Here is a 111846-nt window from a genome sequence, read left to right as displayed (position 1 = left end):
CACCACTCGGACAGAACGAACGACGCCACCTATACGACGAGTGGGCGGATCGCAACCAGCGCCGAGGCCAGCATTTCAGCGCGGCAAGATGAGACGGAAGAAGGAACACCGCCCTCTATACTGTATAGTAAACCTACAAGGTTTCACAGTCGTGTACACTCGCCGTTAGGGCACCGCACCTCGCCCGTACGAGGCTGCGGAAGAACCACGATGAGCGCCTGCCAGGGCGGCTCATATGATCTGACAAGACTTCACTTGATAATTAGTGCCGGGAATGGACGCGGAGTTCGGAGAGTCAGCCTCGCTCGCTGACAGACCACCTTAGCGGAGAGACTCGAGCTCTTGCGGAGGTCTTCACCTGCATGACCACGCCCTCGCACACCGCGGAGAGGCGACGATAGGGGTATGCACGACGAGCGAGAGAAATCACAAATGACGACCGTGAGGAAGCCGCAGGCAGCCCCCGTACTTTCCTCTTGCCTCCGAGGTACTGAAGGTGAAGTTCTACCGAGACGGACGCCCGCGAGGACGAATTTGACAGCCTCAGTTAAGAACAGGCCGTTCTGTTTTTTCCATAACTCCTTGGGAATTTTCTGGCGCTCTCGAGAACCGTCGACAGCCAGCCGTTGTTACCAGGTGGTGCAGCCAAGGAAGGACACGGAAAAAGGAACAGAACACGACGTTTACACGATTTACAACAACAGGTTTTTTTTCCCCTCCCCTTAGTTCGCCGTAATTATGAGACTGCGGCGCTAATTTTAGCTACAAAGAGGCTTGGAACAACGCCTGTACCATTCATTGTGTTCAGGCAGCAATTATTTTCAGCCGGTGTACTGTCAAAGTGACAAGGTGGTGTACAGGCATAACCTGCCACATCTGCGGCCGTCAACGTGTCAAGGATGTTGTAACAGCCTTGCGCTTCAGTTACAACCGGCAGAAAAAAACAACAAAAAAATGGCTGAGGCTTAACTTGGTTAAGCCTGGAGAATGCGAAGCATCATCGTGTCGCGTAATTTGGAGGCGCACAACCACAGCGACGGCGCGAGGTGGGCCCCCGTTTCTCCACTGTCGTGACGTCATCGTGACACGCGGTGTGACGTCATGTATCACGTGACACGTGGTGTGACGTCATGTATCACGTGATCGTGACGTCATGTATCACGTGATTTGGAGGCGCACAACCACAGCGACGGCGCGAGGTGGGCCCCCGTATCTCCATTGTCGTGACGTCATCGTGTCACGTGGTGTGACGTCATGTATCACGTGATTTGGAGGCGCACAACCACAGCGACGGCGTGAGGTGGGCCCCCGTTCCTCCACTGTCGTGACGTCATCGTGTCACGTGTGTGACGTCATGTATCACGTGATTTGGAGGCGCACAACCACAGCGACGGCGCGAGGTGGGCCCCGTTTCTCTACTGTCGTGACGTCATCGTGTCACGTGGTGTGACGTCATGTATCACGTGATTTGGAGGCGCATAACCACGGTGAAGGGCTGAAGTGGTAGCTAAAGTAGTGTGCTTCGCATAAAACACAGCGAAAGCAGACAAGCACCGAAAACTTAAGAAAAAAATTACTTTAGATGTGCGAGAAATGTGAAAGACACATTGCGATGCGAACATTGACGTCCATCGCATTCCATACAGTTGACGTTGTTGTTTCGTGACTACCAGCTGTTGACGTTACTCAGAAAGCAGATATCCTTTCGTAAAGGGGTTCGGCATGAACGACCGATAACCCTGAAGCGACCTCTCTGAAGCGATGCGGTGTATCTTTGCTCATTCGTATTACAAGAAAACGTCCAGCATTGCCACAACAAACGCAAATTAGTACACAGCTGCAAATGTTTTCACGTTGGGATTCAGCACCATTATTTTTGTTAATTAGCGACACAAACAATAAGGCGTGCACAGTGTGGGGGAGACAAGTCACGAAAAGAGGGAGAGAGGACTCTTGACCTCTTCCTCCCGCACTAAGCATCCATTACTATGCTTCACCAACTAGCCCAAACCGCTACACTCGAGCTTCACAGCTTGGGATACAGTTTGGTTCTGTAACCGAAAAAAACACGTCCAAGGTTGCTTCAGGTAGTTCACATCAGATCTGCTTTTACAGCCAGAGGCAGATTTATAAGCCCCCCCCCCCCCCCCCCCCCCCCCCCCCCGGCCAGATATTTTACATAGGAAAACCATGTTCAACCCCATTTTCGGCGAAAAATGTCCAAGGAATACATGGTACAAGTGGAATCGCCCCCACAAAGAATGGCCCATCAATCCGCCCCTATTTACAGCCCTTTCTACAAGTTCCCTACGGACTCAATGTTCATCGTTCACTACCGCATGTTTATAGTTGAATCATTAAAGATAAGCATTCCGTAGCTTCTCATCTAAGTGAAGCGAACAAAGATGTGGAAGAAATAGATGAAATTCTTACTGAAGTAAAGGCGTGGCAACTTCTTAAGTTCGGGTGGACACGTCAATTGCGACGTGGGGAAGGCATGAAGGAAGGTGAACAGGGGGAGAGGGAGGGAGACAGAAAGTAGAAATTGAGAACTGACTTGTGTGCGGGCCGGTTGTGTACGTCTCAAGTTGAGACGATTAGTTTGTCACATGATACTAAAAACTCTCCTGCGTTACCAACATGACGAGGAAGGGACAGAGTATTTCGCCAAAGTGGATGCGAGATGGTCCATGTGCTACGGTGGGGCAGAAAAGGAACGAAAAATAAAGTGAGATGTGACCGACAACTCCTTCATAAGGGCGACAACGATAAGCGGAAGGGGCGCGAATCACGACATTTTTGTTCCGATGGCGTGGCCGCCGTATGCTACTGACACAGGGTGAAAAAAATCGCAGGTTAGTGCAAATCATAGTGAGTATACCCCGGAAGCATAAAATACTTCCTCACTGCGCTGTCAGTACGCTTTAGCCGTGGCTTTAAATTTAGCCGTGGCTTTAGCCGTGGCTTTTATTTTCCGGCTTGAATTATTTCCTTATAGAACATTTACATCATCCCAGAGCACTCGAGTCTGGAGATACACCATAGCTGCGCAAAAACGCCTTGTTTTGCTGAATTTCGCGGTTTTTGTCGAAAAGCAACTCCCGTCGCCTAAACGTCACAGGGGTTTCAGCAAATGTTTTGTGCTCTGATACCTGAGTGGCAGCTTTAAAAACAGGTTCGCTGAAGTAGCTTCTGAAGTAATAAATTATGTGAAGAGAGTGCAAGAGATAAAATTATTTATTGAACAGCGGATATTTTAGGCAGCGTTATTTACTTATCTGAATATTTGTTCGTTTCCCGCATTGACCAAATCAAGGCTGTAAATGTGGGAAAACAAGGAATACAAATGAAGATCCGATGCTCCGTCAGCAGAATCTGCAACTTCTATCGTAGTTGTTGTTGTACCCCGGGTATGTGCCCCTCTCACATTATTTTCCTCATCGGCAGTGCGCATGCAATGGACACTTGAAAACGCTAACGTGTTTACATATTTCTACATTTTTTCCCCACGCACGTTGCGTAATTTCTTGGCAATGATATATCAGTTCCATGTAGAGTGAGTATAACTCCAGGAAAAACCTGGAACAACAACAACAACAACTACTACTACTACAACTACTACTACTACTACTACTGCCACCACCACTAATACTGCTGCTGCTACTGCCACATCCACCACTACTACTACTACTACTACTACTACTACTACTACTACTACCGCTGCTGCTACTGCCACCACCACTAATACTGCTGCTGCTACTGCCACAACCACCACTACTATCTACTACTACTACTACTACTACTACTACTACTACTACTACTGCTACTACTGCTACTACTACTACTACTACTACCGCTGTATTACAACTATACAACACTATACTATGCTACTGCTACTGCCATTGGCACCGCCACCACCACCACCACCGCCACTATACTATTGCTACTACTACTACTACTATTTTATTTATTTATTTATTTATTTATTTACCCTAAAGACCCAGAAGAGGGCATTACATAGGGGGGGGGGGGGAAATGATTAAAAGAAAGCACACATAACAAATCAACTCATAACAAATGATGGTAAATATACAGAAGGCAGAGTTTGGGTAACATTTGGTTAAGTGCAGTATAACACATTGAAACCGCAAAATTCAACACGTTCAAACAAGTGAGTAATAATTAGGGCAAAATAAGTAACTAAAAATACAATGGCACACAAAAGAGGCTCCGGAGCTGTTCAGCACACAAGAAATGGCAAAGCAAAAAAAGGACCGCCAAAAAGTCACGGACACGGTAAATCATCTAGCACTCTATGACGCATTTTCTGTGTTCAAAAATGTTAGTAAAGCTGTTTGAAACGATGATAATTCAGTATGGCCGACAATGCTGGATGGAAATGAGTTCCATTCATTAATTGACAAAACCAGCGGTGACTTCTGATATTTTAGTGTGCGAGCGAAAATCGGACGTACCTTATGCGTATGATCCAGACGAGCTGAACAATGAGGTGTAGGAAAGATATGATTTCGGGAGAACGGCGTTTCGCTATAGTATAAGGTGTGAAATAATGACAACCGGGCGAACTTTCTACGTGTAGCAAGAGGTTGAAGATTCATGGCTTGCTTCATTGCTGATACGCTTTGATGACGTGAGTAGGAAGACAGTATGAATCTGACGGCTTTATTTTGTACTGCTTCTAGAGCATTTGTAAGAATCGCGTGGGAGGGGTTCCATATAACAGAAGCGTATTCAACAGACGACCTGATAAGCGTTGTATAAGCGTTGTGCCGTGTTTCAGCGTTCGCAAGGGGTAGACGGCGCTTCAAGAGACCAATTTTTTTAAAGGCTTTATTAGTTATGTATTCAATGTGAGCATCACAGGTTAAGTTCTGACTGAAAAACACTCCCAGATATTTTATACACGACACGGAGTCAATTCCACTATTATTTAACCGGTAATTATTCTGTGATGTTTCTGCTACGCTAGAGAATCTTACATGCTTAGTTTTGCTGACATTAATATCCATCTGCCACGTGAACACCATTCAGTTAGTTCTGTTAGATCTGATTGGAGAGCTAGTGCAGCAGTCGGGGTGGTTATCTGCCTGTATATTACGCAGTCATCTGCGAAAAGCCGTATTGATGAAGTAATATTAGAGGCTATGTCGTTTATATAAATTAGAAAAAGTAATGGCCCTAATACTGAGCCCTGCGGGACACCGGATAATACGCGAGTGGGTTTAGAAATGAGGTTCTCAATTTTGACCGACTGGTAACGATCGGTTAGGAATTGCTCGATCCATGTAGTTGTTTTGTCGTCGAGCTGTAAATTTCGGGTCTTTAGCAGTAGGCGTTTGTGGGAAACACGGTCAAAAGCTTTTGTAAAGTCAATGAAAATGGCGTCTGTGAGATGAGACATGTGTACGGATTGATGAAGGTCAGTCACAAGCTCAAAGAGTTGTGACTGGCATGATCGGTTTTGCCGGAATCCGTGCTGGTTCTCGAGAAGTAAGTTATTTAGGTTCAGATGGTTCATGATGTGGGAAAAGAAGATATGCTCTAGTAGTTGCTCTACTACTACTACTACTACTACTACTACTACTACTACTACTATTACTACTACTACTACTACTGTTCCTTGCATTATTTTATCTTCTACTTCTTATGATAGAACGGACTCAACACAAATGCCGAATTCGGAATTCTTCGTGCTATTGAGCTGGTGCCAACTGATGTCAGGCTGGCCCCGTTCGCCCTGACATCAGCTCGAAACGACCCTGCTGGCCCTTTCAAGACAGAAACCCCGCGATCTGACTCGATCCTTTTCTGTCATATTACTACATAGCTCGCTAAACTGTGAAGAGCACTGAACGTCAACAATCGGTTGAGGGAGATTTGGTTACAAATCAGTTCTCGCTGAGCTTTACGGCCGCGTTTGCAGATCAACGACCAAAGCGGCAAAACGAATAGCGAGACGTGGTGTCCATCTGCCGCCGTTTGGGAATATTATGACGCTGCCATTAATAAAGCTTTCAGTTTCTTTTTCTGTACTCGAATGCAAGCAGGCTACCGGTGATTTCGACGGCCAACAGAAAGCGCCTCAGTCAATGCAATATGGCGGCGTTTCGAAGGACTGCTTCTGAGGTCGACGTATGTGAAATCGGGCTTGGTTAAACATTTCGCCACAAACTCGCGCTTTTTTGACGCTGGTGGCAACCGAATGTGAGGCCAACAGTCTCTTTTCTCGAGGGTGTAAAAGAATAAATGAGAACCAACGAATAAATCACTGTCTGGCTTCTGCCGGCGTCGACGCACGCTTTGATGAGAATTTTAAAATGAATGAAATCGTCGATGAAGCCTTTTGTACAGCTTTTGAATGACAAAACCAGACCAATTGATTGTCAGTTTGTCGTGCTGCTCCACAGAAAACAACCTAGAAAATTTTCCAGTGACTGTCGCTCGAATTTTAAGTGATAAAACTGCGCCCCCTTTGCGCTTTTTATGCTGATAAATTTTATTGACCATGCATGTTGCTGCTTTAAATATGAATATAGATTTATAATCGCGTGTTCGCATGGAAAGAGTTAACAATGACGTCGCCTTTTTCCGCGCACTATTAACCGCGCCTTGTGCTCTCAGTTTGTGCAGGGGATTGACGCCAAGTAATGAACGTAAGACCGCTATGGCACCATTTTCTTTGCTCGATTCTATTCGATTCTTACCATTCACGCGTCTGTCTGATTCCAGCGAATACATGAGCCAATCGAAGTGCAAAAAAAAAATCAGAATGAAATAAAATTCGAACGGGAAGCTCAGACTAAAATAAAAACGTCTGAGAAAACTGGACGATGACAGGGGGGCAGCTAAGGAATTTAAATACTTATAGAAAAAGAGAACTAACCAGCAACTATTCAGGAAACAATGACGGCGAAATAAAGAGCTTTACGCGACACGTGAAAAACGCAGAAGGCAAGAAGTGGATTAATTAAATGGAAAAGAACTAGACTGTAAAACTATATAGAAATAGGAAAAGCCAGATCAGGAAGGAATTGTTTTACGATAACTCAAGAGGCAGTGCCTTACTCTTTGAAGCTAGATCAGGGTATCTTAGAACGCGAAGCTACGAAAAGAATTTCAAGAAATAAAATGACACATGTGCAGTGTGCGGTAAATCAATAGAAACAGTTGAACATCTTTTACTAGAATGTGGCAGTATCCATCCAGATGTCGATGGCGCTGGGGTTTAGAGAAGAAGGTAAGTGAATGAATTTGTGCTAGACGTTTGCAAAAAGAGTCTGGAATATTGGGGGCTGAAAAGCAGGGCGGTGACGTAAGGATATAAGCTCAAGATTTAAAACTGACCAGACGCACGCAACGCTGAGTAGACTTTATATTTAAACAAAAATAGCAAATCGTAGACAGCACCATCAAGTTTGAAAGGAAAAGAAATACCGAGCATGCTTGCAACTGGGGAGCCAAATTTGGATCTATCAATCTCCAATAGCCGGCTGAGAAATACGATATTAGATTTTGTAGAACACTTCTGTGGCACAGCTGAGGCTAACCTCGTTAAAGTGGGCGAGTAAATACTTCTGAAGCGAAAAGCTTTACTAGGCTAGTCAACACCGCGCTTCGTGTGAGCTGGAGGCCAGATTTGCCCCTTCTGCGCATGCGCGAAGCCGAGTGACGTCACGCACGGCGCAGGTAGCCGCCGTCGTCGCTGCCGCCGCTGCTGACTCCGTCGCCTGACCTTTCGCCGCCGACGCGCGCTACTGCGCATGTGCGCCGCCGCTTCTCCTCATCGTCACCGTTTGACCTTTCGCCGCAGCCGCGTGCAGTGCGCATTTGAAAGGAGAGGTATATAAGGCGCGCTTGCCCGTAGAACAGGCGCAGGCACTCTCCATGGAAGAAGAAGAAGCAACAGTCGGACGGCGCAGAAACACCGATCCAGAAGTGGTAGCTGGGGAGTTGGCTGAAAAGCAGCGAGAGCTTTTCATTTCGAGATATCCAGGCTTAAATTTTTTCTTCACCCTTTCATTTCGCCACATAAACCAGATTAATACGAGAATGCAGAGCCTTAGATTTCAGACAGGAAAAAGTACCCCTGAATAAAGGCAGCACGTCTAGCTCTTCCTTTGAAGGCTTGAAGGTTTATTAAAGCAAAATACAAATGAGTTATAAGTTTCATAAAAAAGTTAATACAGTAGGAGGTCCCAAAGTAAAACTGTCTGGGAGACGTCCCATCAGGTATACATAGTAAAGTGCGCACAAGTTTGGCAGAGGAGCTGGAACTAAAGTATAGAATCACGTGAAAACTTAATTTGTGGGCAGCAACCCCCTCCCCTTTACCTGCAATTAGAAAAAAAAAGAAAGACTAGCCAAGGCCCATTCCAGACAACTTCGCTGGTCTAACAAACTGGAGGAATGCCTCGTCGGCAGTCGAAGGGACACAATGAGAAAACGCAAAAATCGACTTACTAGTTCTGCATTTATACGGTAGCACATTATCACCACTTTCTGGCGCATATAGTTAAAGATGGGGCACAAAAAGAAATTCACGTCCGATTGCAAGACATCGGGCCCACCGTGCCGGTTATGTGCGCTGGCAGGCGTTCCCACCTACATATAGCTGTGATAAGTACGTCAATGGATGGTCGCGCTAAGTTGCAGTCCATATAGTCAGTGGGAAGAAAAAGACATCATGGCATCAATGGCATACCACTAATTCTGAGTCAACGTGAGGTTGCTCCACTCATCAATCCTTCTGATCGCCTTGCTTGCGTTCTCTTGGCGAGCGTAGCAGGGGGCGGCAGAAAGTTAGGTGGGCGATACGGTGGCCACAACTGGCAAAGGGCAGGGTGATGTGACCGATGGATCTGGACCATGGTCTTCACCGCATGAGGACGAAGCAAGCAGACTACGGAGGGAAGCCTTCAGGAGGAGTAAACTTGGAGGGTTTATTTACATTATTTACAAAATAGCAAGGAGACCAAAGTCAGAAAAGGGATGAAGCTCTTGACAAGAGGTCAGGGAGAAGCTCTGTGACACAGCACAGATTGCTGCTTAAATGCAGTTCCCATTCCCCAGGCACCCAGCTAGGGAATCTGATCTCTGGTTGAGCGTCCAATGGGCCGTTAGCTTGTTCTTAGGCTCCGCCCTCCCCACGTGACCACGCACACCGCACAGACACACACACTGGCAAGGAGGAACTTGGCGCCTCGCAGTCGCGAACTGTTTGATTTGCCGCGGGCCGACCGGGCCCAAAGGTCGTTAGCTGCTGTGCGGCCATCCTGATCGTGGGAGACGCGAGTGTTGACGGCTCACACCGGTGACCTCTTCAGGTCGGTGGAAGGGACAAATCAGCCGTGACCACCCCCGCTTTGTCGGCTGCTCAGGGCGCACGCGGGCAATGGGTCAGCGCCGCCGCCGCCACCTCTCGCTGTCTCCTCTGCTAGTCCCCAGGAGCGCAGTTCGGCACCAGAGCCGCATTCAGCATCGCTGGCGAAGAGGATTAGAGCCTTTGTTCACGCCGACGCCGTCGCCAGAAGCCGCCCCCAGGTCAGCGTTTCCTTGCGTCTTAAAAACAGCGCCTTTGATCAGCGTAGCCCGATGGCGCCAGTCCGGCTAGCCGTTCTCCGCTGGCTGGGCCCCCGATCACAACAAGGGTTAATTGGAGAGACATGGGAGTCGCCTTTGCCCTGCAGTGGGCGTAGTCAGGCTGATGATGATGATGATCACGATGATGAGGATGATGATGACCTTGCTTGACGTGAGACGACGGCGGCAGCGAGGCATACGGTAGCGAGACATGTCCAGCTCCCGGCACGCGTCCTGCAGTCTACTCACCAAGACCCGGACGTCCCGCTAGGCAAACAGCTTCAGCGGCCGTGGCGTACTCATGCTGAGTGCTTTGGTGGGCGAGTTCTTCCGCTTTTTCTTCGATGGCAGACGCCCAGCAGGAGCACCAGGTCTACTGGAAGACTAAGGATGGGACCAGCAGGAGGTGCCCGAGATCTTCCTCGTCTCGCTTGACGTCACCGAGGCAGGATGGTCCACGCGCGCTACGGCCCGCCACAGTGAAGCTTTCGGAAATAACCTGCACGATGTTTCGCAGAAGGCAAGCGAGGTCTCCTCCGTCGTCGGCGATACGAGGACCGGGTGGCACTCCAGGTGTCTGCACAGGGTGGTCTGAAGAGCAGCGGAAGACACCAGCAGACGCCCGGACGATCCGATGACGCAAGTCAGCGAGCAGTTCTTCATCTTCGCGGCAGCGAAAGCCGGGTGGTAGCGCGACAGAACTGTCTGTAGCCAGGCTGGGCAGTACAGCGACAGCGTGGTGGAGAACCAGCAGCGCAGACTCTTCGCCTTGACCAAGACGACCGGAGCCGTGAGAAACCAGTAGCATCCCGTGCCGGCTGCGGAAGGCGATGACGTTGTGCCCAGCATTGACTCCAGGCTCGTCCATATGTTCATGCTGAGCGTCGTGGTCTAAATCGTGAGACATCTCCCATGGTGAAGGCATGGCAATGGGACGCATTTTCAGCACGAAATAGCCATGGGGTTCCAGGGCCTTCACGAGGCGCAGAACACTCACCAGCACGCCGTAGAGAAGAGGAACGCTTGCTGGCTCGGTACGGATAGCGCACATCTCGTCGAAGTGAACCGGCCACTCGCATCCCAGCAACCGCGCATACAGAACGAAGGAGCCGCTCCGGGGCGACGCTGACAGTCGCAGTTCAAGCCTGCAGGAGTAGTGGTGCGTCATCGCAGCAGGGTGCGCATCGACAGGACCCATGGACCAGGACCGCTCCGGGTGTGGGCACAATCCTAGGTCGACGCGCCGTCCCGCAATCCAGCCGGAAAGAGTCCACTGCTGCAAGTTGTCACCCGCGAAGCCCACCTGCGCCGCCAGTTTCGGTTGAGAGCGCGATGAAATTCCGATCGTTTAGCGGGAGAACGGAAGGCACCAGGGAGTCGTTGTTGTCCAGTCCACTGGCAGGGACACAGGCCTTGGAGATCGGGAGCTATTCGAAGCAGGAGCAGCACGTTCGCCTGGCGGCCAGCGCGGAACGAGAACACGTGTGGCGCGTGTTGCGCAAGCGTGGAACGAGCTCCCTTCGTCCTTCTCTTCTTTGGAATCCCCTGAAAGGTTGCCCGGATGCCAATGCAGCGCTCTTTGAAAGCGATTGTTTCTCATAGACTGCCTACACGTGGCATTACCTGTTTCGTGCTTGTCTTACCTTTCTTCTGTAGCTCTTCATTTTTTTTAGCTTCTCATACAAGAATCTAACGTATACAAGAAGGTTGGCACCTTTCTCTTTGACAAGAAAAGCTGCTTGCACGTAGTGTGTCAGGTTAAGGTAATTGCAGCGATCAGTGGTTGTAAATTAGAATTCACTCCATTTGTTCTATTCCTTAAAGGGACCCTGAAATGGTTTCTTCAATCATATTTTCTTGCAACAGCTCTGTAGAGGTGGTCTCTGCGAGTATTCTAGTCTGATTCAGAAAGCTGCGCGTAGAACCAATAATTTACAAACAGTTTTTCAAACTTGCCGCTCGCAGCCGATTAGGGCGACACCTCACCGCGCGTTTTTAGTTGCCCCTACCACATGACGTAAACTGGGCAGCCTTGGCCATGAACTGGGCGACCCTTATCATTGGCTCTGCCCAATGACGTCACGCGCAATTTTTGCAATTCATTTGAAACTGAGCACCGATGCTCCTTGAAATACTACTTCATTGATTGCTTATTATTTTTTAAAACAGACGTATACAGAGGTAAGAATCCAGCGCATTTCTTGAAATTAATGTAGTACTTACGGTGCTGAAGAAAATCCGTCTGCTCACAAAAGCACGTGTTCTTGTCAAATCTTTGCGCCCGCCTTTGCAAGTTTCCTAGCTGCGCCGACGAGTCGCTGCTGTCGTCGCCCTGTGGGTCTCGGTATGGCGTGTACTGAAAGGCTCGAAGCCCATCTCAGCGGTGGCTGCACGCAGCCGCGCTTCGAGTTCCGGATCCACACCGTTCGAGCAGCAAGCAGGAGACATGTGCGAAAACTTGGCCGGCGCGCCGCACCGATCGTCATCAGAAAGACTGCCAGCTGTACTCGAGCAGCGACAAAGCATGCCTGCTTATGTTGGGAGCTTTCGGCAACGGCACCGCTCGCGGGCTCTCCGAGCGACCAGCTCTGCTCCTGCCTGGCTGCCGTGGTCGTCGCTAGGCCTATAGCTCGTTTCGCGTCGAAGCCGCAGCGGCCGGCGCTTCGGAAGTCGCCTGCGCTGTAATAAAAGGCCTATCTACACATCGCTTTATTGTCAGCAGCATCATTTCACAATAAAATAACAGTATGGTCAATTTTCGTAGCGTTTCCAGCGGCGTAGCTAGCGGGCGCCAGGCGAGCCGGACCCCAACGAAGGGGCAGCGGCAGCTGCAAGGCGGTTGTGGCCAGAAATTTGCTCGTATCACAGTTGTTACCTTTACCAGCAGCTCAGTATTGGTCAGCGATCCTCAAAAATGACATATTTTTCACATTTCTTGTCCCAGGATTTATTATTTACGTCAAAAACACTCTTTAGCTCACTTTTTATGACGCCGGCAGACGTGATCCGGCTGGTCGGCCGGCCGGCATGCGGCGTACTTGACGTTCGCACAAGGAAATACAAAACAGCCATTCTACCAGAGATGATGCTTCCTAGATTCGAGCAACGACAACATGTCTGTTCAAAAGTGGATCTTTCGGCAACGACACCGACTGCGGCAACGCTAGGCGACGAATTGCGGGCTGGTCCCAGGCTGCCCTAGTCGTTGCTAGGCCTATTTGGTTTCGCATCGTAGCCGTGGCTGACGGCGCTTCGGAAGTCGCCTGCGCTATAGCAAAAGGCCTACTCTTCACATCGCTTTACTGCGAACTCGTCCCATAATAGAAGATATATTCGATTTCCACGACGCCTTCAGCAACGGAGCTAGCAGGCGGCAGACCAAGCGCCGCAGCAGCACCAAAGCGGCTATATGGGATGAAATTTGCTAGTATCGCATTCATCACTTTTACGATCACCTCGGTATTGGCCAACGATCGTCAGAAATGATGCATTTTTGACATGCATCTATCCCAGGGCCTGCTATAAACGTGAACAAACAATACTAGCGCGTTTTTCAGTCGCCGGCGGCCGGCATCAAGGCAGGCAGGCCGGCCCGGCGTGGTTTGGCGCCGAGCGCCCTGAGGAGCGCGCTCTACGTCTCACGACACTGCCGCTCTCTGCGCTCGCTTTGGCTCCCGCTTCCCGTCGTTGCGTTTGCCGCGCGCGGCTCGTCGTTTACATCTAGCAAGTTGCAAGCAGGCGACGAGCTGCGACCGGACTTTGCGACGCCGTTCGCAACAGCGCACTGCAGTGAATCGCACTCACGTTTCGCACATGTGTCTGCGACCACCGGAAGTAAACAAGCAGAGCGCCATTGCTTGACGTATGCATGGACGGAGCATCGGCCCGTCTTTTCTTTTTTTTTTTTTCGGAGCGAGCCCCGCGTGTATGAGTTGAGGGTAGCATGTGGGGGAGAGGAGGAACGTCATTTTTAATCGGCGATATTTTCGGTGTTGATGAAGTTCGCTTAACAATTTTTGCGGTGCGGTGACAAGTGATGGAATACCGATCTCTCATGCGCTTTTGCTAACCTTGGCAAAGAGCTTTTCAGGGTCCCTTTCATTACTTCAAGTGAATCAATTAATAGAATTTCATCACAGTAACATCACATATTTAACTGAATATATCACCAATATAGCAACCAGTTAAGGGAGCAATTAAGCATTTGTATTTGTCTGAGCCCAGCCTTATGTCCAGTAAGGAGATCTACACAGGTTTCTCAGACATCTTGCAGTTTCTGAAACTCCAGCAAGAAAAACGCGCTCTGATGCAGCGGAAATATTTCTTCAACTGCGAACCACGAAGCCCAGTGTTTGCTAGATCTCACGCACGAGCACGATAGAGTGGCTGCTTGAGGCTGGGATGAAGACCGCAGCAGCCGACGCAGCTCTTCCCCGATAATCACGCAGATAAGATCCCGCAGCTTGTCCCATGCTTGCAGCTGTGCCGATCGGGTGGTTTTTTCCGAGAAGACTTGCAGCGGTCGTTGGTAATGGCGGGCTCATGCGTCCAAGGTCCTCTCAGTCGTGGCCCATTCACTGAGGGATTCAGAGACGGTCTCTAGTGCTCTGCGAAGGTGAAAAATAGCTTCTTAACATGTCCCATCAAAAAGGCCTTCTCTTCTTCGCTCATTTAAAGATTAGGTACTTCATTTTATCGACGTGTACAACCACCGCCTCGTTTGTGTGCTGTATGCGTGACAGAAAGAAGCCGCGCTCTTTCTTCACGGACGATGCTAGCCAAGAACGAAGTGGCAAACTGCCCACAAAGTGGGCCCTCCATCCAATGATGTCGACCATTTCTCATGACGTCGCGGTTAATCACTTAACGTGACCCCGCAGTTAGCTCTCAGGGGCCTCCATGAAACGGGATTAACTGCTACGTCATCAAAGTCGGTCGACGCCTTTGACTGGAGGGCCTCCTTTGAGGGTAATTTGCCGATTCGTTCTTCAGCAGCTCTCCTTTGAACGAATTTCACGTCGCTAAGGAATCTTTGTGGTTTTCGTACACCGTCCTTGTGGGGTTTTCCAAGGTAGGGAAGCGTTCCTCACTTTCGCCGGGTAACAGGTTGCTGAAAATGGACACATGTTGAAACTGGTCGAGCCATTCTTCGGGGTCCCCTACTGCTGAACCGTTCGAGGCAAGCGGCATTCGCGGCTGGTGTAAAATAATCAGAGCTGTCGTTGCAAGAAACGCCGTGGTTGATTCCGAGGCTTCGCTCCTTTGGCTGGTGTTATCTATCAGAGAACCAAATTCAGCATTGATTCTGTAGTCGACGGCCGGAGCGATGGATGGGTGTCACGCCTTCGGGAGGCAAACTACGAGGGCTTGCGTCACGGCTTGACAGAAGCGTGCGAAGAATGAACTTCTATCCTACAACTATCTGCACCTACACAAAATATCACGCGGCCATGACTACTAGCCCTGTGATAGACAGTAGACAATAAGGCAGGCGATGAACTCCATCGATTGACTGGCTAACCTGTGCCCACAAAACGAAAACAATTCGGAGGTGGCGATAACAGCAAGTGCGGTCGGCAGATGTCGTTTGAAGAAATGCGATCGCTCTCTGCCACGCTCAATGTAGAGATGTGTGCGAACATTAGAGACACAGTGACCAAAAAACTGATAAGCATTTCGAGCATCGTAGAAATTCCAGCGCTTAATCATCTTTATTCCAGAGCGACCCGGTTGTGTTTCACACAGCCAGCAAAGTGATAACGACACGTACCTGTGGCAGTATTCAAATATCATAGAAGCTCTAATATAACAATGTTTGGCGGCTGGTAATTGTGGGCCGAAAGGGGTGGGACGGAAAGCACATGAATACGTTCATAACAAAATTAATGAACCTATTTTAGTGATTCTGTTTCACAAAAGCAAATAGCTGCATAGTAAATTAGCGCAGGCGTATGGTCAGTCAACCTATCAGAGCGTAATGAAATCAAAGAGCGTGATTTCGCGACATATAGAGCGAAAGATATGGCCAAGAATAAGAGAAGCTTATTAGCCGCTGGACTGTTGCAGTCATCCATGCCGCTTGCTGATGTATGGTGGTCAACAGAATGGGTGGAGCCAACTGGAACCATGGATACAGCGTTGTAGGCACTCATATCAGGACAGACAAGGCAATGGAAAGAGGTGCTCGTTATGACATTCATGACGGAACCTAGTCACCGAAACCAAGGATTATAGAGGATGTCTTTTTTTTAATTTGCGTTTTTTTCATCTATGGGAGATTAATAAAAGCAGAAGAAAAACAACCACATGCCGTCGATGGGATCTAAACCCACGACCTCCGAATTTCACGTCAGGTGCTCTACCAACTGAACAAGGCCGGCGGCTGTCCAACCATCTGCTTTCGGGGGTATTTATGTGTAGTGTGACCGAACCGAACCTTGACAGCGTTCACCAGCGCCACCCTCGTGAGTCATATCAAGATATATAGGCAGTGCAATATATAAAAAAAACAGTATGTCATGATCTGTAAATACAACTACACAGTGGTATTGCAACTGCAGGAAAAGACGTCTGACTGAAAGTGTGATAGCCATTCCTAACGCGCTGTTCAGGTCTTACGTTTGACACAGTGTACGAGGCATCTGCGCAGCCAACGTAAGCCAGTGAAGTCGTGAAGGTAACGCTGGCCATCATACTCTGTATCTGAAGAGTGCGCTAAGATGACAGCTGCCAAACTCGGAAAGGAGAATGCCAACGCCTTTGTATCACATTCAAAAAGAGGGGCGTTCGCCGCCGGTGGCTCAGTGGTTATGACGCTCGACTGCTGAACCGCAAGACGTGGGTTCGATTCCGGCTTCGGGAGTCCAATTTCGATGGAGCCAAAATTCTAGAGTCCCGTGTACTGTTCGATGTCAGTACACGTTAAAGAACCCCGGGTGGTCGGAATTTCCGTAGCCCTTCACGACGGCGTCGCTCATAGCGTGTGTTGCTTTGGGACATTGAACCCAAGTAAGCCGTAAGCCAAACACCTGATACTACGCGTGATACTACACGTATCCAATCGTCGTGGTGACCTCAAAGAGACGAAAACACTCTCCATTGTGCGAGCAACTGTCGTCCACGTTACCACACGCCCTACCACACATTCACCTGCGCAAAAATGAGGCGCTTACGCGCTTTGCTCCGATTGGCCCTCAATAAGGCGACGGGACTTCCACCACACGCCTCAACGCAACGCCTACTCCAACTATGCATCCAATATTCAATCGAAGAACTAACCGACGCACAGCGCGTAGGCCAGCTTGTCCGGTTGCGAAGCATGCGCACAGGCGTACCGCCTTGGGCATCCGGCATCCAAACCTCCTCCGCCACCCGACCTAGTGCCCGTGAGGCCCACGATCCGTACAAAGAAACAGGTGGTACCACTTCCATCCCGAACATCACAGAGGCAGAAGACAGGCCAGATTACATGCGCTGACGCACTCCGTCGGAAACTATCCGTACGCTTTATACCGATGAAGCCATATACTGCGACAAGCCGGCTGTGTGCATGGCGCTCTCGAGCGATGATGTGATGGCCGCGCACAAGCTGCCGCATCGATCGCTTTGAATCCGATCCGATTGGCGGAAGAGGGAGCCACCGGCGTGACCACATTGCAAGCCGCATCATATCCACGTGATGACGCGAGCACAATACACGTCGTCACCGACTCAAAGGCCGCCTGTCGGGCGTATGCATCCTGATAGGTCACTCCCCATGCAGAACACTCTGAAGAATCTTCCTGACCCCAGCTCACTCCCCATAATACACATCGCTTGTGCTCCAGGCCACGCGTCCCTTCCTAAGGACAAGCGCGTACGCGCGCTCGCCCGAGTCCTTACAGGCTGAGCAGCAGGCGAAGGGCAGTCACCCGTCAAGGACACTCATATACTCACATTCACTTATTCCTCTGAGTGACTCTCATACTCGCACATACTTGAATACTACAGACTGCAACCAGGTACAACGAAGGACACTTCCTCCGCCTCACCCATCCCTATCAGGGGCGGGTGCCACTACGTGGCGCCAGCTCCACTCGAACTCCTTCCCGAACATCCACGACAAAGAAACATTCTTCACGTACAATATCCCTTCACTGCCCGTTATGCAACAGCGCCCAAGCCACTCTACGCCACTCCAAGTGCGGGTGCTCTAACCCCCTCTCCCCCCCCCCCCCCCCACACACACACCCCTTTGGGTCCGGGCAACCCTACCCCACTACCTCCTCCTGGGAAGCTGCTGTCTCCAGCTCTAGCCTGCGTGACACGATCAGCAGGGGCTGAACGCGCGGGCCCGCAGGATAGCAGAAGCTGTCGGAGTCCTCGACTGAGGACCCCGCCCATGAGAACCGGTCTCCCAGTGCCCCTTTCTAGACGAAGTTTTTATCCTCCTCCTCCTCCATAGTCGACATATAGGAAATGCTTCACACTAAAAGGAAATGGTTCACATCACCCACAAGAAAACAACTGACGCACATGAGTGAACACAAGAAATTTTGCGCATCCATACCCGCGCAAAGGCGGAGTTCGTGCGCAGCCCCAATATGAAAAAGAAGATCTGTCGCACCACAAGCCTCGTATAACGCCAGGGAGGTGCAGAGGCGACCGAAGAAGGAAGTGCAGACAAGTGGTGCACCACTATACTCGGGGATAACATTTTTGGCAGCATATGCGGAGGCTAGACAGTATAGGGAAGGAGGCGGGCCTTTCACCCCGTACCGTGGGGAGTGGGCTGCTCAGTATTAGCGACCCACACCATATCTCCAACCTCCCCCCTTTCACCTGTTCGCACCCATAGCCCGAGCAACAAAAAACCCACACCCCACAGCACGGATACAAATGCCCGACTCTCTCCCTTTCCCTTGTCTCCGAGTGCAGCTGCCTTGCGAAGTTCTCGTCCTTTGAGACAGCCACTGAAGATGGTTATGACCAAATTTTTTGGGCAAGAAGGTCTGCCGTCGTGTTACCCGCGACTCCAACGCGAGATGGTAGCCGCTGGAAGCGAACTGCAAATGCTTTCAACTGTCCTTAGCGAGGTTAGACACCAGAGACGAAATTTACCAATGAGAACCCCCTCGCTGCAGGCGCTCCAGTGTGTACTTGGAGCCAGACAGAATGACTACACTCCGCGGCTTGCAGAATAGAGAGACGTTTAAGGGACTCTGCGATTTCCAATGATTCCTGCAGCAACTCAGCGAAATGGGCGAGTTGGTAACTCATGTAAAGAGCTCAAAAAACAATAGACCAAACAAAGAAGGCCACAGAGAGCGCATATTCATTTAGCCTTCGTTCACTTCTTCCTCGTTTTTCTCGCGCTGTTTGCAAGTCAAAACATCAAATGACTCTTACCCAGAAAGCATGGAATCTGTACACTAAATCAGAACGAGTATTTTGGGCAATCAGGGAGTAAATGGTTTTGGAAAGAAAAGGAAGAAGCAAACGTGCGACTGAGAAGTCTTGTGGGCAAAGAATAACAGAGCGGAACGTTTCTGAGCAGAAAGCGACAGGAGACAAAGTGCTCGGAGTTGGTGCGCAAAAAAGGAAGACTAGATGGAGGAGAAGAAATTTTATTTCGCGACAAACTTGGAACGTTGCAGTTCCTTTAGAAAATGGAATATTCTTTCCCCCTTCAGGCAAGCCGTTGAGGACGCTTTCCGTCGTCGGTGCAGAAAATGCCGAGAAAAATATCTACAACAGTGAAATCAATCACATGTGCCAGCGCGAGGAATGGTGACCAATCAGTTCTTGCGAAAGTTGCATCCACGTGCTTGCGGCCGCCTTTGCTTTGAGCGACGTCCAAAGCGGCAGAACGAAAGCATGAGGCGAACACCAGCCGCCGTGCTTGGCAGCACTGACACTGCCATTAATATCGCCTCCAGTTTATCTATACTGTGCTTGAATGCAAGAAGGGTGGCCGCCGGATGAGGCATGTGATACGATAGGTGGCAATGCTTTTGCATAATGTCTCCGATGGCACAAATGATGCTGATATCGTTAAAATGGGGCGAGGCAAGTGATACTGCTCCTTTTGCATGTTTTTCTTCCCCTTCTTTGGATTTTTACCGCGCGGAATAATATCCATGAGTACACATAACCTCCGGCATATGTTCATCTTAATTTCTTAAATTTCACCGCAGTTGAAGCATCCAGCCCGACGTCTCCAATGAGAAAAATCCGCTTTATATTCGATGAAACTTCTGTGTTCCTTGAACAAACACGAAGGCTTCACCGGCACGAATAGCAAATGGCGCGGAAAAACAGGACGGCGAAAGGTAAACAGCACGCCGAGTGTGTTTTGCCTTTCGAAGTCCTTTTTTACGCCATTTCTTGCTCGTGAAACCATGTACAGCCCCCGCCAAAAGTATACAGCCCAAGGGGTTTGCTTCTAAGCTCCTTAGCGGGGCTCCCTAGCATATCTGGCAGTCCAAAGCTTGGAATGGTTGAGGGCGCGATGCCATTCCTCTTTCGAGAGGTTACGATCGCTGAAGATGCATAACGAGGCATGCAGCAAGCCTCACAAGCAAACCCCTTGGGCTGTATACTTTTGACGGGGGGTGTACCAACCGACCTGAATAGCAACATATCGTCGGCAGTCTCAGCAAGGCAATGAAGAGAAAACACAGATCGGCTGGAGAATTCTGCATTTATGCGGTAGCGTATTATCAGCTCCGTTCGGGCATATTATACACAGTCAATTATGGGGCACCAAAAGAAATGTCCCTTCAACAATGACACTACTTCTGGTTACGTGGGGGCTGGGATGAGCTCGGCTTCTGCCACCGTCATCGCGGGGCCACTGCTTGGAGTGGGGTAAGGGTAGTGGGGATGCGGGGGGGGGGGGGGATTCGCTTGCGACGCGCACGCAGTGGAAGTGGTCACCAGGCCTCCGGGCATATTGGCTCAGGCCACAGCAGTCCTGTCACTGGACAGCGCAGTTGTGTGTCCTTCTTGTTCTGGTCCTTTGTCTGCAAGCGCTGTTTTTTCTCAAGATAACCAAAACATTTGCGATACCGGATTAGTTTCATGGTCTCATGAGAATTAACGTTCCTAAGAGACTCAAGCTGTGAGGGATGCCGTAGTGGAGGTCTCCGGGTAAATTTCGACCAGCTGTGGTTTGTTAACATGCACAGGGACAGTTCGGAAGAATGCCTGGAACTGCATACGATGAAAGAACAAACAGCACAAGTTGCGCTGGATTACACGACAAAATCATGCACAGCAGGCGTCGTCTTGCTGACGTGATCCCTGAAAAAATGCTTTTCGCACACATGCTTCGCAACTAGGACATTTGCACGCTAACATTTTATCCAGCAACATTACGTAGGGAACGTCTGCAGAGCTTGGTGACGCGTAGGCCGCGGAAACGGGCGAGTCCTGTCAGATATTTATACCATCACCTCCATGCCACACACTCAGGAATCCAAGTTTAGGATGTAGTGGGTACGCGTGATTAATTTTATAGAATCGATAGAACTATATATAACAAGTGGTATCGATAGGGCTATCGATCGTACTATCAACAAAACTATAGAAAGTACTATCGAAAGTACTATCGATACTACTATCGATAGCACTACTATCTATAGTACTGCTACTATCGATAGTACTACTACTATCAATAGTACCATCGATAGTCTTTTTTACCATCGATAGTTCGATAGTGAATCAACTATCGATCGTATCGATAGTACTATCGATAGTTCTTCATCACTACTGCCCACACCAACGGCTCCCCGATCTCAGCGGCAGTCGTCCAGCTGGACTTGGCCCGCCCAGCCCTCCGGCAGGCCGTACGGGCCCTCCACCCGGATCCTCGCGTGGCCTCAGGGAACCGCTTCCTGAGGGTGCCTAACAGCCTGCCACGGAGGGAGCAGACCCTACTCCTGCGACTACGAACGGGCTGCTCCTGGACACAGGCCCGCCTACACCGCCATGGCAGAGCCCCCTCTCCAACCTGCTCCTCCTGCGGGGCCGATGTGACATTGGGCCACCTCCTCTGCGCATTGCCCGTCCCTGGAAGCAGCCCGCAGAACCATTACGTTATGCCACCGTAGCCTCGGCCTACCTGCCTACTCGGCCAAGGACCTGCTGCATCCTGGACGCAGCCAGACCCCTTCCGGCTGCTGCTGGAATTCCTGCAGACAACTGGCCTGGCCTCTCGCCTATGAGCTGGTTCCTCCCCCAGTCGGCCTTCAAGTCGACTCCCGATCCTAGAACCCGAACCCCTACCCCCTTGCGCCATCTCCTGCGTGGGAGGATCAATACCCACCCCCCACCCGGTGCAAGCTGCACAGGGTCCACCCAGGAGCGGTCCACCTGTGATGGAGCCAGTGACAGGACTGCTGTGGCCTGAGCCAATATGCCCGGAGGCCTGGTGACCACCTCCACTGCGTGCGCGTCGCAAGCGAATCCCCCCCCCCCCCCCGCATCCCCACTCCCCTTACCCCACTCCAAGCAGTGCCCCCGCGATGACGGGCAGAAGCCGAGCTCATCCCAGCCCCCACGTAACCACAAGTAGTGTCATTGTTGATGGGGCATTTCGTTTGGTGCCTCATAATTGACTGTGTATAATATGCCCGAACGGAGCTGATAATGCGCTACCGCATAAATGCAGAATTCTCCAGCCGATCTGTGTTTTCTCTTCATTGCCTTGCTGAGACTGCCGACGATGTGTTGCTATTCAGGCCGGTTGGTACACCCCCCGTCAAAAGTATACAGCCCAAGGGGTTTGCTTGTGAGGCCTGCAGCATGCCTCGTTATGCGTCCCCAGCGATCGTAACCTCTCGAAAGAGGAATGGCATCGCGCCCTCAACCCTCCCAAGCTTTGGACTGCCAGATATGCTAGGGAGCCCCGCTAAGGAGCTTAGAAGCAAACCCCTTGGGCTGTATACTTTTGGCGGGGGCTGTACATGGTTTCACGAGCAAGAAATGGCGTAAAAAAGGACTTCGAAAGGCAAAACACACTCGACGTGCTGTTTACCTTTCGCCGTCCTGTTTTTCCGCGCCATTTGCTATTTGTGCCGGTGAAACCTTCGTGTTTGTTCAAGGAACACAGAAGTTTTATCGAATATAATGCGGATTTCTCTCATTGGAGACGTGGGGGTGGATGCTTCAACTGCGGTGAAATTTAAGCAATTAAGATGAACGTATGCCGGAGGTTATGTGTTCTCGTGGATATTATTCCGCGCGGTAAAAATACAAAGAAGGCGAAGAAAAACATGCAAAAGGAGCAGTATCATTTGCCTCGCCCCATTTTAACGATAACAGCATCATTTGTGTCATCGGAGACATTATGCAAAAGCATTGCCACCTATCGTATCACATGCCTCATCCGGCGGCCACCCTTCTTGCATTCAAGCACAGTATAGATAAACTGGGGGCATTGTCAGTGCTGCCAAGCACGGCGGCTGGTGTTCGCCTCATGCATTCGTTCTGCCGCTTTGGACGCCGCTCAGAGCAAAGGCGGCCGCGGTGGTGAAAAGATACAAGCACGTGGGTGCAACTTTCGCAAGAACTGATTGGTCACCATTCCTCGCGCTGGCACATGTGATTGATTTCATTCTTGTAGATATTTTTCTCGGCATTTTCTGCACCGACGGAAAGCATCCTCAACGGCTTGGCAATATGCAAGTCAACTGTGTCCGGTAGCACTTAGCTGGGCTGACTTCCAACTCGACCCTGTGACACGGAGATAAGTTTCAGACGTCCACTTTAAGGCACAGTAGTCGTTGGTCTGCAACGGAAAGTTCTGGGTGATCTGCGTTTTTACTACGAAAAGGATTCGAACGTACGCTTTCCTGAAGGGGGAAAAATATTTCATTTTCTAAAGGAGCTGCAACGTTCCAAGTTTGTCGCGAAATAAAATTTCTTCTGCTCAATCTAGTCTTCCTCTTTTGCGCACCAACTCCGAGCACTTTGTCTCCTGTCGCTTTCTGCTCAGAAACGTTCCGCTCTGTTATTCTTTGCCCACAAGACTTCTCAGTCGCACGCTTGCTTCTTCCTTTTCTTTCCAAAACCATTTACTCCCTGATTGCCCAAAATACTCGTTCTGATTTGCTGTACAGATCCCATGCGTTCTGGGTAAGGGTCATTTGATGTTTTGACTTGCAAACAGCGCGAGAAAAACGAGGAAGAAGTGAACGAAGGCTAAATGAATATGCGCTCTCTGTGGCCTTCTTTGTTTGGTCTATTGTTTTTTGAGCTCTTTACATGAGTTACCAACTCGCCCATTTCGCTGAGTTGCTGCAGGAATCATTGGAAATCGCAGAGTCCCTTAAATGTCTGTCTATTCTGCAAGCCGCGGAGTGTAGTCATTCTGTCTGGCTCCAAGTACACACTGGAGCGCCTGCAGCGAGGGGGTTCTCATTGGTAAATTTGGTCTCTGCTGTCTAACCTTGCTAAGGACATTTGAAAACATTTGCAGTTTGCTTCCAGCGGCTACCATCTCGCGTTGGAGTCGCGGGTAACACGACGGCAGACCTTCTTGCCCAAAAAAATTGGTCATAACCATCTTCTGTGGCTGTCTCAAAGGACAAGAACTTCGCAAGGAGTTCGGAGTTCGGAGACAAGGAAAAGGGAGAGAGTCGGGCATTTGTATCCGTGCCGTGGGGTGTGGGTTTTTCGTTGCTCGTGCTATGGGTGCGAACAGGTGAAAGGGGGTAGATTGGAGATATGGTGTGGGTCGCTAATACTGAACAGCCCACACCCCACCGAGTATAGTGGTGCATCACTTGTCTGCACTTCCTTCTTCGGTCGCCTCTGCACCTCCCTGGCGTTATACGAGGCTTGTGGTACGACAGATCTCCTTTTTCGTATTGGGGCTGCGCACAAACTCCGCCTTTGCGCGGGTATGCATGCGCAAAATTTCTCGTCTTCACTCATGGGTGTCAGTTGTTTTCTTGTGAGTGATGTGAACCATTTCCTTTTAGTGTGAACCATTTCCTCTATGTCGACCATGGAGAAGGAGGATAAAAACTTCGGCTAGAAAGAGGCACTGGGAGACCGGTCCTCGTGGGCGGTTTCCTCAGTACAGGACCTCGAGAGCTTCTGCTATCCTGCGGGCCCGCGCGTGCAGCCCCTGTTGATCGTGTCACGCAGGCTAGTAGAGTTGGAGAGAGCAGCTCCCCAGGAGGAGGTAGTGGGGTGGGGTTGCCCGGACCCAGAGGGGTGTGGGGGGGTATAGCACCCGCACTTCGAGTGGCGTAGAGTGGCTTGGGCGCTGTTGCATTACGGGCAGTGAAGGGATATTGTGCGTGAAGAACGTTTCTTTGTCGTGGATGTTCGGGAAGGAGTTCGAGTGGAGCTGGCGCCACGTAGTGGCATCCGCCCCTGATAGGGCGGATGCCACTACGTGTTGAATTTGGATCTCTGATAGATAACACCAGCCAAAGGAGCGAAGCCTCGGAATCAGCCATGGCGTTTCTTGCAACGACAGCTCTGATTATTTTACACCAGCCGCGAATGCCGCTTGTCTCGAACGGTTCATCAGAAGGGGACCCCGAAGAATGGCTCGACCAGTTTCAACATGTGCCCATTTTCAGCAACCTGTTACCCGGCGAAAGTGAGGAACGCTTCCCTACCTTGGAAAACCCCACAAGGACGGTGTACGAAAACCACAAAGATTCCTTAGCGACGTGAAATTCGTTCAAAGGAGAGCTGCTGAAGAACGCATCGGCAAATGACCCTCAAAGGAGGCCCTCCAGTCAAAGGCGTCGACCGACTTTGATGACGTAGCAGTTAATCCCGTTTCATGGAGGCACCTGAGAGCCAACTGCGGGGTCACGTTAAGTGATTAACCGCGACGTCATGAGAAATGGTCGACATCATTGGATGGAGGGCCCACTGTGTGGGCAGTTTGCCACTTCGTTCTTGGCTAGCATCGTCCGTGAAGAAAGAGCGCGGCTTCTTTCTGTCACGCATACAGCACACAAACGAGGCGGTGGTTGTACACGTCGATAAAATGAAGTACCTGATCCTTAAATGAGCGAAGAAGAGGAGGCCTTTTTGATGGGACATGTTAAGAAGCTATTTTTCACCTTCGCAGCGCACTAGAGACCGTCTCTGAATCCCTCAGTGAATGGGCCACGACTGAGAGGACCTTGGACGCATGAGCCCGCCATTACCAACGACCGCTGCAAGTCTTCTCGGCAAAACCACCCGATCGGCACAGCTGCAAGCATGGGACAAGCTACGGGATCTTATCTGCGTGACTATCGGGGAAGAGCTGCGTCGGCTGCTGCGGTTTTCATCCCAGCCTCAAGCAGCCACTCTATCGTGCTCGTGCGTGAGGAGATCTAGCAAACACTGGGCTTCGTGGTTCGCAGTTGAAGAAATATTTCCGCTGCATCAGAGCGCGTTTTTCTTGCTGGAGTTTCAGAAACTGCAAGATGTCTGAGAAACCTGTGTAATTCTCCTTACTAGACATAAGGCTGGGCTCAGACGAATACAAATGCGTAATTGCTCCCTTAACTGGTTGCTATATTGGTGATATATTCAGTTAAATATGTGATGTTACTGTGATGAAATTCCATTAATTGCTTCACTTGAAGTAATTAAAGGGACCCTGAAAAGCTCTTTGCCAAGGTTAGCAAAAGCGCACGAGAGATCGGTATTCCATCACTTGTCACCGCACTGCAAAAATTGTTAAGCGAACTTCATCAACAGCGAAAATATCGCCGATTAAAAATGATGTTCCTCCTCTCCCCCATATGCTACCCTCAACTCATACACGCGGGGCTCGCTCCGAAAAAAAAAAGAAAAGGCGGGCCGATGCTCCGTCCATGCATACGTCAAGCAATGGCGCTCTGCTTGTTTACTTCCGGTGGTCGCAGACACATGTGCGAAACGTGAGTGCGATTCACTGGGCCTCTTCGATTAACCGCGCTCGGGCAGCCCGCTGGCGGCCCGCAAGTTCGCCTCTGACAGGAAAACGCATCATGATCACGTGGGCTGGCGGCCACCGGAACCAGCCTACCGGCAATCACGGTGGCAAGGCGCGGATCACGGAGGGCAGATGCTCTCTCTAGCTTCGCGTTCTGCGTCTCACGCGCGAAAGGTAGGAATCGGCTGCTTGGTATCGAAAACAACGACTCGAGGGCTGCGTGCCGCAGACTGCAGAACATGCAGCTGATCAAGCTCGCACTCGTATACATCGGCAACGACAACGCGAGCGTGTGCCTTCGGTGCACTGTGTAAGCATAGGACGGAAAAACTGCCCGTGCGTTGTTTATCAAACGACAAGCCGTACTCTCGGATTATTGCGTGTTTGCTTACTACGCAGTAAGTATATATGACTGGTATGACCGCCGACGATCGACCCTGGTGGACTCTGCTGTGGTCGTTCTACGCTGGTAACCTGCTTCCTGTAAGCTGTAAGCAGAAAAGAATCGGGATACGTTCGTTCAACTGTAGTCTGTCGGCCGCCGGCTTTTGCTGCGGGCAAGGAACGCATAATCTCGGCAAAAGCGCATATCAGCTTGTTGAACGTCCACCCAGAACAAGCGGGTGCACTGTATAAATTTAGCTGCGTCGTTTCTGTAATAATACAGCTTTATAGCAGAGAACTGGCACTGGAATGCAAAGCCCTGCGTGTCGGCGCCTCACGTTCCGCGTGTGTTTGCATGACGATCAGCGCTAGAGCTCATTTTTATCTCTTTTTTAAATGAGCCAAACGCGAGGAGGTGCATGCCTAGGGTAATTCTCAGATATTTTGAGCATATGTGGCAGAAGGCCCGAGCATGAAGCTGTACAACATGCAGTTGGCGACGACAGAATCAGCACTTGGTCGGCGCGACAATTATTGCCCGCAGAGATGTCTCGAGCAATGTGCTCGTGAGGGCTTTTAATAAAGGACATGTTTCAGTCAAGCGTTTTTCAAAGCATATCCACTTTAGCACTGCGCCAAACGCAACGAAGACCATACGCTCCCGTATCGCGCTCAACCAACACTTCGTAAAACACGTTCAGCACATGCATATATGCGCGCGTCTGAACGCGTACTCAGAACTGGAATCCGGTTGCTCTCGTGAAAGGCCTCGAACACCATCGCAATATCCGCCGGGCGCACGAAATTAACAGCCGAAATATTTTGTGAATCAGCTGGTACGCGATCGTAATATGAAGCGAGCAATTGTGCTTGCGAGGTGGTGAGACGATCGAAATATGATCGCGCATACGCACGCAAAACATATCAATAAACACCGAGAACTACCGCAAAAGGTGCCATTGCAGGCGACACAGTCGATATGCACCGTGGCCTAGTCGAAACAAGCGCCTGCATCGCGCAAAACATCGCATGAAGAACCGCGGTCCTTCTAGTCCTTATAAAAATGGCCGCGCGAGCTTCCCGCTACCGCATAGAGTAATATAGAAGTAAAGAGCGGACACTCCCGTAGGCCCCAGCGGCCGACTTTTGTGCACAGCGCACCTAGCGGACCCGGGGAAACGCACTGGCCTCAGAGATGATAGGCTTAAACAGGAATCTTGGAGGCTCTACTGTCAAAACCTGGTGGTGGGCATCTGCCCTTGACGCAGCTTTGTTGCCTCTTTGGAAGTGCTTAGGAAGAGCCGCCGCCGCCGCCTTTAAGGCCGACAGCTGCAGCTTCTTGTTGGACAGTTCACGGGGTGGAAGAAACAACCGTCGCAGCACCACAGCAGTACACAAAACGGACGTGCCCACGAAGCTTGCAGACGCCGCAAAAAAATACAGCCGCTCACACCGTCGGTCCGTCGCACACTGCCGCCTGGGCGTGCTTGCCCGTTGGCTTGACGCACTTAAAAGACGCCGCTGTTGCTGACGTAACTGCGGCCGTAGGCGCGCAGCGCACGTCACTGCTAAGCGAGGGGCTTTAGTCACTGCAAGCCAAGATATGCCAAGAACATACTCTTTTTCTTTTTTTTATTTGCACGTTCAGTGCCATCTGGCGGAAACGGGGAAGCGCCGAACTCGGCCGCGAAAGGGCCCGAGTGTCCGCTCTTTACTTTTATGTTACTCTATGGCTACCGTACACCTCTCTGTCGTCTGCTAGCTGCCCGAGCGCTGCCAGCACAAAATCGTCCTGGCGAGTCTGGCCGCCGGCTGGCAGCCCGAAACCGCCCAGCCAGAGAAAAACGAACGCGTTCCGGGCAGCCACCGGAAGTGGGCGGAGCAACCCGAGAAAATCGAGCGCGCTCGGGCAGCCCGCAAGCAACCCGCGGGCTGCCAGAGGCGGATAATCGAAGAAGCCCACTGCAGTGCGCTGTTGCGAACGGCGTCGCAACGTCCGGTCGCAGCTCGTCGCCTGCTTGCAACTTGCTAGATGTCAACGACGAGCCGCGCGCGGCAAACGCAACGACGGGAAGCGGGAGCCAAAGCGAGCGCAGAGAGCGGCAGTGTCGTGAGACGTAGAGCGCGCTCCTCAGGGCGCTCGGCGCCAAACCACGCCGGGCCGGCCTGCCTGCCTTGATGCCGGCCGCCGGCGACTGAAAAACGCGCTAGTATTGTTTGTTCACGTTTATAGCAGGCCCTGGGATAGATGCATGTCAAAAATGCATCATTTCTGACGATCGTTGGACAATACCGAGGTGATCGTAAAAGTGATGAATGCGATACTAGCAAATTTCATCCCATATAGCCGCTTTGGTGCTGCTGCGGCGCTTCGTCTGCCGCCTGCTAGCTCCGTTGCTGAAGGCGTCGTGGAAATCGAATATATCTTCTATTATGGGACGAGTTCGCAGTAAAGCGATGTGAAGAGTAGGCCTTTTGCTATAGCGCAGGCGACTTCCGAAGCGCCGTCAGCCGCGGCTACGATGCGAAACCAAATAGGCCTAGCGACGACTAGGGCAGCCTGGGACCAGCCCGCAGTTCGTCGCCCGGCGTTGCCGCAGTCGGTGTCGTTGCCGAAAGATCCACTTTTGAACAGACATGTTGTCGTTGCTCGAATCTAGGAAGCATCATCTCTGGTAGAATGGCTGTTTTGTATTTCCTTGTGCGAACGTCAAGTACGCCGCATGCCGGCCGGCAGACGTGATCCAGGCTGGTCGGCCGGCCGGCATGCGGCGTACTTGACGTTCGCACAAGGAAATACAAAACAGCCATTCTACCAGATATGATGCTTCCTAGATTCGGCCGGCCGGCCGACCAGCCTGGATCACGTCTGCCGGCGTCATAAAAAATGAGCTAAAGAGTGTTTTTGACGTGAATAACAAAATGGTTTAGTTTGGTTTATGGGGTTTAACGTCCCAAAGCGACTGAGGCTATGAGAGACGCCGTAGTGAAGGGCTCCGGAAATTTCGACCACCTGGGGTTCTTTAACGTGCACTGACATCGCACAGTACACGGGCCTCTAAAATTTCTCCTCCAAAGAAATTCCAGCCGCCGCGGCCGGGATCGCACCCGCGTCTTTCGGGTCAGCAGCCGAGCACCATAACCGCTGAGCCACCGTGGCGGCTGAATAAGAAAATCCTGGGACAGGAAATGTGAAAAATATGTCATTTTTGAGGATCGCTGACCAATACTGAGCTGCTGGTAAAGGTAACAACTGTGATACGAGCAAATTTCTGGCCACAACCGCCTTGCAGCTGCCGCTGCCCCTTTCGTTGGGGTCCGGCTCGCCTGGCGCCCGCTAGCTACGCCGCTGGAAACGCTACGAAAATTGACCATACTGTTATTTTATTGTGAAATGATGCTGCTGACAATAAAGCGATGTGTAGATAGGCCTTTTATTATAGCGCAGGCGACTTCCGAAGCGCCGGCCGCTGCGGCTTCGACGCGAAACGAGCTATAGGCCTAGCGACGACCACGGCAGCCAGGCAGGAGCAGAGCTGGTCGCTCGGAGAGCCCGCGAGCGGTGCCGTTGCCGAAAGCTCCCAACATAAGCAGGCATGCTTTGTCGCTGCTCGAGTACAGCTGGCAGTCTTTCTGATGACGATCGGTGCGGCGCGCCGGCCAAGTTTTCGCACATGTCTCCTGCTTGCTGCTCGAACGGTGTGGATCCGGAACTCGAAGCGCGGCTGCGTGCAGCCACCGCTGAGATGGGCTTCGAGCCTTTCAGTACACGCCATACCGAGACCCACAGGGCGACGACAGCAGCGACTCGTCGGCGCAGCTAGGAAACTTGCAAAGGCGGGCGCAAAGATTTGACAAGAACACGTGCTTTTGTGAGCAGACGGATTTTCTTCAGCACCGTAAGTACTACATTAATTTCAAGAAATGCGCTGGATTCTTACCTCTGTATACGTCTGTTTTAAAAAATAATAAGCAATCAATGAAGTAGTATTTCAAGGAGCATCGGTGCTCAGTTTCAAATGAATTGCAAAAATTGCGCGTGACGTCATTGGGCAGAGCCAATGATAAGGATCGCCCAGTTCATGGCCAAGGCTGCCCAGTTTACGTCATGTGGTAGGGGCAACTAAAAACGCGCGGTGAGGTGTCGCCCTAATCGGCTGCGAGCGGCAAGTTTGAAAAACTGTTTGTAAATTATTGGTTCCACGCGCAGCTTTCTGAATCAGACTAGAATACTCGCAGAGACCACCTCTACAGAGTTGTTGCAAGAAAATATGATTGAAGAAACCATTTCAGGGTCCCTTTAAGGAATAGAACTAATGGAGTGAATTCTAATTTACAACCACTGATCGCTGCAATTACCTTAACCTGACACACTACGTGCAAGCAGCTTTTCTTGTCAAAGAGAAAGGTGCCAACCTTCTTGTATACGTTAGATTCTTGTATGAGAAGCTCAAAAAAATGAAGAGCTACAGAAGAAAGGTAAGACAAGCACGAAACAGGTAATGCCACGTGTAAGCAGTCTATGAGAAACGATCGCTTCCAAAGAGCGCTGAATTGGCATCCGGGCAACCTTTCAGGGGATTCCAAAGAAGAGAAGGACGAAGGGAGCTCGTTCCACGCTTGCGCACCACGCGCCACACGTGTCCTCGTTCTGCGCTGGCCGCCAGGCGAACGTGCTGCTCCTGCTTCGAATAGCTCCCGATCTCCAAGGCCTGTGTCCCTGCCAGTGGACTGGACAACAACGACTCCCTGGTGCCTTCCCTTCTCCCGCTAAACGATCGGCATTTCATCGCGCTCTCAACCGAAACTGGCGGCGCAGGTGGGCTTCGCGGGTGACAACTTGCAGCAGTGGACTCTTTCCGGCTGGATTGCGGGACGGCGCGTCGACCTAGGATTGTGCCCATACCCGGAGCGGTCCTGGTCCATGGGTCCTGTCGATGCGCACCCTGCTGCGATGACGCACCACTACTCCTGCAGGCTTGAACTGCGACTGTCAGCGTCACCCCGGAGCGGCTCCTTCGTTCTGTATGCGCGGTTGCTGGGATGCGAGTGGCCGGTTCACTTCGACGAGATGTGCGCTATCCGTACCGAGCCAGCAAGCGTTCCTCTTCTCTACGGCGTGCTGGTGAGCGTTCTGCGCCTCGTGAAGGCCCTGGAACCCCATGGCTATTTCGTGCTGAAAATGCGTCCCATAGCCATGCCTTCACCATGGGAGATGTCTCACGATTTAGACCACGACGCTCAGCATGAACATATGGATGAGCCTGGAGTCAACGCTGGGCACAACGTCTTCGCCTTCCGCAGCCGGCACGGGATGCTACTGGTTTCTCACGGCTCCGGTCGTCTTGGTCAAGGCGAGCAGTCTGCGCTGCTGGTTCTCCACCACGCTGCCGCTGTACTGCCCAGCCTGGCTACAGACAGTTCTGTCGCGCTACCACCCGGCTTTCGCTGCCGCGAAGATGAAGAACTGCTCGCTGACTTGCGTCATCGGATCGTCCGGGCGTCTGCTGGTGTCTTCCGTTGCTCTTCAGACCACCCTGCGGAGACACCTGGAGTGCCACCCGGTCCTCGTATCGCCGACGACGGAGGAGACCTCGCTTGCCTTCTGCGAAACATCGTGCAGGTTATTTCCGAAAGCTTCACTGTGGCGGGCCGTAGCGCGCGTGTACCATCCTGCCTCGGTGACGTCAAGCGAGACGAGGAAGATCTCGGGCACCTCCTGCTGGTGCCATCCTTAGTCTTCCAGTAGACCTGGTGCTCCTGCTGGGCGTCTACCATCGAAGAAAAAGCGGAAGAACTCGCCCATCAAAGCACTCAGCATCAGTAAGCCACGGCCGCTGAAGCTGTTTGCCTAGCGGAACGTCCGGGTCTTGGTGAGTAGACTGCAGGACGCGTGCCGGGAGCTGGACATGTCGCGCTACCGTATGCCTCGCTGCCGCCGTCGTCTCATTTCCAGCAAGGTCATCATCATCCTCATCATCGTGATCATCATCATCATCAGCCTGACTACGCCCACTGCAGGGCAAAGGCGACTCCCATGTCTCTCCAATTGACCCTTGTTGTGATCGGGGGCCCAGCCAGCGGAGAACGGCTAGCCGCACTGGCGCCATCGGGCTACGCTGATCAAAGGCGCTGTTTTTAAGACGCAAGGAAACGCTGGCCTGGGGGCGGCTTCTGGCGACGGCGTCGGCGTGAACAAAGGCTCTAATCCTCTTCGCCGGCGATGCTGAATGCGGCTCTGGTGTCGGACTGCGCTCCTGGGGACTAGCAGAGGAGACAGCGAGAGGCGGCGGCGGCGGCGCCGACCCATTGCCCGCGTGCGCCCTGAGCAGCCGACAAAGCGGGGGTGGTCACGGCTGATTTGTCCCTTCCACCGACCTGAAGAGGTCACCGGTGTGAGCCGTCAGCACTCGCGTCTCCCACGATCAGGATGGCCGCACAGCAGCTAACGACCTTTGGGCCCGGTCGGCCCGCGGCAAATCAAACAGTTCGCGACTGCGAGGCGCCAAGTTCCTCCTTGCCAGTGTGTGTGTCTGTGCGGTGTGCGTGGTCACGTGGGGAGGGCGGAGCCTAAGAACAAGCTAACGGCCCATTGGACGCTCAACCAGAGATCAGATTCCCTAGCTGGGTGCCTGGGGAATGGGAACTGCATTTAAGCAGCAATCTGTGCTCTGTCACAGAGCTTCTCCCTGACCTCTTGTCAAGAGCTTCATCCCTTTTCTGACTTTGGTCTCCTTGCTATTTTGTAAATAATGGAAATAAACCCTCCAAGTTTACTCCTCCTGAAGTCTTCCCTCCGTAGTCTGCTTGCTTCGTCCTCATGCGGTGAAGACCATGGTCCAGATCCATCGGTCACATCACCCTGCCCTTTGCCAGTTGTGGCCACCGTATCGCCCACCTAACTTTCTGCCGCCCCCTGCTACGCTCGCCAAGAGAACGCAAGCAAGGCGAACAGAAGGATTGATGAGTGGAGCAACCTCACGTTGACTCAGAATTAGTGGTATGCCATTGATGCCATGATGCCTTTTTCTTCCCACTGACTATATGGACTGCGACTTAGCGCGACCATCCACTGACGTACTTATCACAGCTATATGTAGGTGGGAACGCCTGCCAGCGCACATAACCGGCACGGTGGGCACGATGTCTTGCAATAGGACGTGAATTTCGTTTTGTGCCCCATCTTTAAATATATGAGCCAGAAAGTGGTGATAATGTGCTACCGTATAAATGCAGAACTAGTAAGTCGATTTTTGCGTTTTCTCATTGTGTCCCTTCGACTGCCGACGAGGCATTCCTCCAGTTTGTTAGACCAGCGAAGTTGTCTGGAATGGGCCTTGGCTAGTCTTTCTTTTTTTTTCTAATTGCAGGTAAAGGGGAGGGGGTTGCTGCCCACAAATTAAGTTTTCACGTGATTCTATACTTTAGTTCCAGCTCCTCAGCCAAACTTGTGCGCACTTTACTATGTATACCTGATGGGACGTCTCCCAGACAGTTTTACTTTGGGACCTCCTACTGTATTAACTTTTTTATGAAACTTATAACTCATTTGTATTTTGCTTTAATAAACCTTCAAGCCTTCAAAGGAAGAGCTAGACGTGCTGCCTTTATTAAGGGGTACTTTTTTCTGTCTGAAATCTAAGGCTCTGCATTCTCGTATTAATCTGGTTTATGTGGAGAAATCAAAGGGTGAAGAAAAAATTTAAGCCTGGATATCTCGAAATGAAAAGCTCCCGCTGCTTTTCAGCCAACTCCCAAGCTAGCACTTCTGGATCGGTGTTTCTGCGCCGTCCGACTGTTGCTTCTTCTTCTTCCATGGAGAGTGTCTGCGCCTGTTCTACGGGCAAGCGCGCCTTATATACCTCTCCTTTCAAATGCGCACTGCACGCGGCTGCGGCGAAAGGTCAAACGGTGACGATGAGGAGAAGCGGCGGCGCACATGCGCAGTAGCGCGCGTCGGCGGCGAAAGGTCAGGCGACGGAGTCAGCGGCGGCGGCAGCGACGACGGCGGCTACCTGCGCCGTGCGTGACGTCACTCGGCTTCGCGCATGCGCAGAAGGGGCAAATCTGGCCTCCAGCTCACGCGAAGCGCGGTGTTGACTAGCCTAGTAAAGCTTTACGCTTCAGAAGTATTTACTCGCCCACTTTAACGAGGTTAGCCTCAGCTGTGCCACAGAAATGTTCTAGAAAATCTAATATCGTATTTCTGAGCCGGCTATTGGAGACTGTGAGCTCCGATGTAGCGCAGAAGCGCAGCGCCTGTAATGCAGCTTTGGCGGAATGCGTACCGAGCTCGAGGTTGTCTGAAGGCTCCGCGTCTCAACCCTTCTGTTATTACACTCTCGAGTTTTTGGGTGCACTGTAGAAAACTGCTGGTAAACTTTTCATCAAAGGGTGCGGCCGCGACCTCGTCACTGTTCAGCTGTGGTTAATGAAGAGAATAGAGAGGAATTCCTTTCGTCGTTATAAACACATGCGGAGCGTTTATTTCAGCGCATGCTATAAGCGGAGAACTCGAGAGTAGGCGAAGAAAACGAGGCTCTAAAAAAGGGCGCAGTGGCTTCCAGAGCGCTCACGGCGTACGGACGTGTTTAACGAGCGCTCCGGCGCTCTGCGCAAGATTCTATTTCTCGGGCAGGCGGAATTTGGCCCGCCCATGGGCCCGCCGTTCTCCGCTATTCTCGAGGCACAGGTCGCGCCGAGTACGCTCGCGCACATACGCAGTTCCAGCGTGAAATGCAGCAGTGAAGTATTTCTCTCTCTCGCTGTCGAGAGAGAGTGCCGGCGGCTTTACGTCTGCCCCTGCGCGGGGTCTCCCGGCCACTGCGCACAATCACTTACGAAAAGAAGTAAACTGTATGTACTACGTAGCCGCGCGCACGCAGCGTCCGGACTAATCGCGCGCGCGGCACACTGCACTAGCGGCCGGCGGCCGGCCGCGTATACCATCCGAGGTAGCACCCACGGAGCGTTCGTGTCACGCGTGCACTACCTGGCGAAGAGCAAGCGGGAAGTCAAGTCCGCCTGCTCATGAACGCACAGAGGCTCACCATTGTTCTGTCACGGGTACGCGCATTGCCGCGCGGCCACAGGAGCGCTTCGAGACTGTCCGGGATGATTCCCAGCGCCCTGTATAGGCCGCGAGCATCTTGCGACGCGGCACTGTAGAAGTGGCACAGCGAAGGAGCATATGTGCTCCAATATCTTCACAGCGCCGCAGTCAGCGCACGCGTCGCTCGTGTATGGCGGCCGCTGCAGCGAGCGAGCAGTTTGCGCTCAACACGGTGTGGTGGTGGTGGAAAACATTTAAGCCGTCAGTGAACACAAGCAGATGGTCGCGCAGTTGCTCATAGAGCGAGAGAGCGAAACTGAAACCGAAATCCGGCTAAGAGCTACCCATGGAGCTACCGCTGCCTTGTCACGTGAGGGCCTATTTCCCATGATGCTTTCCATCATATTTTTTATGACTAGGCTTCAAGATTGTGACGTCATGGTCCCTCCTAGTTTTTTCTTCCTCCATGATCGCAGAATTGGCATCCGGGCAACCTTTCAGGGGATCCCAACGAAGAGAAGGACGAAGGGAGCTCGTCCACGCTTGCGCAACACGCGCCACACGTGTCCTCGTTCGGCGCTGGCCACCAAGCGAACGTGCTGCTCCTGCTTCGAATAGCTCCCGATCTCCAAAGTCTGTGTCCCTGCTAGTGGACTGAACAACTGCGACTCCCTGCTGTCCTCCTGTCTCCCGCTAAACGACCGGCATTTCATCGCGCTCTCAACCGAAGCTGGCGGCGCAGGTGGGCTTCGCGGGTGACACCTTGCAGCAGCGGACTCCTTCCCGCTGGATTGCGGGACGGTGCGTGGACCATGACGTCACAATCTTGAAGCCTAGGATTGTACCCATACCCGGAGCGGTCCATGGACCCTGTCCTTGCGCACCCTGCTGTGATGACGCACCACTACCCCTGCAGGCTTGAGCTGCGGCAGTCAGTGTCGCCCCGGAGCTGCTCCTTCGCGCTGTACGTGTTTTCTTGAAAGCGAGTGGCTGGGTGACTTCGACGAGATGTGCGCTCTCCGTACCGAGCCAGCAAGCGTTCCTCTTCTCTACGGCGTACTGGTGAGCGTTCTGCGTCTCGTGCAGGCCCTGGAACACCATGGAAATTTCTCGCTGAAAAAGCGTCCCATTGCCGAGCCTTCACAAAGCGCGATGTCTCATGATACAGACCGCGACGATGAGCATGAACATGTGGGCGAGTCTGGAGTCAACGCTGGGCACAACGTCATCGCCTTCGGCACCCAACGCACGGTGCTACTGGTTTCTCACGGCTCCGATCATCTGATCCTGATCAAGGCGAGCAGCTTGTGCTGCTGGTTCTCCACCGCGCTGTCGCTGGACTGCCCAGCCTGGTTACAGACAGTTCTGTCGCGCTCCCACCCGGCTTTCGCTACCACGAAGATGCAGAACTGCTCGCTGACTTGCGTCATCGGCTTCTCCAAGCTTCTGCTAGAGTCCTCCGTTGCTCTTCAGACCACCTTGTGCAGACACCTGGAGTGCCACCCGGTCCTCGCATCGCCGAGGACGGGGGAGACCCCGCTTGCCTTCTGCGAAACATCATGCCGGTATTTCCGAAAGCCTCACTCTGGGAGCCCGTGGCGCGCCTAGTCGATCCTGCGTCCTTATCGTCAAGGGAGACGAGGAAGAACTTGGGCACCCCCTGCAGGCTCTGTCCGGGCCGCTTGTCGCAGTCCTCCTGCTGACCTGGTGCGCCTGCTGGGCCTCTACCATCTGGCCTCGGTGTCGTCGAGACAGCAAGGGAAGCCGTCGTGCACCGCATCACGCAGCATGAGCACGTCACTGCTGCTGAAGTCGTTTGCCTAGCGGGACGTCCGGGTTGTAGTAATGTCACTGTAGGACGTGCTCCGGGAGCTTGACATGTGACGCTAACATTTTTATTTTTTTTTATTGGGGGGGGGGGGGGGGGGTTAACGTCCCAAAGCGACTCAGGCTATGAAGCACGCCCTAGTGAAGGTCTCCGGAAATTTCGACCACCTGGGGTTCTTCAACGTGCACTGACATCGCACAGAACACGGGCCTCTAGAATTTCACCTCCATCGAAATTCGGCCGCCTTGGACGGGATCGAACCTGCTGCTCTCGGGTCAGCAGGCGAGCGCCATAACCACTGAGCCACCTCAGCGGCTTGCTAACACTTGCCTCGCTGGCGTCGCTGTTGCGTGTCCAGCACGACCAACGCAAGGGCTAGTGAGTGGAGCGGCCCCATGCTGATACGAATGAGCGACACGCCTTCGCTATTCATGCCTTTGACCAGACACTGGCTAGAGGACTGCGCCTAGGGGCGTCAGTGGTAAATTCATCGACATATTTCTCGCAGCGGAACCCCCAATAGGTGCCTACCACCACCCATGATCGGCACGATGGGGATGACGTCATTGTTGATGGGGCATTTCTTTTGGTGCCTCGACTGACGGGGCTGATAATGCGCTGCCACATAAATGCAGAATTTTCCATCCGATCTGTTTTTTTACTGCGTTGAAATATGGCTCTTTAGGCTGGCTGGTACATGGTTTCACGAGCAAGAAATGGCGAGAAAAAAAAAGGACTTCGAAAGGAAAAACACGCGCGGCGTGTTTTCCTCTCAACGTCCTACTTTTTTTCGTGCAATTTCCGGTGCCTACCAAATTTTTGGTAGCGCGTTTTATTCTTTGTATTGATGCGTAAGACGTTAGTATACATGGATCAACACATGGTATTCACCTCCGAGCGCTACGTAATTTTTAAGTGAATTTCTTTTCTCGCCTGTTTTTTTTTTCCACAGATGAGCGGTGGAGCTATGGCATCATAGGTGACGCGAGGCATGAAAAAAAAAAACTGCGGTATATAATGCCGCTTCGTCGTTTTAATTACAACGCTATAGCCAGCCTGGATCAGGCTGGAATCTCGAGAGAAGCAGCAGGCATTTGCAATCTTCATGCCGCACGTACTGACCTTCGATGTAATGGCCATCGCTCGGCTGTTGAAACCGAGGCAGCTAGGTGAGAGAAGAAATTCAATTATAAACTATTTAGCGGCCGCAGGCGAATATCACGTGGTGATCCATGCATGTTGTAATGCCTTACATCATTACGAAATAAAAGATCCAACCAAAATTTGGTTCCCTTTCGCTCCGAAGACGAGCTGTGCACGTCGTATAGCTTTCGCAGGTCCGCACTATGCAGCGAAGAGGAGCTTGGTTTTTCCAACGCTGCCATCAACATATGGCGCTAGAGAAAAGGAAATAAAAGCTAGATGGGCCTGCAAATGTGGCCCAAAAATGATTTGAATGTTGACAAGTGACTACATATGGAGACCTGTGGTGAGGACAGTTCTTGCGCGGATGACTCTGCCGAAAAAAAAAAAGAACGGGCCGATAACGAAGGTGTGTCGATGTTTCGCCAGATTCGTAAGCGGAAACAAATCTCTCCTCATAGTGAGAGGGATGCCACTGAGTTGCGCTTGCCTTCGGAGTCGACGGATTCTGGGCGGCGACATTTCGGCGTGCCGGCTCTTTCTTCTTTCACTCCCACCTTCCTTTATGGCGCGGTTCAGGTGTCCGCCGAGATATGTGAGATATTGCCGCGTTTCATTTCCTCAAAAACCAATTTACCAATTTATTTAGGACGACGGTCAACGACGATAATCCTCACCTTCGCCTCTGCGCTTTCCATTCAGAGGTGGGATGGAGACGCATTTGGAATTCAGACTGAACGCACTGGAGGTTTTGATCGTTGGAAACATGCAGCCTCTCAAATGAAGCCGCAAAATTCCTGCATTGAAGCCAAAATTTGTTTAATAATTTATTTGTGATTAATGCTGAAAAAAAAGAATTGTTTTTCGCTGTTCCTGTCCTTATGTTTTTGCAGAACCCAATGAAGGAATAAAAGAATTTGATATTTTTCCTTCACTCCGAAATTTCCGGAGCCCTTCACTACGGCGTCCCTCATAGACTGAGTCGCTTTGGGACGTTAAACCCCCATAAGCCACCTGTTGTAAAAACAATTTGGGAGGTAGAGGGTTAAAGGGATAGGAAAAATTTCTCGTTGCACACTCCTTCTTTGGAATTATGTGCGAGACATTACAAGGAAACATGGACGATCCCGTGGAATTCGCCTACACATAGTAAATAATTTAAACTGAATTTCTTCTCAAGTAGCACCAGTTTCTGCAGCTCAACGGTGGCTGTGACGTCACTAGTAGGTTTGAGACCACCAGGGACACGCAAATGCTGTTACACTCAAACCTGGATATACAGAACTCGATGGGGGCGACGAAATAGTTCGATAAGTACAAAATTGCCAACGATTACGCCTCTCAGTATTGCGATTTTTGAGCGCAATTTCTGCGGCACTTGAACCGTAGGCGACCGCATACGGAGCACCCAGTGCCGAACGGAGGCGGCTGTGGGTTTCGGTCTGAACAGCGCCCACAGGAAAGGCGCACAGCGAACCGCCGCCGCCGAGCTTCGCCTCGGGCGAACAGACCGCGGCGTGCGCTACTCTGGCGCCATCTCGGGTCGCCGAGGCGGACCGTCTTCGCGCTATCTCTGTCTTCCATCCTCCACTGTACTCTTCGTTCGCTCGGTTACACCGAGGGACGACGGCGATTGGAAAGTTACCTTTTGCTGCTGATGGCGAGAGCGAACAAACTAGCGCCAAAAGTCATTTGACGAGAGACACGAGATTTATGAGCCACGGCCTCCGATGTCGGGGCATGACGCCAGGGTTTACTAAACCTGGATGAACCCGGTGACGTAACCCATTTTTATGCGAAGCATATTAACGTAGGTTTCGGGCCTTCGCGCGACGCCCGGCGGTGGCTACCATTGACCTTGAAGTGAGATCACATGATGTGACGTCACGTGATGACGTCACACCGGCTGCAGATGGGGGCCTCATATCGCGCCGTCGGACGTCGCCCGGCGGAGGCCTCCACGCTACAGTGTATCCACGCTTCGGTTCGCGCCGTCGCGCGCGACGCGGCGTCACCATCGCTGCATCACGTGATATGTGACGTCACGCCAAGGATGAAGCGGCGCGCGCCCGCCGTCGCGTCAGTCTCTGTGCCCGCAACCGCGCCAGCGTCATTGCGCCGGGCGTGTATGCGGTCAAGATGCCTCCAAACGCTAAGGACGTTAATAATAAGAATGCAAAACGAAGGCTGCTTCGCATCCACGGGGCTTAACCTTGATAAGCCTCCAAAACGAAGGCTGCTTCGCATCCACTGGGCTTAACCTTGATAAGCCTCCAACTTTTTTTTTTAAGGTCATATGTTTCAGTATTGTGAACGCAGCCACACGAATGGACCACGTCGCGGCGCTGAACCATGCTCCTGCACGGCGATCGCGGCAGCATGCGGGCGGCGTTTGAATGGGGCCCGTTTCTCAACAGCCGTCAAAAAAACTACGACGTGCCCTGTTCGAACTCGGTGCCAATTATTCGAAAGCTTGAGAACGGGTTTGATTCGTTTTGAATAAATTTGAAAACGCACAATCTGATTCGTTCTGCGAATCGAACGGAAGGATACTCGATTCGCTATTCGAAAATTTCGAATATTCTCATATGTCTACACGCTTCTACACGCTTGCTGCGAATCTACTATCTTCTACACGAATCTACACGCTTGCTGCGATCACGTACTGCTTTATTATACATCGTCCATACTTAAATGATGCTAATTAGTGACCCCTAACATGTTCATGTAATATAATTCGCCTACTGGTGCGAGGAGCTCGTACAAGGCCTCCATTTATCCCCAGGGGCGTAGCCAGGGGGGGCTTCAGCTCCCCCCCCCCCCCCCCCCCGAAATATTTTCGAACTGTCACGCACCGCTGACCAAAACAACCACCGGCGCCATAAGTCATTCTGGATTTTGTCACCTACAATGTCTTTTTCAGTCTAGAAAAGACGTTTTGGCGCGAACATTGCTAACTCGGGTTGGCTTTCGCGACAACGCCCATGCACATGGAGTCACGTAACGCAAGCATCAGTTAGCATCATGATCAAAATTACCATGCGAATACAAAACTTTCGAGGCCATCAATAGCCGATCTTGATTGACCTTGCTTATTGAAAGCGCTGCTCACGCGGTGTTTCCCAACATACACACTCGGACATCGGTTATTTCAACTTGCGGCATCAATCATGGCTTTCGTTTGTCCTTCTCTTTCCTTTTTAGCTAACTGCTTTTACTTTTTCTTTGAAGCAGAGGAATACCCTTCTGTAATTATGGGTGCAGAATAATTGTCGCCACGCAGGCAGTTAAAAAGTCCTCTATTATTCTAACCATATGGCGCTGTCGCGACCGCAACATGGCCCAAGTACATATCGCGACTTCAGCTATCATAGCTTTGTTCTTGCTTGGATCGTCTGTCTTTCCGTGTGTAAAGTTTACTATCTGTGATTGCGCAAGATTTGCCTTGTTTGAAGCATTATAGAGAGTGACTTTTGCTTAGATACGTAGATTTAATGGAGACATACGCGTATTTAAATATCTTGTTGCGAGGTTTTGTGTATACAGTGACTTTGTTTCCATTGACACTTTTTTGTCCTTTATCAAGTTGGATCTTCGCATTTCTAATAGCGTCTCTCATAGCCTTAGTCGCTTTGGGACGTTAAACCCCATAAACCAACCAACTAAACCAGCATTTCTAATACTCTATTTTATCTTCGCACCTCTAAAGCATATTTTGCAGAACTCCTCGTTTATACATGTGCTCGTTGTTGCGACTAAAATTTCGGTGCAAATACTCGTAGTACATGACCGGTGACAGCTGCTGCTGCGCAGTACACTCGAACCAAGGACAGCGACGTTGAGATTTTTTCCTGGCCGTTGCATACTTACAAAAATGTAAAGGTTCTTGAACGATAAAGATTTAGTAAAATGTTTGTCCTCTATATTTGCTAATTTCATGGCATTTACGTTTTTCATATCAGCGGCATGCATTGCTTTGCTGGTTTCGGACTGATATAGTTCTAGACTTCATGTGATATTTTCTTTACTTAGTAAATACGCAAAAGTATAGAAGAATTGGTATCAGTAATGTCTGCCACGGTTTTTAAGACATAAGAATGCATTCTTTTATTTAAAAAAACATATTTCACTTGTCTGGACACTGCGTGGCGTTATCTAATACACAGTGGCATTGTCAATATGGCAATGCAGTTATTATTTTTGCGTTTGATACCTCCACAAATGCTATGAGGAGGCCGCGCTAAAACATGAGCCCCCCCCCCCCCCCCCCCGCCTCCCCGAACAAAATTTCTGGCTAGGCCACTGCACTGAACGAACGTTCGCCAGCAGAGTAGAGAGGGAGCGTGCCCGGCTCCCGACCAAATGGACACCGGTTCGATTCCAGTATAATCCCCTCTTTTCAGCGAAACTGCTTTTCTACGTCACTACCCTCTTGACCAATCAGGGTTTTCCAGACACGCCAACGCCGGGATTCCAGCCCAACGGGACCTTTAACGCTCTCACGCTAAAAATGGTAACATATAAGGTTATCTGTGACCTAGCAGAGAACACACTACACCCACTATAGTGACGAGCTTCTTGCAGAGACGTGCCGCTCGCCGGTGTGCTGGCAACGCACCGCTTGCAAGGCGTTCGCTGCTGCAGACGGTGCTTTGGAACTAGCAACTGCTTACCATAAGTTCGCTAATTCTGTTGCCAGTACACCATAAATAGAATAACCCCTCATTAAATTTCAGGTACAGTTGAGCGAGCTCGTTTCACAATTTAGACAGTTGAAACTCCATTTAACGAAATGACGAGCAGCCTGGATTACTTCGTTCAATCCGGAAATTCGTAGAAAAAAAAGGAAGGCATTTTTCCGCCCTTCAAAATCTAAAATCGTACTGTAGCGACACCCTAAAGCTACCGCGGCAATGTATTCGCGGCCAACCCACGCCTGTGCGTATGAAAAGTCCGCGAAAGCAGCCCGAATCGCTTGTGCGCGAAAGCGCCATCTGGTAAAATGGACTCGAAGCCAAGGTGGCAAGCGCCGCCCACTGCAGAGTCCCTTGTTTCGCGCAGCGGCGCAACCAAGAAAACAAAACCAAGGTCGGTACACTTCGGCGCATAGATGTGTACTAGCGCATACTGCTGGTACGCTGCGAGACACCGTGGACAAAATGTGAGACCACTTTTGAAGCGAAAAGCTTCACTAGGCTCGTCAACACCGCGCTTCGCGTGAGCCACACTACAGTGACGTCACGTGGAGCGCAGGTGGCCGCTGCTGCCGCAGCCGTCATCGCCGCTGCGCGCTGACTCAACACCCCCTAGGTTGGCTGACTCCGTCGTCTGACCGCTCCTCCTCGCCACCGTCCCAAGAGGAGAAGGTTCTTTCGCAAGGCGTTGCGCGAACGCGTGAGCGGCGGCCATAGAAGAGGCGGCCATCCTCGCCACCGTTTGACTTTCCGCCGCAGCCGTGCGCAGTGCACATTTGAAAGGAGGGGTATACAAGGCGCGCTTGCCCATAGAATAGGCGCAGACACCCGCCATGGAAGGAGAAGCAACAGTCGGACTGCGCAGAAACACCGATCCAGACGTGGTAGCTTGGGAGTTGGCTGAAAAGCAGCGAGAGCTTTTCGCTTCGAGATATCCAGGCTTAACCTTAGCTAAGCCACAGCCAATTTTTTTTACTAATTTATTCCAGTAAAAACTTCATTAAATCGTGTTCAGTGGTCATTTCGTTATTCCAGGTTATTGGAACTTGGACCCCATGGTACCAGTCGCGGAATAAAAATGTTTGTTAGATCGGGAACTTCGTAAAATCGGGTTTTGTTAGATCGAGTTTAACTGTATGCATACAATCCTCTCGGTGAAGAGGGCTTAAGGTGACACACTTGGTACACCCTCTGTAATTCTGTAATAAGTTGAGTCCAAGGGGGGAGGGGGAGTTGCTTCTGGTCTCTGCTGCATGATTCCTTCCAAAGGTTAGCACTTCAACAGGAGCTACGAATAGCCTCACTACACGGCTTATTCACTGAAGCCGCCGCGGTAACTTAGTGGTTATGACACTCGGCTGCTGTCCGGAAATACGCGGGTTCGATCCCGGCCGCGGCGGTCGAATTTCGACGAAGGCGAAATTCGCGATTACTGCGCGATTGTCAGTGCACGTTAGAGAACACCAAGTAGTCGAAATTTCTTGAGCCCTTCACTACGGCGTCCCTCATATTCTGAGTCGCTTTGGGACATTGACCCCCATAAACAAAGTTGTATAGGTTGTACAGCAGGGTATAATTTTTCACCGTCTGCTCATTTTTCTCACTAAATTGTTTATTTTTCAATTTCGCTTGAATGATGAATTATTACCCTGAGTATTTTGTTCCAATGTCCTCTATTGTGTTTTTCGTTTATTTTCCATTTTTGATCGATTGCCGGTCTTCTCTCTTCCCTATGTAATACCCTCCCTCAGCCGTGAGGGTCTTTAGGGGAATTTTGAATAAATAAATATGCTACACCCTCGACAAAGGGTGTAGCAACTTTTGACGAAGGGTGTACCAGACCAGAAGTGCCAATGGGCACAGTAGGAACATCGGAGAGGTGTCCTCAGCACCTTCGGCAGCGAAGCACGCCACACGAGTGCCGTCGCTAGGCTTAGTTTAGTTTATGCGGGTTTAACGTAAGGTTGGCTTCACCGCACAACGGCGATGCGGCGCGGAAAATGACCACGAGACCAAAGGCCACCGTCAAGCGCACCTCACGGTCACCTCGTCGCGCGCTTTGACAGCGCGAGCGCTGCCAGCATGCAGGTGCCCAATGCCGCGCAGCCATGGGCGTCCGGAAGGGGGGACAAGGGGGGGGGGGCGGTTCCCCCCTCCCCCTGCTGGAATTACGGATATTATTTATACACTAGTTCCTTTTTGGTGCTAATCTACCGCCGCCCCCATCCCCGGAAATCGGGTCCCCCCCTGGAAAATTCGCTGTGGCTTAGCTTGGTTAAGCCCGGTAATTGCGAAAGCAATATCCGTACCTACGCCATGGTTCAGCTGGTAGTGTAGCTGGTGGTGGTGCTTGTGGTTAGACTTGTGGCGATGCATCGGTTATACAATCCAATGTAATGTAATCTAATCCAATTCAATATAATCCAATCCAATCTAATGTAATCTAATCTAAGGCCGCCGGTGGTGGCACCGCCACTACTTGCAGACGGCGCGAGATGGTCGCCCAGCTCTTCGGCGTGACGTCACACAGAGGTCATGCGAAAGGTCATTTCATGTGCACCGCCGTTGCACGGCAAAGGCTTGAAAGTGCAAGTAGTAAAGCTTTCGCTTTAAAAAGTTCTGCGGACGCCCTAGCTTGCGCGCAGCCGACCAGTCTCTGCGCGCGGAATGTTATCGAAGACCGTCGTTAGAAGCGCCGCTGGCAGGGGCGCTGCGTGCAGTTCGATATATTGCAATTCGATTTCTACACAGGACATTCAAGAGGATAATTTGCGTTCAATATAGTCAATAATTCGAAATATCCGGACTCGATATTTCCAGGCCTGAATGTAATTCACCGTCGCTGACACTTAGCAAAGCTACATAATTCAGCTTTTCTGCATAGCAGAAACCTCTATCATGGCGGCGTGGCCCATTCTAGGGGCCGAAGTTGGGTACAGCATTGAAGAAAACTTGGCACAGCTGAGTTCCACCCTTCGCGATTGCAATGACGGGAGGGTGTACAGCACTGGCAAAGCAATGGTTTGGCTGAGCTGCGTCCCTTTATTGCCAGAGCAACACAAAGCAAAGTGCGCGGCATTATACTGACAATAGATATGCCTCCAGCGCTGCATCCGATTCCTGCCTCCAGAGCAGGTTTGGCCGCCATGGTGAAGGGGTTTTCACTGTGCAAGGAGGCTGACTTCCGGAGTTTTGCAAAGGGTCCATTCTGGCTCTTTTGCCCAACTACTGTGAGGGTTGGAACAATTAAAATGATGAAGCAACAATTATCTTACACTTTTTTTGCATGCCTCACATGATCTCAAACTTGTCATATCACAGTCAACGTTCAACTGCTTAAACCAAAGCTGTTTGGAGAATTTCACTGCACATGGTGATCCATGTTTAGTGCCTTCACATCATTCTAAAGAACGCACAACGAAAAGTTTGGAGTCTCTGCACCTTTAAAATGAATTTCCCAAATAGTACAAAGTCTTCTACACGGCAGTGAATCATATCCTTTGCACGGTCCAAACTCGCTTGCTTAATAAAGTTTTCCATCCATTGAGCTGGTTGAAGCACTGACATCCTTGTGTGTGCACATGGCAATGGCATACTAACATCTCAGAGCTGCTGTTCATCAGCAATTTATGTCCAGGGACATGACTGAGAAAGGAAGGTGTCATTATTCACTCAACTGTACTGCCATACTGTATGGCAGTGTATGATACACTGTCTTATTCTGTACCACCCACCCCTGTATAAGACTGGCAGTATGCAATATATAATGCAAGCATTTTTGAAAATATACCCCCCCTCCCCACCCAGCTCGAAAGAAAGCACTTGCAAAGATTGGAATTGTAATATTATAGCAATGAAGCAATTTCATTATTTGAGACAGCATCTATAGCTCTTTCAGGCCTACTAATAAGCATGGCTATGGGGTTCACCAGGAGTGAAACATTTTACTGTTTGCAATGGTGACCATGACGCAACTAAACACAAGACAAGCACACAGAGCACTACCGCTTCCAGAATTCATCATTTTGGAGTTGTAATGAGTTTTTTCGTGCCAATGCAGCACTGTACGTGAGCTGAGGCACACTGTAAAGGAAGGCTCCACATTAATTTTGACCAATTAGGGATTCCTAACATGCATTGCAACCTCAGTACATGAACACTCGCACAGTTCGTGCCCATCAAAATGTGCCTAACATGAATGGGAGCAAACTCGCAAAATTGTACTCAGCTGCTGAGCATCGAGGCCATTAAGCCGTCGCTGAGCATCAGGGAAGCTTGTGCAATTTTGCAGGCATGCATAGGCCTCCCTTTACTTCACAACAGGCACGCTGAAACAACAATGTAGCAATTCAGTTGGTGATGTAAATATTTTGCGCACCACAAAAAGAAAACACATGGCTAAACTGCGACATGAACTAAAACACGAAGCCAAGTTGTTAATGCAGTTTACAGCACTAACTGTAAACTGCACCACCAGGTGGGGCAGTGGCATAACGCTTTTAACAATAGAGACTTTTAGTATAGCGTATGAGCGCTTACATATGTTATATGCAAGCACTTAGCGGGACGTTACAGTGGAAATCGCATGAGCAGTTTTAGTTCACCGTATGCCGACCCGAACGCAACGATAGCGCAGGCCGCAGTGGTGCTATCTGGTGTTAAAATGTGAAAATATTTTGTGACACATTTTTCGCACTTAGCTAAGGTCATCCAAGTCTTATCGCGTAGATAGCCAGTTCCATGGCCAGTTGAGTAAAGCCAAGGTCTAATTTCTTATAGGTAACTAAACCAAGTAAGGTTTTCAATAACATCATGCTGAGTTCTTTCGGACTCTTCTGCCTACCGCCAAAACGGCTTCATTTTGCAAGGCTACGACTATCTTGGCGTAAAAATCCAAATCAAGCCAATCCACAGCAGGCGGCATTTTGTTAGGGTTAGGAACAGCGAAATCGCTACACAGAATCGAAAATAGGGCAAGCTTATCCCTCATTTGTTCTGCTGTCGGCAAGAGGAGCCAAAGTGAATATCACGTGTACCATTTAAAGGGAATGAAAATGCCTAAAAACCTAAAACACTGACGAATTCTCTTTGAAGCAGGTGACGCGGGCGCCGCCATGTTGACAACGCTATTTTTCCTAGCGTACTCTTACGTAAGAGCACGCATGCTAAATTCGAAAAATAGCATACATAATGCGAACGTACCTAAAACCTCGATTTGAAATGGCGTTTGGCGCATGCACAGTATGAATGATGCTATTTTATAGCGTTCGCTATGCTTTTGCTCTAATGAGCAAGAAAGTGAGGTTAGAGCAAGACTTTGCTTCCTAGATTTCTAGCACCACAAATGAAAATTAAAAAATCATGAAAGGACCCGCAACCAGTTCAACTTTTTTTTTTTCACTAAAGAAAAAAAATATAGCACCAGAATGTTGTGCAAAGGCAAAAAAGGAAAGAGAGATGATCGGCGATGGTATGCAGGCATTTAATGTCTCATCAAAAAAAGTCCCAATGATAAACACAAGGAAGTATACAAGCAATCTACATATCAATGTCCCACAGTCTTGCAAGGCTCGCATCATGTGCACTGGACATCCATACTCTCTTAAAAACCAAAATGTGTCGAGATATCTACCCCAAGCTTTGGGCCCAAGTTTAATTTTAGAAGGTAAAAGAAAATGGGAGATGATTGTGAGACGAGAAGCATACTCATTTTTCTACAACACAAACAAGACATAAAAGTGAACACTGTATAAGCATGGAACACACATACATTTCGTGCAGATCATACCTGATCAGCAGAAAGAGGAAAAAAAACAGCAGAACTGCACCAAAAAAAAAATCAAGAATCATAACACTGTTCAATTAGTCCACGAACATGGACATCAAGATGGAGGAATATAAAGAAATCAGCCTGAAAACTAAAGCAGGCAGCTTTTTCAGCTAAAAAAAAAGCAAAATGTATATAACAATAAAACTCACACCCAATAAAAATATAACTTCAATATATTTCACAAACATGCCATGGACCTAGGCAATGACAAAAAACAATATTGTATACAATAACGGCACTGACAAGCTTTTTTTGCACATGCCTTTTCTATGCATTATACTTTTATAAACATAATGCACCTTGAACATGTGTTGAAAGTGGCAACATTACTTCAAAACTGCCATATTATGGTAACCCTTTACTGGATGGTGTCTTAGTGCACATTTTTTCAATGCACTTTGTGCAAGGAGAAACTGTCTAGTAAGAGCGAGCCATTAGTTTACTGTTTCTATTTAAAAAGGGATGCCACCTGTTGAAATCCAGGGTCCAAGCCAGCACAAAGTAATTCGTGATCTCAGGAAAATACTGGCTTTCAACTGTGCTCTTTTCTCTAACAATTCACAGTAGGCAGCTTTCAGCATCAAACACATAGCAAGTAGAAGAAAGAGGAGAACGAAAGTAATCAGATTGCACAGGTACCCTTATTACAAAAATGCGCAAATGTGTACAGGTATTATGACAAAGGACATGCTTCCTTGACTAAGGTGTGTGCTAGTTCCCAGATGTAACAGTCGGGGCCAGAAATGGAACATATACCTGATGCAATATTATCTACACTGAAAACCACAGCAACAAATCCGCCCATTCCTCCAGCTACACCAGCTGCACAAGGTGTACTCCTGGTAACGCTACTTGGCCACCAGATTTTGCAACAAAGCACTCTAAATATAGACTGTGCAGGTCAAAGACTTGACATCAGTGAATGAAAATGATATGCCACAGAACCGTGTGCAAGCTCTTCGGGGCCTCTGCGGCTGGAAGTAGCACCGGCACTGTAGACTCAAACTGTTACAAGAACATAAGGCACACGAAGGGAGCACACTTGAAAAAGAAAAACTCACACATAAAAAAGTGGCATGTTTTTCCCCCATTTTGTTTTTCTCTCAAGTTAAAAGAACACTACAATGAACACATGACTCAATATGTCAGCTGTGGGCCTTCAGAACCTAAGAATTTAACAAAACAGCAAAAATAAACAAAAGCTAAAGCTGTGTACCAGACCCAAGCAGATGAGCTTTGCAATAAAAACTCTGCTGCACACATACCGGCACTTTTGTTCACATACTTGTAACACCAATTTTATACACACAGAAAAAAAAAAATGAGGGAGAAGTTGGTGATGAATAAAAATGAAAAAAAAAAAAAAGTGACTGTTACAGGTAACAAACTCATGTGGGGGCACCACTGTTTGTACTTCTTGAGGGCTCAGTGCGCCAACTAAAAAGGCGTCTGGAGTATGGGCAGTCCTGTTTGTGGTGTCTCACAATATTCTCCATTCGAGTTGAACGAAAGCCACATTTTGAACAGTGATAGTTTGTCGCTGCTTTGTCATTTGAGAAACTTGGCTTCTGGCAGCGAATTCTTATGTCTCCAGCAAACAATTCAGTCGCAGAGGGAATGCGGTTGCCAGTGAAAGGAGTTTGGGCGGTAGCATCGCCACCTGCACTCTTTTTACAAGCCACAGGCTTTGCAGGTTCAGAGCGGCGCTTTTGAGCTCGCTTTGGTGCAGGTGTCTCATTAGTAACAAAGGAAGGCGTGTCCACTGGATGGCTTTTTCGTGCTGATGGCTTTTCCTTGGCTTTACACTTTCCCATTTTAGAAGTGGCCCCCTCGTTTTCCCCTGCACCATCACCACTGCCAAATGGCTTTGAAAAAGAAGGCTTTCGCCTAGAAGATGACAGCCCACCTTTCTTAGCACTTTTTTTTACGGCTGGTTCAGCATGATTTGCTGCTTTCTTAGCTTGTTCGGTTTTAAAGACATTTAAAAGTACGTCGAACGCCTGCTCTGACCTGCTTTTGATTGTTTCAGCAGAAATGTCTTCACTTCCATAGGAATCAAAATCTTCATCATCACTGTCTGGGATGATGAACCGCTTTCTTGGCTTTGTTGGTGTACGAAGGCTCCAGCGTTTCTTACCCAAAGAACTGCCTTCTTGCGCATCCTCCCCTTTTTCCATTGCATCAGAAGCTGCAGATGATGGGCCTGGCTTTTCAAGTGAGCATTCATTTTTTTGTTGTCTTCTCCGCTTTTTCTTGTCCAATGAGCCAGAAGCTGCAGATGATGGACCTGGCTTTTCAGGTGGTGGAGATGAGCTAACTGCAATGTTGGATGGAGGTGGTGATGATTCTTGACAAGGAACCAGATCAAGAGCAGCAAGCAGTATTCCATCAGAGCTTACAGCACATATCACTCCCTGAGTGGTCAGTTTATTAGCTTCTGGTGGAGAAAGCACTCGGACATGTTGGCTACCCTTATCAATAGCATCACCATTGTCCCCCTCTTTTCTGCCCTGCAACTTACAGTTTGAGGATTCAGAATTCTCTACAGGTTCGTCGTGCATATCTTGAAACTCAGCTTTTGGCTTCTGATATTCTCCCTTGCTATCAAGCTTAGGTGCTAGCTCACTGTGTTCACATTCAATTTCTCGTGAATCTGAACTGTCACGTGCAGCTTTGTCGCAAACTGAATCAATATTCCTTGCTTCTGTTTCTCCTTGCAACTTTTCATCACTGTCTAAGTGCAATGAACTCGGTGAATGAGTTGCATTTTTTTCCTCTGCCAGGTCAAGTTTGCTTTTCAAAGCATTCGCAACACCTATGTCTCTTGATGCTTCTTGGTGATCTCCAAGCACATTACTTCGCGAGACCTCATGACTATTACCAGTGGGAGAGCTTTCAAACTTGCTTGCTGCAAGGCTACTTGTAGCAGGGTCACAAACAGTTCCTTCTTGCTCATTTGGTACTTCAGGCGACATTTTCATGTCACTAGAAGATTCATTTTGTGCTTCTACCCGACCAGGCTTCTCTGATGGAGTTTTTTCAGCACGTAACTGTTGTGACACTTCCTGTTGATCTTCCATGTTTATGTTACTCTTTGCAATGTCAGCATTTTGTTCCTTTTCAACTGCTTCTCTTACTTCTTGTGATTTCTCTTCTTGCTCTTCTGAAACATCTGCTTCAGTAGTTTCTTCATGCTTCTCTAATGATAGGTCCTTCACAGGTGGCGTACCCTCACCATCAGATTCCTTAAAGTCATATGCATGAACACTACGGCTGGTTTGACACAGTTCTTTCTGAGCGACAGCTGATTTGATGACAGAGTCTTTACGCTTCTCTTCACCTTCCAGACTGCTTTCTGGAGTTGTGGCGACTGAAGGCAAAGAAACTTCCTCAGTAGTAGTGTCAAGACACGTAGGGGTGTGAGAATTAGATTTTTCTGGAGGCATATATGCTGCATTTTCACCTCTGACACCCGGCAAGTGTTCACCATGAAACTGCTTGCTGTCCTTGCTTGCTGTTGGATACCTTTTGGCTTCCCCCTCCTCAAGACTGTTTTGCTTAAGAGCAGAAACAAGGCCACTGTTCTCGCCAGGTAATGAGCATTTCTGGTGGCCCTCAGTGCTTGATGCAACAGTACCTCTATTCAAAGCAGCCTCTACAGCCTCACGGTGAACTGGAAGTTCTCTGTCACTGCATGTGTACGTCGCTGCCTTAGTAGTCATTGTGGCAGCATCCTCGCCTACCGATTCTACAATGTTTTCTTTTATAACACTAGTAATGCCAGAACGATCTCGCATGTATTTAATGCTTTTACTCGCAGGGGATGGTTTATAGGGCACACTCTGAGTAACATTCACCCTCCTGATAAATTCAGCAGCCAAGCCCTTCACAAAGGGCTTCCCTGACTCAACTGTAGTGCCCTCCGCCACCACCTGGGCAGGTTCATCACTTTTACTTTCAGGTATACCTGCAGTTGGAGGGTCAACAGAGACATGCTCGCTTGTGTTCTGAGGTGCATGCAACAAATCCAGCGCCTCTGTGCCTTCACTTGAGCACTCAGCAAATGCACGAGAACCACCTTCAGCCTCAGTACTGCCAATATCCTTCTGCACAGGAACTTCAGCCGTTCCCTTATCCTTAGTGAGCTCCTGCACCGGTAGTACATTAGCAGGGTCTAATCTCCTGCTAGCGGCAGATGAAGCCATTGGGATTTTGGAAGTGTTGCAGTCAACATCTACGGCAGCTTCCCTGGCTTTTGCAGATGACACGGACTTGTAGCTTGAGTGTTTATCTTTTACATGTAGAATGCCCCCACGTGCAGTGCCATTTTGCTTTTCTTCAGTGCCTCCTCCTCGTACAGTGCCTCCTCCTCGTACAGCGCCTGGTGACACAACAATTTTCCGCTGGCCTAGACTGCCACACTGAGCAAGGGAAATCGATATCCGAAAACTGTCTGTTCCTTCAGCTGGATCACGCACACCCAGAGGAGAAGTTGCCAAAGGCATAGGCCTGCTTTCATTCTGAAATTCTGAGTTTTCCCGTGAAGGATAAACAGCTGCTGTCTTGTCGCGACTGTCTTTGGGAATCACATTTATTCCTTCCTTGCCATTTACTTCTGGAGATTGCTCAAGCCCTGGCTGTTGTTCTGATTGGATACTAGTTCCTGCTGCAGCGCACTCCCCTGGCAAGTCCTCCTTTGGACCCTCCTGGTACAAGAACTGAGTCTCAAGAACAGCAGCAGACTCTTCAACTGGTGCACCTTCCAGGCTTGCCATCTTGTCACTGGTGTCTTCAGACAATATCAGCAGTTGTTGTCCTTCAGTGGTGGTAACAGCTTCTACGCCAGCAAACTGCTGAGGGAGGCTTGCAGAGATGGCATTCTCTAGCTGATTAACAGTGAAGGTTGCCTGTTCTCCAAGTAATGTTTCAGAGTTTCTAGCAAAAGTTTGAACGACATCCTCTTCTGAACTGCCTAGTACAAAAAATATATTCTGCCCTTCTTTTCCCTCTTCAGACATTAGGACGTGCTCCCCAAGTGCTTCAGGTGGAAGGTAGAAGGTGTTTTCCCCCTCAACAAGCTGCAGGCCTGAGTTTTCCAGGTCAAAGTAGCCGATAACTCGAGCTTCTTCTTGGACTGCTGGTTCTGCCTCTGAGACCTAAACAAAAAAAATACGAACTCTGTTAAATGATACCCAAATGAAAAAAAATGCCAGTTCACACACACATTACTCACGGCTGCAAGTATTACTTACTCCAACATCAAACGAGATACTTGCCTTAGGATCACTGTAATAAATGCAGGTGCAGAAAACGTCAAAGGAAGCCATGCACGACTGTATTTACACATAATAATAAATCACCAGATCTGTCCTTTCTGTTTACAATAATCTAGGTAACATGTGAATTTGATGAAGTTAAACAATAGTTTCCAGTGAAATGCAATTTTTTTTTTTTTTAGGTTGTAAGTAGCTTAGTATATTTCATTACTGCAAGCTTATGACGGTGAGTAGATGCTACTCGCGATTTCCATGAAACAGATGCCACACTGCAGTGGCACCCCGAACCACTAAGAGGTCAGGTGCGAGTGGAACTAAGTCTTCTGCTGCATAAGCTGAGTAGCTTGCAAGTGCAAATTGATACGGCAGTCAAAGATGCACTGCAAAAATAATTTTAAAACTCTGCAGCACGGATATTTATAACAACAAAATGGAAAAGCTGCCGAGTGCTAGTTTGTCAATTCTCTGATGCCAGTTAAAAAAAAAAAGACAAATATTATAGAAATGTTAATTTGAACAGCAGCTCGAAATGCTCGCAGGATTTTCATCCTGACGAGACAAGATGATATGCCACTGATTGCCAGAACATGAACTACGTCGCTGAAGACGCCATTGATTGCCAGAACATGAATTATGATGCTGAAGACAGATTTTTGAATGAAAACCAGCACATGATCAGTGTTACACTGGGCGGTGTTTCCACTTTTAGCAGCGTTCAGTTTGTCTTATGTGTGGGGGACGATCGACGCTTAGTTTAATTGGCATGTCCCACGTTAGTTCACTATCACACAGAAGATTCTTTTTTTTTTTTTTCCTGCCTAGGTACATGCCATAACTAGAAGCTCTGGTCAAGCAACATGCCCAGCACATATGTTTTAAGAGTGGCCATGTTTCAAGTGCAAACACTGAATAGCAGCATTTTCAAGCATAATCATCTTGGTAGCAACAATCTTGACCCTGATATCCATGTGTAGAGAGGCTAAGGATTGTAATACTACGTCAGCACAGCATAATGACATCATTCAATTTCTTTTCGCATTTCATTACAAGCTCAGGCCAAGCCACACCCCATTAATGCCAGGATCGGCACTTAAAGTGGTGGATAATGAAAATGAAACAGAACTTAGAAAGAGCACTGTTCTGTTACCAGGTGTTCATGCCTTTGTCTCACTGCTTATAAACAAGAACATCAAAGCAAGCAATTTCAAACAGGCAAGGCAACTAGTCTGGGAAAATAGCACGCGGAAAAGTTGACGCTGCTTTTGTGTTTTCCCATGTGCACAAACACTTAGGCTTGCAGTTATTTTTTACATGCATGGATCAGAATAACACAACACATTTCATTTACTTCGATTCCGTTGTCTTATATCTATTTGCTGTGCTTAAAAACAGATCTTGGCGGCATCAGAGGCATAGAATTAACAATGATGAAGCGTGAAAAAAATAAACATGGAATAGAAATGAAATAAAATTGCCAAATCAATTCAGCCTTGGTTACAAGCATTGATGAACCTTGCTTAATGTAGAACAGTGAAGCATTATAACTTAAAATTCATGTGACTGTAGGTGGTAGACTTGTATCTTATTCTCACAATGACAACTGCAAAGTCTTGCATGTCTAAATGTTGCAAAAAAACAGTTTGCTCGTTTGGAGGCTGTACATGAGGCCCATCATGGATGGCGTTAATTTTACAGCAAATTCTTTCCAAAATCCATGCTCACCATTTCCTATTCTACGAGCCCAATGGGCATTCGTTACACACAAACTAGAAATTAGCTCGCCTCCAGTTAATTTGCTGTCAGCTACAAAACAATGTTTGGCTAATCAGAATGAGTATTGAAAAAAACTGGAGAAGACACAAACTTCGCCCTAAGGGTACGACGCGACAGCGTTAATGGGTTAATGCCCATATATGCAGAATTGGTCATTCTCTACTTTACATTCATAGATCCCTGGGAGTCCTCGTGCCACCCCTAGTGCACTGGTGCAGCGGTTAAGCGATGCGGTTAAGGATGTCTTGCAATGACAGGTGATGCAACTGGTGGGGCTTGTGAAGACCCACGTTGCTCTTCCCGAGCAACCAATCATTATTTTAACTGCCACCTGTCAAGGTGGGCAGTTTGCTCACAATCTGATAGGCGGGTTGTGATGACGTCACAAGATCACACAACAACCTGTGGTCATGTGGTGCAGTCTTATAATCTAACGACAGCCTTACCACACTGTACACCATATTTATTCGAATGTAATGCGAGTTGTTTTACTGAAAATAGAAGTGAAAAGCCACCCCTCATGTTATAATCGAATATTATGCGGAGACAAAAGCACACTATGCTGTATTTACTCGCATATTGGTATTGGTTGATGCATCGTGCAGGTAGGCCCTCCAACTTCGGGAAATAAAGAAAAAAAGGGTTAGAATGCCACACTGATTGACCAACGAAAGCTCCGAGCCACAAATACCGATCAAAAAGTATCTGAGCAGCTGCCAAGTAGTCAGAAACGCCTTCGGTGGAGATGACGCATTTGTGCACTGAACGCAGACTCAAAGCACAGTCTCGAGGAAATACGATAGAATATGCACGACCTGAAGGCATCGTAAAGGCCTTCGTTTCATCCTCTGAAAGTTCGGCAGACTCTGATGGATGGATGGAAGGATGGAAATTAGGAGCGTCACCTTTGAAATGGGTTGATGGCAGTTGTCACCACACTTGGCATTTTTCCCCCTTGATATTTCTTTAATCAAACCATCATAGTTAACAGTACTGTCCACATCTATAAATTCGCCATTTTTGTTTAAATACAATTTTTGAACCTGAACTTGTAACCTAACGTCACTGCCTAACTTGTGAGTCATCAATCTTCCACTCACTTTTTGCTAACTTCTACCGTAAATTCATTCACTTTCCCTTTGTTATGTCTAGATCCTAGGGCCCCAGGGAGAGTGACCCCAAGCCTGCATCGACGAGACCAAGCCTGCATCGACGACTGGATGGATACTGCCACATTTTAATAAAGATGTTCCATTGTTCCTACAGACTGACCACACACTACACATGTGTAATCTTCGTTTGATTTCTTTTTGTATCTTCGTGTTCTAAGGCACCCCGACCTTGCTTCAAAGAATAGGGTGCAGCCTCTCAAGTGATCATAGAAAGCTTCCTTCCTGGTTTGCCTTTTCCCACTTCTATATAGTTCTACAGTCTGCTTCTTTTCCATTGAATCAATCCTGTTCTTACCTTCTGCATTTTCTACCTGTCGTTTAAGATCTTTATTTCTCGGCGCTTGTTTCCTCCACATTTACTGGTCAGTTCCCAAGTCCTTTTTCGCCACTGTGGGTCAATGCTCCTCCTGTATGAGTATTTAATACCTTAGCTGCTCACCTGTTACTGTCCAATTTCCTCAGGTGTTCTTCATACAATATTTTACTCCGAGCTTTCCGTGCTTTGAACAATGCCTAGCCCATGTCCCCCTGTACTGCCTCAGTTGTGGTTTTGCCGTGGGCACCTAGTACCAGGTTATCTTCCAACAGCTCTCTCATTTATTTCTAGTCCCGCTGAACTTCTCCCCTCAGGCACAAAACCGCATTCCCAAAAATAAGCTCTGGCACCATTATTCTTTTCCAACCACCACTCAGCACTTTACCTGTTGTACCCCCATAATGCCCTGTGCTTCATTATCGAGCATCTCTTCACCCTTTTGCCCTAAGAGTCTGCTCGTACTTTTTCAAGTATATCTGGCCTTTGTTTACCCATACCCCTAGATATTTGTATTCTAATTTGGGTATCTTGTGGCCTTGTACTGTAAGCACCTCATCAGTGGAACTGTTGAAAATTAGAACTGACTTAGTTACACTAAAAGTGAAGCCAAGAGCACCTCCTTCATCTCCACAAGAAGTGACCAGAGTCTGTAAAACTTCCAGGCTATCAACTAATAGTACAATATCACACGCATACATTACATTGGGGAGCCACTCCTCTACAACCGTTTCGCGTAATCTGTACGACAGATTATAATCTAGATTGCTTTCTTGTAGCCTTCTTTCCATATTTATCACGTAAACTGAACACAGCAGCGGTGACAGAGGACAACCTTTCTTAAGGGAAGATGACGGTCTTGAAGTGGTAAAAAAATGCGAAAACTTCATTTTTCAAGAATCGCATATTCAGATTCAATATACTCTAAAATACCTACCTACAAAATTTCAAGGTCTGATTCAACCTCCAACTACTAAAAAATAATTACATTTGATGCCTTCGAAGCGACGAAAGGGCAGTTTGGAGCAAAACGTAGCAGCACTTCATGCAACCGTGTCCCAGATCGACGCCATCTTGGTCATATTCGAAAGCTGGCACCCTTCCCTACGTACTGGTATTACTTACTATTATGAAATACTCTTCAAACATCCGCATTTTGCCATTTTCTGAGGCCTGTGAGAAAATGGCAACCGTCAGGTTAATTGTAAGTGGGCTCGAATGTATTTGCTTCCGCCTTTCTCCAGTTTAGATTGGCCCGCTCTAAGCTCCTTTCTGTTATGCTGTCTTGTGCTGATTCTCTATTCGGGGAGATTACACTACTGCCGCTCCTAAATGCCTCAACTATAACTGATGTAATGTATTTCACAGTGTCATCTCCCCCTAAACATTTTCCCTCAGCACCTTGAGTCCATTCCTGCTTTTAAAAAAATTTTTTTTACCCGCACAGCTTACATGGTTCCACAATTTTCTTGGCTCATTTTTAGCTGCATCAAAAACATCAGCTATCCAGCTATCAGTAGACTGCTTTATTTTACCCTGGACAAGGATCTGCACTTAGTTTTTTTTGTTGACAATATTCCCATTTTTGATCTAGTTCACATTGAAAAAGCTGCGCCTTTTTTTCCTGCATTCTCTTGAAGCCACCCGTTGTTGTTCGATGGCCTCCTTAATTTCCCTATTCTACCAGCTTCATGGCTTTTTCTTTATCCTCTCCAGTGGTTTGCTCCTTTTACTTGTTTCATTTTCGTACTGACAAGTCGTTCTAACTGATAATTCCACTTTTCCATGGGGTGCTTCTCTATTGAAAGTTGAAAGTTTATTGAGTAATACAATAAATGTTACAATTGTATACAGCGAGAGGTCCCATGGTACAAGACCGTGGGCGGGACCTCCCATGAAAATAAATTTCAATATGCAACATAATATAAAATACACAACACATTAATTAGCGACGAAACAGAATAAATATGGGCACATAATGTAATATTAGTTACTGAACTATTTAAATACAAACAATGTAATGCACGATAATGTAAAATAAAACACAGATGCCGCGATACATAGAATCAATAACATAACAAAAAAAAAATCACAAATTAAGAAGGAAAAGCTTTAGTTTGACCTTGAATAAAGAAAACGTATTAGTTTGTTTGACGTCTATGTTCAAAGAATTCCAAAATGATACGGATGAAAAATGAAGGCATTGTTTGCCGTAGTTAGTTCTGACCTTAGGTAGTAAAAAGTTATTACGCAGCGCAAAACGTGTGACGATGTTGCTCATGATCGTGCCGAGAGTAAATATGCTTAGCGGGAGATAATGATGAAGAATCTTAAAGAATAGGATACCAAGGTTGTAAAAATAAAGGGCCGAGATAGGTAGAACGTTTAAATCTATGAACAAAATGCGGGAGGGTGACATTCGAGGGGTATTGGTTATGATGCGCATGGCTTGCTTTTACAGTTTTATTAAAGGCCAGAGATGAATATGATAGGCGTTACCCCAAGATGAGATACCGTAGTTTAAGTGGCTGTGGATGAATGCGTAGTAAAGAGATAATAAAGTTTGGACTTGCTTCCTCAGTGCCTGCTGCTATAGTGGTATTTGTTCATCATTAAATTTGCATTCCTTTCAGTGTTTCCTGGATTCCTCTTTTGATCTGGGCTCCCATCAGCAGACTAATACGTTTACGATTACTTCCCACACTGTACTCCCCCTCCTCATCTATTTCCATTTTTGCGAGCTTGCTATAGATTCTTTGTGAGATTAGGCAGTAATCAATAGTCATCTGCTTGTTCTGGACTTCCCATGTCATTTGTCCCTCACATTTATAGTTTCTCTAGAAACAATAACCAAGTTGCACTGCTCACAGAGTTCTAGCATCAACTTCCCGTTACAACCTGTGTATCCATCCAGATCCTTGATGAGGCCATTCGTGTACCCCCAACAGAATAATCTTGGCACCGTCTCTAAACTGTTTTATATCATCATTACGAAATTTATCCCCTGTCCATGTCCTTTTACTGGCAATTCTCCCTGATACCCAGAAATTTCTTTGCAAATTGATATTAATCCTTGCCAATTTGTTCCTTGATGTATCAGCATACCTACCCCTCCCCCCTTCTTCTTAGCTATTGTTCTGTTGCACCCTTCCCAGGCATAGCCACCGATAAACGGTGGATCTTCGAGATCCCCGAGATGTTTCTCACACAGAGCTCATACACCAATTTCATCGTCCTTTAACTGCTGTTCTATTTTTAACCATTTCTGTTTTCTTCTACCTTTTTGCATGTTTACGTAAGCGATCCTGGGGTTAGATATCTTTTTTACAGTTTTCTTCCTGAACCTTTTTGTGGCCAATCTGTTGGGCTCGGCCTCCGTGATTACACTTTCCTCCTCTCTTCTACCTATCTCTACACACAAAGTTCCCATGGACCCCATAAAAAAGCTACTGCGCAGCCCACCAGGATGCCATGTCATCCAAACCGCTACTACTGCCTGCCCCATGCACTTCCCCGTTTATTTCTGCTACTTTGAAGCCTTTGCTCTTTAACATAGCAATGATTGGATTAACTAGGAGACTGAAAAACATCAAAGATGTCGAACATTCAGTTTATGCGGACGACATCACAGTGTGGACGACAAAAGGATCGACGGGAAACAAGCAAGAAATATTGCAAAGAGCGGCGGATGAGATCGGTCAATTTGCTTTCTTTAGCGGCATGCAGTGCTCCCCAGAAAAATCAGAATTTATTAGACTTCACAAAAATAAAGAGGACAGGGGAACGATAGAATTAGAGATAGATGGACAACCCGTAAGGAGGACAAATAAGCTTCGCATCTTGGGAATGTGGCTGCAGGAGAAAGGCAAACGGGACCATACCATCCAGCTCTTGGAACACTCCACGAAACAGATATGCAGGATGTTAAGCCGGATTACGAACAAGAGAAAAGGGGTGAAGGAGCGAGATGCGTTACGGATCACTTCTGCGCTCATCATACCGAGGATGACGTACGCGCTTCCGTACCTACAACCTAACAAAGGGGAAAAGAACAAAATGGAAACATGCATCAGAAGGGCGTATAAGCAAGCTTTAGGCGTCATGACCTGCGCCTCGACAGAGAAGCTGATGAACATGGGGGTGTACGGCACGTATGAGGAGCACAGCGAAACCATGCTCAGATTTCAAATGGAAAGACTTAAAAGAACAGCCGCTGGCCGCGCACTACTGGTCAAGCTAGGATACCCGGCAGAAGACGAGGGCGAAGACAAGACAGACATTGACAGCCAAATTAGGAGCACTTTCTTGGTTAAACCAGTGCCCAGAAACATGGACCCCAAGAACCACGAAAGAAGACGGGCGGCGAGATCATTGGAGTTGGACAGGTTCCTAAAGAAAAAACAGATGGTTCTGTATGTTGACGCGTCCAAGTACAGAACGAAGGAAAACGCTAGGGCGGTAGCAGTAGTGAACGCCAATGGGAATATAGTTACTGGTGCATCAGTGCGCACAAGGACAACACAAGCAGCGGAAGAGATCGCCATAGCTCTAGCCCTGACTGAAGCCAATCGGCAGGGACTGAGTTACTGGATAGCGACGGATTCTCAGGCTGCAGCAAGGGCATACAGAGATGGAAGGATCGGCCGAAAAGCCGCGAGTATCCTCTTCGAACAAAAACAACACAGACATGGATCAAACAACACAAGCATTCAACACACCATCATTTGGGTCCCTGACACTGGGGTTGAGGGAAATCTCATGGCAGACACCGTTGTCCGAGGGTTCACGAACCGGAGGGCGGGTTTGCCGGTCGAACCCTTCAGCACGCCAGAATCTTACGGGGAGGCAATGAAGGCGTTGTTGGGAGCGCGCAAGAAGTACTCGGCTCCGGCGGATATCCTCGACAGAGAGCAGGCCACCACGCTCAGACGACTACAAACAGACACCTACCCAAGCAGAGCCATGTATCACAAAATGTGGCCGAACAGATACGCGAAAGAGTGCGTGTGGTGTGGGGGCTACGCCACAACGTACCACGCCACCTGGGGCTGCGAAAAAAGCCCTTTACTACCAAAGGTAAATAGCCCTAGTCTAGAGCAGTGGGAGGCCCTCCTGGCTGACTCCGACCCGAGCACACAGCTTATGCTGGTGACGAGGGCCAAGGCAGCGGCGGAGGCCAACGGGATCCTGGACTAGGGAATACCGACCACTGAAGCTCCACATCTATCTATCCCCATCCCCCTACTCCCTAACTCTTCCTTTTGAAAAAAAAAATAAATAAAATAAATGTTTTCACTACTACTACTTTCTCCTAGCGTAGCTTCCTTATTTCCCAATTAACAGTTACCACTTCTGCACCTCCGGTACTGTGCACACGACAAGCTGTACCTGCACTGATACTGCCCTTATATCATCAACTCCATGAGCTATCTTTCCACTACTTGTGCTGTATAACCGTTGAGAACATGATTCAGCCCCGTGGCTACCATTACCAGGTTACGCACTACAACATTCTCTGATAATCTGCTTTTGGTCTTTCTTAGAACCACATTCATTGTCCTCAGTGGGTAAGTCCCAAATGATATTTGCCTATCTCCCTTTACCCCCTCCATTATAGCTCTGACACACCTTCTCTTCTATGAGTCACCAGCGATAACCACCTGCATACTCTCTCCTAAATTCCAGTGTACGCCTGCTGTTAACACCCAGGCACTTTTGTCCTGTCCCCCTGCTAGCTCTGACTGTGATCCCCTAGCTGAGATTTATGTTGTTCCGTCCCCTCTATCGCTTCCAGACTTCTTAGCTACCACCTGTGAATAGCTGTTCCCGTTTAAGTGTTCTTAAGCAGCCTTCTCTTTGCTGGCCCTGTTCGTACCGGTCCCATCCATGTAGCTCGCGCAGGAATGTCCGCTATCGTCATTTTCGATGGTAGTACTGGCCACTTTTTCTGTTAATCGAACAAGCTGTTCTCTAAGTTTCTCATTGTCTGCCTTTCAACCTCTAGCTTTCTTTCTTGGGCATCCACACGTGACATCAGTATGGTGTTTTCTCTGTCAACCCTGTCCAGATGAGCACTCAACACGCAACACTTGCACATAAAATCTGCTGCTTCTGCCTCCTCTATCGAATCAAACCTCGCTTCCCTCAGATTCCCTCAACATTTACAACACCACCAATGCCGCACACTAATTGTGCAGTAATCTGCTTCAGGTGTACGGAAAGCTTGGCATTGCTACTGCATGCGAAAAGGCACTCTTACTGCTTTCCTTGGCCTTGCTATCTGACGCACTTTTTGGTGACGTCGAAATTGCACAGTTTTTAGAGGCAAAGACTCCCTTAAATGTTACCAAGAATGGCCAATAACGTTCGACAGGCATACCTCGCTGCTCAGCTGAGCAAGTCGGAAAAGTTTTGTTTTTACTGGCACTCTGTACTCATCTTCATATAGGCCTCATCTGGAAATCTTGTACGCGGCTCTCTTGAAACAGAAAAGGCATGTGAAAGCCATTTGTTCAAGGTACTTTTGGTCATGAACTTCTACTCATTTTTCCATGTGCTGTGGCATTGTTCCTTAAGTTAGTTTTTTTCTTTTGTTTTTTCCTACATGCACCCACAAAGTCGACTCGCGCGTTATAATTGCATGCTTTTCCCCCCCATTTCGCATCCGCAACGTCGAACTTTGCAATACAGTCGTGATCGCGTTACATTCGGGTAAATACGATAGCTTTGCTCATAACACCAAACTCTGTCTCATGATTTAAAACAGGCTTTTTCTGTAAACATCATCCTCACGCCTGCCAAGAAGAACACAGCCTAAGAAATTTAAATTTTGCCTACAGCCATTTCTCACACATCCTAATGAAGTGCCGGCTGCTAATGAATACTCTAAAAATACAAACAACAAGCACATGTCCATTTTTCTTTAAACAGTTTTCTGCTGGTCGGGTAAAGCCCATGAGTCATTTTCAGGTTCAGAGCAGAAGCAATGGTAGAATTGGTTCTTCAGTGCAAGCTGACCGTTCTCTTTTATATTGGAGCTATCTGTATAGAACCACACGCAAGAATCTCACACAGCTCTCATGAACAAGTTACATACCTGAGCACTAATGTATGTACATGTATCTGCAAAAGCAGCTTTCCATGGCAAGATGCAAAATAAGAAGTTGGCATAAAACCTGAAAAATCCTAGCACTGCTTCCAAACAAAAGTGCAGGTTATAAAAATTCCTATATGCTACTAGGTCGAGCATGCCAGGACATTCTATTCCGTAAAAAGTCCATAAAAAGAATTGAGCAGCTGCCCTTCACAAATTGTCACAAGCAAGCAATAAGCAGATTCCAACTGGAAAAGTGCAATGAGAAACAGACCTCTACTGTTCCACATGCTTGAGAAGTATGCTACATAACACACCTCATCCAGTTGTATATGGCTGTGTACATGTGCTTTGGCCTTTGAAATTTACATAAAACTTGGCTGGGATGGCACAAGAGCTGACAAATACACTTACTGCATTCCTTTCAATACATGCAGAATGATACAACACTTACCAAGTGTCCCGTTAACAAAAGAAGGCTTGGTATTAAGTGACCGAGAAGCTACTCTGCACAATGATGCAATAAATATTAGTTTTTTTTTTTTTTGCACCTGCCTTTATTTGTTTGATGGGTACAAAACATGCTGTTTAAAAATAAGTTATGCAGCGAGTGCTTTTTGCAGGTTGAGCCGTTATCGAAGGGGTCACAAAAGCATGTGATGATTTGGGCCAGTCGCACTTCCATAGTTGTTCTAATAACTGGTGGCACGACCCCATAGCATTTGCAAGAAGGCGTGTCTAATTTGAAGATGTGATTCCGATTTCAAAACAACAGTATGCAATGACTAAGCTCTTTAGTGAGCACAGCTGCGATCCCACTTTCTACAGCAGGTGACTGGCAAGAAAGATAAGGCACGCCTTCAGTGCTTGGAAATGCTACTGGCATGCGATCAGCCTACACTAGCACAGGCTAGCATGTTCCCATCCATATTGCTCACACCTGTGCCTTCACCATGAGTTGTGGTTATAATCACGCCGTGAGCATAATATAAAACAATTGTGTGGCATGTAATGTATGTGTGCTGTCACACTGCAAACTGCGGCCACGGTTAAGGATAGCAATGCACTCATCTACTACTGTGTCAATATGCTGTCATGGGACAGCACATGTATACAGCAGTAGAGAAGTATACAGCTATCCTTAACCATGGCGGCAGCATGCAGTTCTAACACAGTAATTGTCTTCGTCTGTCTTGTACCTAGTATAAATGCACTCACAAAGGAAGTTGAACTGACGTTCCGTGAATTCAGCTCAAAAACAAATTTGGCATAAATGAAGCCTCCAGTGCTTGCAAGGATGCGAGAGCTCCAGTCGCAAGTTCAGTTAGTGACACAACTGCACAAACTAGCACCGCACAGGCGCTTTGGAGTTCTACCTTCCATGCTGCTACCCCCAGCGCCACCTGTCGGATCACATGCTCACTACTAAATGATATGAATTGAAATTCACCATGTGGCAGCGGTGCACCTGGATGGGCATCGAAAATTTCGATGAACATTAACTGAATGGGCACTGCGATTACCCATGTGAAAGAGGTATAACATTAAAAAATTGCGTGTCAAAATAAGCTGGGTAGAGCTCAGTAGTGCAGATTGTTGGGCCAGTTGGTAAAGCGACATAATCAAGAAAGCTTTGTGCAAACCACGACAGGACATGAGGTAGAAATGCTCGTGTGCGTGTTTCTGCCTCGTATCTCGTTGTGGTTTGCGCAAAGTTTTCTTGATTATAAGCTGGGTGGACTTAGGTGCCAGTCAGATCATGAGCACCACGAAATTTTTTTCCCTTTAACATTACTGTGAACTTGCACTAATGAAGATACAGCGGTAAGCTTTTAGAATAACTAGGAAAATTTTGTAAACCAGAATGTACACCATTTATGCTTCATTCTAGCCACCTCTCTTGAGGCCAAAAACATAACTGTTAAGAGCATAACAGCAAAACTTTGTAAATGTAGCATAGCAACCTAGGCTAATAATGAAAGTGAAGCTATGGTACACAGCAGTATTGCGGCACATGGCTCAGTAATGATGACAATGTAATTCATATGAAAACACCTTAGCCTTCCAGAAGTTTATATTGGGACTGTGCAACACACCGCAGTGGCGTTGCAGCAGCCACCAACAGCGTCGTCCGCGTTTGCATGAGTACTTGCACGCAGACTGCCGCTGGCTCAGCTGGCCCTCATGTATAAGACGAATGGCATGCGATGGCACAAGTGTGATGGTTTTCGAAGCATCTACTACACTAGATTTTTCGTGATGTTAATACAGATACAGCAGAAAAGCTATGTGGAAGTAAGCGTGTCTTTAAATGTCAGAAGAGAGTGCAAGTTCACACTGTAGCGTGGTAAAGCAGCAGTGCCTGTGGCAGATGAATGTGAATGTGCTGTAGTGAGTTCTCCTACACTCCAGGCTAACCTTTCTATGGAGAGCTAGTTGAGCCAATGCAAGTACTAGCACTCGATGAATGCCGCTTGTATTATCTTGCGAAGATTAGCCACTTAGGCAGAGTGTGATGTGTGCAGACATAAAACAAAAGGCATCATACTGCTGAAGTGAGACTAGCAAGCGGCTGCTAAAAAACAAGACACATTCTATCTGCCACAAATACACAACTGTCTAATAAATGAATAAATAGCAGTTTAAACTGCAGCTATTAGCGATGCTTGGTAACTATGTACTCTACTGTATATTCTGACCGTACAACCCTGCGGCCAGTGGTCTTTAAATTGCCGCTTTGCATGGCGTCTTAAAATAGCGCCTAGTTTTCCAACTGTAATGATGTACAGAATTCACCAAAAGCTTTCAAAGACTGCTCTTGATTTAAGCAAAAGCTAAAGTGAAGTGGCTTCATTTATGTGCGATGTATTATGCATTTCTTATGGTTGTGCATTTCTAGCCCTTGTGCTCTGCACAGTGTTTTACACTTAAACATCACAAATAACACTTTGCTAGCAACTGGTGTAGAAGGGTGTAGAATTTTGGAGCATGTGAGAGCAGCGCCGCATCTGTTAATGACTTGCCGCGAACAAGAGTGAGCCCTGCGAATTTTCGAACACTTCACTTACAGCTGCTCAATTCCGTCAGCACATATGAAGGTAAAAAATTTGGCAATCAGCCCTCGTACGATGCTTAGCATAAAGGTGCTAAACTTGTTAGCAAATAATTGTTTCATGCGCCCTATGCGGTAACTGTGGGAACATTTAACGACCTAGCAGTTCACAAGAGACATCTGTAGAATTCAGCACAGAGAAAAAAGTCAGCAACCAAAGCCGAAGAAGTTTCGAGAACAGAGATGCTATAAGCGATTTGCAGTATAAACACACCTTTCACCGCCGACAGGTAGAACCCAAGACACCTTTGCTGGGCACTGCACTCTGGCACTACCATTTTTCTGCACTCTGAGCTAAGATCACAGCTCACATACTGGATTTACCCGAATGTAACATGACATGACTGTAACCCAAGGGTCAACTTTGCAAGCACAAAACAGAGCGACACACACACACACACACACACACACACACACACACACACACACACACACACACACACACGCGCGCGCGCACGCACGCACGCACAATTGTAATGTTAGGGTTGAGTCTGTGGGCATCTACAGAGATGAAAGTTTACAAACAAAAGCACCTCAACAAATGGTTTTCACACGCCCTTTCTGTTTCATGAGAGCTGCACAAAAGATTAGCAGATAAGACAGATATGAAGACAAGTACGGAGTCCCACTGCGACATCACTGTGTCAAAGTGCTATACATGCCACGCTTTAAAATCAGCACTCCAGTAACTCAACTTGAGCGGCAAGTCACGCCTCCCAAACATTGGTGTCCGTTTTCAGCAACATTTAAACGAGTCGTCATCTTGTGTGGAGCCATCAGAGAAGTATGCGAGTTCAGTGTCGCCAAAATTGCATAAGATAGTGATACCAACGAAAGTAGCGAGAGGCCTTTTCATGTACACTAGCAACAACAAGCTTTCAATGCACCCGAAAGGGAACCCGAGCTCAAGTTTGCTGGTGGGACAGGAGTGCCGCTGCCCTGGAGTCAACAAGAGGTGAAATTGTAGGGAGTGTGCAGACATATTTAACCGTGTAAAGGACACTTTGCACGTATTATTCTTCTATGTTTAGTCCAGTAGGTCTGACGCCACACAGGTACTCCAGGTAGGGAGGGAGGGAGGGGGGGGGGGGGGGGGGGGGGGTACTGGCCACTGAAAGAGGCAGCGCTCCAGACTGGCATAAGGTGAGGCGCAGTTGGAGTAGGAAGGATCAGACCGCATGCGAAAGAGGTACAGGGGAGCTGGGATAACAAGGGTGTTGGTGTGGAGCTTGCGGAAAATATGAGTCTGGGCGACGCTGGGTTGTGGCCGGAGTTTGGGGAGTGCCTGAAAGAAGTCATGGAGCTGTGTGTAGTTGTCCTTAATGATGCATTTGCAGCACACTGCCCCTTCTGTAGGTCGAAGGGCCTGACCTCTGATGCTGCGTAATATGTCACTCTTTAATAAAGGGTTTTCTCTCTCTTTTCCAAATTTCACAATGGGATCGACTTCTGTGTCTTTGCAGAAAGCTGGAAGTCGTTACTGTTACATTACTGTGACAACAGTCTGCGTCTTTCATGAAGAGCTAGGAACCGCCTTTTTGTACCCAAGGCAAGGGGTACAAAAAGCAGAGGCACAAAGTGTGGATCGCAGCAGTGCGCACTCTAGCATTTATTTAGCACAAGTACCGGATTAATTCTCATCGTGCAGCAGTATTAGTAATTGTAGGCACACCTCTGAGATTGACACAATAGACCCTTTACAAAAGTTAGCGCCATCTAGTGAGAAAAACATGAACAGCGCACGGCGGCCATGTTTGGTTCAGTCCGTCCGCGCCGCCCGGAGTACTCGGAGGACAGTTCAGTGTACCCGGAGAGTACGCGCCAACGTGAGCCCTCGTGGAACTCGTGCACGCACAGCGAGCTTCATTGGAATTCCCGCAAGTGATTGCGTCATTTGTTGGCATCACAACAGTCGGTGCTAGCACCAAGCTCCATTCGGAATGCCAGCATGTTGCTGCGTGCCTTTCTGCAGCCAGCGCAGCGTCGTAGACGCGCACGGAAACAAGATGTGTATACGACCGTTCGTTTGCATTCTTGATCGGCTTTACAAGTGTCACTTGCAGCATGTCAGGCATTACGGCATGTACCTCTGACTGGCAGATAGCTCATAGAACGCGATCGCGATCACCTGAAACAGCGAGGTTGTTTTGCGTGCAATGGAGCCTTGTGAACTTCACGAAAGCTTGTGCTGAGATGGAAAATGACACTGGAGAAGGAGCAATACATGTGTAACGAACGCTAAAGCTCGAATAGATCCGTTGGAGCCTTTTGTGCGTGGATTGCATTCGCCATTCTCTATTTGACTTACTCCAAGGGCATGATTACCGAAGCTAGTTTTCAAACCATTGTGTGAAATGGCCGTGCACTGTGCAGATGGCAAAATGGTTGCCTAGGGCGCCCAAGCTGCCTGTTTCACGCTACAAAAGCGCCTGCCAAAGCCGCGGCGTCCTGTAAAGCAGGAAAAGATGAGGCATCACACGTGTAGCGTCATGCTCACATCCAGCCCGTTTCAAAAGATGTTATCGCCTGATGACGCGTGCGAAGTCCGGTACGCGTCCAGAGCGCGCAGCTCAGGTTTGTAGTCTGTGCCTATGAATACTTGCCAGCGCGATCCACAAAATAACGAAGCTTGCGTTTCACTCTAGTGAGTTTTCTCGAATCCCATGATGGTTTCTTAGTTGACAGCCACCCGAAAAGTCAGTTGGTTTCGTAAAGATGACGATGATTTCTTGTTTATTTCCTCTTTTAGTAGACATTTCAGGCTTTAACCTCATATGCAAGAGCTGAAATGGGTGGCCTCGGGAAAAGGGAACTGTGCTGAAATGATAAGGAATTTTAAAAATCAGCTATCACCGCGTCATGCCTGCTTCGCGCAAGAGTTCATGTGATCAGATTTTCCAGTATTGCTATAAAGTATAGCATCCACAGCTGTAATGTGGTGCTTGTTGACAAAACCTGTTTATTATTTGTGCAGGTCTCCTTCCATGGTTTCCCAAGCAACCCGGCTTTGAGAAAGAAGTGGATTATTGCAATACGCAGAGATGTGGGGAAAGACTTCACTATAACGCATCACACCACGCCTCGGCTCTCAAAATATGCCTCTAGCCGTTGCTGGCAGAAACCGTCAGGGACAAAAGAGAGGTCCCTAGACCAGGAAAGGACTTCGCTTGACATTGAAAATCCGTTCCACGCACAGTACACTTGGCGACAACGTTACAAGCACGGACACAACGGCGGGCACTGACGGACGGACACGGAGCGGACGGACGAAGCGATCCAAAGATGGCCGCCACCGCGGGGTCAGGCGAGGTCAGCGTGCCTGTCACTGTTGCCAGACCTACTTTTGTAAACCCTCTATTAATGGCAATGCCCACGGCGCACTCACTCACTGCAGGCGCCGAAGAATGTCTTTCACACAAGCGAAGGCAATGAATGTCATTAATAGACAGCTTTAGATAAATACGATAGTATCGTAGAGGTTAACAGGATGAAAAGTTGCGGTCTTTTATTTTGATCCATTTTAAATTAGCAGCACAAAAATGCGAAACACAATTGAAGAAGCATAACGCTTTCAATGCTGTGCGAGTGCTGCTTCGCACGTTTTTGTGGTTTGTGTTTTTCATGGCTCTTTTCAATTCAAAATGGTACTGAACGGCACTTGACGGCAGTTTATGTTAAGGTTGCAGTTGGTGCAAAATCATAAAAAGCCACTAGCGATTCTTGACTTTACCTGGCATAAAGTTAAGAAGAGTCTGAGATTGGGATAGTTTGAACACGATCATATGCAAGACATGCACTGCTCAGATTGATGAAGACAAAGACAACAACAAAAACAGTCCTGCATATTACCTGGCAAGTAGCACATCATCAGTGAAGCGGCGTCACCTGATTTATGAATGCCTATGCATGGGCAGCCGCTTTTTAAGTACATATTGATAATAAAGTTATGTACATCAGCAATCTGTTATATATTGTTCAGTGAGGTTCCATTCCATGACTACAGCGCAACGAACGGGACAAGAAGAACCAACTCGCCCAACTTGGAACCAACTCACCCAGCAACTTAACTTGTCAGTGAGGTTACCTTTATTTTTTAGTGTTGCTACTACGCGCTGGTTTTAAGCTTCATTATGCTCATCTATTAGTTTACTATTCTACTGTTTTTGCATTATGCGCGGCAGACAGCACTTGCGAGGCACTTTGATCAATTGCATTTAAAGTAGACACTGTATGACATTGGCAACTAGCAAGCTATGTTTACTTTAGCACTGAATAAGTTCTTCTTGTGCTCGTGATTCCTTTTTTGACCTCATTATCATAGCTAGGCACTGCTTTTACTTTAGAAAATGCAGTAAAACAGAACAGCTCTTGAGCCCGCACAACAAATGCTACATCAAAGCAACAGTGTCGAAATCGCAAAACATACCTTTATTTTCGTGCGAACACTGCCTTGCAAGGAAGAAAACCAGCCAACCCAGATCCCATTTTATAACATTCTTGCCAAAGAAGGCACTGCTTGCTCACTTCCGAAGCAACACCTGGCCGAGCTTGGGATCCGCTTAGCATGCGGCATCGCCAGTGCTGCGACTGTTTAGGAAGCCTGCCGAACTTCCAGAGAACGAAATGAAGGACTTTACAAGGCCTGCAAGACCCACATATCCTATCGCATTTCCTTGGGATGATGAGCCGAATCTGCGCTCAGTACGCAAGTGCGCCATCTCCGGCGAGGAGTTTGACTGCTTGGCCGGTGCTCCGATATGTGTTTATCTATATTTGTGGCTTGGAGATTCCGTTGGTCTACCTAAGCGGCATTCTAGGTTTGGTTTTCGTTTTCCGTTTCCCAAAGTTGGGAATCGACCTGCACAATGCATCAACCAATACACGAGTAAATATGACATAGTGTTCTCCTGCCACCGCGAACGCCAATATTCAATTATAACACGAGGGGTGACTTTCCACTTCCATTTTCAGTAAAAAAAAACACAGCATACATTCGAGCAGATATGATACATTTATGGACTAGCACCACATAAGTGACCTGCCGTGGTGGCTAGTAGTTAACCCTTTCACTGCCAGGTTTTTTTACTCACATCTGCACACACCCTGCCGGTTTTTTTTTGCATGTTAGTTTCCTGGAAATTTTTTGCTAGTAACGCACTAAAATGCTCTGCAGGACATGTAGACATGTTTATTCAGGATAATCTTATAGATATTAGTTGTAATGAATCAAATCTTCCAGCAACAATCTGGCCTGTCGGATTTCCTACTCTTCCGCGGATTTTTCGGTGGCAGGGGGACTTCATCGCTGTCATCACTCGACAAGGCACTTAGGTGGGCTCCTTCCTCGTTCTCATTATCATTGGACTCCGAATTCACAAGCAATTTTGAATTTCTTCGTCCGTCAAGTCGCAGACGAGTGTGGCACATAGCCTCATGGCTGCTGTGCGCAGATCGAAACGAAGTGACTCGGATGTGGAAACATGCGCGCCATCTGTTGTTTAAAATTTACCCTACAAGATCTATGAATTTATGGAGTCTCTCCATAGATGGCGCTACATGTTTACATAGTTTTTTTTTTACACAAGTATTAACGGGAGTGCCAGGGGGCGAGTTAAAAAGCCAAAACGAGTTAACTCGGGAGAGGCAGGGGGTGTGCATATGTGGTAGCCCGAGTTATCTCGGGAGTGGCAGATTAAGGGTTAAGGCACTCTTCTACCGAGCCGGAGTACCCGGGTTCGAACCCAACTGCGGCGGCCGCGTTTCGATGGAGGCGAAATGCAGAAGGCACCCGTGTGCTGTATGATGTCAGTGCACGTTAAAGATCCCCAGGAGGTCGAAATTATTCCGGTGACCTCCACTACAGCACCTCTTTCTATCTTTCTCTCCCACCTTCCTCCCTTCCCTTACGGCGCCGTTCAGATGTCTGCTGAGATATGTGAGACAGATACTGTGCCATTTCCTTTCCTCACAAACCAATTTAAACCACACGAGTAAGCCCACCTAAGTGAGCCTAGCAACATAACTATACATTTACAGTAGTGCAAGTTTACGTAAACTAACAGTCTAAGCACGCCTATGCAGTCTGAGCACGCCTATGCAAAATTATTTTTTTAATAATATGTAGACTTGACACAGCAGCCAATATGACAGCCAAAACCACCAAAGTGGGCACAACTGAAGCTTGAAAAAGTTATACAATGAAGCACAAGTAACAGCCGCACACTACAGAATAAACAGAACTAGAAATAGAGAAAGAGGAATCCTGTTCAGTACACATTTCGGCTGCACACAATAAAGTGTAAAGTGTATGTAAAGTGTATGTTCATATGAGCCAACTGAATGCTGTATTTTACTAAATTTTGACAAACATGAGGCTTGTTATACTGTCAGCTTAATAACACCACACTGACCTCTAATGAAAATCTAACAACACCCGAGTTGCATGTCACCGGCCAAAGCCAACATTTACCATCCCTCTGCACAAATTCTCATATACCACCACATCGCCTACATAAAATCATGACTGCTGAAGCTTAACTGAGAAGGTGAGAACACGCTGCAATAAAAGAGAGAATGAAATAAGCCGGCCATATTGCACCACTTGCGTTGCCTACAGGTGCCGATTACACAAGCCATCTTATATACCTAAGCATCCCTCAGAATCACACCCCCAACTGTTAGGCAGCCTATTAATTCAACTTCCCGAGTTCCCACGAACTATTTTGATATTTTTTATAAAAAGTCCAATATTGCAGGCCAAGTGATAATACAATAAAGGGAAGCAGCAGCAATTTCCTTTCACACTAAGCATCCTTTTGTCAGCTGATGAAAGGCAGTGCTTATTCGCATACAAAGTGGCAAAGCAGAACAAACCTGATGGCACGCCATGCTTGGCTCATCTGCAGCATCCATTGGCAAGGCAGATTACGTTGAAACACGTCCGATGCCTGAGAAGAATGCAAAAGAACAAAGTGGTGTTGCAGTGCAGTGTTTGTACAATATCTGGTTGCCAGCTGCACCAAAAAAATTGTGAAGCAAAATGTTGTACACCATATTCACGGTTGAAAAGCTGAATCCAAACACTTTTGCTGGAGCACACAATACTTACTACTTCAAAGATGAACCACAGTCCCATGTTCAGACTACCACATATATAAATAAGGCTAGCTTCTTCAACTACTAGCACAATGAAATAATTCAGCACCCTTCGTGAAGGCATCAGCAATGAAAAAGCCCTGCTAGCAATAAGCCCACGCAAGACATAAATGCATTTACTATTTGCAAAAATGGCATAGGTTATTTCTTTGGAAGGTTGGCATAAAACCACTGTGCTGAATACACTAGATCAAAAAGCAGCAAATCACTATGTGGTATTTTTAGTCAGTGGCCACGAAATGGCATAGCAATAATAATTCCAGCCTGAGGGTACTCCCCTATGTGCGGCCCTTCTCCGCACAAATAATCTCAGAGTGTAGAGAATAAAAGATTCATGTGGCTCAACAGAGCTAGAAGCGGTAGCAATAAATTGTTCAAGTGCGACAAAAAGTTCGCAAGAGCGTGGTTGTGGTCTTCTTGTCGCAAGCGGGCTCAAGTCTCGGGGCCACCGCAGTGGCTCAGTGGTTATGGCGCTTGGCTGCTGATCCGAAAGACGCGGATCCGATCCCAGCCGGGGCGGTCGAATTTTGATGGAGGCGAAATTCCAGAGGCTCGTGTACAGTGCAATGTCAGAGCACATTACAGAACCCCAGGTGGTCAAAATATCCGGAGCCTTTCATTACGGTCTCCCTCATAGCCCGAGTGGCTTTGGGACATTAAAACCCCATAAACATAAACCAATCAAGTCTCGAGCTCGCAATCTGAACACGCTAATAATGCGCTTTGCTTCCCTTCTTCATTTGTTCTCTTTGCGCTTCATTATTTTTGTCATTCCACGTCAAGATTGCTCGGTATTATCTGGCTCACATGGGCTATCTCAAATAGATCCCTTGAATTAATATTGCTTTGTTCCCCATTTGCAGCACTTGCAACCCAATGAGCAGTTAAAGGTGCAATAAAGATTTGAACTTGCCTTCTTACTGCAGGAACTTGATCTACACGTTCCGAGCATTTTTAGAAACCTCGGATTATTGTCCTGTGCGGCCGATTTCCCTAATTTAAATTGGATTAAATGTCCCGGCTCCTGCCTTTTATTTTTTTTTTTTGAACTCACAGCTGAAGGTAGGAGGAGTCAACTAACGCGTGCAGTGCCTTTCAGGCAGTCGCGTCTCGGCTTCGCTTTCACTTTTATCTTGTTTTTTAGGTTTCCATGAGTAGACAGATCCAGTCAGAGACAACATAGCTGCAAATTAGGCCCACGGAAATAGAAATATGTGTGGACTCTTTGCTTTCACCGATCACTACGTAGTGACAAGCCGACATGGGACTGGCTGAAAGGCACTCCACGTGTCGGTTGATTCCTCCTACCATCAGCGATGAGTTCAAAAAAAAGGGCGGGGGCCAGGACATTTAATCCGGTTTAAATTAGGGAAATCAGCCGCACAGGACAATAATTCAAGTTTCTAAGGATGCTCGGAACGTGTCGATCAAGTTCCCACGGTAAAATCGGGAGTTCAGATTCCTCTTTAGTGCACCTTTAAGTGCACTGCTGTTAACACGTAGCAGGTGCATGGAGAGCCTACATAAACTCCCCCCTTACACTACGGTTTATGGTTTATGGGGGTTTCACGTCCCAAAGCGACTCAGGCTATGAGGGACGCCGTAGTGAAGGGCTCCGGAAATTTCGACCACCTGGGGTTCTTTTAACGTGCACTGACGTCGCACAGCACACGGGCCTCTAGAATTTCGCCTCCATCGCTACAAGAGACTAGTGCTACACCTGGTTTGTACACCCAATACAGGCAATGCCATAGAGTATGATGCTGTGTGTGCATTTTCCTTGCACTAGATGACCCCAGCGGTGCACTTCAGGTCTCCTCAATTCAGCTGCCCCAGCTAAGGAGGTGCAGCACTCTCGTACTCAATTTGACAGTGCAGCTAGCGCCACCTGCAATACAGCACTCGATGACTTCGTGCTGCACAAGTTCTTCTGCACTAACCTCCAGGAGAGTTCTCTTCTCGTGCAAGTAGTGCGAGGTGCTTGGCGTGCTCAGTGGCAGACAAGTAGCAGACTGCTCCGCAGCCATGCTTGTTTTAGTGAGCGGCGTTGCCGCATACCCGTGCTAGACACACCATCTGCGCTGTGCCCTCACCCAACAGCTGAAATAACAGTGCACGTACCTGTGTACACATGCGCGCATGTGTCTGCGTACCCGCGTAAGCAACTGGCTGGCAGGCAAACTGCGTATGGGTTTTCACCTTTCTGTCCAGCCTCGCATGCTGCTTTACACTATCTTTTGTGCGTAAATATTATTACTACACGCAGCACGATAAAGCGTTTGCATAAGAGGCAGAAGACGAGATATTTTTTAATACGTGGGCGATCGCAACGTTTGTGATGACACACTGCGACATCATCCGCACCTCCGCTTACAGTATAGCGACTGGCCTTGAGGTCGCCGTCAGCCCATGCCTTCGCCTGCCAGTCACTCTCTCATGGTCACTCTGCAGCCACCGTCCACCAACAGTGAACGCAAATTGTTGAGTTCAAATAAGTCCAAGTTATCGGGCAACTCTTCCCTTCTGTGACTGACTGACAACAGCTGTCAATTTTCAGATAGATGACAACAGCCTGAATCGCGCAAATAAACTGTCAAAGGTTGCCTCGAATGGAAGTCTGAATAACCTCAATAGACTTAGTCCTTGGGCTAGTTGGTAATCTCGATTCAAACTCATAGTTTTTCAGCGCAACGGCACACGGCCGTAGAAAAGAAGCAGGAAGAGAAGAAGGACAGACACAGCGTTGACTGACAACTGTTTATTTAGGGATGCACATACAGCTTAAATACACTCAGATCAGCGCAGGCGCACACCATGCAAGGTAAACAAAAAAAAAAGAAAAAAAGACTCGCATCACATCTTTATCGCAAAAATTTTGAAAGGAATATCTTTTCTGCAGCATACAAAAGAACTGAAGTATCGCTGACACATTCTGACCCTGCTCTCTGAACATAATATGCCTCTATCATTTCACGGGTTGTTTTTAATTCGCTTCTGCTCAGAATCCTCACTCCCAAAAACACAGGTGTACAATCCTTGCAAGTCGCGCAGTGCTCAACAAGGTTAGCACCTTCCCCATTCCTTAGGTCTCTTGCGTGCTCCCTGAGCTGGTCATTGATGCAGCGCCCAGTTTGCCTGATGTACGACCTGCCACACGTCAAGGGGATTTCGTACACAATGCCTGTGTACAACCCGTGAAACGATAGAGGCATATTATATTCAGAGAGCAGGGTCAGAATGTGTCAGCGACACTTCAGTTTTTTTCTATACTGCAGAAAAGATGTTCCTTTTAAAGTTTTTGCAATAAAGATGTGATGAGAGTCTTTTTTTCTTTTTTCGTTTACCTTGCACGGTGTGTGCCTGCACTGGTCTGAGTGTATTAAAGCTGTATGTGAGTCCCTAAATAAACAGTTGTCAGTCAGCGCTGAGTTCGTCCTTCTTCTCTTCCTGCTTCTTTTCTTTGGCCGTGTGCCGCTGCACTGAAAAACTGAGTTTAAATCTGAATAACCTCTTGAATGCAGTCTGTTGCCTTTTCAAAGGACCCATCGACTCGGCGAAGGACAACCTGTGCCACTTTGCACAACGCAAGGGAGAGAGCGGTGTTAAACTCTTCATCACTTTTGGAATTAACAAATTTCATAGCCGCTCCATGAGATACGCCACTTCGAACAAATGTACAGCGTTTCATTCAACTTGCCCAATCCTGCGCATATGTCAAACCAGGAGATAAACACCAGCACAAGGCTGCAGCGGACAAACATTTCTGCACTTTTACACTCGATCTGGCCGCTGCACTGAGAGCAGAAGTGTCAGGCTTGCACTGGCACAGTACTTTTGTGAACTAGAGCAGAAAGTACAGCTAAATCAAGGAGACCCTTGGTCTGCTCATGGCACATGGTGAGTGGGTTTGTGCTGTGCAGGCAAACTGACCACAATGTTCTAAAATGAGTCCACAATGGGAGGAGCTTTACTTAGGAACAGCTACTTCACCATGAGGAAAGAACTTGCAGAGAAGCCAATTTAAGGTTCTGCAACGCAAGCCTACTACTTACCCCAGGCACAGTCATCCAAGACTAACAGTCAAAACGTTCACAGCAACAGACAAATATATGGGCAAAAGCCTGCACGAATGGAAGCCGCCAGTGACAGTGTAACTGGCATGCTTTGGAAATCACTTATGCTTGAAGCTCCATCCATCCACCCCAACAAATCACAGTACCTTTGCCACCCGCCCGCTGAGTGGTTTACGATGCCAAAGTAGTGTCGACATCTGCAGCAATTTTTAATCCAGTACCTCCCACCCCATACTACTCAGTGCCTTGCTAAGGCTATATTTGATTGAAATGATGCAAGGGAAATTTGGCTGATGAGCTTTGCTGCAACGGTGATTACAAGGTGAAAGACGTCTGTAGTTACATGTTGCTGCAGAGAAACAGATGGGGAACCAACACTACTGTTGCAGAACTTCACTGAGTTGAAACCTTGAATAGCAATAAGGAGAATTCAAGGGGAAAATACACTCAGAGAAAATTTCATTCAAGCAGTGTTTGTTGCACCGAGATTTATTGTTTGTGGGCGCTTCATATGGGTTGACTTGTCCATTCACTTGCCTGTCCCTGCCTGAAAGGTCTTGCACAATAATATAGGATTGTAAATACAACCAAGACTCTTTGTTACTCACTGGTTTCCACACATGCCACTCTATTCCTGCTGGAAGCCTCATAAAAGCGGAAGAGACGGCAAACCTGATGTAGTCTACATGAGTACATGACCCAAAGGAGCTTACTGCAAACTTTAATGACGTGCTAACAAAGCCAAGGCTCATGAAATGGCTGCACTGATGCTCAAGGCTGATGAAACTGCAGTGTTAAATGTCAGGAAATTTGGCATTCTTAACAACCATGCTACTCATCTTGACCCTTATGGCGCTGGTGCCCTCAAACTTGAGCGTATTGAGAGGTTTGTAGCACCTTTGAAAGATACTGGAGGCAACAACCGCATCACAGTGTCTTCACCTTGACAATAATAATAAATACAGTATGCTACTGTTTTACGCTTCCTCAAATGAGGATGTTGGGACTTAGTGGTTTGTGCGCCCCGCAAGTGAAGCTAGAAGGGGGCTTCATCCTAACAGCGTTTTTGCTCTTTCTTAAAGAAAGAAAATTGCACCTTTCCCATGTTTCCGAAAAACAGGCTTTGCATCAGCGAACGCACGCTCTAGTTCCTCTGTGTTCGTACCCTCTCCCCCGTAGTCTCACTCGGGAGGAGCAGGTATCTGTGCACCGGATTCGGGCAGGAGCGGCTCTGACTCCTTCTGTGCGTCATCAGTGGCGTGACAAACGTTTCGAAGTGACTGACAAGTGTCCCCATTGTGGTGCTGCGCCAGACCAGTGCGACGAAAAACACTTGCTGTGAACTTGCCCGGCTATAGCCTCCGTGAGACGACGCTTCCTAGGGAAGATAGGCCTGCGATGGGACGCTGCAGGCGACTATCGCAAGTGGACTCATGATAATCGCTTTATCGAGAACTTTTACGACTTTTTAAGCGAGGCTTGTTTGCACTCCTTCTTATAATTTTCTCTCCCATTTTCATTATGCCTAATGGCTGGTTGGTTTATGGTTGGTTTATGGGGTTTAACGTCCCAAAGCGACTAAGGCTATGAGAGACGCCGTAGTGGAGGGCTCTGGAAATTTCGACCACCTGGGGTTCTTTAACGTGCACTGACATCGCACAGTACACGGGCCTCGAATTTCTCCTCCAAAGAAATTCAACCGCCGCGGCCGGGATCGAACCCGCGTCTTTCGGGACAGCAGCCGAGCACCATAGCCACTGAGCCACCGAATGGCAAACATCTTCAATTAAAAAATTTTAAAACAACAATGTCAAAGAGTGCTGCTCCCAGTAAACCACTTTCCCAGCAGCTCTGAATGTTATAAATATCCATGGCATAAAAACTAAAGGTACCTCAAGCAGTAACATAGTAATACGTTACTTATCACCATCTTCATCATTATCAGCCTCACTAGGCCCACTGCAGAACAAAGGCCTTTCCCATGTCTCTCCAGTTAACCCTGTCCTTTGTCAGCTGCGGCCATCGCATCCCTGCAAATTTCTTAATCTCATCCGCCCACCTAACTTACTGCCGCCCTCTGCTACACTTGCCTTCCCATCACATGCCCTGCCCAAGCCCACTACTTCCTTTTGATTTAAACCAGGATGTCATTCACCCAAGTTTGTTCAGTCACCCACTCTGCCAGCTTCTGGTCTCTTAACATTACACCTACCATTTTTCTTTCCATAGCTCGCTGCATTGCCCTTAAGTTGAACCCTTTTCGTTAACCTCTACATTTCTGCCCCATAGGCGAGTACCTGTAAGATACAGCTGTTGTATACTTATCTCTTAAGGGATATTGGTAAACTGCCATTCACCATCTGAGAGAGCCTGCCTTATGCTCTCCACCCCATTCTTATTCTTCTAATTATTTCCCTCTCATGATCCAGGTCAGCAGTCACTACCTGAACTAAGTAGACATATTCCCTAACCATTTCCAGCACCATGCTATCAACTGTGAACTGCTATTCCCTCGCGAGACCGTTGAACATTACCTTGGTTTTCTGCACGTTAATTTTTAGAACCACCATTCTGCTCTGCCTAACTCACTGATCATGCTTTGCAGTTCATCTCCTGAGTGACTTAGCAAGGAAATATCATAAGCGAATTGCAGATTACGTATGTATTATTCTCCATTAACTCTTATCCCCAACTGTTCCCAATGCAGGCCTCGAAACACCTCCTATAAACAAGCAGTGAATAGCATTGGTGAGATCGTGTCTCCCTCCCTGACACCCTTCCTTACTGGAATTTTATTGCTGACTTTATGGAGGACTATGGTAGCTGTGTAATCGGTATAGATATCTTCCAGTATTTTCAAAAAGACTCTTCTACACCCAGATTCCGCCATGCCTGCACGACTGCTGAGGTTTCCACCGAGTCAAATGCTTTCTCGTAATCAGTGAAGGCTATAATATAGGGGTTGGTTATATTCTGTGCATTTCTCTATCACCTTGAAGTCTAAGGTTGTCCTCACTCTACTAGCGATTACCTTAGTAAATACCTTGTAGGCAACAGGCAGTAAGCTGATCAGTCTGTAACTTTTCAAGTCCTTGATGTCTCCTTTCTTATGAATGAAGATAATGTTGGCGTTCTTCCAAGCTCCTGGTACGCTCGAGGTCACAAGGCATTGCGTATGTAGGGTGGCTAGTTTTTCTAGCACAATCTCTCCTCCGTCCTTCAACAAATATGCTGTTACCTGATCCTCACCAGCTGCTTTCCCCCTTTGCATTGCTCCTAAGGCTGTCTTTACTTCCTCCTTCGTTACTGGCAGGCTGTCCCATTGCTGTGCTCTACTGAGTCTCTCATTAACATTATTACATTGGTTACTGTATACATTTGTGTAGAACTCTTCAGCTACTTTAACTACCTTATCGATATTGCTAATGACGTTGCCCTCTTTGGCTCTTAATGCGCACCACTGGTTCTTACCTATGCCTAGTTTACTCTTCACCACTTATAGGCAATCTCCGTTCTTTAGAACATGCTCGATTCTCTCCACATTAAACTTCCTTACGTCAGCTACCTTGCGCTTAAACTTTGTTAGCTCTGCGAGTTCTATTCCATCTGTAGGGTTAGACACTTTCATGCTTTGGCGTTATTCAGATCTTTTGTCACCTGAGATAGCGTGCCGGTATCCTGTCGAACCATCCTACCGCCTACTTCTACTGCACACTCCGTAATGATAGCTGTGAGATTATCGTTCATTGTTCAAACATTATGACCGTCTTCCTCAGTTAAAGCCAAACATATGTTCTGCAGTGACATCTTTCCCTCTTACCGCTAACTCATTAATGGGCTTCTGCTTCACTGCTTTCTTCCGTTTGCTCTTCAAGTTAAAGCTAATTCGAGACCTTACCATTCTCTGGTTACTACAGTGCACCTTTTGGAGGACCTCCACATTCTGCACGATGCCAGGGTGAACCCACACTATGATGTCTATTTCATTTTTAGTCTCACCCTTGGGGCGCTTCCACGTCCACTTCCTGTTCTTTCATTTCCACAACAAGGTATTCATGAACCGTAAATTATTTCTCTCTGCAAACTCTACTAACAACTACTCCCCCCTGCTATTCCTGGAGCCCATGCCATAGTCACCCACCACATGGTCCCCAGCATGCTTCTTGCCTACCTTAGCACTGAAGTCACCCATCAGTACAGTGTACTGTGATTTTACTTTGTTTATTGCTGATTCTATATCATCATGGAAGCTTTCAACGATCTGTTCATCATGGCCGAATGTAGGTGCGTAGGCCTGCACAACCTTTAGCTTGTGCCTCTTATTTTCTAATTACAATAGCTGCCACTCTCTCGTTAATACTATAGGACTCTTCTATGTTGCCAGCTACATCCTGATTGATGAGGGATCTTACACCTAGTTCTCGTCTGTCTACTAATCCACGATAGCACTGTACGTGCCCGCCCCTTAGGACTGTATACGCCTCATCTGTCTTCCTAACCTCACTAAGCCTTATGACATCCCATTTAATACCCGCTAGTTTCTCAAACCGCACTGCTAAGCTAGCCTAACTGGATAAGGTTCTAGCGTTAAACATTGCCACGCAATGATCACCTGTCCTATATAATACTTACATTACTGACAAGACAAACAGCAGTAGCAACTAATAATTAATTTCTGCCACCCTGTTATAAAATTTATGATATTAAAGACTTCAGGTTTTCCTTGGCTCAATGGAAATGTGAGAGTAAACATGCTTGTTGATTTGTTTAGTGCATCTGTTCTTGCTCCACTCTTGTCTTTTGGTACCGCGTGGTATTTCTAAGTTTTTAATTCTGCTTTTGACTGCATGTTTTTTTGTGTCTGCCACTTTTCTGTATTTCAAAACTGGGCACTGCACAAACCATAGTGGCTATGGGTTCAAACAATTGTGTGTATTGGTTTTCACAAATAAAAAAAATGGCAACAGAATTCTGTTTTGCACAGGTGACACTAGTGCTAGGATTTCTCTTTCTAAAGGTACCACGGTGCATCTGGTACACCATGAAAAATAATTGGTTGCTGTCTCCGCCACCTATGAACATAACAAAAAAGCCCGGAGGGTGTTCGCCCAATCCTACTAAACGGCATCATGGGTGCACCATTGAGAGAACTGAAGAGTTAAAGGAATTGTTAAAGAGATAAGAGTAATACAAAAATGTTGAACATAAACTTACCTTTGCTCACTAACCCACACTTGGTCAGTAGACGAGGGCAGCGGCCTATATTTTGTCAATCAGTTGACAAAGAGTTTTCATTTGTGGTGGTTGTGGTGATTTCAGCTTGTAACCTGCTCTATGCATTGTTGGAAGGTGTTACTTCACTCAAGATCACTATCCGTAACGTTTACTCTAACATGCTCTTCCAAAAATCACAAAGAGAAAACTACAGTGCTCAGCAGCCCATTACACTAGTTTTTTAGCCTATCCCAGAAATACTTACAATTCATTGGCAGTAATCCCAGCCAGGTTACCATCGATGAAGGTAGGCCACCTACAAGTGGTAAAAGATATACGTTCTATAAGTATGTTGTCATCTGCTATTCTAATTACTCTTATGCTTTTATATGTTGACTGTGTGTCCAAATGTACACTTCTGATATGTATATTAGTGGTAAAAGAATATGATGCACACATTTCAAGACATGGCTCTCACAGATTATGGTTTGGTTTGGTTTATGGGGTTTAACGTCCCAATGCGACTCAGGCTATGAGAGACGCCGTAGCAAAGGGCTCCGGAAATTTCGACCACCTGGGGTTCTTTAACGTGCATTGACATCGCACAGTACATGGGCCTCTAGAATTTTGCCTCCATTGAAATTTGACCGCCGCAGCCGGGATCGAACCTGCGTCTTTCCGGTCAGCAGCCGAGCACCATAACCACTGAGCCACCACAGTGGGCCCACAGATTATGCTTCTAATGATAGTCATAAATACACAAATGCCAGTCAATAATTAGGAAACTAAGCTTTAGTGCAGCACACACTTTGGCTTCTTCCGGTCTATTGAACAAATCTGCCACATATCTGCACCTTCACCTTTTACACTGGACGCAGGTGAGCCAAGACGTTCGTACCCAAACTTCCCAGACAAACACTTACACTTGCGGTAAATTGTTTACAACATAAGTGTAAAAGAAAAAGAGACAGAAGGCCCACAATAAAAACTCATGTCTGCCTGGGCCACGTATGACAGCTACTGCAACTGGAATGAAAACTTGGGACTTGTGATCATTTTTTGAGCACTGTAACTGCCTTTCTGAACCAAATCAGCAGAAGGAACTAATGATTACCAGTACAACATCTGGTGTGGAGAATGCACTGCACAAAGAACTAGGGGTGTGCAAATATTATAAGTTTTTTAATAGCGAATCGAAAATTATCCTACACTATTTGATGACTTAATTATTCACGCTCAAAATTATGCTAACCAAACCAAATACCGTCTGAAGTTTTAGAATAAGTTTCAAACATCTGGTGTGGAGAATGCACTGCACAAAGAACTAGGGGTGTGCAAATATTACAAATTTGTGAATAGCGAATCGAACTTTCTCCTACACTATTTGCTGAATGAATTAAATAGTTCACGTTCAAAATGATGCTAACCAAACCAAATCCCATCTGAAATTTTAGAATAGGCTTCAAATAATAAGCACAAAGTTCAAGTCGGGCACAGCATAGGTTTCTTTGGCATCTGTTTAAAACGAAAATCTGCAATGCTATGATTAGATTACCCCACTGCAGAATGCGCGCTGTTAAATGTTTTGATCTTAAGCATGCACAAGGAACAACAAAAGCAAGGTTGTCACTATAGAAACCTTTATGCACTGTTTTCGTTACGTCACTTGTAAGCACCCACATGACAGCAGCGACGACGTAGCATGGCACCACATGTCTACTTAGAATCCTCGCCTGTTCTCAGGTTTTTGGCAAAAGCATTTGTTCTGTTGTGGAAGGAACACTATGCTAGGTGTGAGCGATTTCGCGGAGCCCCGGAGAGCCCTAACTGCGCATGCATGAGGATCCAGTGTGAGAGATTTACTGCGTAATCTCCTTTCCTCAAATACAATTTTCGTTTTCTTCATTACGGCCCCTCTTTCTCTTTCTTTCACTCAGACTTTCTCCCTTCCTCTACAAACGGAAGACGGGTGTCCACCGAGATATGTGACACAGTTACTGCGTAATTTCCTTTCCTCAAATACAGTTTTCATTTTCTTCATTACGGCCCCTCTTTCTCTTTCTTCTTTCACTCCGACTTCCTCCCTTCCTGTACGGTGCGGTTCAGCTGTCCACCGAGATGACAGAGAATTACTGCACCATTTGCTTTCCTCAAAAAGTGTTGCGTTCAAAGGACAAGGCATAGCGCTGAACAAGTGGTGGTGTTCCGTGGACTCCCTGGCAGAGCTACAACACGCTGTCGCGTTCCACTCCTAAAGGCGAAGCTAAGTGTCATTAATTAGCAGTTAATTAGTATTTAGTCATTAATCAGCCATTAATTAGTAATTTGTCATTACTTAGTAATTAGAACTTCATTACGTGTGACGTCATCCAGTGGTGACATCATCAGTGCCACAGAGGCAGTCAAAGGGGTGCGGAAAACGCTTTTGCCTCTACGCACTTTAGACAGTCAAAGTGCCCCCTGAGATGACACCACCGCTGCAATTGCCGAGCCATTGCCTCCGCAATTCTACTCGAGATGGCCACTGGTCAAACCACAGCCAATTTTTTAAAATTTGATTTACTTTCCAACAGTGTCCCACGTTCAAGGTGAGGTCAGTCAGGCAGACGCAAGGAACAAGGACACTAGCATTGATACAAGCATATTGATACATATTGATACAAGCATATAGACACTCTGGCATGCCACCAGCCAACCACACACAAAAAGAGAACAAATGCGGGCACTACAAGCCCGCACGAGGGATGCTACGAACGTGTGTGCAAACACATCACAAAAAACACATTCTGCGTATTCTAAAGCGATAAAAAGCTGCAACGTTTCCAAGGTGTCTTACGTTGGTCATCTCATGAGAATACTGTGCATTCATCATTCATAAACATTTAAAGTTTCCTTCCAGTACGGTGTCTTTTATATAAATAAATCTTTCATTTCCTCCTTGCACTTCCCTGAATATGAATTTCATGCAGTTTTTAGCAACACTGTTGTTGTTCATGTCACACTAATTGCAAGCTACTACATGAGCAAGTGCCCTTTGCATAAGCTTCTAAGACCTACAAAACAGAGGGGTATTGGGAGTCATCATCATAACCAGCCTGACTACGCCCACTGCAGGGCAAAGGCCTCTCCCATGTCTCTCCAATTAACCCTGTCCTTTGCCAGCTATGGTCACCGTATCCCCGCAAACTTCTTAATCTCATCCGCCCACCTCACTTTCTGTTGCACCCTGCTACGTTTGCTTTCCCTTGGAATCCACTCCGTTATCCTTAAGAATCAGCAGTTATCTTGCCTTCGTAAAACATGCCCTACTCAAGCGTATTTCTTCCTCTTGATTTCAACCAGGATGTCATTAACTCATGTTTGTTCCGTCACCCACTCTGCCGCTTCCGGTCTCTGAACATCACACCTATCATTTTTCTTTCCATAGCTCGCTGCGTAGTACTTAAATTAAGCTGAACCCTTTTTGTTAGCCTCTACGTTCCTGTTCCATAGGGGGAACCGGTAAGATACAGCTGCTGTGCTTTTCTTTTGAGGGATATTGGTAAACTGCCATTCATGATCTCAGAGAACATGCCATATGTGCTCCACCCCATTCTTATTCTTCTAGTTATTCCCCTATTGGGAATATTGGGAGTATTGGCTGTTGAAGTAGCCACCACTGTTATTTGACGGTGAAAACTGCTGTGACGTGTGCCCTCTCTTTCAAGCTTATTCTTCCGCATCTATTTCAACTCCTGTTGGCACGCAGCAGTGACTGTGGCCCAGTTGGAGCGAGAGGACAGACCTGTGCCCTTTTCTTTCTTCCTTCGGTCTCAGCAGTGCCGTCTGCTCACGTCGACACAAAAGGCCTCAGCGCACCGTGTTACCACTACCAATACTGGCACCTAAAAGGCATGGGTTCGAATGCCGCTCAAACCTATACCTTTCCGCGTGGTGTGGACAGCCGGACGGATGGACGGACAGACAAAAATCTGTGGACAAAGAGAGGTAACAATGTAGATGTTAAATGCATTCCTGCATTAAAAAGGGGGCCCACTCTGATGCCGCACAACATACTGCCACGATTGGTGTGCACGTTCAGCGCCGCAACGCGGTCCGTTAGCGTGACAGCGTTCATGATGTTCACACATATGGTCTCCAAGACTGGGCAACGCATGCTTTCACCGGACTGTACCGGACTATGGGCGGTGTTAATGAATGTGCTGAAGCACGGTATATGTGTACACTGTGTTCGTTCTCGTAGGAACCCACCTCCGCCTAAAATAGACAGACGTTACTGCAAATTAGCAGTCATGCTTATTCCAATGCAAACAGCAGTGCTAAAGAGGACGCATGAACAATGAAATGAAACAACACAGGCGCTGCACTGCAAATTAAATTTTAGTGCGCACGTCACGAAATATACAGAATTCGAACTTCAAGGAATTGGAAAAAATGTTCGAATGATCCTAAAGTTTGAATTATCGAATGACCCCGAAACTGTCAAGACCCGCTTGCATCATGGTAAATTTAATAGGTGAAAAAACCTCCGCAACGGTTGCCTGCTTTTGAGATGAGAACGGCACAACAGTAACTGTTTTTGACATTTTCACCAATGCTTTATCGCGGGCACACTGTCAGGAGCGTTGAAACAGCACCACTCTAAAATGGTAAGGGCCTCCCCAACACCCTTCATGGTGCGACTCTGTAGCTGTGGAGCCTCAAAAGCGACTGTGTCACATGTGACGAAGCCTGACAGCACAAAGAGTGAACGTCATGCGACAAAAGCAGCTTCGGCGCACTTGAAGAACCACGCGGATGGAAGCGGGAGAAATGTGCAGCAGCGCCAATCAGCATCCTAAATGGCATGCAGCTACGCTCGGTTGGCTGGCTGATGTGTGGCTGATAGACGCTGCTGCCACGGGCTAGTGCGAAACTCAGTAAAGTGAAACCAAACTAAGTGATCGGATAATTCTCTGGGACGGGATCATCAGTTTTTCATCACACTGGCCGCTGCGACTCTGCAGCATGAAAATGAGATTTGAGTTGGGCTATTTTGACTATGGCTTGCTGTGCTACTCGTACCTCCACATGGACTCCCTTCAGGAAGCTGTTCGAAATAACCGGTGTGAGACACGTAGCATCCGAATTAGTGAGCGTCCGACACAGTACACTTACATGGGCGCTGGCCGGGGCAGTGCTGGCAGTTCGAATTATCTGGATTTCCGTATTAAAGGGGGTCGAATTAACAAGCTTTTACTGTACAAAAGCTCCGCACAAAAAAAAAAAAATAAACAGGTAATAAGAATGAAAAAGTGCCCAGTAACTTCAAGTGCACACATGCTACAGTCGAGCATTAGATAAATGGATGCAGATACCAATCAGATACATGGGTAACACGTGCTTTATATATTTCAGGGGTGGACTGCATATGCACTTGTTCCCTTGTTCATGTGCCCTGTTTGGTAGCTATGCTTGTATTAAATTTTGTACTTGCTAGCCTGTCTCAACACCTTAGGAAAGGTTTGTATGTTCTGGAGAACAATTTGCACACACAAAGATCTCAAAAAACTCATGACACTCTCTTAGGTCCGTTTTTGCAAATAGCAAAAGCACTTTCCAGCATCTTAATCTTATAGCTTGAAGTGCAAGAGTTTGTAAGTGCAAACAATTCACTAAAAGGCTCACTGAAACAGTGCTACCTGTGGAAACTTTACCTCTGTACATTCCTTATACTTACCAGAGCACCTGCAAATTTTCTCACTTGCCCCTACTTCCCCATTATGCTGTGGCTGGACCAGCACCTATAGCTGGCTCAAACTAAGCCTTGACCAGATATGAAATGAAGACGTCAAGCTCTGGTTCATTTCATAATGGCAAAGTGCACTTGAAATGCATTGCTAAGAAGGCCCATGGACAAAATTTTTTCAGAAGTACATTCCACCGGTCAAAAGATGAGAAGGGATTTGAATAGTAAGGATACCCGATAACAGGATCTTCCTCTGCCTCCTCCATGCATGGTTCACTTCCTCAAAAACCCCATGCCTCCATGCCAGCACTTCTCATGTTACGTGCCCCCATTTTCTTCGCCATTTTATACCATGTTAACCTCCCGACACAACCATTATACTGGACTGTCCAGCAATTTACTCCATAAGAGCTTTTGTGGAATTTGTGTCAATTTATAGTTTTTGTCAAATAAATATGACACAACAGAAACGAATAAAAAAAAGGGACAACAGACACGAACAATAACGTCTTACTTTGAAGTGCCAAAATAGATCAATGTCACCAAAAAGCAATGTCATACAATGTTTACTTTTTCAAATAAAAATAGAAGCTTTTTATTTTGAAACCTTAAAACAACAGTTTCTAAATGGTTACAGTGCATAATTTTCAAAGATAAGGATGCTATTTTTACAGGAAAAAAGTCTGTGTCCTCCTGTGTGACACTGCTTTTTGTTGACATTGATCCAATCTGGCACTGGAAAGCAAGACATGCGTTTTTGGATAACATTTGCGGGGCACCCAACAATACCCAACATGTATTGCTCAGTACAACTCGTAGGAAAAAGTTGCAAAGTGGTTACAGAGCATTCCGTCATAACAATAAAAAGGGACTGTCACGTGCTCAAAAAGAGCAAATTTAAAATGAGCAACTCACCTCAGTTCTTCGGTACTCGAGATGTCTCCAAATGTTAGTGCTCCTACGCAGGTACTCCAAGCAGCTGTTAAAAAGACAAAAAGGACAAAGCTGCTTATTTTATTTGCCAAGCAGTCACAGCTTAACTCAATCTGGCTCCAAGCATTACAAGGTTGAATGCCACAAGCAAGTCTTTAAGAAAATGAATCACTATATTGGCGAAACCAGTACTTGGAAAAAGTGATGATGCAAGGGAACAACTAGGTGACCCATGAGTAAGCCAGCTAAACTATGACATATCTTCCTCCTTACTGCACTTCAAGAACTTGAAACCTACACAAATGCACTTCAGCTTGACAGAAATCCTATCAGCTTCGTCTTTTCTCATACCATAAGCAACATAAAGGTGGGTGAGAGATGCAGCTCCTAGAAGCTTGTTCAATAACTTGGTAACTTAATCCATGTAGGTGTACTTGTGTTATGGGGGACATTTAATTAAAGAAGTGATTACTCATTAGCACCAACCTGAGTGTAGCCAAATGGATACAAAGGAAAGCTGTGCAGTTTTCTCCGAAACTGCTCAGTTCCAAGAAAATTGCAATCTGGTCCAGGGTACGAACCTGGGACTACTGCCTGTCTGGAGCAGTCAGTACCCATCAAGCTAACCAGGGTGGCTAACAGACGACAGTGTGGGGCCAAATTGATTAACTACTTGAAGCGGGAGCCATGTTATACCCGTGCCACACGGACAGATTTAATGCCATTAAGTGCTTACTGCCTTAAGATTTAATGGCATTCGTGCGGTGCCACACGCATAAATTTAATGCCATTAGCCTTACTGCCATTCGCGACCTACTGAGTTCACGACAACTCATTCGCCCGTGCAATGCGTACTCTCGTTCCCATTCCACACGCAGAAAAGCATGCAGCTTTGTTAGTAACAACTTCCTAACAAGTAGGAAATAGTTAATCCTTAACTTTCAGTCAGATGAGGCAATTATAACGCATTTTCGATGCAAAGAGCGCCATTTTAACCAGCCTCATTAACAGGTACTCTCGACTTGGGTGCTGACATGCGAGTTTATGGCTACTTTTTCGACTTGTAAAGCAGGAACAGCCGTATTTTCTGGAAAATCGTTTTTATCTTACATTTGAACAACATTTCCCATATACTGTGCTCATTAGCCATGTTTATATTCAGATGAAACTTTTGACTACCTTGCAAGCGTTATCGTCATCGTCACTTTCGATAATGGCATTAAATGTGGACGTGTGGCACCAACTCCGAAAATAATGGCATTAACAAACTTAGGGCCTTAAGCATTTACTGCCATTTCTTGTGAGCGTGTGGCACGGGTATTAGTCCAGTGTATTTAGCGGAATCACCCAAGGTGGGGTGGAGCAGATGTCAATCGGGGAGTAAGTACTTGTCAGCATCCACCAGAGAGACAGCCCAACATGTGGGGGTCCATGGTTCAAGGTCTAGATCAAGACAAATTTTTGTGGTCCAAGGTTTCAGAAACCTGCACAGCTTTCCTTTGTAGCCATCTAACTGCACCAAAGTGTGTGCCAAGTAATTACTCTATTAATTGAAACCTACTTCACCTTGAGGACCTTCCTGAAATACATCAGACAAATGAGGGACACTCAGCAGTAATGAATGTTCATGGCAAGAGCATGCCAAGGCATGCATGACTAAGAAATCGTGCAAGCATGCACATACTACCCTCCTACCTTCACCGACTTCCATTCTGTCTTACATGTCAGTTAGTTTACGAATAAAGCATTCAATACACAACAGCTAAGGAAAGTAACATGTGGCTTCTAGGCTTTGCAAACTCACCAGAGCAAACAGCACTCTGTCACTTCCAGTCGTGCCTTTAGTGCGTTGTAGTTCAATCCTAAAGGGAGGAAAAAAAAGTGCTCATCAAACTGATTAGTAACCACCTCAAGAACTACACTTTCGGAAAAGAAACAGCCGTCATCATAAGCCACTGTAAATTCTCCTGCCGAGTCTTGCGGCATTTGTCAGGTCAGCAAGTTGCTTAGTTTGCTAAACCATGAAATATCACTCTAATGTCCTTCTTTTTTACGTCCCATGTTCAACTGCAATGGGTGAAAGTTGAAATTCACGCAATTAAACTTTGATTACCATTTACCTACTATAATAGTGCATTTTAAAAGTACAGCCGGCCAAATCTTTAGCTGGCGTGCGCAACGGCCACTCTTTCTGTGCTCCTGTGCTTTGGTATGAAGGAACTTTGCGGAAAGCTCAATATTAAGCACGAGCTTATTGAGCATGTGCTTAAATTTGATATTGTCGCAAGTTTTCTCCGTCATAAGCTACAGGAGCACGGAAAACGCGGCCTTCACGCACGCCAGCTAAAGATTTGGCCGGCTGTACACTGACGCTGAAATATGATACGCTTATTTGCTTCAGTAAACATACAGTACAACACATTGTATGAAAACACTGCCAAAATGTCTTCAAAGAAAGCATTACCAAAACAACACTCGAAGACCGCACATGTCTGCACACAAGTAGCTGCTCTCAGAAGCAGGGATAGCACATGCTTCCCTACACAGAGCATTTCTTTCGTGCTCGCAACAGAAGATACCAGACTGGATAGCAAAGAGTTTATTCAGTAAAGCACATATATACAAATTTTTATGTACTCCCATTAGAGAAACAAACAATTCATCAGATGAGAAACAGTGCAAAACCCAAACAAGGTACCTATATACTATGCGTCAACATGCAAATTTTACTGAGGGACCAGGCTTTTCATAATGCAAAAGGTATGATTTGGGTGTAGATGAACCTGTACTTAACAGCACTGTATTAGCATGAAAGCATGAGCAATGCAAATGCTGCTAAGTCACTCATAAAACAACCTTCTTATATGCACAATCAAAACAGAGGGTTTGATTAGGTTAGAATAGGTTGATGTGCAGAATCCAAAATAGTTTGAATATGCTCATAGTACTGTTTGTACTGAACACTGCAAAGAAACAACACTCCATTTGCACAATGGAACGTTTCCGCACTTCTACAGTTGTGCCCAAGCATTAAGGGAATGCAATGAACTTGCAATGCAAGCTGGAGTGTGAGCGTGAGTGCGGTCAGACTTTCTGAAGAAAATCATTGTAGACCAGCTTGCACAGAGTTCACGCATCAACCTAAAATTTAGTTCACAACACTTTTCTTACGTTAACCTATTAATTGAACATCCACAACATGTTATCGCATAGTTTATCGGACACAAACTAGCACCAAGAACTGAAATCTAAATTAGAATCAAACTATGGCAACTCCAAGCTAACAAGTCAAGGAAACAGCCCAGGAGAAATGACAAAATAAGACAAAGCCTGCCATGATATATTCACAAGCAAACATCCTGTGATTTCATGGTGAAGTTTCCACTTAATTTTCACTTGAAGTACCCACCACTCTCGCTGAACAAAATGCATGAAAAAAAGTACAACCAACAAACTCCCTAAAGCAGAATAAACAAAATGACAATAAGTTTGATTCTGCCTGATTTGTTATAAGTTTTCACCCCATTTGTTTCAAGACAGTACTTGTAAATACTAGACACTCCAAATATTTTAACACGACTAACAAAAATAGCTATAAATTTCAGTTGCAATGTAATGTCAGCAATATGAATGCACTTAATTCACACCTAATAACTTGGAACACAAATACTGTCAATCATGTTTTTAATACAACAGTACTGTAATTATGACACACAATTCCTAAGACATCTTATATTTTATCCATGGTGTCAAGAAATCACAATCTATCAACATAGCATGCTGGCACGGCATTTCACCACTTATGCACTATGAGGGAGTGAAGCCCCCAAGATGCAGGAAAAGTGATATAGGCACAGAGGTGCCATATTTTCCAACGAGCACCACAATTCGCTGCCATAGATTAGAGTATGTGATTGCACCTGTCATCTCCACAAGTAATGTCTCGAGCCACCAAAGCTTCGATCATCGCTCATATATCCAGAAGACTTTTGCCCTCAATAGTACAAAAGAAAAAAGTATCAATGGTAAAGCTGCACATTTCCATACTACATGCTGTTTTCCATACTACATAATTTCATTCTCTATATGTATGTTCGCCTTGAATGTGTACATGCTCTATTACTTTGCCTTTACCGGGCCTCAAGCATCTCTCAAGCTTTCTTCAAAATTAAAAAAAAAAATTAGGCAAAAATAATCATGAATGGAATGTAGCCCCATAAGCCACAATTCAATGAACACATATTATCCACATAAAAACTGCTGACAGAAAAAGGAAAAGGAGGTCCAAGTCCTGTCATAACACACAAAAGTGCACCTTATAATGCTGCTGATTTTGTGAAGCATGGAGATGCCAAAAGATATTATTGAGCTTGAGGACTTGTATTATTTAGCAGGTTTGAGAGAATGTTTAATTTGACAAAATAAAACTTCAAGAAGTCAAATATTGCTCTAGACAGTGTGTCACTAGTATTCTGCTCAAAAAAAAAAAAAAATGAAGTCACATTCAACAGCCTGTTTCTACATGACTCTATGCGATAAAGTACATTCTTCCACTCCCACACAATATCTCGTCCACAGAAGGAAATATGTAAGTGCAAAGTTACAAAAATACAGTTTGGCTACAAAAGAAGTGCAATCCTACTTTTCACATGCTACACACTGGTGGCCAAACAAAAGTGCGTGATTGTCAAAATTAGCCAGTGTCAGAAACTGAACTTTTGATTGCTTGCACATGCCAAGCCAGACAGCTTGTCTGTAGAAGCTGTCTCTTCAGTGCCAAGTTCTGGCGGCAAATGCAGCCGTTCAACAAGAAACTTTTTGCTTCTCTGATGAAACAGGAAGTCGCAATCCGGCATCAGAACACCGAGAGACGACAGACGACAAATTTTTACAATTTGCAAGAGCCCATGATAATTTTTGTACAGCGGGTTGGCACCACGCTCGTGATCGTCAAATGCCTGGACCTTGAGTACGATGTCAGCCACTCGTCGGCAACACCGGAGGACGCTAGGATGCGCCTCCGTGATAACTGCGGGAACTGTAACAAACACACTGGCCGGCTCCCCTCTAATTAGCGCTTTTAACGCGTGAAGAAAGGAAGAAACAGAAGCGACCGAACCCCAGGCCGGACCACCGAGCCCCTGAAGGGCTATTCTGACCGCACTATGCGATGCGCTGTCGTCCGTCTTTGCTTTGTCAACTAGTGAGCTCACACTAGCCAGCACAGACGCGTAATTAGGCTCCACAACAATGCCAGCCGACCGATCGGCTGCTTTTCCCCACGTTTCGCAAGGGCTGAATGTGTTCACACAAGCGCCGGCGAGCTTCGTGCTTTCGATCCGTTCAGACAAGTCGAAAACATGGTCCAGTTCTTCGTAGTCCAAAAGGGAGTCTTGCTTTGCCATGCGTTCGTAGCGGAAGGCTATCTTGAGGTCGCCATCACTCGTACTAGACGCTGAAGCAGGCTGCCCCGCACTGTCAGCAGCGGATAGCAGTGCTTTGGGTAGCTCGCGAAGAAACTTTGATGGCTCAACGTCTCCGCTAGCAAAATAGATACGTTGTTTTTGCTCAATCCCTTCTGCGACGTAGTACTTGAGCAACTGCCTGCAGTACGTACCGAAGGCGTCCTCCTCAGCCAGCAGAATGCCCCCGAGAGGCAAGCCGCCACCGAGAATATAATCTACAGCAGAAACACCACATGACAGCACTGTCTCTGAGGTAAGAGGTGACAACTTTGTACCCGGAATGCCACGATGAGCCGGTCTCGTACACTTCTGGAAGCTGCTGCTCATTTTTTCTGGAACTCCGAACTCAAAACCACACGTAACGTGAGCAACTAATCATTCGAACCCAACAAGCCTGCTGCGATCACGTGCGCATCAGACGAATATCATCAGTGCGCACGTCTTAGCGGGTGCCAAACTACTTATTACAGACAACAAGGGCTACGACACGCTCAAAATATGCACACAATTTAGAATTCTTTGCATGAGAGCCTTTGTTCTAGTTACTTACGGATACACGCAGGCCTTCTTGACAGTGAGCGCCACCTCAAGTCGGATGTCGACGCTGACCGCCGACCGGCGCGCCACGCCTTGAACGCCTTGTGTATAAAAAACAGACTGTAATAAAAAAAAAAGACGCCACTTCACTGCCATAATGTCACTTGGCGCCACTTACAGTAACCTGGCACTGGCTGCTATTAAGCGTGGTGGCGTGTCTGGATGCTGCAGTGTGCTCGAATCTTTGGTAGGCATTCAGCATGTTTGTAAACAACAGGCACTAAACGACGCTAGAAAGCGGCAGTATTCTACGCTGTGGTATGTGGGGATTACGAAACTGAATTCGGCTTCGAGAGGCGACGTAGTGTGGAGAGCTCGTGATTAATTTCTGTTCTTGCACGGCATATGGGCATTTTCCTCATCAAAGTGTGGCCTATGGTGTGGCCGCCGGCGCGGCTGGGTCTCGATCCCGCAGCCTCGTGATCAGCATCGCGGCGAGTTGTAAATGGTAAAAAAAAAAAAGTGTCGAAACGAAAGAAAGAAAAAAAGACGCAGGTAAGCTGTAACGCATGGCCGTTAAAGATATTCATATTCCATATAGCGTTCGACAGGAGACGAGCTGATAAACACCTTAGCATACCGTGTACCGTGCTACCGTCACCGTTTTACCGCCGCGGTGGCTCAGTGGTAATGGTGCTCAGCGGCTGACTCGAAAGACGCGGGTTCGATACCGGCTGCGGCAGTCGAATTTCGATGGACCCCGCCGTGGTGGCTCAGTGGTTACGGCGCTCGGCTGCTGACCCGAAAGACGCGGGTTCGATCCCGGCCGCGGCGGCTGAATTTCGATGAAGGCTGAATTTCGATGAAGGCGAAATTCCAGAGGCCCGTGTGCTGTGCGATGTCAGTGCACGTTGAAGAACCCCAGGTGGTCGAAATTTCCGGAGACCTTCACTACGGCGTCCCTCATAGCCTGAGTTGCTTCGGGACGTTAAACCCCAATAAACCAAACCAAACCAAACCGAATTTCGGTGGAGGCGAAATTCTAGAGGTCGAAATTTCTGGGGCCCTTTACTACGGCGTCTCTCATAGCCTGAGCCGCTTTGGGACGTTAAACCCCATAAACCAAACCAACCGTTAGCGGAGTACCGGGAGCCCGCGCTTGGCAGTGCGTATACGCGCAGCTCGCCTTGAGAGCGCCACATGCACATGGCGCCAGGTACCCGGTAGGTGGCTGTGCCCATGCCCGCCGCATCGGGACCAATAAGCGCGTGCGCACTGGCGGTGGGCGGGCTGCCGGTATTTAGGTAACGGTAACACGGTACACGGTATGCTAAAGGTGTCTAATATTACGACCGTCTCGTACATTTTTTTTTATCTTTCGTTTTGTGCGCTAGACGGTGGCTCAGTGGTTATAGTGCTCGGCTGCTGACCCGAAAGACGCGGGTTCGATCCCGGCCGCGGCGGTTGAATTTCTTTGGAGGAGAAATTCTAGAGGCCCAATACTGTGCGATGTCAGTGCACGTTAAAGAACCCCAGTCGAAATTTCCGGAGCCCTTCACTACGGCGTCTCTCATAGCCTGATTAGAACTTCTTGTTGGGCAAGTTGGTGCATTGCTTTGAAAGAACCAAGTTGCGCTATAAAAAAGACAGCCACAGGAAAAAGCCAAGGAGACAGACAGAGCGCTCTGTCTGTCTCCTTGGCTTTTTCCTGTGGCTGTCTTTTTTATAGCGCAACTTGGTTCCTTAGAAACTCATAGCCTGAGTCCGTTTGGGCGTTAAACCCCATAAACCAAACCAAATATCAATCTATGTGTCAAGTAGGAGGCACTGGTGAGGTGCATTCCTCAGCTTCTGTGAGACCCATTTACCTGAAAATAAAATGTGTGCGCCACATTTTTTTTTATTAACATGTGCGTACTTCAAAATCAAAGTTGGTAAGTGTAAACAAAAAAAAATTCTGAGGGCACTTAAGTCTACTTATGTGGAGGAATGCGAGCAGAAGCATGTCTTTTGAGGAAAGGAAGGAGCACAGTAGCTCTTGCATCTCGACATCTCTGTGGACATAGGTCATTGGTCCGAACCCCTGTCGCAAGCTAGCCTCCAACTAACTTCTCTCTTGGCAGAGTCTTTCTCTTAAAGACAATGTTGGGTGGAAGTTGTCTGACTGAAACATGTTAGCTATGTACTAAGAGAAATGCTATGACACCACCCAGAACACTGTACATCAAACGGTTGCTCAAAATTTTGGTGTAAACATGGTCGGGAATGCTGCCACCACATTAAGGTACGCCAGTGATGCCATTGCTGGGATTTCATCTACACTTACGAGAGCATCTACACCTTCATGTATGAGGGGGTGGAGATTTGGGCATGTATCTTACTTGCTACGTAGCCTGAACTCTTTGCAATCATCTGTCGCGTTACTTGGTATGACGTCACATTACATAGTTGTCACGTCACCTGATATGACATCACATTACATCGTTTCCATGTGACGTGGTATGACGTCACATTACATCACACATGTTAGCTTACATACAGACATGGACAGAAAGTAGTCATCATTGTCTCATGACTTGGTATGATGTCACACTCACGTGATGTCATCACTAATTATTCTTTGTATTACCTAACTGCATTAATCAAGCAGGTTAAATAGTGTTCATTTAATAATGTTAATTAGCATTACTTAATGGTGTGACGTCATCATCTTCATCACGGCATATTACACCACTCGCAAGTTTCCCCTCGTGGCATATTACACTGATCACGCGTCTTGGCATGGCGTCGACTCGTGACATTACATGGTGCCGTTTTTTGCGGACAAATGTTCTGCGGACATGTCTTGCGGACATGACCTTGAAAGTGAGCCATATAATGCTTTCGTATTAAAAAATGCAGGGCTAATTTACCCCGGACACCAACATACCTGAAATGATCAACCATTTAACCATGATCTTTGTTAAGTTTAAAGCCCTAGATAGCTTTGCCTTAAGTCGAAAACTTATATTTTTCGTACAATCTTGTCATGAAAGTTGTCTGATTCAGATATGTAATATGTTGGCCTGAGAACAAATCGAACTTACAGTAACATACAGGCACGAATGTCTGCTAAAGGGCCACCCTGTCTAAATAAACATATCTTCACTCATTCACTCTTGACCAAAAGAAAAAAAACCTGTGATATTTCCTGACAAAGATATATGGTATGGCTTTCATGGCACCATGCTTCATTTCATTTCTAGCTGCATCAATGACTGCCAATGGCATTTTCATCCAGTCAACTGCGTATAAAAAGTTTCTCAGCAATTTTTTGCAAGCAAAACTAATAAAATGTACTAGCCTAGATATAAATGAATGGCTGGAAGGTGCAGCACATTTAAATTTCTGCATGCAGTTAGACTTCTTGCATGGCCCAACCAAATCAGTGCTTAACATTTTTGCAAGCATAAGATAAAAAGAGCAGAACGGTTGATAATTTGCCACCGACTCAATGAAACCGTTCTTTTCTAATCCTGGTTTATAGTTTACTCATCCTCACTGCAGCCTGCAATAAGAAAGTAGCGACTTATGTGAGAAATCTTGCAAGAGAAGGCAAGTCAATATTTGAAACCAGGTGTTCATCTCAACCACAGTTTCAGGTACACGAAATTCTATGCATCCAAAACCTGTGCGAATTTGGCTTCCAAGAATCAGTGCATAAAATACTCCACACATTGTACACTTAGTCTGCATTGCTTAAATAATACAAAGCCTTACCACGGTGGCTCAGTGGTTATGGCGCATGGCTGCTGACCCGAAAGACGTGGGGTCGATCCCGGCTGGTGCGATCAAATTTCGATGGAGGCGAAATTCTACAGGCCCATGTACTGTGCGATGTCAGTGCATGTTAAAGAACCCCAGGTAGTCGAAGTTTCCGGAGCCCTTCACTACGGCATCCCTCATAACCTGAGTCGCTTTGGGACGTTAAACCCCCGTAAATCAAAGCAAATTATATAATACAAGACTGCAACATCTGTCTATATTGTAACCAAAAGCCACTGCTTGCTTCATTGATCCAGTCCTGCATCGGATGTGACTGCCCTACACCCACGAACTTCCTTATTCCAAACCCACCTTATTCCCTGTTGCCCAGGGACTCAGAACATTTTTTGAGTGTGTGGGGGGGACTGAGTTTTTTTTATTTATTCCAACTTTTACTTATATATTAAATTTTATATTTCTTGTTTATATTTTTCTTATTTTGAACTATTCAAAGGTGTATTTGTTAATGCATATAAAATGAACTGAAATGGGCAGCTTTATAAAAATGTACAAAAGAGGAGTGATTGGCTGCATTGAAAAAGCTTGCGCATAGTCTGTTTCAATTCTTCTATAATCATGCTCATGAGCAGGAGTCAGCCAACTTCTGTTGGGACATGATTGTTTTAGCTTACTGAAATGAAATGCTTTAAAACTGGCTACAAAGACTACTTGCTGAGCCCCACTATGCTCTATATTAATTACATCCTATAATTGAGGTGTTTGTTAGAAATCTGACCGAGTCCTCCGTGGGCTTGGGCCAGGGGATCAACGGTGCCCGGAAAAGAGTGTCGTTGGCGAGCTGATGGGCCAGCTCATTGCCATCAATCCCTTTTTGGCATGTTACTTATTCTCCTGGCCTCAGTGGTGCTGCTGTGTGTGTGTGCAGGCTGTGCGGCAGGCTGTCCCAAAAGTCACTTGATTGGCTGGGCCTCTGATATTCAGTCAGCCAGGTGTGCAGTTGGCACAGTGCTTGCTTCCTGTTGTGCTTTCCTATTTGGGCCCACACTGTTTAACCATATTTTGGAACAAAAAAAAAAAAAATCTGCTCGCTTTTAAATTGAAATTTTGTCTTTTCTTACCATACTCGCAACCTGGTTAACCAATGCCAGAATTATGAACATTAAGGGAAGTCGGCTGACATTCCATATTCATACTGTACATCTCTTTCATGTTTAGGGTCACTCTGGCCTGTTTGGTATAGCTGGCAAGATGTCGTGCAACTTACTCTCAAGCTCTAATCTGTCCCCTCTTGAGAAAACCCTGACTTACATTAAGGCACTTTCTGGCAAACTGGTAACAGTTGTATAGAACCTATTAATTGGGTTCCAAGTATATTTGATATATTGCAACGTTTTTCCCCCATTCAGCTTGGTGAGTAAAAATCTTGACACATTAGGGCCAGGACAAAGAAAGACAAGGGCCGATGTTCATTGTTTTCACTATTTTCAGATTTTTCAATAGCTCAAGTTGTAACTCACCACTACTTTTTAACCCCTGGCTTGGCACATATTATGTATGCTGTACATTGATTACGATAATGGTTTAGAGAAACTGCAAGCCTGAATAATCTGTAAATTCAAGTTTTCTGGTTCTGTGCAAAATTAACATCCCTTCAGCTACACAAACGATATTTGCTACGCAATACGCATACATGGAAGGGTCAGTGGTAAAGCAGCAGGGGCAGTGCCCTGATCCAATGGAGTGTGCATTTCCCGGTCTTGCTTTTGTATTTCAGTTTCAAGTTTCTGCATTACTCAAGCTTGCTTTTTCTTAACATGACTATCTTGATTAGTGAACAGCATATAAGCTGCATCGATATACCAAGAGGGGTGTGAGAAAGGAGTAATGTGTTAAGACTCAGCGCGTTCAAAACCTACAAAAAGTGTTACTGAGCTAGCCTGTTAAGAGGTTATGTACCTGGAACGTCGCTTATGGCATTGTTGAGAATGTGATGAAACTTAAAGCTAGTGGTTAACAGAACAAAACATTTGCTGGAATCAAGGCAAAACTGTCGCAGGAGCTCAGAGCATGTCGCTCACCAGTAATACAGAACAATAAGAAGCAGCAAGAATAGTTGCTCTGCTGTATGTGCGCAATTTACTGCTTATATGCTTAAAAAGATGGATGCCTAATACAATGTGCAGTGGCTTTCTTGGCACTCCTCACGTCAAGAGTTAGCAAGGTGGTGAATGGGAGCTCAGATAAAAGAAAGCAGGCAGTTGTAGCATGACAGATGAACAAAAATTTGATGATAATAAACATTATATGGAGATCCGTATACCTGTTTCCTGCCAAAAATTACGTCGGGTAAATAGGGACCTGCGTTGAATGAATTACTGCTTGAGCACAGGTATGCACACCAGCAGGTCACAAACACTGGAAACTTAATATCACTTTGTTCAAGGTAGCTATGCATGCCCAGTTTTGAAGACAGTAATAATTGTAAAACTGAAGGGAAAATGCAAAGCCTTTACAATGTCTCAGCAAAGGGATGGCAAATGTGTGAGCCTTTCTGAAACAAGTGGTTTATAAAGCGAAATAAATTGGACTAATCTCATCCAAGTTTCAAAACTGAAGTAAGTTTTCCGTTTTCAGTTATTTTATTCTTTCACTTTGCTTACCACAGCATGCACAAGAATCATGAAAGGAAAATGATAAACTGTTATTAAATGCAGGCTGTCCTGTGTATTTTGTGTCCGTATGCATGCTCGTAGTCAGACCCAGATATTGAGTGCTGAAAATTGACTAATATTTCTCTTCACCCAGTAACCATGGCCTTCTTTCATGCCATCTGTGGAGTGCGACTGCAAGCAACATTTGTGTTGAAGTGGTCACGGGAGACTTGGACCTGGTATCTACTATGTATAACAGACACCAGTCAACTGTTCCTTCCAAGTAACACTTTTTGTTATCTTTAGGTCATTTGTTTCGTGATTTGATTCAGTGTTTCATATTTTTCAGTCATAAGTTAGGAATGTTTTGTTAAGTAATAAAATGTTGAATTCTTGAATTGAAGCTATTTTTTGCTTTTCTTTTGCACTGAGAACAGTGCCTGCATTGAGAACCAACCATATTGGTTCTTTTTATTTCTTTAACGCAAATTTTACTTGAAGTTTTGCTGTGGTTGCATTTAATTAACACAGTTTGTCCTCCCAAAGCTTTCATCTCACAGTACACACATTGCAGGAATATGTCACGTTTGCACAATCACTTTATGAAGAGCCCATGAAGTGAGCTAAAAATTAACATGCAGAAAATCAAAGTAATGTTCAACTGTCTAGTTCGCAATTGGCAGCGAGGTGCTGGAAGTAGTAAGAGAATATGTCTACTTAGGGCAGGTAGTGACCGCTGATCCAGATCATGAGAGCGAAATAACTAGAAGAATAAGAATGAGGTGTAGTGCATATAGCAGGTTCTCTCCGATCATAAACAACAGTTTACCAATATCCCTCAAGAGAAAAGAGGAGGTATCTGTGCGCCGGATTCGGGCAGGAGCGGCTCTGACTCCTTCTGTGCGTCATCGGTGGCGTGACAAACGTTTCGAAGTGACTGACAAGTGTCCCCATTGTGGTGCTGCGCCAGACCAGTGTGACGAAAAACACTTGCTGTGGGCTTGCCCGGCTACAGCTTCCGTGAGACGATGCTTCCTAAAGAAGGTAGGCCTGTGATGGGACGTTGCAGGTGACTATCGCAAGTGGACTCATGATAATCGCTTTATCGTGAACTTTTGCCACTTTTTAAGCGAGGCTTGTTTACACTCCTTCTTATAACTTTCCCTTTTACATTATTCCTAATGGCAAACATCTCGAATAAAAAAAAAAAAGAAAAGTGTACAACAGCTGTATCTTACCTGTACTCACCTATGGGGCAGAAACATGAAGACTAACAAAGATGGTTCAGCTTAAGTTAAGGATAACGCAGCGAGCTATAGAAAGAAAAATGATAGGTGCAACGTTAAGAAATCGGAAGCAGGCGGAGTGGGTGAGGCAACAAATGCGGGTTAATGACATCCTAGTTAAAATCAAGAGGAAGAAATGGGCTTGGGCAGGGCATGTAATGTGAAGGCAAGATAACCGCTGGTCCTTAAGGGTAACGGAGCGGATTCCAAGAGAAGGCAAGCGTAGCAGGGGGCGGCAGAAAGTTAGGTGGGCAGGTGAGATTAAGAAGTTCGCGGGGATACGGCGACCGCAACTGGCAAAGGACAGGGTTAATTGGAGAGACATGGGAGAGGCCTTTGCCCTGCAGTGGGCGTAGTCAGGCTGCTGATGATGATGATGAGCAATAAGAACTCAGTTTGGAAAAAAAAAACAAATGTCTTGCATGCTTGCTAGAAAAATTTATGTTTTGAGGTGTGTATGAGAAAACTTGTTGCTTTGCTGTTTTCTTTCTGTTACTTGACATTTGGCCTGTTGTCGACAGATTAAAGGCATGTTTGTGCTTAGCAGAGGTCTAGGTAAAAATTTTGTTGCAAAAGAAACTACTGTGTTATCTCATGCACCAATTGCTGGTACGCATACCTCTGCTCAGAGCAAAATTACACCTTTAATCTGCAGACAACAGGACAAATATCAGACAAGAGGGGCAAGGGACAGCACAGCAACTAGTTTTCTTGCATATCTTCAATACAAACATTTAGTCTCCCAAGCATGCATGACATTTGTATTTTTTTCACACATCTTATTGCTTGTGAGACATCAAGCATGAGCTCTTCGTAAAGTAAATTTCATTTAATACCATTACATTACCACAGCTACAAAACGCCTGAAGCACTTCTTCACAGCTTCTCAAGGTATCGCCTAGATGCCTTACATTCGACAGATAGCATTGCATTAGCCTCGCCTACAGGAGATCTTCAAGACTTTGGACGGCTATATAAAATCTTAGCTGTACTTTAAGATGTCAAACGTCTTGGTATAGATGACTTTTAGATTTCTACAAGCACTTTTTTGTGTTTTATGGGTGGGTCCCTGAGCACTCGTCCCACCAGGGGAGTGAGACAGCTGATGATTTTGCCTGAGGATTCGTCAACCAGGACGTGGCCTGTCCAAACCTGAGGTTGGTCAGGGAGCGCATGGTCACGTATCATGACATAACGATGCACTATCATAATGATAGACTTGATACCCCTCCCCGACAAGTCTGACCAAACCTCAGCAGGTGGCCTGGAGGCAACTCCAGATGAACACATTCCCCAAATTATGTATCCAGGAGTACTCTCATCCCACTGTAAGCTGTGTGGTGAAGATAGGGCAAACTTGTCCATGGGACACACCGCCGATGGACCTGCAGCTCTTGAACCGCGAAGAGTGGGTGGTTGTGGTGCTCAGCTCCGACCCGAGGACTCAATTCCAGGCCATGAGCCAAGCTTTCGAAGTCGCCGAGTGCCAAGGGCTCTCGGCCACTTCACGCAACCAGCAGTGAAGCAAGGGGGGAAAGGAGAAAAAGAGAAGAATGGTGAGCCTGCTCGACCTACCAAAGAGAAACTTTGAACTAATTTTGACGAAAATAATCTCTTCTACCACCACCAGCCCGCGGCAACGGCGGCTCTTGGCTACGCTTCAGCCAGCCAACCGAGCCCAGCTGAGTGCTGTTTCAGACACTGATAGGCACCGCTGCGAGTTTTCTTGGCTTCCATCTGCGTGGTTCTTCCATTGTGCTGAAACTGAGTGGTCATCACATGCCATTCGCTCTTCGTGCAGTGAAGCCTCCTCAAACGCGACACAGCCGCTTGTGAGCGGACTCCACCGCTAATGTGTTGTACGGGAAGGGTGTCGAGGAGGCTCATATTTTTCTGCTCCAAAATGGTATGCACTGATGGAAAATAAAGCATTGATGGAAATGTGAAAAATAGTCATTTCACGCCATTCCAATCTCTGAAGTAGGCAACCATCTGTATTCTTTCACTAAATAAATTTACCTTGGCATGATTATTGTCAGCTTTTTTGGAACTTCAGATAATTGGAAGGTTTTTTTTCCGTCCCTTGAAGTTTGAATTAACGAGCTTTTACTGTAATCCTTGGAGCTTTTCCAGTAGCATGAAGTTTATGGTGAATACAAGGGGGGGTACTGCGCACAAAAAGACAAGGACAAGAAGATAACACAACAAGCGCAGACTCGCGACTAACTTTATTTGAAAACACGATACTCCTTTTATAGTTTCAAACTGTCATATCACACACATGTGGAAACCAAAAACCTTTCTTCATTCTGATACAGTTTGATAGACGGGTCACTTACGCAATCTTTATCCTTCTGTTTGATACAGAACGCCTCCGCCAACTCACGCGCCACCTGGTCACGGCTCCTCCTCAAAACTTTTGTACCTGTCAGCAAAGGCAGTCAAGGGTTATTGCGCGTAGCATCCGGGCATGCGCCACAATGCAGGGGTAAATTCGACCCTGTCCCTGATTTCATGGAAAGCTGGTGCTCTCTTAAGCGCTCATTCAGACATCGGCCTGTCTGGCCGATGTATACCCTGCCACAGGTGAGGGGAATCAGGTATACGACACCCGTCTGGCACCTGACAAATCGAGTGGCATGACGCTTCTCGCAGTCCGCTTTCCTCTTCCCTCCGGACATGACCTGAGGGCACAATGAGGCCAACTTGCATGGGGCGGTAAAAACTACCGGCACGCCGTAGCTTTTCGCCACGTTCTTCAAGTTGTGGGAAATTCTGTGAATATACGGTAGAACCGCTGGCCTCATTTCCTTAGAACGGCCACTATCCCGGCACGTCCTATCTTTCAGTTTGCGCAGAAGCTTCTCTGCAACTGCAACAATGATTGAAGCAGGAAAACCAGCCTTCGTCATCCTAATTACCTGATTATTGAGGCTCTCGTGCACCAGGTGAGCGCAAGACTTAAACAAGGCGCCCTGCAGGCAATACGTTCCGATAGCCCGTTTGACTGTCTTGGAATGTGCTGACCTGAACGGCAGCAGGTCTTTCCGTGCACGTGGTAAGTACATCCAGCAAACGTGATCTGGTGTTAAAGTCAGGTTAATATCTAAAAACTGTAGCTTGTCATGTTCCGGTAACTCGTGAGTAAAGGTTAGACCCTTCCCATGTCGTCTAAACATCGATAAAAATTCTTCCACAATCACAGTGTGCGTCGCGCCAGGTCTATCTTTAAGGAACACTAAATAGTCATCAACGTACCTAAAAATTTTCAGAGTTGTCTCATCGTCAAAATAGCGCACCAGATCACAGTCAATGCTGGACAAGAAGATGTCAGCCAGTACAGGTGCCACACAGGAACCAATGCAAATTCCTTTGCGCTGAACAAGGACCTGATCGTTAAAAGATACAAAGGTAGAACCAAGATAAAACTCAAGTAAAGACATAAAATTGTTTAGCGTTATACCGCAGGCATTCTGAAACGCTATTACACCCCTATTTTCAATACAAGACCTGACGGCGCAATACAGGGCATCGTGGGGTATTGAAAAGAACAGGTTTTCAACGTCAATTGAAAAGGCGTAGCCTACAGGCGGAGCATCCTGTAGGTAGGCGACTATATCATCCGAGTTCCTAGTCAAGAATGGGTCTTCCACTACCACCAATTTCAGACACTTTTGAATAAACACACTTACTTCACGCTGCCAAGTACCTTTTTCACTTACTATGCACCTAAATGGCTTGTCAACCTTATGTGTTTTTACAGTGAAAAACAGTTCTAAGCTATCGCGCTTGGAGTTAATAACTGCTCTCGACAGTTTATCTAAAGCAAGGTCCTTGCACAGCACAGAAGCTTGGGTCTTTACCTTTGACGGTTTCATCTTCTTCCGAACAAAGTTCTTCTCGACTGCTTGAGCAGCTTTTTCACCAAACATCCCCGAAGTCAGGACGACGAAGCCTCCCTCTTTATCAGCTTGCAGAAGGGCCAAGCCGTTGTCTTTGAAGAAAGAGACAACTTCTTTTACTGATGTCTTGAGGCTTGAAGTGCTCCCACACGCAGACCTCCGAGGCTTAGCAGCAGTCCGTAGAAGGCTGTCAACACCGTCTAGTAGGCACCGCTCCTGGTCCTCATCAGATGCCTTCCGCGCCAGCTGCCGGTTCAATGAAAGCAGCTCGTGCGCAGGAACACTAGGCTCAATGCTGAACTTCGGTCCTTTTTTCAGCACCTCAACAATTCCACTCGGTAACTCGGCATCGGCCAGTACTGCCACGGAACCACCGTTATCCTTTGATCTTGGCCTATCTTTGGGAAGACGTAGTAGGAGACATTTCCACCAGAAATCCACTGCCTGGGCTGTCTGACGTCGTAAGGCCCGTAGCCTTACTTCTCCTACCCATTCGGGGTTTGTTTGGAACGCGAGCAGACGCAACCAGTCGTATAGGAGTCTGATCTGACGCCAAAGTTCAGATCTTAGAATTTTGCACACGCGTCTAACATGTCCCGCAGACGGCACCATGTACCCGAACAGAGCGATGATGAAGATGAAGATGATGATCGCTCTGTTCGGGTACATGGTGCCGTCTGCGGGACATGTTAGACGCGTGTGCAAAATTCTAAGATCTGAACTTTGGCGTCAGATCAGACTCCTATACGACTGGTTGCGTCTGCTCGCGTTCCAAACAAACCCCGAATGGGTAGGAGAAGTAAGGCTACGGGCCTTACGACGTCAGACAGCCCAGGCAGTGGATTTCTGGTGGAAATGTCTCCTACTACGTCTTCCCAAAGATAGGCCAAGATCAAAGGATAACGGTGGTTCCGTGGCAGTACTGGCCGATGCCGAGTTACCGAGTGGAATTGTTGAGGTGCTGAAAAAAGGACCGAAGTTCAGCATTGAGCCTAGTGTTCCTGCGCACGAGCTGCTTTCATTGAACCGGCAGCTGGCGCGGAAGGCATCTGATGAGGACCAGGAGCGGTGCCTACTAGACGGTGTTGACAGCCTTCTACGGACTGCTGCTAAGCCTCGGAGGTCTGCGTGTGGGAGCACTTCAAGCCTCAAGACATCAGTAAAAGAAGTTGTCTCTTTCTTCAAAGACAACGGCTTGGCCCTTCTGCAAGCTGATAAAGAGGGAGGCTTCGTCGTCCTGACTTCGGGGATGTTTGGTGAAAAAGCTGCTCAAGCAGTCGAGAAGAACTTTGTTCGGAAGAAGATGAAACCGTCAAAGGTAAAGACCCAAGCTTCTGTGCTGTGCAAGGACCTTGCTTTAGATAAACTGTCGAGAGCAGTTATTAACTCCAAGCGCGATAGCTTAGAACTGTTTTTCACTGTAAAAACACATAAGGTTGACAAGCCATTTAGGTGCATAGTAAGTGAAAAAGGTACTTGGCAGCGTGAAGTAAGTGTGTTTATTCAAAAGTGTCTGAAATTGGTGGTAGTGGAAGACCCATTCTTGACTAGGAACTCGGATGATATAGTCGCCTACCTACAGGATGCTCCGCCTGTAGGCTACGCCTTTTCAATTGACGTTGAAAACCTGTTCTTTTCAATACCCCACGATGCCCTGTATTGCGCCGTCAGGTCTTGTATTGAAAATAGGGGTGTAATAGCGTTTCAGAATGCCTGCGGTATAACGCTAAACAATTTTATGTCTTTACTTGAGTTTTATCTTGGTTCTACCTTTGTATCTTTTAACGATCAGGTCCTTGTTCAGCGCAAAGGAATTTGCATTGGTTCCTGTGTGGCACCTGTACTGGCTGACATCTTCTTGTCCAGCATTGACTGTGATCTGGTGCGCTATTTTGACGATGAGACAACTCTGAAAATTTTTAGGTACGTTGATGACTATTTAGTGTTCCTTAAAGATAGACCTGGCGCGACGCACACTGTGATTGTGGAAGAATTTTTATCGATGTTTAGACGACATGGGAAGGGTCTAACCTTTACTCACGAGTTACCGGAACATGACAAGCTACAGTTTTTAGATATTAACCTGACTTTAACACCAGATCACGTTTGCTGGATGTACTTACCACGTGCACGGAAAGACCTGCTGCCGTTCAGGTCAGCACATTCCAAGACAGTCAAACGGGCTATCGGAACGTATTGCCTGCAGGGCGCCTTGTTTAAGTCTTGCGCTCACCTGGTGCACGAGAGCCTCAATAATCAGGTAATTAGGATGACGAAGGCTGGTTTTCCTGCTTCAATCATTGTTGCAGTTGCAGAGAAGCTTCTGCGCAAACTGAAAGATAGGACGTGCCGGGATAGTGGCCGTTCTAAGGAAATGAGGCCAGCGGTTCTACCGTATATTCACAGAATTTCCCACAACTTGAAGAACGTGGCGAAAAGCTACGGCGTGCCGGTAGTTTTTACCGCCCCATGCAAGTTGGCCTCATTGTGCCCTCAGGTCATGTCCGGAGGGAAGAGGAAAGCGGACTGCGAGAAGCGTCATGCCACTCGATTTGTCAGGTGCCAGACGGGTGTCGTATACCTGATTCCCCTCACCTGTGGCAGGGTATACATCGGCCAGACAGGCCGATGTCTGAATGAGCGCTTAAGAGAGCACCAGCTTTCCATGAAATCAGGGACAGGGTCGAATTTACCCCTGCATTGTGGCGCATGCCCGGATGCTACGCGCAATAACCCTTGACTGCCTTTGCTGACAGGTACAAAAGTTTTGAGGAGGAGCCGTGACCAGGTGGCGCGTGAGTTGGCGGAGGCGTTCTGTATCAAACAGAAGGATAAAGATTGCGTAAGTGACCCGTCTATCAAACTGTATCAGAATGAAGAAAGGTTTTTGGTTTCCACATGTGTGTGATATGACAGTTTGAAACTATAAAAGGAGTATCGTGTTTTCAA

General features: G+C 47.2%; 2 protein-coding genes and 1 long non-coding RNA gene across 5 annotated transcripts; 1 reads left to right on the top strand and 2 right to left on the bottom strand.

The window, feature by feature from the left end:
- Window positions 1–49082: 49082 nt before the first annotated feature.
- Window positions 49083–97811, bottom strand: LOC149350222 (uncharacterized). 3 transcript variants are annotated; one of them, XM_089579207.1, is made up of 7 exons: window positions 97472–97763; window positions 97307–97413; window positions 93096–93153; window positions 91274–91337; window positions 84896–84946; window positions 75062–75135; window positions 54467–54605 (listed from the first exon to the last, which is right to left on the bottom strand). In XM_089579207.1, exons 1-5 carry the CDS (start codon window positions 97546–97548, stop codon window positions 84923–84925), a joined length of 330 nt encoding a protein of 109 aa, XP_089435333.1. In that variant the 5' UTR covers window positions 97549–97763; the 3' UTR covers window positions 54467–54605; window positions 75062–75135; window positions 84896–84922. The 3 variants fall into 3 exon arrangements, with proteins under 3 accessions (XP_089435331.1, XP_089435333.1, XP_089435332.1); XM_089579206.1 differs by lacking the exons at window positions 54467–54605; window positions 75062–75135; window positions 84896–84946 and adding an exon at window positions 84953–88601 and having other exon boundaries at window positions 97472–97811; XM_089579205.1 differs by lacking the exons at window positions 84896–84946; window positions 91274–91337; window positions 93096–93153; window positions 97307–97413; window positions 97472–97763 and having other exon boundaries at window positions 49083–54605.
- On the bottom strand, window positions 93876–97300 carry Elp4 (Elongator complex protein 4). Its single transcript, XM_089579209.1, has one exon. It carries the CDS (start codon window positions 97081–97083, stop codon window positions 95995–95997), a length of 1089 nt encoding a protein of 362 aa, XP_089435335.1. The 5' UTR covers window positions 97084–97300; the 3' UTR covers window positions 93876–95994.
- LOC149350221 (uncharacterized) lies at window positions 97444–107138 on the top strand. Its single transcript, XR_016290270.1, has 4 exons — window positions 97444–97848; window positions 103864–103992; window positions 104555–106551; window positions 106626–107138. It is a non-coding gene; the product is annotated as an uncharacterized LOC149350221 (long non-coding RNA).
- The last annotated feature ends 4708 nt before the right edge of the window (window positions 107139–111846 follow it).

Source organism: Amblyomma mixtum, chromosome 3, assembly GCF_055824585.1.
Source record: "Amblyomma mixtum isolate Tamu chromosome 3, ASM5582458v1, whole genome shotgun sequence".
Taxonomy (NCBI): Eukaryota; Metazoa; Arthropoda; class Arachnida; order Ixodida; family Ixodidae; genus Amblyomma; species Amblyomma mixtum.
The sequence above is the reverse complement of the archived record's forward strand: the minus strand, read 5'-3'. Positions and strand labels throughout refer to the sequence as shown.

What these genes read in the sequence shown, in the direction of transcription:
- LOC149350222 (XM_089579205.1), bottom strand. Translation starts at nt 75,100, where the DNA reads ATGGATGCTGCAGATGAGCCAAGCATGGCGTGCCATCAG. An exon ending in CAAGCATGGCGTGCCATCAG is followed by an intron (nt 54,606 to 75,061) that starts GTTTGTTCTGCT and finishes TTTTTTGTTTAG; the next exon opens with GTCTCAGAGGCAGAACCAGC.
- Elp4 (XM_089579209.1), bottom strand. Translation starts at nt 97,083, where the DNA reads ATGAGCAGCAGCTTCCAGAAGTGTACGAGACCGGCTCATCGTGGCATT.